Source organism: Epinephelus fuscoguttatus, linkage group LG16, assembly GCF_011397635.1.
Source record: "Epinephelus fuscoguttatus linkage group LG16, E.fuscoguttatus.final_Chr_v1".
Lineage (NCBI taxonomy): Eukaryota > Metazoa > Chordata > Actinopteri > Perciformes > Serranidae > Epinephelus > Epinephelus fuscoguttatus.
In genome coordinates, this window is record NC_064767.1 from 1381820 (window position 1) to 1502500 (window position 120681).

The window sequence follows — 120681 nt, forward strand, 5'->3', positions numbered from 1 at the left end:
TTTTCCTTTCCTGGCGTGAGCACTGTGGATCTCCAGAAAAGAAACAGAAACTCAAGTCAAACCGTGACTTCACACAAACTAAGCGGCCGAGGAACTGAATGATGATGAAATGAATGATGAAATCTACCACAGCGCCTTCACATTCTTCAGAGAAATGAGCACATCTCAAAAAGTAAATAACAAACATGGTTCGAATCACTTTGAGAGTCTAAAGAAGTATTTTGTGTTTTTTCTTTACATAAAAAAATCGCTTGGATCTTTTGTGTTTTTATTGTGTCTTTTATCAACTATTATGACTTACTGACTTCCATAACTTTTTAGCTCAGATTTTTTTTTAGGGATAGGAAGCATTTGAAAATGACATCACAATAAGCAAAAATATTATGGGTGGGAAAAAATGGATACAGCATAGTATGTGTGGCAATATCACATTGTCACACAGTGCCAAGTTTCAGTTTTTTTTATTATGAAATGATTAATACAAACACATTTAAAATGAAGTTTTGTGGTATTATCGTATCATGGAACCTCTGGTGATTCCCACCACCAAAAAATACAAATGCAGGCACTGAAGTATAGTTTCTATTGCAGAGTTCAAAGGGTTAAAACACTGTAAAGTAACCGCTATCAGCTCGTGTCAAACCTAAATGTTTCAGGTTTTTTGTGAACATAAACTGTTGACATGTACTCTTTTTCAGATGCTCACTCCTACGTTGTAGACGGACACACAAACACAATGGGACAACTTTTCTCTTCGCTCTTTCACCTGTTGATCTTCATATTTTCCTCTGATGCTACCATACCTCAGTACGGTCACATATTCTCCGCTGTCCTCCAGCGTCACATAAAGACACCACTGAGTCTCTCTGAGCACCAGGATTCCACCGGTCTCGTCACTCATTTCTCGGCCCGTCTTTGAGTCGTAACACGCGATGTTGTGAGGGACAGTTGTGAAGCTGAAGACATCTGAAGACACCAGGGTGCTCTGTGAGAAACCCCTCTCACACTGGAGTTGGTCCAGTTCTCTGCAATACACGGGTGGAGAATTGATGCATCATATATTCGGCCAGTCAGCGCTGATACAGCTCTGAGCAAAACTGTTGATGTCCAATTTGGGATGTTTCCAACAGAAATGTTTGGCAGGCGAAGCGGAGCAATTTAACTAATGTAGCACATTTCATTACCAGAAAGCTCTGTGTGCGTTACGTGACTTTAAAGTGACTTAGAAAAGAGGTTATGTTTGGGGTCTTTACTGGTGCCTACTGTTTATATTCACTCTCATGGGTGTATATGTTTACTGTCATGGATGAGGGGAAAAGTGATCAGTCATCAGAATACTGTAAATGTCAGACTGTAGCAAAACTCTTATATATCTTTATTTCTTTATGTTTTATGTGAAACATTTGTACTTTGTCTTCTTGTGGAGAGATGCTATACAAATAAATGTGCTCTTCCTTCATGTTTTCTTTTCCAGCATCGACCAGCAGCTCTGAGGACATCGTATCTGATGTCTGACTTCCAGTATTTTTCCATGCTGCTCTCCTGTATGTCACTGAGTTCAGGACAGACGGCGCTAATGCTGCTGAGCTGCCTGCTTCTGTAATTACTGTATTTCACCAACTAAATGCTGATACTCCTCTAATTCACAATAAAAAGCCTTGGGTTAACAAATGAAGGGATTCTGTCCACAGAAACGCTGTCAGAGGGCTTTTGTTTTGAAATGGAAACAGGAAGTGTTGTTGAAATATTCATGATCATTAGGCCATGCAAAAACTCCCACAAACACTAAGAACAGCAAAGATGCAAGTGACCTTAATGTTAAGGTGTTCTTTAACATTCCCTAATCTTAAATTTAAAAATGCACAAAATCCCCCTCAGACAGAAAATCCAAAGACAAAGAAGTCTCTCAAAAGAGCCTAAACACCAAGGTTTCTGACTGACAGTGTCCGCTAACATGAGGTGTGCACCACACTGAGGAAGGATCAGAGTGTTCAGTTCACCACCTCTCTTAAAACCTAAGAAAGGGCGTTGTCACACTCTGATTGGCCCTGGGGGAGAAGCCCACCAAGCTGCTCTCAATTTTCAATTAGGAGTCAGTCCCCACAGCTGCACAACAGGTGATCTGAATCACCCTCCAATCAACTCAGGGCAACTGTGACATTCAGCTAAAATCAACTGGGGAAAAGGATTTTATTTATTTAGTCTTTATTTGACCAGATTTGTCCCGTTGAGGTCAAAGATCGATCTTATCAGGGAGCCCAGGACAAGAACAGCAGCAGAGTTTCAACAACAAATAAAATTCACATAAATCTGATTCAAATAAATTTCTGAGATGAAGCAGCTGCACACAAACAGCCTGGACTCAGGAGACTTCTCCATAAATTCAAACTCAACCGAGGTCACTGTGTGTTGAAGCTTAAATCACTGCAGATTGTTCCACGCTGAAGGTGCAGAGAACCTGAAAGACTTCATCCCCAGTTCAGTTCTGACTTCGGGCGCAACAAGACGCAAAAAGTCCTGCGAACACAGATTGTAATTTCCATATTTCATATTTGAAAGAGAAGATAAGTAGGAAGGAATTTTACCAGCAGTGGCTTTGTAAATAAAAACACACTGAGGCAGCATGAACACAAAACACAACGGTGAGTAGGAGATCCTCAGTTTGTCATGAATCACAGAGCCTCATGACACACACTATCCAGCATGTGAAGACAGCAAGCAGGAGGATTCATCTACTTTTATTTTAATGTATTTACTTATTTACCTATTTAAGAAATTGGACACTGTGCAACATTTGAACAAATGTAAATGCACCTGCATTAGCTGAAAGGCTAGTTTTCATCAGCAGTCCCTTCGCCAGCTGTAAAAAGGCATCCAAGAAAGATTAAAAACAAAAATAACAATCAGGTCAGAACATATTAAAACACATCACATGTAACAAGGTTACAGACAAAATCATCTCTCACATGTTACAGTTAAACATGAGGTGTATCTGTGTTCACATCTTTGGGTGTCAACAAGCTAATTCTTGGCCTTAAACTTAAATGAGTGACATGATGGAGACTCTCTGAGTGTGTGTGGCACTGATGTGTTGCCCCAGTCTTTAGACCAACCTGTCAGGCAGTATGTGATGTGGGAGACGACCACAGAGAAGAACTTATATCTTGAAGGCTTCAGTTGAAAGGAAGTCCCAGAAAAACCTGAAGTTTGATAAACTAAACTTTATGACTTACTTTTTTAATACAACACATCATGATAATCAAAACGTCTGCAGTCACTGGTTCTTCTTCTGTTATTTATTACTACTGGAAATCTGGGCGGAAACTGTGGAGCATGCTCAGAGCGCCTCGGCCTGTTTGGGTCTGGTTGACTGTATACATGCAGGAGTCAGAGTGTGTGTGAGTGTGTGTGTGTGTGTGTGTGTATGTATGTGTTATGCTGCGTTCGTTTTGTACTCAGAGGTTGGAAGTCGGAAGTGGGGATGATGTCACCTCCGAGTTGACAACAGTTTTTGCATTCTAGTTGACAACAGTGGACAAGTCGGAAAAAAACATGGACGCCTGCAAGAAATCCTTTGTTGCCGTCACACTCTGGGAGTATAGACAGCTTCAGACAGCTGATGTGAAACAAATAAGATGTAATTGCTATAAACAGTGCTTTAGCAGAGTGTTTACTCACTATGTATGTGACCAGCAGCCATCTTGAATTCGTCGGGGTTAATGCGGTTGCTCCAAGTTTCTGAGTTGGAAATCTGATCTCAGGGTGCGTTTGAGTTTAAACTTCTAACCGGGAACTGGGAATTTCCAACCTCCGAGTACAAAATGAACGCACCATGTGTCCCACTGTGACAAATTCATTTTAGGACCATTTCAGCGGCACTAACATGTTGCACTGACTGCAACATGACGTTGTATTTTCTTTCAATTCTCAATCAAAAAAACAAAACTTCTGAATGTGTAACATAGTTATCGATAGTTAGTCCTGTCAAAATGCTCCTTGAATCATTCCACCACATCATGATAGAGATATGCAGAAGTGCCGGCTGTAGAGAGATCGAAAATACATTTTATTATTGCAGTCTATCAGGCTGTGCAGTGGAACAGGCTAAAATTGGCCTAAAAATAGCAAAAGAAGGTCCTCTGATGTTTGTTTATTAGTCATAGTCGTTATTTACAGATATTTCTGGAGCCTTCATGTCATACAGAGATGTATGAATACCACTTTGTTCAGTCAGAAAAAAGCCTGTGCATGGGATTTATATCTGCAGGGACAAATGAGCAGACAGAATATGATGGCAGCGAGCGATCACCGTGCACACAACTGGATTTGCTGCTTGAACATTTCCACAGCCGCGAGTGAAACAGACTGAAGGCCTCTCTATCAGCTGCTTGCAGTCTCTGCCCTCGCAGACTGCACAGGATGACAGTGAACACATCACGTTACGGACAGCCGAGGTCTGCGAGGGCTCAGTCTGCAGGTCCAGAGGGTTTTATCCATATCCTTGTGGGGCAAATGAAAGTAAACTTTTTGATCTCTCTCAACCTTGAAATCAGAAGCCGAGTAAAACAATACAAAATAAAAGCACTTAGACACAGAAAACAAACAAAGACAAACTCACGTAAAGTGGCAACAAGAAGTAAAAAGCAATAAAACCACAATTAAAAATGTAAAACTAGATAAATAAATAAAAGCATCAATGGTGAATAAAAACTGTTCGTACGTAGAACACACTAATCAGGTAAAACAGGAACACCTAGAGGTAAAATATGATGCAGTCATTGTGATTTGAATTGCCCTGTGGATGTTTTCCTTCTCTTAGCGCTCAGAGGGAACTCATTCAGCGGCTCCTCTGGCAGCAGCACAGCGTCTCTCCCTCTCCTCTCTGATTCTGTCACAAACCTTTGCTGATGGAAACCTACGTGAGTAAACTCCATATATGTGACTGTCTCATAACAGCCTGTCACAGGTTACAGCCTGATGGTTAGAGGGGATTTATATATATAGATCCCAGGGGACATTTGTTTGAATGTGTAATTAGTGGTAGATTTGATTTAGCTGAACTGTTAATATTGTGACAGGATCTGACTCTGAGTTACTGTTGTTTTTCACAGACTAAAGACATGAAACATCATTTTAGTTTTCACTGAAGATTTGAAGCAAACTGAAACTACATCACTGGTTTTGTCACAATTCTATGTCCTTAAATTAGAATAAAAAAATAAATCTCTCTAATTTGTCATATCGTCAAGAATATGGTTATCTCAAAAATACCCAGGAATATCCTGATATTATTTTAGGGCCATACCGCCGACCCATAATGTTGTTGCAATGCTCACCTTGTGGGGCAAGTGAAAGTAAACTTTGAACAAAAAACCAGGGCGTCCTGAACAGAGCAAATCTCATAAAGTGCCACATGTGCTGTGGGATAGACAGCGCAACAGCACCACCTAGTGACATAAACAGGGAGCTGCCTCACATTTACATGCAAACCCCGGGTCTGCCTGAAGCACTGGCTTACCAACACCAACTTATGCCTGTGGATATTCTCATTTATCCAGGTCATAGTTATCTCAAGGCAATTGAATCGAACGCAGCTGGACTTAGTTTTGTCTTAGAAGACGTTTCACCTCTTATCCAAGAGGCTTCATCAGTTCATGCTCGTCTGACTAGGCTGGAACTAGTCTGACTAGTTCAGAGTGGAGCTGCAGTGAACACAACAGGAGCTGGGCTTTTGCACTCATGGAATAACAGAGGATTGTGGGAAGCTGAGTTGTCAGGAAGGTTTCCATACAGTAAAGATCCATTCTGTTATACACAAGTGAACAAATCCCCAGCGGAGTCCACTGACCCCAAAAACTGTTAGAACCTCGAGTCAGAACAGTGTGAAGCTGCTTTTAATATGTTGCGCACAGAAGCAACTTCACATCCGCTTTAACATCTAACATGTAAAAACTCTGCTGTTCACCCGTGCCTTTGATTGATCTCATGCTCTTCATAGTCTTGGTGAAAAACGTTGAGTTACAAATAAAGCTGCCAAGCCTTGATGCTGTGAGTACACCAAGTACACCGAAGGCAGACATTTCCAGTTTTTTCATATAACATTACAAATACTGTGACATCAGACTTTTTCCATATTGCCAATCACTCATCAGCTGTTGCAAAATAGCTGCTCTGAATCATGTCCTAAAAATAAGTGCACCTCCCACTATATAAGATAAGATTAACAAATGGTATGTAGCTTAGTTTATTAACTGTACAAAAAAATTACAACAGGAAAGTCAACAACATACAACCTCACTAACATGAATATGAGACACAAAAACAATAGAAAGTCCTGCAGACTTGTTAAGATGCTCTCTCTGTGTAAAACATATAAAAACAGTCTAAATAAAGGTTTAGTTTAAGACAGTGTGGCAGCTTTAATGAGCTCAGTGAATCAAAAATAATCTGTTTTGTTTCTGTGATTAAAGCATAATAATGAAAGACATCAACGTACAGATAATAAATTAATAAAAGCATTTTAATAACATTTGTTGAAGCCATCACAAATTTCTCAACAAGCAGATCTCCCACAGCAGAGTCAGGACTCCCTGGTATCTACAGTTAGGTGCAGAGTCCTGCACCGGGTCTGGGACCCAGTGGGTAACCCGCAAAAAGCTGTGTAACAGGTAAAAATATGTATATATAAATAAATTCACAGGTAAAAATATGTATATATAAATAAATTCACAGGTAAAAAGGAACTCAACGCAGGCGGGCAGGGGGTGAGAACAAAAATCTATTTTTCATTTTTCAGAGTAAAACAAAGTAAAAAGCTGTGCAGTATATGTGTAATATTCTAACATTTAAATCACTATTATCAAGCTGCAGTTGCTTTTATTTTGAAAGTCAGTGAGACAAGTGTAACCTTTGACCCCGTGGTCACATTGGTCACCGACGTGGAGGACTCCAGCCATGAAACTTTGCAGCCCGAGGATGAGGTGGTTGCAGGTTTTCAAAAAAAGGATGCGTACAGGACTCTGGTTAGGTGTCTTATTGGAAATCATGTCAGACTGAATCTGAACCTGTCTCTATCCTTTCTGTCAGCCTACATGTCTTCTGTTTTCTCCTCTGTCTCCATCTCTGTGTCCCTCTGTGTCTGCCTACATGAAACTGACTGTAGACATGTTGTCATCATCGATACTGCTGGACTGCTGATTTCATTGCTGTCCATTCTGCAACAACACACAGCAGCCAAGAGCCTGTCTATGGCACCTTTCTTCATAAAAACATACAGAACTAAATCTGCAAGAGGACTCAACCTAAAAAACATAGGAAACAGGCTTCTGAGGGTGTCGTTATCTCTAGCTCCATATACGACTAACAAAATGAGCGTGGGCAGGAACAGTAGTGTGTAAATCAGCAGCACCAGGACCAACATTCCTACAACACGCCGTTTTTCATCAGATGGGACCGAGATGGAGGCAGACAGAGCTCTGAGGGTCCCACCCAGGAAGAATATGAGCAGTGGGAGGGGAAGGAGTAAAAAGACGGTGAAGATCTTCTCTTTAATCTTACAGTTTTTCCAGAAGAATAAAGGGAGGAGACCGACAACAGGAATGGCCCAGACCACGACACAGACCAGCACAGAGATCTTGATGGTTCGTCTGAAGCGGTACCACAGTGGGCAGGCGACGACCAAATACCTGAAATACAAGAGACACAGCTTCAGAATTCTGCAGTCCAACAAAGGTCAGACAGAAGGAGCTCTACACTTACTGGACAGACAGACAATTACCTTTCCAGGGCGACACACACCATGAAGCCAACACTGGCCCCCACACAAAAATAGTAAATCAGACAAAAGACAACGTGTGTCGTCCAGTCCTTCGGCTGTGTCGCCTCAACGATCAAGCAGCAGAGCTGAATGAGGTCAGAGACGAGAAGGTTGATGACGTAGATTGGAGTAACGTGGTCACTTCGCACCTGCAGGAAAACACAAGTAAACAAACAATTGTAAAAATGTTCCTTATTCGACTATGGATTAATCACCTGCAGGCCATCTGTATGGCGTCTAATCTCCAGAGACTTTCCATATTTTCATTCTTACATGCACATGTTAATAAATATTCGTTTTAGCATAAAAAAAATCAGTCTCTCCTGACTGAATTGTATTCAGAGCCATTGATACTTTTTTTTCAATCTTTTTGATAAATTTTGTGCCGATCACTGTAGTAACCAGACGAAGGGCCAGATGTTCTGCAGCTTTGCAGCTGTTTACCATATCTTCATACAGCAGTTCCTATGATGAGTGCCCTATAATCAGTGTTGGGCTCATTACACTGAAAATGTAATATATTACTTATGACTTGTTACTCTTTTCAAAAGTAAATCATATTACTGTACTTATCACTCCCTGCCAACAGCAACTCATTACACTACTCGTTATATTACTTTTCTGTTACACCTCATAAAACTGGTAATTCAGTATTGGAAAACTTCCACTAGTAGCCCAGGCTATTATTTACTTAAAGCCCCTACAAGGAACTTTCATTTTGAGTTGGTTTTGGCGACCCTGTGGACAAAAGCGGTAGTGTTTTGCCAGAATGAAGCCTACATTTCCCATGAGCTCTAGCGTGTATTGTCGTAAAGACGCTTACCTGGCTTGCGCATGTGTTTGTTTTGGGGATGAATGAAACAACAAGACGGGAAAACTTTGCCCCCGCTCCTATCGGGGATCCCAGCTCACCTCTGCCGCGCCCCAGCTCCACCTCTCCGGCGTAAGCACCACCACCGCCGCCGGGGTAAACGCAGCGGTCGGCTGGTAAGGCTGAAGGCCTGTTTGGCGAGCACTTCCACGGCTTCCTGGACTGAGTATGGAGCGGTGCCTCGCCTCTTTATATCTCAGCACTCGCTGGACCCTGTCGACGCCTGGCTGGTACCTGTCGTCGGCCCGGATGAGGTGTTCCAGCCCCTGGGCCTCTATGTGTGGCTCCCCGGACAGCTAACGCCGTCGACCCGCCGGCTCCTGCCAGGATTGGGCTGGTAAATGCTAGATCGCTAGCGAACAAAACGTTTATCCTGAAGGATTTCCTGACTTCCCGAGGATTGGATTTTCTCTGTGTGACTGAGACGTGGCTGACTGTTGGTGAGTCCAGTGCTTTCACAGAACTTTTACCCGATGATTGCTGCTATTTTAACTCCCCGCGGACGTCGGGTCGAGGAGGAGGAATAGCGACTATTTATAAGAGTCACTATAAATGTAAGCAGCTAGGTAAGATGACGTGTGCCGTCTGAGTGCCGTAAATCGTTTCGTCCTGGAAGCGACCTGGGGCGGACCCAGAGACAGTTTCCTAAAGGTGTGGATATACACTATATAGAAATAGCTTATCTTCACACCGATGGTCTCATTTGCTGTTGTAGGTCACGCACAGACATCAGCAGAAACCACAGACTTTTGCATATCCAGTTAAAAGTTCCTTGTAGCGGCTTTAAAGGAATTAAATCAACAGGCCTGTATTTGGGACTGGCCTTTAATTCCTTCCACACAAAACTGTCGCTCAGCAAAGGCGGGAAACAAATTGTTTCTTCAAACCAGTATGAATATTATGTTTTTAAAAATTAGGCTTCAGATAACAAATCAGTCTCACCACCAGACAATCAGAGATCTCCACCTTCTGATAGTCTGGGGACACTCCTTTCTTAAGTATGTTTAACACACCGTCTGCAAGGACACAAACACACAGAGAGCTTGAAAATGGATGCCGAGAGATTTAACTCCGTTTTACCAAACGTGTGCTCAGTCCACAAGATTGTGGAAATGAAGGACTTACAGCGACTTGAGCCATTTTGTACCGCTACACGTGTTTCTAGTGGGACTATGTTTATGAGCACAAGAGTTCAGCGAGCCACCGAAGGACCGCCCTGCAGATTTACTACTGGTTCTGCAACGTAGGGAGTTTTTTTAAACTCTGAAATTGTATCCGCCCATCTAAACACAAAATCAGGGAGAGAGTCATCAGTCTTTAGTTAAGCAAAGCGTCTAAAGACTGATTTGTGAGTCTAATAATGAATCAATTATGAATAGTTCATTTTATGTAACTACAAGACAGTGCATCAAAGAGAGTTACGGTACTCAAGGATTACGGCACTCAACATACCGACACAACATCACTTTATCCTGTTAAAACAATCAATTAATTGATCTGAGGACTCTTACAGACTGAAGGAATATGAATAACTTGCAGGGTAATCCAGGAATGGACACATAATTTGTGGCAGCCAACAACCCGCTTTTATACTTCAGAACTTCTATGAAAATGAACTGTTTGGCAACCAGACCGGGCCTCTACTTGAGACAGGCCTATATTTGTCAAAATGTGTCGCCACACTGGGCGAGTAAAAGGGACTGGGCCTTTAACTGCTTTACGGTATCTGTCCAAAATTCAAATGTGTAGCTAAGGCTAGATAGCTTGCAAATTTTATTTTATTTTTTTCTTTTTAGCTGGGGATCTTTAGTTACCAGTGACCCGTATTTTACTAAGGTTCTACCTGAAAGATGGAGAGCCATATGTGGAGCAACATTTCATCCACAAATATCCACCCTTCAGCTATCAAGCACCGCTTCTGTAGAACCATCTTCCTGTTTAGTCCCGGGAGGCAGACACCATCTCCATTGTTAAGACTAGACTCAAGACTTTCCTTTTTGATAAAGCATATAGTTAGGGCTGGCTCAGGTTTGTCTTGGACCAGCCCCTAGTTAGGCTGATGAAGACTGCCGGGGGACTTGCAATGATAAACTGAGCTCCAGTCTCCTTCTCTGCTCTCAATTTGCAAATGTTATTGTCCCATGAATGCATGTCACTAACTCAGCTTCTTTTCCAGAGCGTTTGTGCTTTTTTTTTGTCTCGCAGGTTTGCAATCCTTCACAGAAAGATGCATACAGGAAACACATGACACAAACAGGAAATAAAACTCAGTCTTTAAGTCCATACCTGAGAGTAGAGTGCATAGATGGCCATGAGGGTCAAAGGAAGGCCGATAAAAACGGTAATGCATGTCACCACTTTTATGATGGATCCAGCGTCTTCATTATAGAAGAAGGCACCGTAGGAGTCGTTGGTGCTGTAGGTGACGTAGGGGGCAAAGACAAAATAATAGTGCTTGTCGGAGAAGTGGATTGTGTTTTTGGAGGTATAACCAGTGATGTAGGTGTAATCACAGCTTTCGTCCTGTGAGGAGTGGGCCATGTGTAGATCTTCCATTTTTCAGAGTGAAACCTGTTGTTGAAGAGATGAGGTTATAGAAAGGCAGCATGTTGTTTAATCTCTACCTGACATCATTCAGTGACCTGCACATGATCTGCAAATAATGTTTAATAAATGATGCAGTTTTATGTAGTAGAACAAGTCCTGGTGACATACGTGCTGCTGTGAGGTCTTTACTGCAGCCACAGAACATCATCATGTTGTTTCAGTAATTCACTGTAATGTTTAATATTAATGTACGTTGGTTTAGGACGTGTTGTGTCTTCTGTACTTGATGCCTCACTACTTGCTGAATGAACCTCTACCCTCTGATTAAGGATGAGGAGGGTTACATGACAGATGAATTCACTTCGTCTTTTGTTTTCTGATTCATATTCTCATTTCACCAAACAGCATGAACTGAGTAATGAACTAACTGTAACCTGTCCTGGGTTACATAACATCAATCATCTGCAATAATCATATACAAAACAGAAAATGTAATAATAACAATAATAATAATAATAATAATAATAATAATAATAATAATAATGAGACGAATTTTTGAAAAGACCTTTGCAAGCATATTGTAGGCAGACCAGTGGTGTAAGGTAGATAAGACAGGCTCAAATGCACACTAGTTTCTAGTTATACGACACACACACACACACACACACACACACACACACACACACACACACACACACACACACACACACACACGTGCGCGCGCGTTTTCCTTCTGTTCATTGACTGATCACTGGACCTGCAGATGTGCTCAGCTTGTCAGTCTTGACAGTTTTTGTGCCTAAACTAGCGCCTGTATCAGATCGTCTGGTCACATGATCAAATAGAGACTTGACATTAGACAACATTGACACACGTGTTACCCAACAATGTTCATTGCATACCTCTGTATGACAAACATACCAAATAGCATAAGATATTTAGTTTATTCAGAGTTTTTATAGTTTTGTAAGATAAGCATTTCATTGTGTTAGATTGAGTAAAATAGTCAGTAGCAAAGAAGAAAAGAAAAGTAAATTCTGACAGATGGGTTTGCATCGCAAATAGCACCTTTTTATTTATTTAATGTGAGTTTTTTAATAAACACAGGTGTAGCTGAGTCATTCACAGGCCCCCTCACTCTGCCTTAGGGGCCCCAGAGGAACAACACTGCCTGCACAGTCTATATTCGTGCCCCTGAGGTAGACTCTGTACCTGACATGTCTAAACAGTAGTAACACTTTTGTTTTTACTGTCTGCACCCAGTTTTAATTAATCGAAAATACCCTCTTTTTTTAAAAAATGTTTTTACCTCTTTAGCTTTTCCTCAAACTGCATTTTTGTCTTTGTTACACAGTCACACTTAAATTTCTCACATTTTAAAGTAAAAGAGTGAAAAAAACCCCCATAATTGTTTTAAACAGTTTTCTGCCCAAAGCTGTCCACGTGTTACAGTTATTTCATTTTCACGACCGTTTGCAGTTCTTTTGTCTTTTTGTTGTTACTAATCTGTTCATATTAAAAAAAGTAATGTCACGAATTTACCTTTGAAAGCTGCAACGCCCGACCTGAATGAGTTTCCCACACCAGCATGTGAAGTTTTGTCCTGTGCATACAAACAGTTTACAGTAAATGTGGTGGTGACATCATGCAGTTGGTTCATAGTAACTCACACCTCCTCTTCTCAGGAAGAAGCAGAAAAGGGCCAAGAATAAATACGTATGACGCCCTATTACACAGTGTGATTGTTACCAGGGCTGCAATTTCTTACTCACTGTTCATTACACAATTTCCACTTTGCTTACATGTACGTGCCTATTTATGTTTAGAACTGCAGTCATGTGCACCCTGCCAAGAGCGTCAGGAGTGCCCCTAACAGATTTTTGGTAATTTGGTGGCCAGGCTGCTACAGGGTGAAATGGGACAGGATGCATTATTGTAGGTGTGTGCATTGAAAGATGTGGTAGTCCTAGCAAATGACGTTGACTGCTTTCACAAGTCCTCAGTTCCTCTTTTGAGTAATTGTTAATGTAGAAATCTTCCTTTTCTCAGAATGAAGCCTGATGTTAAAGAGAACAGGTTTTATAGAGGGAACATGTTATATGTGATATTTGCCTTTTTGATTTTGGATGAGGAGGTTTACATGACTGACGAACCATCCGTATTATCTACCAACATTTAATAGTGAAAACAATTGAGGGCCCTTTGTTGCATGTCACACTCACCTCTGTCCTTCCTCTTTACCCTCTCCTTACAAACAAAATCTAACAGCTTGAACAGAGTTACTATTTTTTAGATCTGACTGAGATACACTGATATATGTTCTTATTACACACTAAAACATCACTAACTGAATCATTAAGGTTACATAACTGTGTATAGGTTCAGAACAACACACATATTAATAATAACGATAATAATATTAATAACAACAACAATGGTAATAATACTGAGAAGATAAGTGTTTGTAAGCATTTTCCAGATATATAGACTGAAATTTCTGCACATTAACACCACCATCTTCTTTCTTACTTTACATCGTGTTCTTCATTCCACATATTATATCGTTTAAAATGTGTTTGTTATCAGCTATTTTCTCAAGTTTTATTTTCTGCTACATGCACAATATTGGATTTTTCCCTGATATGCTGATATCACAACTCATTTGGCCGATAAACGATAGATATACTTTCTTCCCTGAATTTTCTGACTGAATATACCCCTTTATCTGTGTGCCTGTACCCTGATTTCTTTATTTTTATATGTACTTTTAGTTATTTACTTATGTAATACCCTGGTGTCAGACCATGTTTGCATTGTGTAGTAATATTATTTCATTATCTGATTTATCTGCATTCATAAAGAACCTCTCCTTTAAGATTTGAGAAGCCCTGAGGAAAATAACAATTTGCAGCCTTTTGTTTTCTCATGGTGTTGTGTTACTTTGTGGTGGATTGAGAAATTTATAAAACAGAATTTACTTTGTAGAGTTCAAGTCAAATGGGTTGTTTCTTTAGAAAGAGAAGGAGGAGAATACTGGCAAATAATAAAGGGCCTGTTGGCAGAGCCGGACCCTAAAAAAGAGTATAATTACATATAACTATGAAAAGGAAGAGAAAAAAAACATTTAAAACAAAACACTGCAAATTTACATATATATAAGATAAAGGAATACCGAACCCACAAGATGATTATTTGTACATGAATTACTCATCATCTGCTCACCCTGAAGGCATATGAGAAAAACAGAGAACAAACTACATCAAAACATCCCAAAAAAAAAAACTCTCAAACAACTCATGTAGAACAATCCAAGTCCAATATATCCAGTGGGACGCTCAGTACTTTACAAACACATGACTTTTCAATAAAACCTTACCATGTAAAACATTTCTGCAGGGCAAGCAACTGCGGGGTGAGTAATTATTAGACAAATGGTCATTTTGTGGTGAAAGTGATTATTTAAAGAAAGAGAGGAAGAGAAAAAAACAAGCAAATGAAGTAACAGCAGTAAACTGTCAAATAAATTATGTCAGAAAATGTACCTTTGACAGCTCCGAGACCACAGTGACCTGGATCACCCTGCTCCAAGTTGGGGTCCAAACAGTCTACAGCAAATATAGTGGTAGTTTCCTGATCATTTACTGTACACGTTCTTCTAAAGAAAAAGGTGGACAGGAAAGAACAGAGTTTACGGAAAGTTTGTCAGAGGGGCGGATTTCATCAACAGGAAAGACACATATGTACTCCTTTGATTAACATCTGCCTGTTCATATTCTCTGTGTGCAGCAGTGACAGTTTATTCCATCTGCTCATCACTTCTGTTTTTATTTATGATGGTCATCCTACATGAGTCCAGTTTGAGTCATCCCTGCTTGCCATCAGAGCTCAACGGTCATCTGCAATTGTCCCTAATTCTAATCTGGACGTGACCCAATCCTTTGATTTAAGACAGGTGACTCCATTCTAGGGCCCCTTGTTTTTACCAACACACACAACCTTGTCACATAAGGACGTTTGGTCATTGACTTTCTACATCAAGATATGACGTGCAAGGTCCTCTGGATGTGTTGGTCACAGGAAATGTACAGTTTGCATACAGTCTCTTTCAAAATAAACATACTACGTTGGTACAACACAGTTAACTGATGTTTTTTTCCTTCAACAACACACACATGTGGTGGGTTCAGGAAAAAAGAACATGGTTTACAATCATACAGGAAGTGAACACCGGCATCCTAATTGAAGGTCAGTGGTTGATGGATCCATCCACCACCCCTCCTGGCCATCTCACTTGGACCTCCGCTGCCTTAACTTATGTTGTTGTCCCGCTGCATTTCCTCCTGATGCTGCCAGTCGCAGTTAAATAGTAACCAATAAAACACCAAAACAATAAAAAAAAAAACAAAAAAAACAAATAGTATGCAATTTAGTTTATTACCTGCTGAAAATAGTTACAACAGAGAAGAGTAAACAACCTCATTAAAAATGAATATGAGAGACTAAAGCAGTAAAAGGTCCTGCAGACTTGTTAAGATGCTCTTTCTGTGTTAAAGTCTAAATAAAGGTTTAGTTTAAGACAGTGTGGCAGCTTTAATGAGCTCAGTGAATCAAAGATAATATCTGGTTTGTTTCTGTGATTAATGATAATGATAGACATCAGCTTACAGCTAAACTTATGGAAAACATATTTGATTAACGTTTTTGAAGCCATCACAAATTTCCCAGTGAGCAGAACTCCCACAGCAGAGTCAGGACAAGACTTCCTGCTATCTACAGTTAGGTGTCTTACTGGAAATCATATCAGTAGAGGACAGAATCTGTTGTGTCTCTGTCCTTCCTGTCAGCCTACATGTCTTCTGTTCCCTCCTCTATCTCTGTCTCTGTGTCCCTCTGTCTCTGCCTACTTGAAGCTGACTGTGGATGTGTTGTCACCACTGATACTGCCGTACTGCTGGTTTCATTGCTGTCCATTCTGCAACAACACACAGCGGCCAAGAGCCTGTCTATGGCACCTTTCCTCATGAAAACATACAGAACTAAGTCTGCAAGAGGACTCAACTTAATTAAAGTGAAAGACATTTCAGTGAGGAAGGTGTTCATTTTATCTCCCTTTGTCAGTAACCAAATGATGAGGGAAAGAAACAGCAGCGTGTAAATCAGCAGCACCAGGACCAACATTCCTACAACACGTCGTTTTTCGTCAGATGGGACCGAGATGCAGGCAGACAGAGCTCTGAGGGTCCCACCCAGGAAGAATATGAGCAGTGGGAGGGGAAGGAGTAAAAAGACGGTGAAGATGATGTCTTTAATACGATAATTAGAGCAAAAAGAGACACTGAGGAGACAGAGAGCAGGAAGGACCCAGACCACGACACAGACCAGCACAGAGATCTTGATGGTTCGTCTGAAGCGGTACCACAGTGGGCAGGCGATGACCAAATACCTGAAATACAAGAGACATAGCTTCAGAATTCTGCAGTCCAACAAAGGTCAGACAGAAGGAGCTCCACACATACTGGACAGACAGACAGTTACCTTTCCAGGGCGACACACACCATGAAGCCAACACTGGCCCCCAGACTATAGATGTAAATTAGAGTGAAGATAGTGTCTGTTGTTGAATCCTCAGGTTGCACCACCTCAACGATCATGCAGCAGAACTGAATAAGGTCCGAAATTAGAAGGTTGATGATGTAGATCGGAGCAACATGATCATTTCTCACCTGCAGGAGAAAGGAAAGTAAACAAGCAGCTGTAAACATGTTCTGAACTCCACCTCCTCTAAAATCTCTCTTTTGTGCTGTCAGAAATATCACATACAAACTGACAAACTGGCCAGTCACAATAGTAACAAGACTTATGCCCTGTTCACACTATGAGCAACACAGCTGCAGTATGGCTAGCTGCATTGTCGCCAAGTCACAATTGAAGTGTTGATCAACACGCTGGTTAAAGTAGTTGATACAGCATGAGAGCTAATAATGAAATTTTGGCTCATGGCAAGGAAGATTTTCTTTCAGATAGAACAGAACAGAGTTACGGAAGAAAAAGAGGAACCCAAAATGATGAAACAAAAACATATGATCTGTTGATGCTTGACCATGGTATTAGAGTGCTGAAACAAATGAGGCCAGCTTGACTTTGATTTGTAGCGCATCATGCTGATCATTTGGTGACAAGTGTCTGGCATCAGTTTATAGTTTCATAATGCTTTGTCACTGTTAGTGTGAACACAACATAAGAACCAGATTTACTGCAGCTTTTTTTTCAGACGAAGACATGATGCATTCTGGACCAAACACATGCTGTATTTATCCAACAGATGCTCCAGACTGGAGTCACAGTTTGAGTGACATGGTTGTATTTGTAAGGTGAACCTCTCTCCTTATTACACAAAAATTTCAGGGAGGATCGCGCAGATACAGGAAGGAGACATGTTACCAGGGCAACCTGGTCTCACTCTGAAGCCACTGAATACCAATGTTTGGTCAGTGACCTCTGTTGTTGGAAACTGAAAAAAAAGATGTCCTTTCATGTTGGCATGATACCCGGCTGGACAATAACGGTGGCCGTCGGGATCGGAGGAAATGTGACGGGACAACAGCGCAAGTTAAGGGGTCAGAAGACCAATTAGGGTGTTCCCTTCCTGCAAGATAAAGCCAAACCCTTTTTTTTTCTAAACCCAGCCACATGTGTGTTGTTGAAGGATAAAAACCATCAGTTGGTGGTGTTGTACCGACGTGGTGCTTTTATTTTGAAAGAGACTGTATGCAAACTGTTCATTTCCTGTGAAAACAGAAGTGTATTTTGAAAACAGACAATGCATGTAACAGGCTGAAGTTGACACAGCATCCCAGAACGTCAACAACCAACACACCCAGGGTACCCTGGACGTCATATGTGGACGTGGAAAGTCCATGAGCAAACGTGGACCAACTCATCCTCACTGTGATGAGGTCACAGTGAGGATGAGTTGGTCAGAGATGAACAGGAAAGTGAGGAGTAATTAAGTGTAAAGTTGTGACATGAACCTCTACAGGTTAAGAAAAGGATGGGATGGAGTCATGAGTGAGCTGCATGTGTTTGGAGTCCAATCAGTTTCATGTACATTTAAGTCATGCAGTGAATTATTGCTGTAAAGTTATAACAAGATCGCAGCCCCCTGACACTTGGCCCCCAACACAGATCAAGGTCCTTTACAGCCCAGACACACCAAATAAACATCAAAGAAGTAGTGTAGACACATGCAGACCACTGTGTTGTTCACAGTGACTTTGTCTTGGCCAAAATGTTGCTCTTGAAGATACTGCGAAGACTACAGCCAATGGCCAACTAACACATATGTCCTGTGGTAGTCTGTATTCATCATTCAGAAAGGGAAACTGGAGACTGACAGGACAGATTCAAGACGCTACTTGGACAGTTACCACATTGACAACACAACCTGATTTTGAAAGAACAAAGGATTTTTACCATGTGCGAGTGAAAAGTAACAAAGTCCATTACAAACCATTCTGCTGATGGGCTTAATAGCAAAAAAAAAAAAAAAAAAAAAAAAAAATTTCTAATATGACAAGACTGTTGCCGTCTCACTCCCTCTTGACTTTAGCTGTTTGTTTACTTTCCTCACTTCTGCTTTTTTTTGTGTGCACCAATTAGAGTGATTTTGATTTTCAGATTTTCTCTGGTATCTCAGATGCTGATTCAACATGCCAAATTGGTTGAAAAACAGCCGTCAATAACCGACGAACACCAACAGTGTACACACCGCAAAAACTAGACCTACAGGCAGCCTACTACAGCCCTAACAGAGTGACACATGACACAAAGAGTAAATGGATAAGTCTCAGTTGTAATGTTCATACCTGCGAATAAAGAGCGTAGATGGCCATGAGCGTTAAAGGAAGGCCGATACTTATGAATATGCATGTAAAGACTTTAATAATGAATCCTGCTTCTACACGGTAATCATTGTAGCCAAAGATGATGTTGCTGTGGTAGTCGCTGTTGTCCTGTGAAGTGTTGTTAATGTGTAAATCTTCCATTCTTCAGAGTGAAACCTGTAGTTGAAGAGATCAGGTTATAGAAAGGCAGCATGTTGTTTAATCTCTACCTGACATCGTTCAGTGACACACACACACACACACACACACACACACACACACACACACACACACACACACACACACACACACACACACACACTATACCCACATTCAAATCAAATCAAATCAAATCATCTGCTGATGATGTTTGATCAAATTATACATTTTCAGATAATATAACAAGTCCTGGTGACGTACGTGCTGCTGTGAGGTCTTTACTGCAGCCACAGAACATCATGTTGTTTCAGTAATTCATTGTAATGTTTGATATTAATGTACGTTGGTTTAGGACGTGTTGTCTGTCTTCTGTACTTGATATGTCACTACTTGTTGAATGAACCTCTGCCCTCTGATTAAGGATGAGGAGGGTTACATGACAGATGAATTCACTTTGTGTTTTGTGTACTGATTCATATTCTTGCATTAACTTAATAATGACCTGACTGTAACAAGTCCTGGGTTACATGATATTAATCATCACTGTCTTTACCCAGTTTTACAACATTCAAAATACTGCATAGTCTTTTTCATGTTTTTGTCTCTTTATCTTTTTTCATACTGCTTTCTTGTTCTTGTTACACAATGACACTTAATATTCTCACATTTCAAGGAAAAAGAGAAAAAAAATCAAATCAAATAAAACATTAACGTTTTAGTCACAGTATTCTGTAGAGTTACGGTCCCAAACTGTACCTTTCTTACAGTTTATTCATTTTCATGACCGTTTGCAGTTCTTTTGTCCTTGTTACTAATCTATCTGTACAAGATAAAGTAACATCACAAACTTACCTTCGAAAGCTATAGCCCTACACCAGTGTCTGATAATTTGTTTTCTCTGTGAACACTTTACAGTAAATATGCGTGCAGTGGGTTGATAATAATCTTCACCTCCTCTTTTGAGGAAGAGAGAAAAGGTGCGACATAAATATGTATGACCATTAGACTCATGCAATTTCTATTTATAGATTATTTTTTCTCTGTGTGTGTGTGTGTGTGTGTGTGTGTGTGTGTGTGTGTGTGTGTGTGTGTGTGTGTGTGTGTGTGTGTGTGTGTGTGTGTGTGTCCTGCTACTTGTAGTCTCTGGCTCTGGTTAGCAGAAGGCTAAACTATTAAACATTTTCTCTCCATCTCTGAAAAGCTTTGCCATTACTGACACACATTTCCTTTTGTTTATTGTCAGACTGTCTTTTAGATGCTTTGTAACCCCCCCCCCCCCCCTTCCTTTTTTGGGTTGCTTTGCAGTGTAGGCAGTTCGATCAAGAGAGACTCATTCTGAGAAAAAAGAATATTTGTTTACACATAACTTTGAGAAACATAAAGTCTTTGGTGAGTAGACCCCAGTTTGATGTCATATATTCCAGGAGGAGGGTAAAGACGTAGTGGACAATGGGTGGTGTGTGCATGAGCACTGGTTATAGAAACATTGTGAAAGCCAGAAATATAACAAATATTGTGACTGGCTGGCACTCTGTCTCTCTTTGACTCCAGGTATTTGGTCATTGCCTGCTTGCCGTGGTACCGTTTCAAATGGAGCGTCAAGCTCTCTGTATTGGTCTCCATTATGGTCTGGGCCTTATCTTTAATCAATTCTCTTATTGCACTGCTAACATCTGACTTGCATCCACTCATTTTCTGCTCTGTCTTCCTCCTTATCCCATTTCCCTTATTCATCTTCCTCCAGGTATTATGATCATTTCCATACTTTGGTATGTGTTTCCAAATTTTGAACACTGTCAAAAAGTTTCATGAATCATCCCCGTACTGCTGACTGGCAGCAGAACAGCAGAAGTAAAAGCTGATTTATAGATGTGGTATAATGAGATGTGTTGGTGGGCTGGTGTCAACAAAGTTCTCAAGAAAAGCTAGTGACACTCAGAGAGGAAGGAAGCAGACAGTCATTGAAGTTATTATTTATAACTAGTGTCAACTTCTGTGACTGTGACAAGTACAACACGTGTGTATATAAGATCAAGAAGATATGATGCACAGACGTGTAAGTGTAAGACTCTACACATAAAATGTTTAGTTTGATGTTTTATCAATATGTAATGTTCTTTTAACTGGCCATATCAAGACACTTTTCTTTTTTAATATTTCTTTGATGCAAATATAACAGGCATGCACATTTTAACGAGCCTACTGTATGTTTCTCAGAGCTGATTTATAGACATGGTATAATGAGATGTGTTGGTGGACCAGTGTCGACAAAGTTCTCAAGACACCATTGGCACCCAGAGAGGAAGTGTCTGGTGTGAACTTCCTTTTGGTCACATTCACTCAGTTAGTTTGTGACAAGAATAACTTGTGTGTACAAGGGCAAGAAGATACATCGATGTGTAAGACACTAGTTAGAAATGAGTCTGATGCAAATGCAACTATGTTTCTAGCAGGTGCAGCATTTGTATTCAGACACTAGCTAATCTGAACACTATCACTGATATGCTGTTTGAACAATGGTTGGCAAGTAAAATAGACGTCTTTAAAACAAGTATTTAATCTATCCTGTGACACATCTGCATATCTTTTCATGTGCAAATCACCAAAACACCCAGCTTCATTTTCAATCCTGCTTTTTTTAAAATAAAACCTAATTGATTAAAGAAAACCTCGCTCAATGTTCCTGTTTTATAACCTCAATATCAAACTTAATCTTACACACCACTGTGTGAATAAAACACACAAACCATGTCCTCAAAGACATGCGAGATCTGATGTGTGCTGTGTAATGTAACACACATAAAAGTGATGCTTGGTGCTCACTGGATGTGATGAGAAAATGTATGGTTGATAAATACAGTGATTAACAGTCTTTATCTTTATGGACAGAGGAGAGCTGAAACAAGGGACACTGACAACAAGGTGCATTATTACTTTGACATGATGAACTATACTCCTCTTCAATATTGTGTACAATATTTTCTCAACATCATGTGAAATATTACTTTTCAGTGTCATAATCACTTGTCAATATCATGTTTTTTTTCCCCGTTAAAGGGTTTTTTGGGGAGTATTTCCTGATCAGCTGTGAGGGTCATAAGGACAGAGGGATGTCGTATGCTGTAAAGCCCTGTGAAGCAAATTGTGATTTGTGATATTGGGCTTTATTAATAAAACTGATTGATTGATGTGCAATTCTATTTCTCATTGTTATATACACAATATGACGTTGATCCCTCCATTTCAGTTCAGTTTTAGTTTATTCTTGTGCATAACTTAACTTTTGTTTCTCCTTTAACACTTAATATCTTATATATTTTGAATATTCATATTAAATACACTATTGTTTAAAAAACTAGGCCCAGAGTGTGACCCTGACCCACTGGTTGTTACTGGTTTGTGAATGTTAGTGTTGTTACTGTAATTTGTGTTACTGTAATCTGAAGCATTCTTTAGCACGAGAATTTCCTTTGGAGTAAATTAAGTTGTATTGAACTGAATTGGAAGTTTCAAGATATATTCATTGTGGTTGTTTTTCCCCTGTAATTGCACAGGACCAAACAATTTTCATTCACCTTTTTCTACTGGTAAATGTAACAGTTTTTATTTGCAACAGCTGAAGTTAGGACAGTTTCTATGTGAATAGTGTGTTTCAATGTGCTTTATGTTGCTATTACTTGAGACTAGTCGTAGAAGGGTGTCATTCATGCACAAGTTGAACTGCAGGCTCTCAGAGGTGCAGTCAGACGTGTCCATGAGACAGCAGCTGCAGTGGCAGCTCAGAGCCACAGGGCAGTTGACAGTCTGATCTGTAACCACCTGGTACAAAACTGGGATTCAGGGAAACACAAAACACCAAGAACAGTTTATCAAATCCAAATCTTTACTTAGGAGGTCAGGGGTCAAACACGTGAACGCAGTCAGCGAAGGCAGAAAAGTCCATTCACACAAACTAATCACACAAAAAGCAAAGTCCATAAGTCTGAGCAGAGTCAAAAACCAAGAACTCAAACAAGAGGAAAGGACTGGGAAGCATGAACACACCAGGGCGACAGTGACCAGCTGGCATCTGATTGGGGGAAACACTGGGCTTTAAATACACAAGGGCTGATCACCAACTACACACAGGTGAGTGGAACAAGACACAGGTGAAACACATGGGGTCATTAACAAAGGTGGGAAAACTCAGGAAGTAAAAGACACACTAAACACAATGAGAACACATTTCAAAATAAAACAGGAGGTGGACACAAACACATGAACATAAACTTGACAGAATATCACATGGTCCACAGTGGGAAGACAGTCAGGAAGTTCAGATGTCTTGTGGTATATGTCCCTGTATGTGTACACATGCTGGTACATTTTGCTGAAGGGTGTCTTGATGAGAGGGTTCTGGAGGGGAGCAAAAAGAACAAGGTGTGTTCATTTCTAGCACAGTATGTTGTTATTTAAATAACTTCACTGACTTTTGGTTTCACTCGGAAACAGTGTGTTCCTGGGTGAAAGTCTGAGAAGTTGTTTGACCCATCCATCACCCTCCCCTCCCACACTATATGGACTTTCACATTCTTTATATGACAGTAATTAACAGTAGTGTTACAAACTGCTGCTGGCTGGTGTGTTGCATACCGCTGGGAAGGGTGCCTCTGTGTGGCGGCGTCCACTTACAAAGTGGCAGTATTTGATGAGGTGGGTTGTTGCTCACTGTATCAACAACTGTCACCACCTGGTGCATATCATGTCAAGACACCTGATGACCAGTTTTACTCTTTCACTGTTTTGAGATTTTCCCACGACACTTTGGTGACCAACAGGTACCTGTCTCTGTGAGAACCTCAGAAATTAACCTTGATACTGGGCAACATTATAAAGGTTTCCCTTTAACTGTGTTGCTACCGTCTTATAAAATAGATATACAGACATGTCATGTGTAATTCATTTCAATAGATGAAAGTTAAATTTGACCCAGAACAACCTCAATATTCAAAAAACTGTCGCACCTGCACAAAAGTAAGTAAGTAAATAAGATTTTTAAATATTTTTATTTTGTACATTTTGGGTCACCTCAGGAAAAGTAATCAAATGTCAGGCTAAAAGAATGGCATTTAGGGTGTTTTTACTGCTGTCAAATGTCAAAACTGCTCAGATTTGACATGAACAGTATGAAAGGGTTAATATTCTGAAAAGGAACAAATCTTTGTCTGTATAATGGTACTCAAACTGGAGCATCTGACACCAGATAACTACCATCGTGGAGACAAAGTTAACTGGCATAAGAACAACTGAAAGCACAGGAGAACAAAGCTGACGGGACATTTGCAACATCAAAACACATGAATAATAGCTGCCACAAGATGTCAGCAGAGCTTCATGTTTCTTCACACTGACATCACACACGACGAGGGTTTCATCAACAAATGAGGACTTCTACTTCTTAATACTTGTTGAATGCCCCTCAGGACTTCTTGTGTTTAACACCAACAGTGTTGCTATGATCATATATGATCCTGAAGAGCCATAATACATGTGTACATGTTTCAGAGTGTGACAGTGTGGAGAAATGAAAGCAGCTCACACACCAGTGTCCATGTTGGGAAGTTTTCTCCCTCATTTACAAAATGTTACACAAACACAGGACTTTCACTCAGGAGACCACTGCTGGTGTCCTGTGTGAAACTAAAAGTTAAAAGTATTTCCATCCTTTTTGTGGAAGAATATAAACCCAGTGGAGCCCTTAGATCTTATCTTAAAGTACCTCAACTGTAACTACTTCAATAAATCCGTTCAGTTCAGTTCAGTTCAGTTCATAAACAATTGTGGCAGCAGCTCTTCTGTTTGTTCAAAATAGAAGAAAATAAACAAAACTCACAGTCAACTTCAATAAAATAAGAAACACTCTGAATTAACATCAAGTGAAGTGACGCAGTCTATATCTCAATGTACTCACTCCATTCTGTCTTTCTGCACTAACTCAGGTACACATGTGGTAATGGCAGTGGCAGCAGTCATCAACCTCATACAGCACTACATGATGAAAATAAACATCATTTTCGGGTACTGTACACACAATGAACATTCTCAAGCATGAACGATAAAATATATGTCTGTAAAATTAACTTTCAATACTCTGAGGAAGTAGGAACACTGCAGTCATCTCATGAATTACTCTGCTGCATATGGAAACAATCTGTAAACACTGGACGGCCTAAATCACCATCTGCAGCACAAAATACACTTGGTACTTCTGTTCAATCATATTGATGCACATCTTTTGATTGTTTTGCACAGAGATAACATTTCAAACATATTTACCTACTGGAGGAGGAGCAAAATGAGGGTGAGTCACGAGAAGGAAAGATCTTCACTTCCTGTTTTCCTCTTGCAGTATTTCCTCCAGATATTCTCTCATTTCAGGGACACCCAAAGGGACATTGTGTTTTCCACTGGGCTACATTCATAACCACTTTCACGTATGAAGTCTAAAAACTCAGCTGTTCTCCTGTGCCTTCAATTGATCTGTGTCTCTGCTGCACCTATATTTCCTTGGTTGAATTTTAAGGCAACTTATTACAGCACTGTAACTGTGTTTCTGGTAAATCCATCTAAATTGTAATTAATTTTGTCTAATTCAAATTGGATATTATCTCAAATGATTTTGTTCTCTTTCTTTATTACTTATTGTTTTATGTGTTATTCTGATGTTTTGTTGCCTTTTTAAAGGACTGTGATTTGCCTCCTTGTTTGGGATGTTCACGCTATTTAAATAAAGCTACCATGCCTTCATGCAGTGAGTTAGCCAAAGCAAGGCATTTACAGTACAGTTTTGCAAAACCATGATATAATATTTAATCCGTATTGCCAATCAGTCAACAGCTGGTGCCTAATAGCTGCTCTGAATCACACCCTAAAAACAAGCCCACCTTCCACTAAAACACAAAAATAAACCTAACATTAGATAAAGAAAAACATTATGTTGTTCAGTTTAGGATCAGTACCAAATCTAACAAAAAGCCAATTAAACACAGTTTTGGATAGATATACATGAGTTATAACTGGATAAAATAGATAAATAATATATAAACTAATTAAAATGTATGAGGGACCAAATAAAGAAACTTGTTAAGATGTTCTTTCTGTATGACATCTGGTTTGTTTCTATGATTAAAAGATAATAATGACAGACATCAGCTTACACCTAACCAATTAATAAAACATACGCTTGTTGAAGGCATCACAGTGAACCAGAGCAAGTTTACCAAAACATTTCCCATCAAACAGAACTCCCACAGCAGAGTCAAAGACAAAGCTTCCTTGTGTCTTTTGAAAACTTTCTTCACACATTCAAAGTAACACAGGATGAGTAATTCATAAAGAAATGGTGATTTTGTGGGTAAAGTAATCTTTTAGAGTAAGACATACAGACAAAAAAAGCAAATTAGTAAAATTTAACCATTGTAAACTGTACATATCTGGTTCAAGCTGCTGCACAATCTGCATGTTAATTACTCAATCATTTTTAAGACTGTTTGCAATGTGTTTTCCTTACACAAATCATTGCATTTTGCTTTATTTTATTTTATTGTTTTAGTGTTTTAAATTTTTTTTATATCTTACGTTTTTATGTTTATGTACAGCACTTTGTTTCGGCTGTTTTTGTTTTTAAAGTGCTCTATGAATAAAGTTGAGTTGAGTTGAGTTTAGTCTCTATATACAGACTCTACATTCAGTGAATGTAGAGTCTGTAGGCAAACCCCGGAGATATTGCCTCTGGAAGAAGAGCGGAAGAGCCCTGGTTTCCAGTTGTAGGTTGTTTGTAGTCCGCGTATTGACCAGTCACGTTTGAGCCGGCTGCAGTAGTTGCCAGGTTAAATGGTCCGTGCGGTGAACTAACGAGGCAGAACATAATTGGCGTCACTGCAAACTCTGAATCCATCGCAGTGGTTCAGCATATTTACTTAAATGAGCGGGGGGAGAAAACTGAAGTCGGAAACACAAATTCACCTCCTCCAAACCGGAATGCTAAAAAATCGGGGGTCTGCCCCCAGAGGCTGTATCGCCGTGTGCTGGAAGTCAGACGCCGAATACAGCCAATGGGTTCCGAGAATGAGTTGAGTTGAGTACACTCTTCATTACAGCTGCAATATATAAATGTGTGAGTGGATGCTGGCTTGGGAAAATTCAACCAAAAAACAGTGTTTCTTGTTTTACATGTTTTGGAATCATCTTTAGAATGTTGCTGCACAGATGTCACAATGTCCTTGAAAGACTCATGTCACATATTGATCTAGAAAATGAATGAGCTATTAACTTGTGCTTTTATCAATTTGTGGTGCATTCTCAATCCAAAACAAGTGTTGCACATAAGGTGAACCACACTGCTGAAATTCTACAAGATAAAAGTAGTCAAGTAATATTTTTCCTGTGATTGAGACATGAGTATTTCCATAAAAAACAATGTCATTTAAAATCAATCATCCTTGCCACAGTGACAGCAAAATGGCCCAACAGTTTATACCTCTCCTCCCATTCTAAATCTTCAGCTGTCTGTGTTCTACCTTCCTGCTTTAAAATGCTAAGGAGAAGACTTGTCCAACACAAAACTGCAGAAGAAAATGAACACAACCACGTAGTGACTCTAAGCTGACACAAGCTAAGAGGTCACACTGTGCTCCCTGCCAAAAAGCTTGGGTACCTCTAATACTCCTAAAAAAATGGAATCGATCATAAAACAAACCTTTTTTCAATAGATTTCTCATCTTTCAACAAATAAACTGTCGCAGGTCTGAAACCTGCTTGTCCTTTCCATGAGGCTATAAAAACATTGCAAACAACTTGTTGGACCTCCGATACTGTACTGAGCATTAAAGATGTATTCTACATTCTGTGCAAATCTAAAAGAGGTTTACATACCAGGATAATGTTAATCTCTGCTGCATATATTTGTGGTTGGTAGTATTTCCTTTTGGAAACAAAACAGAGAAGCATTTAGCTTTGTTGGAAGTTTCTGACAGCAGTTTCACAAGGCTTTTTCCCTCTGCTGGAGCCAGCTTGATTGTACTATCAAAACACTGATCTAACACTTCCTTACCAAGATCAACAGGCATCAGACAAGCCTTGAAACATGCAATGAGTAATGACACACAGAGGCCAGAACCTTGTCTATACTCTGTTTCCTCATGAAAACATGCGTCTTTCTGTAGTTTTGTGTCTTGATTGTATTGTGTCTCGCTGTGGCAATTCTGTCTTTTTGAGATAATTTGTTTCTCCTTGAAGTAATGTTTTGTCTTTTGTGGTTATTTTGTGTCACTTTGTGTCACTTTGTCTCCTTGCAGTTGTTCTGACCATTTAAGAATTTATGTTGTGTCTCTTTGCAGTTCAAGGAGAAGGTCAGGGGCCTCTTGAAACCTTGGGCCCCTGGGCCTGTGCCCAGTTGGCCCTTTCAGTAATCCATCAATGAGTACACAGTACAACCTCACAGAAACCACAAGATATATTAACTTATATATGGCTACATGAATAAATCGAAAACAGAGGGTGCTACAAGAATATGTATGAGATAGTAATTTAAGACAGAAGTACACAAAAAACTTTCAGCAACTCCAATCTTTGACTAAACCATATGAACAGATTCACATGAAAGGCTGAAAGAGACTAAAGCAGAGATTAGTTAAATTAGCCAACAACAATAAGATCCCTCACCTTCCATCTGTAAAGAGACTAAAGCTGTCAGATAAATGTAGTGCAGTAAAAGTACAACATGTACCTCTGAGATGTAGTGCAGTAAAAGTACATGTATCTCTGAGATGTAGTGCAGTAAAAGTACAACATGTACCTCTGAGATGTAGTGCAGTAAAAGTACATGTTCCTCTGAGATGTAGTGCAGTAAAAGTACATGTACCTCTGAGATGTAGTGTAGTAAAAGTATCAAGTAAATGACTCACTGGAACTCAGACAGGAAGTCGAACACTTTATTCTGAAAGGATTCACAGGAAATGCTAGTATGCAGTTGTGTGTGTGAATATGAACAGTGTTGTATGGAAAGAGCTGCAGTTACTCACTCTGACCACTGGAGGAAAACTTTGGAGGGAGAATGAAGAGAAATTAAAAGTTTACACAAAAATCATCAATAAAAACAGTCGAGCAGAAAACGAATCATCTGTGGAGTCCAGAGTGTTTTCTTTAGCGCCACCCTCAGGACAAACTCACATCCTACACACATTCTCTGAACTACCATCAGCTGTGTGTGATCCTGTACAGACTGAACTATCTGTTCAGCAGTGAGAAAGTTTCTCTAACAGGAGGAGACTCTCCCTCCTACAGAGAACACAGAGACACTGAGGAACCAGGTGACAGGAGCCTAAACCCAAACCCAGGATAAAGAGGTTCAGTGAATGTGGTGTTGAAGGTGTGGAGGTGGATCAGTGTGTCAGAGGAGACTCTGAAGAAGGACAGAGTGCCAGCAGGACAGTCCACATACACTGCTACTCTACCAGAGGAAGAGGAGGAGGAGGAGGAAGAGGAGGAGGAGGAGGAGATGATTGATGTTCCGCTCTTATTGTGCCACACAGTGTAACCACCATCAGAGCATTTCAGACTCCAGGACTGATCATTCCTTCCAAACCCACAGTCATCACTGTCTCCTCTCCTCCTGATTCCTCTGTAACTCACTGATATATAAACTCTTCCTCGCCACTCGACCTCCCAGTAACAGTGACCAGTCAGACCAGTTCTACACAGCAGCTGAGGCCAGTGGTCAAACCTGTGTGGATGATCAGGATATGACTGATCCTCCTCCACATGTGTCACCTTCCTGTTGTTGTCAGACAGTTTGAGGTGTCTGTTCACTGTGTTTGTGTCGATTGTGAGTTCACAGGAATCTGATGGAGAGAAGAAGACACAATACAGCTGCAGTTATTCATCTATCATCACTCTGATGATGACATCAGAGATTTGAATGAGTGATGTCACAGTTTGAAGATCAAATGAAAAACACACTTACACTTCCTCAGACCTGGTCTCAACCATCGGACTCCAGCAGGCTCCACCCTGAAAGGAGGAGGGGGGTCAGAGCAGCACTTCCTCTTTCACCATGGAAACATGGACATTACATCACTCTCATACACACAGCTTTGTTATTGTCTCCACATGGACTGACATGTTCATCACTTATTATTAATCAGCTGATATTGTTTTAGTTCAGTGTACCTGAGCAGGTGGTGTTTCAACAGTTTACTGTGGGTTCATCACCACCACACAACACTTGACCATTACAGTCAGCTGATCCATTGTCAATATACAAGTATTGATTATTGGAGCTTTGAAACCACCTGTTTTACTCCTGATGAGTGACCTCCTTTGTTTGTGTCATAATGACTGTTGTCTGTCACAAGTAAAGGAGACACAACCTCTGATGGAGGAGGTCGGGGTGGATGGTTGGATGGGTTAGGGTTGCTGTTCACATCCTGTCTCCTAGCAACAGTCAGCACCCCACATGTCTACATGTTCTCTGTGACTTTTCTGGTGTTCCCCTTTTTTTGCCCCTGTTTTTTTGTTTGACACATCTATATTGCCTACACCTTTCACACCCTCGGCTGTTTACATATTTGTGCCAAACAGAATGCCAATCTCACTTGTATATAATTGAGATTGATTAGTTGTTTGTCAGACCCTGAAGAAGACTTTGGTCTGTCTTGTTGCCTTTGCTCAAATAAAAGTTATTTTATATATTTTTACCTGAAGATGGAGTGCCTCAGCTTTTTTTCCTTGGTTGTCTGCATTTTTTACAAACAGTAAGACTTTCTTGGTTTTTTGTTCAATATCAATTCACCTACTTCACTGAAGAGCACCTGCCAAGTCAGAGCCTTGTTTATCCAAACAGCGCTTCCTTCCTTCTTTCTTTTTCAACGTGGGACACAAACAGTTTGATGAGTCAGTGTTTATCAGCTGTGGTTGTTTGAGGTCAGCTTGGTGTGTCAGGGTCATATGAGCCAGGCTGACAGTGTGACAGAGACAACGTTTCCAGCTCTACCTCCTCTATCAGACTGAGGGCCGAATTCACAAAGAATGAACTGCGGCTGCTGACAGCACCTTGAATTGCACTTCACTTGCACCTGCAGTTTGCCTTGTCTTAACGTCCTATTCACAAAGGATATTGTGCTAATGATACACCAGCGCAAACACGCCTACAAAGTTTGGCAGCTGAGTGCAGTTTGCCCCTGATTTGCCCCTGATTGCAATTAGCCACATGGCAAAGTATAAATACTGGCTTTGTGCCAAGAACACCGTGGCAGAACAATGGCAGCTAGGAAGAGAAAGATGAAATTTTCAGAACGCGAGCTTGAGGTCCTGACCGAGGAGGTGCGAACCCATTCCTCAAAACACCCTTAAATACCTTGTGTTAGCACCAGCTTTCTGAAGACGTTATCTTTTTCACTCAACTGTGTGTGGCTATTAGTGCTGGCATTAGTTAATCTACTTTGCACGGAGCATTGGAACAAAAACAATTTCCCCCCGGGGATTAATAAAGTATTCTGAATCTGAATCTGAATCTGAATCTAGACTTTGTTTGGCAAAGTACTGAATACTGTATACCCTCATGTAGTGATGTCTGCTGGTGAGTCAGTCTAACAGTGTCAGATGGGTTGAGGCTGTGGATTTGACCAAGTTTGACCACTTTATCACTATTCCCTCTCACTTGTAGCTGTTTTTTTGTTATCTTTTGAATTTAATATGAATTATGGAACCATTGTTCACGTTTGTTTCCCCCGTTTTGTAAAATAAATTATTGAATTGCGTGACAGAAGTATGTTTTGAGAACGACCGCAGACTGTCACCTGTTTAACGTATCAGTATCTTCGGACTGATTTAACAGACGATCGCTGCTGCTATGATCACTGGAAAATCTGGGTGAGAGGCTTCCACAGAGGAGTGCCCAGTTTGCACCAGCTTTCTAAAGACGTTATTTACTTCAGTCAAACTGCATGTGGCTATTAGTGCTGGTGTTAGTGAATTAGAAGTTGTTTATCAATGAGGCTCATTTGCATAGAAAGGGGCAATTTTTGCGCCAAATATATGCATATTACCTTATTTAAATACATGCAAATAACACTGGAGCACTGAGACGCAATCTGCTTGGCAGCGCAGTCAGTGGAGCATTTCACCCTCTGCGCATGCTTTGTGAATTAGACGGTATCTGTTTGCTCCATTTTTACCGGCTTAGCGGCCGCAAAAGCCATGCAATGCTTTTGTGAATTCGGGCTTGAGCGTCTGTGGCTGCAGCAGGCCTCTTCATACCTGAGAGTGTCCAGTCTCCAGTGTGGATCCTTCAGTCCAGCCGACAGCAGCTTCACCCCTGAGTCTCCTGGATGATTGTAGCTCAGGTCCAGCTCTCTCAGATGGGAGGGGTTGGAGCTCAGAGCTGAGGCCAGAGAAGCACAGCCTTTCTCTGTGATCAGACAGCCTGACACACTGCAAACACACAAAACAACACACATGTCACATAATGTGAGGGTGGGTACCACAGTACTGCCATACTGTCGCCTACTGTGGGGTTACATCAACATTATTACTGACTTTGTTCTAGTCCCAACCAAACACCCACTAATGTCCACCAACTATCTGACAACATTACTGATTCCTCTCTGATATTTCAAGTTCCAACAACAGAGAAAAAAAACAAGATAAAACATGTTGATGGAAAGAGACTGAAACACAAAACACAACTGGTTTGAAATCATATCAGCAGAGACAATCCTGTGATGGTTATGAGTTTATCAACTAATGTAAATCAGGATTTAAGTGGCCATCAGTTGAACATGTTGATGAATCCTGACCTGAGAGTTTCCAGTGTACAGTGTGAACTCTTCAGTCCATCAGACAGAAGCTTCACTCCTGAATCCTTCAGGTGGTTGTTACTCAGGTCCAGGTGTCTCAGACTGGAGGACTGGGAGCTGAGAACTGAGGACAGAGCTTCACAGCTTCTCTCTGAGAGGTCACAGTCACTCAGCCTGAAGAGACGATATAATAAAGGAATAAAAAGACAGTAAGTTTTAAAGACAACAGAGCATTTAAGTTATGATATATGAATCCAACTGTCTCTGTACTTACAGAGCTTTGTTGGAGGCTTTGACCACTGGCAGCAGCCTCAGAAGAGCCTCCTCTGAAGCAGAGTATTTCTTCAGGTCAAACACGTCCAGATCTTCTGATGACAGTAAGATGAAGACCAGAGCTGACCACTGAGCAGGAGACAGTTTATCTGTGGAGAGACGTCCTGAACTCAGGGACTGTTGGATCTCCTCCACTAGAGAACGATCATTCAGTTCATTCAGACAGTGGAACAGATTGATGCTTCTCTCTGCAGACAGATCCTGGTTGATCTTCTTCTTGATGTACTGGACTGTTTCCTGATTGGTCTGTGAGCTACTTCCTGTCTGTGTCAGCAGACCTTGAAGGTGTTTCTGATTGGTCTGCAGTGAGAGACCCAGGAGGAAGCGGAGGAACAAGTCCAGGTGTCCATTTGGACTCTGTAAGGCCTTGTCCACAGCACTCTGGTGGAGATACTTCAGATTCTGTTTGTTTCTGAGGACTTCAGACCTTTGGGATGTTGTTTGTTGTTCTTCCATCAGATTGACTCCAGAGATGATGAAGGTCAGATGGACATGAAGAGCAGCCAGAAACTCCTGAACACTCAGATGGACGAAGCAGAACACCTTGTCCTGGTACAGTCCTCTCTCCTCTTTAAAGATCTGTGTGAACACTCCTGAGTACACTGAGGCTGCTCTGATATCGATGCCACACTCTGTCAGGTCTGATTCATAGAAGATCAGGTTGCCTTTCTGCAGCTGATCAAAAGCCAGTTTTCCCAGAGACTCAATCATCTTCCTGCTCTCTGGACTCCAGTGATGATCTGTCTCAGCTCCTCCATCATACTTGATGTTCTTCACTTTGGTCTGAACCACCAGGAAGTGGATGTACAGATCAGTCAGGGTCTTGGGCAGCTCTCCTTCCTTTCTGGTCTTCATCACATCCTCCAGAACTGTAGCAGTGATCCAGCAGAAGACTGGGATGTGGCACATGATGTGGAGGCTTCGTGATGTCTTGATGTGGGAGATGATTCTGCTGGCCTGCTCCTCATCTCTGAATCTCTTCCTGAAGTACTCCTCCTTCTGTGGGTCAGTGAACCTCTGACCTCTGTCACCATGTCAACACAGTCAGGAGGGATCTGATTGGCTGCTGCAGGTCGTGTGGTTATCCAGAGAGGAAGCAGTTTCCTGATGAGGTTTGTCAGCAGCACATCCACTGAGGTGGACTCTGTAACATCAGTCAGGATCTCATTGTTGTGGAAGTCCAGAGGAAGTCGACACTCATCCAGACCGTCAAAGATGAACACAACCTGGAACTCTTCAAACCTGCAGATTCCTGCTTCTTTGGTTTCAGTAAAGAAGTGATGAACAAGTTCCACCAAGCTGTACTTTTTCTCTTTCAGCACATTCAGCTCTCTGAAAGTGAATGGAAATGTGAACAGTATGTCCTGGTTGGCTTTGTCTTCAGCCCAGTCCAGAGTGAACTTCTGTGTTAAGACTGTTTTCCCAATGCCAGCCACTCCCTTTGTCATCACTGTTCTGATTGGTTCATCTCTTCCAGGTGAGGCTTTAAAGATGTCTTCTTGTCTGATGGTTGTTTCTGGTCTGTCTGGTTTCCTGGATGCTGTTTCAATCTGTCTGACCTCATGTTCAACATTGACCTCTGCAGTCCCTCCCTCTGTGATGTAGAGCTCTGTGTAGATCTGATTCAGAAGGGTTGGGTTTCCTGCATTAGTGATCCCCTCAAACACACGCTGGAACTTCTTCTGCAGGTTAGATTTCAGTTTACGCTGACAGACTGCAGAACGACTTCCTGAATGAACACAACAAAGAAGATCAGTAAGACAAAGAAAATATTTCAACATGTCATTTCCTCAAAGAATGAGTATATGAATATATTTTGGTCTGTCTCTTGAGACATTAGTAAACGTCCCATTTATCCATCATGTTAAATCTTTATAGAAATCCTCTTACCGCTCTGCAGACAGTCAGCCAGCTCCTCCTGCTTCATTCTCCTCAGGAAGTTCAGTGTGATCTTCACAAATGCCTCTCTGCTGCTCCTCCTCTGCTCTTCATCCTCACCATCCAACACCTCCTCATCCTCCCTCTGACTCTCTAAGCATTCTGGGTAATCTGAACTCAGAACCTTCTGGATCTTCTTCAGCTCGTTCTTCACAAAAGTGAGGATGTTCTCCTCCAGCAGCTGGAACAGAATATTATATGAATGACACACTCAAACATCAGATCCATGTTGGACACACTGACAATCCACTGGTGTAAAAAGTGCAGCATGGAGATGATTGTGAACAGAATAGATGTCAAAGTAGTTGTTGTACATGTACAGACCATAAATATGGAGTCCAGGTGTGTTTGATGCTGCTGGGCAGACTGAGCACTGGGAACCTCTGAGCTCTCCTGGTCCACTCTGTGGAGGAATCATCAACAGTGAGCTCACATGATGTTTGCACCAGGAGACTGTAGAACTTATATCATTTACAAAAACACACACAGACCAGTTAGTTAAAGACGTGTTCTGTCATGATTGATCAGAATGAAAACCAGATGTAAACAACACTGTAAATGATGGACACCTGATTCTGTGTCTCATGACTGAGGATCACAACAGTTAGTTCATCTGTTTCAATCAACAGTTTCATTCACTTACAGTGGGTCAGAAGAAGGACGTCCATCTTTGAAGGTAATCAGACCACCCATAGACCGATCACTCTTCATGGACACACAGCTGGGTACAGGGGACTTTTCTCTCTGCTGCTGGAAACTGATAGAAACACTGACATTTACTGAACATACAAGATTCCTGCCTCAAAGGCTTTATTGGACAGTAAAATTCATTTTATTTGCCATTTAATCATGTCTTTGCGATAAGTCTTGTTTGTCATTGTCAAATGTCTATGAATCTGCCAATTATATTCTTGAATAACAGATTCACGTACAAATGTGCTAAGACTTAACACTGTTGACCTGCAACAGCACCTCAAACTAAGGTTTAGTTTGCGCTAAAAGAACATGTAAACATCAGAGAAGAGCATGGAGACCTTTGAAAACTTAACGTTATCTCTCACATGTTCAGTCTCTCTTTCAGACTCAGTGTAGATTAATTTGGATTGATGTTTGAGCACTGCTTGGGTGGAGACAGACAGTATTTCGTGATGGAAGTGAAGGGACCTGGTCCTTAATACTAAGAAGCCACAGTCAGACCCTACATTCCTCCTCTACCTCTGGACCTTTGTCCACCCTGTCCCTCAGAGGACCCTGTGGTCTCTCATTTCAGTCAAGACTCCTCTCTGTTCTGGTCCCACAGTGGTGGAATGAACTTCCTGCTGAAGTCAGGACAGCAGAGTCACTGAATATCTTCCACCTCAATCTGAAAACCATCTTTCACTCTACATCTTCACACACCTGACAAGTTCTTACAAACATCTCAATGCTGTTAAAATAAAAACCTTCATCACTTGAACTGTAGCTCTCTGACACATGTTCAGTTGTTTATTTTCTGATGACATCGACCTGATGCTGTTCAGTTTGATTGAACCTGTTGTCAGTCACTGTGGACTGTAATGTCCTCTGTTCCTCACTGATTGCCTGTATTCATACAGACTGTGATGACTGTAGTTTGGACACATATCAGATCATAGAATCTCTTCATGTTTTATCCAGGAAGTGACTGATGACCTGACATGTAGTTTTAGTTTGACTCTATGGTCCTTTTCACCCAACAGGACAAAATATCAGCAGCCTCCACTGCCCACTTTTCTTTATAGAGAACTTCAATATCAGCAGTAGGAGACCAGTTATACTGGGAAGCTGTCAGCTTCACTTGACATTTAATGTCAGCTTACTGTGCAGCAGAGAGTTTTTGTCTTTTAACATCGATGCCATGTTCATGTGACGGGTCAGACTTGGGGGACACACAGCTGGGGTCAGGGTCAGGTTCAGGTTCTGGTCCAGATGAGTCTGGTCTCTGATGGATCCTAGCACACAGAGAGGAAGACCAGCAGGGAGGGAAGATCAGTTTTTAGTCTTCAGCCTCAGCAGCTGCCGTAGAAACTATCAGCTATCAACAGGAAAAGGATCAACACAGCAACGTTTAACTAGAACTGAATTTACTTACAGTGGGTCAGAAGAAGGACGTCCATCTTTGAAGGTAATCAGACCACCCATAGACCGATCACTCTTCATGGACACACAGCTGGGTACAGGGGACTTTTCTCTCTGCTGCTGGAAACTGATAGAAACACTGACATTTAATAAACATACAGGATTTCTGTGGCTGATTTCAAAGGTTTAATTGGACAGTAAAATTTATTTTATTTGCCATTTAATCATGTCTTTGCAGTAAGTCTTGTTTGTCATTGTCAAATATCAAGTCTGCCAATTATATTCTTGAATAACAGATTCATGTACAAATGTGCAAATGTGCTAAGATGAATCACTGTTAACCTGCCACAGCACTTGACACCTAGGTTTGGTTTGGGCCACGGCACACCTGGGAGTAGGGTCAGTTTCTGTCAGTGATAAACCTTTGTCTTGGTCATTTGTTCGTGAGTCCTGCACTATTTTCCCTGACTGTGGTTGTGATCGGCAATCTGGGGCTTTGGCTTTAATCAGAGGGTGTTTCTGCAAAACCAAAGCCCAGTTACCACCAAAGGCTGAGAGGCTGATCACTCTTCATGGACACACAGCTGGGTACAGGGGACTTTTCTCTCTGCTGCTGGAAACTGATAGAAACACTGACATTTACTGAACATACAAGATTCCTGCCTCAAAGGCTTTATTGGACAGTAAAATTTATTTTATTTGCCATTTAATCATGTCTTTGCAGTAAGTCTTGTTTGTCATTGTCAAATGTCTATGAATCTGCCAATTATATTCTTGCGTAACAGATTCACGTACAAATGTGCTAAGACTTAACACTGTTGACCTGCCACAGCACTTCAAACTAAGGTTTAGTTTGCGCTAAAAGAACATGTAAACATCAGAGAGGAGCATGGAGACCTTTGAAAACTTAACGTTATCTCTCACACGTTCAGTCTCTCTTTCAAACTCAGTGTAGATTAATTTGGATTGATGTTTGAGCACTGCTTGGGTGGAGACAGACAGTATTTCGTGATGGAAGTGAAGGGACCTGGTCCTTAATACTAAGAAGCCACAGTCAGACCCTACATTCCTCCTCTACCTCTGGACCTTTGTCCACCCTGTCCCTCAGAGGACCCTGTGGTCTCTCATTTCAGTCAAGACTCCTCTCTGTTCTGGTCCCACAGTGGTGGAATGAACTTCCTGCTGAAGTCAGGACAGCAGAGTCACTGAACATCTTCCACCTCAATCTGAAAACCATCTTTCACTCTACATCTTCACACACCTGACAAGTTCTTACAAACATCTCAATGCTGTTAAAATAAAAACCTTCATCACTTGAACTGTAGCTCTCTGACACATGTTCAGTTGTTTATTTTCTGATGACATCGACCTGATGCTGTTCAGTTTGATTGAACCTGCTGTCAGTCACTGTGGACTGTAATGTCCTCTGTCCCTCACTGATTGCCTGTATTCATACAGACTGTGATGACTGTAGTTTGGACACATATCAGATCATAGAATCTCTTCATGTTTTATCCAGGAAGTGACTGATGACCTGACATGTAGTTTTAGTTTGACTCTATGGTCCTTTTCACCCAACAGGACAAAATATCAGCAGCCTCCACTGCCCACTTTTCTTTATAGAGAACTTAAATATCAGCAGTAGGAGACCAGTTATACTGGGAAGCTGTCAGCTTCATTTGACATTTAATGTCAGCTTACTGTGCAGCAGAGAGTTTTTGTCTTTTAACATCGATGCCATGTTCATGTGACGGGTCAGACTTGGGGGACACACAGCTGGGGTCAGGGTCAGGTCCAGGTTCTGGTCCAGGTGAGTCTGGTCTCTGATGGATCCTAGCACACAGAGAGGAAGACCAGCAGGGAGGGAAGATCAGTTTTTAGTCTTCAGCCTCAGCAGCTGCTGGAGAAACTATCAGCTATCAACAGGAAAAGGATCAACACAGCAACGTTTAACTAGAACTGAATTTACTTACAGTGGGTCAGAAGAAGGACGTCCATCTTTGAAGGTAATCAGACCACCCATAGACCGATCACTCCTCATGGACACACAGCTGGGTACAGGGGACTTTTCTCTCTGCTGCTGGAAACTGATAGAAACACTGACATTTACTGAACATACAAGATTCCTGCCTCAAAGGCTTTATTGGACAGTAAAATTCATTTTATTTGCCATTTAATCATGTCTTTGCGATAAGTCTTGTTTGTCATTGTCAAATGTCTATGAATCTGCCAATTATATTCTTGTGTAACAGATTCACGTACAAATGTGCTAAGACTTAACACTGTTGACCTGCCACAGCACTTCAAACTAAGGTTTAGTTTGCGCTAAAAGAACATGTAAACATCAGAGAGGAGCATGGAGACCTTTGAAAACTTAACGTTATCTCTCACACGTTCAGTCTCTCTTTCAAACTCAGTGTAGATTAATTTGGATTGATGTTTGAGCACTGCTTGGGTGGAGACAGACAGTATTTCGTGATGGAAGTGAAGGGACCTGGTCCTTAATACTAAGAGGCCACAGTGAGACCCTACATTCCTCCTCTACCTCTGGACCTTTGTCCACCCTGTCCCTCAGAGGACCCTGTGGTCTCTCATTTCAGTCAAGACTCCTCTCTGTTCTGGTCCCACAGTGGTGGAATGAACTTCCTGCTGAAGTCAGGACAGCAGAGTCACTGAATATCTTCCACCTCAATCTGAAAACCATCTTTCACTCTACATCTTCACACACCTGACAAGTTCTTACAAACATCTCAATGCTGTTAAAATAAAAACCTTCATCACTTGAACTGTAGCTCTCTGACACATGTTCAGTTGTTTATTTTCTGATGACATCGACCTGATGCTGTTCAGTTTGATTGAACCTGTTGTCAGTCACTGTGGACTGTAATGTCCTCTGTTCCTCACTGATTGCCTGTATTCATACAGACTGTGATGACTGTAGTTTGGACACATATCAGATCATAGAATCTCTTCATGTTTTATCCAGGAAGTGACTGATGACCTGACATGTAGTTTTAGTTTGACTCTATGGTCCTTTTCACCCAACAGGACAAAATATCAGCAGCCTCCACTGCCCACTTTTCTTTATGGAGAACTTCAATATCAGCAGTAGGAGACCAGTTATACTGGGAAGCTGTCAGCTTCATTTGACATTTAATGTCAGCTTACTGTGCAGCAGAGACTTTTTGTCCTTTAAGATCGATGCCATGTTCATGTGACGGGTCAGACTTGGGGGACACACAGCTGGGGTCAGGGTCAGGGTCAGGTTCAGGTTCAGGTCCAGGTGAGTCTGGTCTCTGATGGATCCTAGCACACAGAGAGGAAGAGCAGCAGGGAGGGAAATTCAGTTTTTAGTCTTCAGCCTCAGCAGCTGCTGGAGAAACTATCAGCTATCAACAGGAAAAGGATCAACACAGCAACGTTTAACTAGAACTGAATTTACTGAAGAAAATGTGTGTGAGTGCTGACAGCTGAAGATTATGGTTTAACAAGATGGAGTTATGTGTCACATAAGGGGAACTCAACACTATATTTTCTGTCACAGCTGGGATTTGAACTGATAATGTTTAATCAGTGAGGTGCACACTGCACCAAGGAAGCTAATGTCTGACACAGAGATACATGTATACTTGTCTTTATGCTGCAACAAATGATTAATTCATCGTCAGTGAATCTGCAGATGATATTCTCCAAAAACAGTTTGATGTACAAATGAAAAAAAAAGATATTCAGTTGATGAACATGTTGAAGGTGAAACAGGATCAAATGTGATGTCAAGTGTTGAGTGTGATACCTTTTCATGTTGGTGATAACCTGCAGCCTCCTGATGAAGACAGACAGACACACAGACAGACAGATTCATCATTAGACTTTAAAGTGTTTGTTGTCAGATAAACTTTGTGCTGTGGAGTCTGGATCAAAGACAGGAGGTGAACACATGAACCAACAGAGACACATTAGAGACTGGAATCAATCAAAGGTCCACTTACTCAGTTTCTTCTCATGGACTTCATCACTCTGCAGCTCTCTGCTGTCTGGACCAGGTCTGTGGACACAAAGAGTTTTCTGTTGATCTGAGTGGGACCATGTGCTCCATCAGGACTCAGACTGGAGGCAGACTGGCTCTTTTAAGCCCTCTTCACACAGGAAATATGTGACACTGCTGCCGTCATGGATTTGTTAAAGTGATATTTGCTCATTGAGACAGAGGAGACGTTTACGCTGATGTTTCTTACAGCTTCATTCACACATGGCAGCACATTTATGGACAGAGACTCCATGAGAGAGAGAACAGTGAGTGAAATGATGTGAAGGAAGAAGAAGGTTTTCTCAGCCTCTGTTAGAGTTCATAATGTGTCCTCTTCTACACCACAGGGACACACTTCATGTTGCTTTGTCTTTGTCTGTCTTTGGGGATGACCTCACTTTTCACTTGTGTTTGAGCGACTCTGAAAAGCTCTTCAACATTTCAAATGTTCCAATGTGCTCGTCACATCATTCACAATCAATCCCATCAGCTCCCAGAGACTTTCTACCTTCATCTGTAGAGGAAACACTGAGAGCATCAGTCCAATCATTGATCAGCACGTCATCACTCATTCATCCTTTACATCATTTCTCCTGGACTCAACCTCCTGATTATCACTGATGGACTCTGAGTCACGTGACGTCCACCACTAATGTCTCCTCTCAGTCAGGCTGTTGGTGGATCTGTGGCCCTCTGGTGGCACAAAGGGAAACTGCAGCATGTCACTTTGAGCTGACACACTCAGTTCACCCAAAATAATAACAGCCATCATTATTTCTGTGCTGATTGAATATGGCTGATGTGCTTTGAACACCTTCTTTATGCAGACGCTCACTTACAAACATAAAACCAGTTTCTCTCTAAATGTCATCGACCAGTAAAAACTTTCATGTCCTGATGGATCATTACCAGGATCACGTTTCTGTCTCAACATGAAGATTAAAGAGGGAAATTAATTCTTTTAACACTGAACTCAACTTTAAAATAAAGTCAGAAACACCAACATGATAAAAACTAGATCAAATATTAAACTCTACTGTGGGTGGATTCGTGGCTCAGATCACCTCAATACTTCATACAGTCATGTGACAGCGTCCATGGCAGAGTAGACATGTTGTTGCTCAGACTTAAGAACTATGTGACCTACTGAGGGCCTTTTCTCATTAGTTTATTACATTTTTATAAACCCAACACAGAAAACTGATCAGTACATGTATCAATAGTGATTTGTTATTGGACAGAGAAGATGCTGTTTGTTTTTATTGGTCAGTGGTGAGGACAAATCAGAGCAGAGGAAGCTGCCATCAGCCGCTCTACTTCTATTAGTCCACTGGATGGCCTCATGGAGCTGATGGGGAGGATTTTACTGTTTCATGGGAATCAAAACTAAATGTCACTTTGTGTGGCGGCCATCTTTGATCCTGATGTTTGAATAATTAATTTAATCCTTAACCATAACCCTCTTTTATTTAAAGAGATGGAAAAAAGTTAGTGAGAAACCAGATAACCTGCAGGTATCAGCTGGATGTGGTGTAGTTACTCACTGTGACCACTGGAGGTCATTACTTAAATATTCTACTCCTCTCTTCTCCCTCCCCCTCCTTTTCTCCTCCTCTCCTCAGACCTGAAAACTGGTTTTCCTTCATTCCACAGCTGACTGAAGAAAACAAACCTTTTGTTATACTAAACAGAGCAGCTTGGTTTGAGCTGTTTTAAGACTCAAAGCAGATGAAGATATTTTCAAAATGGCTTCTCTCCTGCTCAGCTCATCTTTTTTTAAATTTTTTTTTTATTCGTTTATTTTTTTTTATCAGGGACCATGTACAGAGAACATTGGACTCAACAGAGTAAAGATGCACTGCACCAGATTATAGCTTTTTAGCTAGTTTCCATCTGCAGTCCCTGAGGCAGGCAAAAGAAGAAATAACAAAAGAAAAATTAAAATATTATAAAGAGACATATATAAAGACAGACTGAAACAGTACAAGAAAATAGAGTGCATTGAAATCCATAGGACAACGCACACACAGCATCCAAAGTGCGAGTGCTCACAGTTCCAGAAAACAGTCATACAAGGTGCACATGCCCATACAGAGCGAACAGTGCAACACAAGCCCCTTTTACGCTGCCAGATTTTCCGCGAATGTTGGGCCATGTTGCCGGCAAGCTGCGAGCGTTTAGACACACAGAGCCGGATTGGAGAGTTGATCAGAGGTGCCCAATTTTTGGTTTAAAAAGACCGAGGCGGCCTTCTGCAATGGGAGGGGCTGGTGGTGACTTGTGGGAGGAGCTGTTGATGACACCGCACGTGTGACCCACTGGCGGTGGATAAACAGGAAACAGCTGATAGCAGGAATTAGCGAGCAGCTAGTAGCAAGAGGGAAACACAAATCTGACAGACACTGTAAAGATGAGCAACTGGGGAGACAAGGAATTGCGCATCCTCCTTGTCCTCGTAAACGAAGAGGCCATTAACCGTCAGATGACGGGGACGGTGAAGCATGGGCCAACTTGCGAGAGAATCTCCGAAGGACTGACCAGCCGCGGCTTCCCTCCCACATCACTGTTTACGTCACACGCTGAGCTACACATTTTGTTACTTGCTCACGCCCCCCATTGCCCCGAAAAAGGCACATTCTGTATAAACAAAAGTAGGTAGGCGGCATTTTGCTGCACTCCCCAATTTTGTTTTTATACTGCCAATGCTGAAAAAACACTGATTGGGCTTTCCTGCAGATTTGCACAATTCCTATCTACAAAGGGCTACAGAGAAGCCTGAAGAGAAAACTACAATATAAGAAGTAGCTCAGACAACTGAATTAAAGCATCTCTTACCTTTCTTGCATTTCACACTCACCTAAAAAAACTGAACATCCACAACTCCCGCCTCCCTCCAAAGTCCCATCCCCCTCCTCCTGCAACTCCACCTCCCTCCAAAGGCCTGCTCCCCCCTCCTTCATTACGTCCTCATTACGTCTATGATAGACATAGGCCTTTGCAAGGCAACGTTAGACACACGGAAGAGGAGAGAGAGTGTAACACGCCAAAAAAAGAGTAGAAGAGAAGAGGAGTAAAACACGCTGCTGACTGGCAACAAACAAGGAAGATAACACAGAAGCTCATGCTACGTTAGGCTACAGTAGGTTAAGTGTGAGCAACTGGATGCTGTGTTTTCATATATAACGTTATAGCCTATGTTACATTAGAGGCAAACTAAAAAGACCTGTCCAGCAGAAACTCTGCGACCATCTTGTCCCTTTTAGCTCAGGATGAAGCTGCATCAGTCTTCGACATTGCTCAAAAGCAGAGCTGATGTTGACCCGAGTTTTGGCTTTAGCTACGGCTAAAGAAGAGCTGCAAGCATCCATCTGATCTGTTGTACATGAATGCATCTGCACATTGTTTGCAGTGTTAGATACTGAATATTATAGTGCACTGAGATTTGTCACAAATTGTAGAGCACTCACTCATCACTGTACGCGTCCAAGGCTGGCTGGCCTTCTTTGACCTTTTGTTTGGTATTTGTTCATTTATAAAGCCATACTGGATAAACTCCCTTCATACAAATGTACTTTGATTGAGCAGAGATCTGACTACAGCTACAGTCTGAGATCTCAAGACTTGGTTGTGTTGTCTGTTCCTTGTGCTCTGACTGAGCTTGGAAAAAAGCTTTTAGGAGCTCTGCTCCTCTCACTTGGAATAGTCTTCAAAAAGAGTTGAAGCAACATCAACTGGTCTCTGCCTGTTTTTAAAGCTCTCATAAGTACAAGGATGAATGCGTCAGTTGGTTTTTGTCATTGTGCGAAGGTGTTGTAATATTTCTGCATATTACTGTATATCTTTTATGTTTTTTTATTGTGTTGTTGTTTGTCTGTAACTTTTTCTTACGCTGCTGTCTTGGCCAGGTCTTCCTTGAAAAACAGTAGCTACAGTCTGAGATCTTAAGACTGAGTTTTGTTGTCTGTTCCTGGTGCTCTGACTGAGCTGGGAAACAAAGTCTTGGCCAGGTCTTCCTTGAAAAAGAGATTGTTGATCTCAGCAGGATTTACCTGGTTAAATATGGGTTAAGCAAAAGTAAGCTCTGATCTATGTTCATATAGGTAACATTACTTAGAAAATGATGCAGCTGCCTAAATAAGCTTTGATTTATGGTTATACAGGTCACTTTACTTATCGCTTAGTATTTGATGCAATTATCTAAATGTGCCTCGATTTATGTTTTTACGGGTGACTTAACTTATTACTGAGTACTTGATACAATTAGCCAAATGAGCTTTGGTCGATGAAAGTGTCTTAGTAAGCTTTGATTCATGGTTATACAGATTACATTAATTATTACTCAGATTTTGACACAACTGATTAAGTGAACCCAGATGTATGTCAACATTACTTATTACACAATATTCACAACCCATTCCAAAGTCATAAAATACTGCTGCTTTGTAAGTGATTTGGGCATCAGCCACCTTTCAGGGCGGTATGATGCCAGGTCGTGTCAGTTTGTAAAGTGGTCCAGTGGAACCTGTGGTGGTGTTATGATACGCCACCAGTTGGCAGGATGGCACCTGTGGTGGTGGTATTATGATAAACTGAAGTAGCAAAAAATTCCTGATAGGCTGGGCTGGAGGTGTGGTGGATGGGTCCAACAAAACCAGGACTTTCACCCAGTAGGCTGGTGTTCTCTTCCCTTAGAGCCAAACCATGACTTTTTTTTTAAAAAACCTAACCAAGAAGTGCATATTTGATTAGACCCCCAAGTCTATGGCTATGATACAAAAGCAGCAACACACAAAATGTAATGAAATACAGATGATATTCTTCTGAACATGATGAAACTGCAAACTAATATATCAGCAATTTTGGAAAAAAAAAATTATCTGTTTCAGGATACAGTATTAACTGGAATAAAGGCGTATTGATGCTGGTCATTTTACCTCTCCTTTTGGAAAACTCTCCTCATCTCCCTAATCAGCACAATAAACTCCATTAAGATGATCATTTTACCTCAAATATTAAACCTAATTTAAAATTTCCTTTTTTTTTGACAAAGGCATTCTTTGAGAGATAACATTCCATAACAAATCTCCCTCTTGTGGAATTACAAAACCAATAGGATAAGTAGGAAACTTCTACACTAATACAATTCTAAAGGAGGACTAGCTCTTTCAAATTCCATGTTATACTATTGTACCTCTGTTATTAAGCCCTTTAAGGTTTTGCTAGATACATCAATCTCTCAGCCTAACTGGTTAAAAACAGAGCAAGAAGATTGTTTTCCCCGCTCCAATGGTGATATACTCCTCGCTCTCACTCCCATTGATCAATTAATCTTCAATTACAATCCTATCATACATAATTTAATACATATATGGAAGCAGATCAAATCCCACTTCAGTCTTAAGCCAATTTATCTCATTCTTCCCGTTGCAGAAAAACCCACTTTCATCCCATTCATTCTAGATAAAACCTTCTGGAGTGACTTAGGAATCCATAGTATCAAGGATCTATGTATAAATGGTACATTTGCCATCTTTGGACGAAAGAAATTCAATCTTCCAAACATCATATTTGCAGACATTTACAAATCAGAGGTTACGAAAACATTTAAAATGATTTGAAATTGAGAGGCAATCAACAATAGACAATTGTCCTAAAATGTCACCATATCAAGACCATTTCATCTCCTACCTATATGACACCCTGCTATCATCAGCATCTCCAACTTCTGAAAGATATAAAGCCAGTTGGATGAAACAAATATGTATTCAAATACCAGATGACATATGGGATGAAAGCCTTAGACACATACACAAATGTTCACTGTCTCCATAATCACCATTACTGGTAAATAAGGTGAAAATACACAACATATATCTAAACATGTCACCAACTTGTGACAAATGTCATTCCTCAGAGGCAACTCTTTCTCGTCGATTTGTTTTGTGGCCCAAGGTTGCATCTTTTTGTTCTGATGTCTTCAACAAAATCTCAGAAATTATTAATATTTCACCAGAATCACAGCCTATATTAATCATTTTGGGTGTATCTGAAGCATTAAGACAGCTCTCCACTGCACAACAAAAGTTCCTCTCTGACTGTATCATTACAGCAAAAAAAACCTACTACTCATATAATGGAAAGGAACAACAGTTCCTACCTACAATATGTGGCTAAATGATCTAACCAGCACACTACATTTAGAAAATCTAAGATACATCTTAAAAGGCAAACTCCAACAATATATCACAATCTGGAAACCTCTCATATTACCTCTTGCACAAAGTACAGTTCCTGAGTTGTAACACATCCTTTAACAGTTTCCCATTTTGAGTTAGAGTTAATGAATGACACAAGGAAAAGAGATAGGGGAACAGAAGAGGTTCAGTCCTGCACTTTGACTTTGGTCTATTTCATGTTTCCTCCCTTTATTTAGTTTATGCACATTTATTGTGTTTGGTTTTGTTTTGTTTTTACAACAATTTCCTACATCTGTAAACGCATTATTTGGGAGCTCTAGCAAGTAATTTGAAATGAGCACTGACATTACAATATGATATATGTAATTCCATCTTTGGCTCATTAAACACACTTGGAAAAAACTGATGAAGAAATGAGCATTAATGGACTGAGAGCAGACAGAGTTCATCCTCTGTTTCTCAGGTGTGTTTTACCAGGTGAGCGCTCTGATCCCTGCTGGGTCCTAGTGCTTGTCCACCTCCTACCTTCAGATCAGACTGAACTCATCCTCTCATTCAGAGCAACACTTCATCTGAACTTCAAACTTAACACAGTTTCTCTCTGCCCGCTCACACAGGCGGCCATCTTGTTTCACAGCTTTAAATAATCACAGGTTCACCATCAATTCAACTGTTTCTCTAACCACAACAATCAATGACATCATGAAAACCAATCATTCCTCCACTTACTGAACTTTCAGACATGAACTTCATCAGTGTTCAGCTCTCCTCTGTCCTCAGCAGGTCTGAGTGTCACTTCAACTTCAACTCCGATCAGTCCGTGTGAATCCTTCATCAGAGTGTGAGTTCTGACTTCACTGTGAAAGTATGCAGTCTAACCAGTTGGACTGAGTCTCAACGTGAGCTGCGTTCACAGGATTAAATGTTAGTGTGAATATAAACCTCCTCACAGCAACAACAAGAGTCTTTCAGGATCAAATTCAGTATCTGTGCAAAAGTCTTGATGACTTGTAAAGAGCTGCTTTGACAGCAGAGAGTTTAGAGGATCCATGCACAGCGCTCTTTGTCACTTTGTGCTCTTGTATATGTAGATGAATGGGGAACAGATGATGGTGCAGAAACCTTTGCAGACACTGTTGTGTAGAGTTTAGCTTGCTGAACACAACTTGAATAAAAACAGTAGGCTTGTTTGAGATGAATTGCGCCTCGCCTGGAAAGTGAACAAGATCAGGTGGCTGCAGCAAGAGGCGGTGACAAAAAGTTGCAATGAAGTCAAACAGTTTCCCTACAGTTTCCAGCCGTCTTCAGTCCGCACAGGAAGTCACAGAAACACAAATCCTGTCACCAACCTCAACCTTCATTTTACATGAATTCTCATATAAATCAGCACCATATCAGTTTGCTGCCGTATACATATCCACTGAGCAGACCTGTCCCCTCAACTACATAAGTAAATTAAAAACATCAGCCTAACATTCAAACACTGAGGAAAGAAATACAAGACAGATTCCTCACATCCCACTGACCACAAGTCTCTGTGATGCTAAATATGTCAATAATTAAAATAATCCAGCGTAAAAATACAACAGACTCTGTATAGTTTATGATGAATCTATTTTGTCTCTGACGACTAAACATCACCATCAGTCACATAACATGTTTTCTGTTCACAGATTAAATCTTCAAATCTGACAAATAACATCTGAAACTCTAAAATTCAGCAAAAAGGAAAAGTTTATATTAAACATCATCTTGTTGAGTCAACATCTAAACCAATCAGCCATTAGATCAGGTGAGAGCCAGGCATTTCCCATCATGCCCTGGTCTTGCAGTTAGTGGAGAGCAGCTGCAGTGTGTTGTTTCTTGATGTGTTGATGAAAATAAGTGACCACCTCTGACACATATTAAAAAATACTTTATTACAAAAAGAACAGTGTCAAAAACCCGCCGAATCGGAGAGTCTCTGGTGCCGAATGTGAGCTCTCTCTCTCTTTCGGCCCAAACTACTCTCCTTATATATGATTTCTTATCTCCTACTCCTAGACAGAGAGACATCCCTGTCCAGGTGGTCAGTCAGACATCACCCAAGGCTACATTAACCTTTTACCTAAGAAAAAACATATTCACATTCCACAGAACATCAGAACATCACATTCCACAAGCCAGGAGAGGACAAGATACTTCAAGTGCCTGGCTCTGAAAGCATGGCTGTCTTGATCTTGTGAGAATATCGTTGTCCACTTTTGCATGACATCAGAGCAAGTCGGGATGAAGTCGGACACAAATCTTACTGTCATGCATTGCACGGTAATCACCAGAGATTGAATCTGCGTAAGCCTGGCTCATCTCGAATGAGCCTCTTTATTCAGACAGCACAGACTGACCTGAGAGACCCAGTCATTTGTGCACACAAATTCCCAGTACAGCTGTGTGGCTGTGAAGAGACTTTACTCTGTAAAGTAACTGAAGCTGTCAGATAAATGTAGTGCAGTAAAAGTACAACATGTTCCTCTGAGATTTATTGTTCTTGGCCCCAAACAACTCAGAGACTCTTTATCTGATGACATAGTGTCTCTGGATGGCACTGCTCTGGCCTCGAGCACGACCGTAAGAAACCTCCGAGTAACATTTGACCAAGATTTGTCTTTTAATTCCAATTTAAAACAAACCTCACCAACTGTATTTTTTCATCTACGTAATATTGTGAAAATTAGGCCTATCCTGACCCGAAAAGACGCAGAAAGATTAGTCCACGCTTTTGTTACCTCAAGGCTGGATTACTGTAACTCTCTATCATCAGGTAGCTCTAATAAGTCTTTAAAAACTCTCCAGCTAATTCAGAATGCAGCAGCACGTGTACTAACAGGAACTAAGAGGCAAGAACACAATTCTCCTGTTTTAGCTTCTCTGCACTGGCTCCCTGTAGAATCCAGAATTTAAAATCCTACTCCTAACTTATAAAACTCTAAATGGTCAAGCTCCGTCATAACTTAGAGAGCTCATAGTGCCATATTATCCCACCAGAACACTGCACTCTGAGAATGCAGGGTTACTCGTGGTCCCTAAAGTCTCCAAAAGTAGATCAGGAGCCAGAGTCTTCAGCTATCAGGCTCCTCTCCTGTGGAATCATCTTCCTGTTACGGTCCGGGAGGCAGACACCGTCTCCACATTTAAGACTAGACTTAAGACTTTCCTCTTTGATGAAGCTTATAGTTAGGGCTGGCTCAGGCTTGCCCTATACCAGCCCCTAGTTAGGCTGACTTAGGCCTAGTCTGCTGGAGGACCCCCTATAATACACAGAGCACCTTCTCTCCTTCTCTCTCTCTCTCTCTCTCTCTCCTTTGCTAACACTCATGTCCTGTTACTGCATCCCGCTAACTTGGCTGTACTGCATGTCACTAACTCGGCCATATTGCATGTCACTAACTCGGCTTCTTCTCTGGAGCCTTTGTTTTCCACTATCTCACAGATTAACTTATATCGCAGCGATGCCTGGATCGTATGACGTCGTTGTGCTCCTGCCTGATGCCTCCTACTGTCACATATGTATATTATCATATATTAGTATATACTTTCAACATATTGTACCACAATAGCCGTAATTATGATTATAATATTATTACTTTCATTAATGTTGTTGTAAGCTACTGTCATTACCATCTGTCCTGCATCTCTCTTTCTGTCTTATTGTGTCATATGGATAACTGTTGATCTGTTCTGTACAACATCTATTGCACGTCTGTCTGTCCTGAAGAGGGATCCCTCCTCAGTTGCTCTTCCTGATGTTTCTACCATTTTTCCCCCCGTTAAAGGTTTTTCTTGGGGGGAGTTTTTCCTGATCAGCTGTGAGGGTCCAAAGGACAGAGGGATGTTGTAGGCTGTAAAGCCCTGTGAGGCAAACTGTGATTTGTGATATTGGGCTTGATAACTAAAATTGATTGATTGATTTCTGCTAATACATTTATATGCAGCCTCAAAGTAAGCTTGACCAATCCTTTAACTTGCAAACATTTGCTCCACACTACTCTAAGTAGTGTTCTCATTCAACAGAGCCAATTTAATGGCTTTCATAATCTTTACTGCTGTCTCACCTTGCATTTTGTCAGCTACACTCTGTCCTTCTTATCTAATTTCCTCTTCACTGCTGCAACATATAAATGTGTGAGTGGATGCCGGCCTGGGAAAACTGAACCAACAAAAAGTGTTTATTTTTTACATGTTTTGGAATGTCTTTTATAATGTTGTTGCACAGACGTCAAAATGTCCTTTAAAAGCTCATCTTGTGATGGTAATTCTCAAGTCATATATTAAATATGATCAATAAAACGAATAACCTCACCTGTGTATTTTTATCAATATGTGCTGCATTCTCAATTCAAAACAAGCAATGCACATAAGGTGAACCACATTGTTGAAATTCCACATCATAAAAGTAGATCAATATTTTGGAGACACGAGTACTTTCCTCAAAAAACAATGCCATCAAAAATTAAACATCCTTCCCTTTATAACGGGGTTATGGCACAACAGTTCACACCTGCCTGCCCATTCTAAATCAGTGGTCTGTATTCTACCTTCCTGTTTTGAAATACTAAGGAAATGTGTGTTGGGATCCAACACAAAACTGCAAAAGAATCTATGAAGAACACCAAGCTGGCAGACACAAGCTAAGAGGTCAAACTGTGCTCCCTGCCAAAAAGCTGGGGTACCTCTAATAGTTCTAAAAGACAGAACCCATCACCAGACTGAAACACTTATTTAAAAGATTCCTCATCTGTCAAAATCAGTTGTCACAGATCTGGAATCTGCATTTCCTTTCCATAATCTTATAGACACATTCAACACAACTTGTTGAACCTCTGATACTGTGCTGTGCATAAAGATGTATCCTACATTCTGCGCAAATCTACTTTATGCATGTTAAAATCTAAGGTTTGATAATGTTGATCTCTGCTGCCTATAATCAGGTATTATGTCCTTTTGGAAACAATGCAGGAAAGCATTTAGCTTTGTTGGAAATATCTGACAGCAGTTTCACAGTATGATTTCCCTCTGCTGGAGCCAGATTCATTGTACTATCAAAATACTGATCTAACACTCCCTTACCAAGATCATGAAAACATAGAACTAAGCCTGCACGATGACAAATCCTAAAAAATACAGACAGGTTGCTGAGGATTTTCTAGCTCCCTCTGTCAGGACCAAATGATGCTGGGCAGGAATAACAGTGTGTAAATAGCATCAATTCCCACAATTCATTGTTGTTGTTTTTTTGTCAGAGGGAACTGAGATGGATGCAGAAAGTGCTTTCAGGGTCCCACCCAGGAAGAATATGAGCAATGGAAGGTGTTCTGTCCTCTGTTTGAGTGCAATTTCTCCTGCTGCAGTTTGTCTTCAGCGTTGTTGCCTTGGACACTAATTGTCTGTGAGTATTTTGGTTTAACATTTTATAGATACATGGGTAATATGTTTTCTGTATGTTTGTTTTGCTGCAAATTCAGCTAAAGTGAGATAATTTATAGTTAGTATAGCTGTAACCTGTTAGCATACTTGCTTTGTATTGTCACTCGGTATGTTTTATTTCATATATAGTTGTGTCAGTGTGATAAGTATTATTCAGATTCTGATTTGTGTTTGCATTTTATATTTTTGTTGCAGTTTTACAGTTAACTGTGGCTCTCCATTAAATATTCAAGAAAGGTTACACCTTGTGTTTATTGGAGGACATGGAAGACTGTTCGTTAACTGTCTATCTTTGAATAAGGACATACTGTGAGCACAATATAGGAGGAGAAGGAGAAAAAAGATGGCAGAGATTTTTATTTTTCAAAAAGCATGCAGGCTAACTTCACTGCTTTTCCCTCTTTAACATGAGTTTTCAAGCGAGACAGAAAAATTTGGATTGAACAAATGTGCACATTAGAATTATAGTATGTTTGTAGCAGGCAGTACACACACAGGCTGATTATAAGACAATTGGCCCCTGGGCACAGCTTTGCAAAAGGCCCCATCACCTCTCCTACATAGAAGCAAGACAGACTTTGTGGTGGTTTTGCTTCTTTTTGTAGGCATTCAGGATCTTTTGGTTGATGGTTGATAAATACAGTGATTAACAGTCTTTATCTTTATGGACAGAGGAGAGCTGAAACAAGGGACACTGACAACAAGGTGCATTATTACTTTGACATGATGAACTCTTCAATATTGTGTGCAATATTTTCTCAACATCATGTGAAATATCAATTTTCAGTGTCATAATCACTTGTCAATATCATGTGCAATTCTATTTCTCATTGTTATATACAATATAACATTGATCCCTCCATTTCAGTTCAGTTTTAGTTTACTCTTGTACATAACTTTTGTTTCTCCTTAAACACTTAATATCTTGTATGTTTTGAATATTCATATTAAATATGCTGTTGTTTAAAAAACTAGGCCCAGAGTGTGACCCTGACCCACTGGTTGTTACTGGTTTGTGACTGTTAGTGTTGTTACTGTAATTTGTGTTACTGTAATCTGAAGCATTCTTTAGCACAAGAATTTCCTTTGGGGTAAATTAAGTTGTATTGAATTGAATTGGAAGTTTCAAGATATATTCATTGTGGTTGTTTTCCCCCTGTTATTACACAGGACAAAACAATTTCCTGCAGTGGCAGCTCAGAGCCACAGGGCAGTTGACAGTCTGATCTGTAACCAACTGGTACAAAACTGGGATTCAGGGAAACACAAAACACCAAGAACAGTTTATCAAATCCAAATCTTTAATTGGAGGTCAGGGGTCAAACACATGAACGCAGTCAGTGAAGGCAGAAAAGTCCATTCACACAAACTAATCACACAAAAAGCAAAGTCTAAAAATCTGAGCAGAATCAAAAACCAAGAACTCAAACAAGAGGAAAGGTCTGGGAAGCATGAGCACACCAGGGCAACAGCGACCAGCTGGCATCTGATTGGGGGAAACACTGGGCTTTAAATACACAAGGGCTGATCAAAGAGCATGGATAGTAAGAGGCGAAGCTCCGTTGAATTTTTGCCAACAGCCACTAGGGGCGCTGACGCCATTTTGGACTGTTGAGCTTGGACTGTTGCGCCCAGACAACATGCAAGATGTCAAGGAGAAAGGAGAAATTATATATATGTATATATATATATATATATATATACACACACACATGTGTGTGTGTGTGTAGCTATATGGCCTCTTGGACCATTTATATCAGAACTGATTACTGCTTTAGCATTAAAATATATCATATTAAAATAGCCTATATATTATTATTATTATTATTATTATTACTGTCCCCTCACTGTACAAACTGTAAATAAATCTTTATTCCTGACTATGTGATTTAATGTGTTTCTAGTTAAATTTTTTTTCAATTTTTTGGTAGATATGGCTTATGGGGTGATTTTGAAGGAGTAATTAAGTTAATCTTCTCATAAGTGGATGTAATATGTAGAGATGCCATCTAGGCCATTTTTCTTCGTTTTGTTTTTTTTAAAGTCTATATTTTGCTTTACAAAAACGTGAAAAAGCAGCTGTGACCAAGCTATCACGAGGTGAGTAGCATTGTAAGCATAATTAATAGCGATAAACCTCAGTTTGTCTGTGTGTTTTTGTATGCAAGCGGGTCTGCTGCGGTCTGCTGACAGTCCAAAATGGCGGCGGTAGGACGAAACCATGGGCGAGTCTGTTGCTATGGGGCGTTCTGTTGAGCTTGGCCTCTTGGTATCCATGCTCTTTGGGCTGATCACTAACTACACACAGGTGAGTGGAATAAGACACAGGTGAAATGCATGGGGTCATTAACAAAGGTGGGAAAACTCAGGAAGTAAAAGACACACTAAACACAATGAGAACACATTTCAAAATAAAACAGGAAGTGGACACAAACACATGAACATAAACTTGACAGAATATCACATGGTCCACAGTGGGAAGACAGTCAGGAAAGTCAGATGCCTTGTGGTATATGTCCCTGTATGTGTACACATGCTGGTACATTTTGCTGAAGGGTGTCTTGATGAGAGGGTTCTGGAGGGGAGCAAAAAGAACAAGGTGTGTTCATTTCTAGCACAGTATGTTGTTATTTAAATAACTTCACTGACTTTTGGTTTCACATGGAAACAGTGTGTTCCCGGGTGAAAGTCTGGAGGTTGTTTAACCCATCCATCACCCTCCCCTCCCATTCTTTATATGACAGTAATTAAAGTAGTAATTAAAAGTAGTGGTGTTACAAATGGCTGCTGGCTGGTGTGTTTCATACCGCTGCTAAGGGTGCCTCTGTGAGGCGGCGTCCACTTACAAAGTGGCGGTATTTGATGAGGTGGGTTGTTGCTCACTGTATCAATGACTGTCGCCACCTGGTGCGTATCATGTCAAGACACCTGATGACCAGTTTTACTCTTTCACTGTTTTGAGATCTTCCCACGACACTTTGGTGACCAACAGGTACCTGTCTCTGTGAGAACCTCGGAAATTAACCTTGATACTGGGCAACATTATAAAGGTTCCCCTTGAACTCTGTTGCTACCGTCTTATAAAATATATACACAGACATGTCATGTGTAATTCATTTCAATAGATGAAAGTTAAATTTGACCCAGAACAACCTCAATATACAAAAAACTGTAGCACCTGCACAAAAGTAAGTAAGTAAATAAGATTTTAAAATATTTTTATTTTGTACATTTTGGGTCACCTTAGGAAAAGTAATCAAATGTCAGGCTAAAAGAATGGCATTTAGGGTGTTTTTACTGCTGTCAAATGTCAAAACTGCTCAGATTTGATATGAACAGTATGTAAGGGTTAATACTCTGGAAAGGAATAAAGTTTGTCTGTATAATCGTACTCAAACTGGAGCATCTGACACCAGATAACTACCATAGTGGAGACAAAGTTAACTGGCATAAGAACAACTGAAAGCACAGGAGAACAAAGCTAACGGGACATTCGCAACATCAAAACACATGAATAATAGCTGTCACAAGATGTCAGCAGAGCTTCATGTTTCTTCACACTGACATCACACATGACGAGGGTTTCATCAGCAAATGAGGACTTCTACTTCTTAATACTTGTTGAATGCCCCTCAGGACTTCTTGTGTTTGACACCAACAGTGTCAGTATGATCATATATGATCCTGAAGAGCCATAATACATGTGTACATGTTTCAGAGTGTGACAGTGTGGAGAAATGAAAGCAGCTCACACACCAGTGTCCATGTTGGGAAGTTTTCTCCCTCATTTACAAAATGTTACACAAACACAGGACTTTCACTCAGGAGACCACTGCTGGTGTCCTGTGTGAAACTAAAAGTTAAAAGTATTTCCATCCTTCTTGTGGAAGAATATAAACCCAGTAGAACCCTTAGATCTTATCTTAAAGTACCTCAACTGTAACTACTTCAATAAATCTATCCAGTTCAGTTCAGTTCAGTTCAGTTCATAAACAATTGTGTCAGCAGCTCTTCTGTTTATTCAAAATAGAAGAAAATAAATAAAAACACACAGTGAACTTCAATAAAATAAGAAACACTCTGAATTAACATCAAGTGAAGTGATGCAGTATATCTCAGTATACTCACTCCATTCTGTCTTTCTGCACTAACTCAGGTACACATGTGGTAATGGCAGTGGCAGCAGTCATCAACCTCATACAGAAAAGGAAAAACAGGAAAGTTCTTCACTTCCTGTTTTCCTCTTGCAGTATTTCCTCCAGATCTTTAGGGACACCCAAAGGGACATTGTATTTTCCACTGGGCTACATTCATAACCACTTTCACATCTGAAGTCTAAAAACCCAGCTGTTGTCCTGTGCCTTCATTTGATCTGTGTCTCTACTGCACCTATATTTCCTTTGTTGAATTTGAGGCAACTTATTACAGCACTGTAACTGTGTTTCTGGTAAATCCATCTATATTGTAATTAATTTCATCTAATTCAAATTGGATATTATCTCAAATGATTTTGTTCTGTTTCTTTATTACTCATTGTTTTATGTGTTATTCTGATGTTTTGTTGCCATTTTAAAGCACTGTGATTTGCCTCCTTGTTTGGGACGTGCACGCTATTTAAATAAAGCTACCATGCCTTCATGCAGTGAGTTAGCCAAAGCAAGGCATTTACAGTACAGTTTTGCAGAACTGTGATATAATATTTAATCCATATTGCCAATCAGTCAACAGCTGGTGCCTAATAGCTGCTCTGAATCACACCCTAAAAACAAGCCCACCTTCCACTAAATCACAAAAATAAACCTAACATTATATACAGAAAACAAACATTATGTTGTTCAGTTTAGGATCAGTACCAAATCTAACAAAAAGCCAATTAAACACAGTTTTGGATTGATATACATGAGTTATAACTGGATAAAATAGATAAATAATATATAAACTAATTAAAATGTGTATGAGGGACCAAATAAAGAAACTTCTTAAGATACTCTTTCTGTATGACATCTGGTTTGTTTCTATGATTAAAAGATAATAATGACAGACATCAACTTACAACTAACCAATTAATAAAATATTTGCTTGTTGAAGGCATCACAGTGAACCAGAGCAAGTTTACCAAAACATTTCCCATCAAACAGAACTCCCACAGCAGAGTCAAAGACAAAGCTTCCTTGTGTCTTTTGAAAACTTTCTTCACACATTCAAGGTCACACAGGATGAGTAATTCATAAACAAATGGTCATTTTGTGGGTAAAGTAATTTTTTAGAGTAAGACATACAGACAAAAAAAAGTTAATTAGTAAAATTTAACCAGTGTAAACTGTACACACCTGGTTCAAGCTGCTGCACAATCTTCACATTAATTCACTCAATCATTTTTAAGTCTGTTTGAAATCTGTTTTCCTTACACAAATTATTGCATTTTGTTTTATTTTATTTTATTTTATTGTTTTTAATTTTTTTTATGACTTACGTTTTTATGTTTATGTACAGCACTTTGTTTCAGCTGTTGTTGTTTTTGAAGTGCTCTATGAATAACATATCAAGATGGCACCCCCAGTGCGGACGCCTGTTATAGCAGCTCCTGCTCACCACTGAGCTTTTTTGTCAATTTCTTTCATTGAACTTTCTTTTTGAGTTTTCTTTCAGTTAGCTAACTGGCACTTATGTTCTGTTTTGTTATGGAAACGAAGACTGCTCTTTTGATAGTGGTCTTTCTCCCATTTTGCTATGAATATGATCGTGTGCGGCGTGCCGGCGCCCAGCGGTGCCTCCATTGTTTACACCCGGGACCAGCTGTTAGTGCAGAGTCACACCGCGGTGCGGCCCAAGGACAGGCACGACATTCCCGGTGAGCTGCAGAGAAGGAATCGGGGATGTTGCGCCAGATTGCAGCGCCGACAACGGAGGAGACAGTACAAACCCGTCCTCCCGTCCGTTGTCATGGAGAACGTAAGATCGCTCCCCAACAAGATGGACGAGCTGTCGGCGCTGACTCACCATCAGACGGAGTACCGGCAGAGCAGCGTGCTGGTGTTTACAGAGACATGGCTGAACACGGAAGTACCGGACACGATCGCCACGCTGGACGGATTCCAGCTGATCAGATACGACAGGACAGCGGACAGCGGTAAGAGGAAAGGAGGAAGCTGTGTTTGTGAATGATAGATGGTGTAACTCTGGGCACATCACTAACAAGGAACAGCATTGCTGCAGGAACATTGAGCTGCTGGCTGTTGGCATGAGACCATATTATCTACCCAGGGAGTTTTCTCATGTCATTATGGTAGCAGTGTATGTCCCCCCGTCTGCAAAGGCTGAGTCTGCTTGTGACATTCTCCACTCTGTTACAAGTAGGCTGCAAACACAGCACCCTCAGGCCCTCCTTCTGATCTCTGGGGACTTCAACCACGCCTGTCCATCCACCATCCTGGCCACCTTCACCCAGTATGTTTCCTGCCACACCAGAGACAATAAAACACTGGATTTATTTTATGCCAACACCAAGGAGGCATATCACTCATCCCCCTGCCCCCCCTGGGAAAAGCTGATCACAACCTGGTTCATCTTCTGCCTGTCTACAGACCTCTGGTGCAGATAGAACCAGCAAACACCCGCACTGTGAAAAGATGGTCTGAGGAGGCCCTGAAAGACTGCTTCGAGACCACTGTGTGGGAGGTACTCATTGATTCCCATGGAGAGGACATTGACAGTATGACATCATGCATTACGGACTACATAAACTTCTGTGTGGAAAACACTGTACCCACCAGGACTGTACGCTGCTTCTCCAACACCAAACCCTGGATTACTCCAGAGTTAAAAGCTCTCCTGAAGGAGAAGCAGAGAGCTTTTAACTCTGGAAACAAGGAGGAGCTGAAGACCGTGCAGAAGGAGCTACGGAGAAACATCAGGCGGGGAAAGGAAGGATATAAAAAGAAGATGGAGGAACAGCTACAGCAGAGCGATGTCAGCGGAGTCTAGAGAGGTCTGAAAACCATCTCAGGACACAAACAGCCAGACTCCCAGGCCAGAGGCGACCAGCAGTGGGTGAATGATCTGAATCTGTTCTTCAATAGATTTGATCAGTCTGCCCCTCCCCTGGCCCAGACATCACGGCTGCAACCCCCCTCATCCTCACCTTCACCTTCCCCCCACCTACACTCCTGGCACACTGCTTCGACACCCCCCCCACCCCTGCTCCCCCGGACATCTCACCAGCCCCCACTCCTCCCTCCACCTCATCACCCCCACCCCCCAGCACACAGCCCCCCTGCTCCAGCTTGTCCTTCACTACCTGTCAGGTGAGAGATCAGCTGAGGAGGATAAAGACAAGGAAGGCTGCGGGTCCACACTGCATCAGCTCCAGGCTCCTGAAGTCCTGTGCAGACCAACTGTGCAGGATAGTTGAAACCATCTTCAACCTGAGCCTGAGGCTGGGAAGAGTACCACAGCTGTGGAAGACATCCTGCATGGTACCTGTGCCCAAGACTCCACACCCCAAGGACTTCAGCAGCTTCAGACCGGTGGCATTAACATCACGCCGCATGAAGACTCTGGAGCGCCTGGTCCTGTCTCGTCTCCGCCCCACAGTAGGCCCTTCGATGGACCCGCTGCAGTTTGCCTACCAGCCTGGCATTGGGGTGGACAACGCCGTCATCTTCCTCCTGCATAGAGCTCTTTCTCACCTGGAGAAGCCTGGAAGCTCTGTGAGAATCATGCTGGATCATCCTGGATCCTGGACTACCTCGCGGACCGGCCGCAGTATGTCAGGACTCAGGATTGTGTATTGGACTTGGTTGTCTGCAGTACGGGAGCCCCGCAGGGGACGGTGCTGGCACCGTTCCTCTTCACCCTCTACACTGCAGACTTTTCATACCACACCCCCACCTGTCATCTGCAGAAGTTCTCTGACGACTCTGCCATAGTCGGCCTCATCACAGATGGGAACGACAGGGAGTACAGAGAACTGAACCAGGACTTTGTGGACTGGTGCCTGAGGAACCACCTTCAGATCAACGTGGGGAAAACCAAAGAGCTGATGGTGGACTTCCGCAGGCGCAGACTCCTCCCCTCAACACCGGTGAACACCCAGGGAAAGGACATTGAGATGGTGACATCTTATAAGTACCTGGGTGTTCATCTTAATAAACTGGACTGGACTAATCACATAACAGCACTGTACAGGAAAGGCCAAAGCAGACTCTACCTGCTGAGGCGGCTCAGGTCTTTTGGAGTGCAGGGGGCGCTCCTGAAGACCTTCTTTGACACTGTGGTGGCATCAGCCATCTTTTACGGAGTGGTCTGCTGGGGCAGCAGTGTCTCGGCTGCAGATAGGAAGAGACTGGACAAGCTGATCAAGAAGGCCAGCTCTGTCCTGGGATGCTCTCTGGACTCTGTGCAGGTGGAGGGAGAAAGGAGGATGACAGCCAAGCTGTCATCTCTGAGGACTAATGACTCCCATCCTCTGCAGGAGGAGATAAAAGCTCTGGAGAGCTCCTTCAGCGATAGACTGATTCACCCAAAGTGTGTGAAGGAACGCTATCGCAGGTCCTTCCCACCTGTCAGGCTACATAACCAGCACTGCTCACAGTAGACTGCACCATGGACACTTTATGGACACCACAGCAGTCTGCTGTTTTTGCACATACAATCACTTGCACCTTATCCACTGGTCTTTTTCATTCACTGCTGCTCATTATTATCCACTTCCTATTATTATTATTATTATTATTATTATTTATCGCTGTCTCTTGTATTTTTTGTACTTATTTGCATGCCTAGTTATTTAAGTTTTTTAAGTTTAAATTTGAAATCTTTAATCTGACTTTCTCCTTGACTGCTGTAACACTGGAATTTCTCAATTATGGGATCAATAAAGATGTATCTTATCTTATCTTATCTTAAAGTTGAGTTGAGTTGAGTACAATCTTCATACTGTACATACATACAGCTGCGACATAAATGTGTAGAGTTTTACATGTTTTGGAATCATCTTTAGAATGTTGCTGTACAGATGTCACAATGTCCTTGAAAGACTCATGTCACATATTGATCTAGAAAATGAATGAGCTATTAACTTGTGCTTTTATCAATTTGTGGTGCATTCTCAATCCAAAACAAGTGTTGCACATAAGGTGAACCACACTGCTGAAATTCCACAAGATAAAAGTAGTCCAGTAATATTTTTCCTGTGATTGAGACATGAGTATTTCCATAAAAAACAATGTAATTTAAAATCAATCATCCTTGCCACAGTGACAGCAAAATGGTCCAACAGTTCAAACCTCTCCTCCCATTCTAAATCTTCAGCTGTCTGTGTTCTACCTTCCTGCTTTAAAATGCTAAGGAGAAGACTTGTCCAACACAAAACTGCAGAAGAAAATGAACACAACCACGTAGTGACTCTAAGCTGACACAAGCTAATAGGTCACGCTGTGCTTCCTGACAAAAAGCTTGGGTACCTCTAATACACCTAAAAAAATGGAATCGATCATAGAACAAACCTTTTTTCAATAGATTTCTCATCTTTCAACAAATCAACTGTCGCAGGTCTGAAACCTGCTTGTCCTTTCCATGAGGCTATAAAAACACTGAAAACAACTTGTTGGACCTCCGATACTGTACTGAGCATTAAAGATGTATTCTACATTCTGTGCACATCTAAAAGAGATTTACATACCAGGATAATGTTAATCTCTGCTGCATATATTTGTGGTTGGTAGTATTTCCTTTTGGAAACAATACAGGAAAGCATTTAGCTTTGTTGGAAGTTTCTGGCAGCAGTTTCACAGGGCTTTTCCCCTCTGCTGGAGCCAGATTCATTGTCCTATCAAAAAATACTGATCTTACACTTCCTTACCAAGATCAACAGGCATCAAATATGCCTTGAAACATGCAATGAGTAATGACACACAGAGGCCAGAACCTTGTCTATACTCCGTTTCCTCATGAAAACATGTGTCTTTCTGTAGTTTTGTGTCTTGATTGTATTGTGTCTCGCTGTGGCAATTCTGTCTTTTTGAGATAATTTGTTTCTCCTTGAAGTAATGTTTTGTCTTTTGTGGTTATTTTGTGTTACTTTGTGTCTCTTTGCAGTTCAAGGAGAAGGTCAGGGAGCCTCTTGAAACCTTGGGCCCCTGGGTGTGTGCCCAGTTGGGCCTTTCAGTAATCCATCAATGAGTACACAGTACAACCTCACAGAGACCACTAGATATATTAACTTATATATGGCTACATGAATAAACCGAAAACAGAGGGTGCTACAAGAATATGTATTAGATAGTAATTTAAGATAGTAGTACACAAGAAACTTTCAGCAACTCCAATCTTGGACTAAAACATATGAACAGATTCACATGAAAGGCTGAAAGAGACTAAAGCAGAGGTTAGTTAAATTAGCCAACAACAATAAGATCCCTCACCTTCCATCTGTAAAGAGACTAAAGCTGTCAGATAAATGTAGTACAGTAAAAGTACAACATGTTCCTCTGAGATGTAGTGCAGTAAAAGTATCAAGTAAATGACTCACTGGAACACAGACAGGAAGTGCAACACTTTATTCTGAAAGGATTCACAGGAAAGGCTAGTATGCAGTTGTGTGTATGAATATGAACAGTGTTTTATGGAGAGAGCTGCAGTTACTCACTCTGACCACTGGAGGAAAACTTTGGAGGGAGAATGAAGAGAAATTAAAAGTTTACACAAAAGTCATCAATAAAAACAGTCGAGCAGAAAACGAATCATCTGTGGAGTCCAGAGTGTTTTCTTTAGCGCCACCCTCAGGACAAACTCACATCCTACACACATTCTGTACATGATAAAGTTTCTCAAACAGGAGGAGACTCTCCCTCCTACAGAGAACACAGAGACACTGAGGAACCAGGTGACAGGAGCCCAAACCCAGGATAAAGAGGTTCAGTGAATGTGGTGTTGAAGGTGTGGAGGTGGATCAGTGTGTCAGAGGAGACTCTGAAGAAGGACAGAGTGCCAGCAGGACAGTCCACATACACTGCTACTCTACCAGAGGAGGAGGAGGAGGAGGAGGAAGATGTTACTGTATTATTGTACCAGACAAAGTAACCACCATCAAAGCGGTTTAGACACCAGGACTGATCATTCCTTCCAAACCCACAGTCATCACTCTCTCCTCTCCTCCTGATTCCTCTGTAACTCACTGATACATAAACATCTCCTCTCCACTCGACCTCCCAGTAACAGCGACCAGTCAGACCAGTTCTACACAGCAGCTGAGGCCAGTGGTCAAATCTGTCTGGATGATCAGGATATGACTGATCCTCCTCCACACGTGTCACCTTCCTGTTGTTGTCAGACAGTTTGAGGTGTCTGTTCACTGTGTTTGTGTCGATTGTGAGTTCACAGGAATCTGATGGAGAGAAGAAGACACAATACAGCTGCAGTTATTCATCTATCATCACTCTGATGATGACATCAGAGATTTGAATGAGTGATGTCACAGTTTGAAGATCAAATGAAAAACACTTACACTTCCTCAGACCTGGTCTCAACCATCGGACTCCAGCAGGCTCCACCCTGAAAGGAGGAGGGGGGTCAGAGCAGCACTTCCTCTTTCACCATGGAAACATGGACATTACATCACTCATACACACAGCTTTGTTATTGTCTCCACATGGACTGACATGTTCATCACTTATTATTAATCAGCTGATATTGTTTTAGTTCAGTGTACCTGAGCAGGTGGTGTTTCAACAGTTTACTGTGGGTTCATCACCACCACACAACACTTGACCATTACAGTCAGCTGATCCATTGTCAATATACAAGTATTGATTATTGGAGCTTTGAAACCACCTGTTTTACTCCTGATGAGTGACCTCCTTTGTTTTTGTCACAATGACATGTCTACATGTTCTCTGTGACTTTTCTGGTGTTCCCCTTTTTTCCCTGTTTTTTTGTTTGACACATCTATATTGCCTACACCTTTCACACCCTCTGCTGTTTACATATTTGTGTCAAACAGAATGCCAATCTCACTTGTATATAATTGAGATTGATTAGTTGTTTGTCAGACCCTGAAGAAGACTTTGGTCGATACGTGTAGGTCTGTCTTGTTACCTTTGCTCAAATAAAAGTTACTTTATATATTTTTACCTGAAGACGGAGTGCCTCAGCTTTTTTATTTGGTTCTTTGCATTTTTTACAAACAGCAAGACTTCCTTGGTTTTTTGTTCAGTATCAATTCACCTACTTCACTGAAGAGCACCTGCAGAGTCAGAACCTTGTTTATCCAAGCAGCGCTTCCTTCTTTCTTTCTTTTTCAATGTGGGACACAAACAGTTTGATGAGTCAGTGTTTATCAGCTGTGGTTGTTTGAGGTCAGCTTGGTGTGTCAGGGTCATATGAGCCAGGCTGACAGTGTGACAGAGACAAAGTTTCCAGCTCTACCTCCTCTATCAGACTGAGTGTGTGTGGCTGCAGCAGGCCTCTTCATACCTGAGAGTGTCCAGTCTCCAGTGTGGATCCTTCAGTCCAGCCGACAGCAGCTTCACCCCTGAGTCTCCTGGATGATTGTAGCTCAGGTCCAGCTCTCTCAGATGGGAGGGGTTGGAGCTCAGAGCTGAGGCCAGAGAAGCACAGCCTTCCTCTGTGATCAGACAGCCTGACAGACTGCAAACACACAAAACAACACACATGTCACATAATGTGAGGGTGGGTACCACAGTCCTGCCATATTGTCGCCTACTGTGGGGTTACATCAACATTATTACTGACTTTGTTCTAGTCCCAACCAAACACCCACTAATGTCCACCAACTATCTGACAACATTACTGATTCCTCTCTGATATTTCAAGTTCCAACAACAGAGAAAAAAACAAGATAAAACATGTTGATGGAAAGAGACTGAAACACAAAACACAACTGGTTTGAAATCATATCAGCAGAGACAATCCTGTGATGGTTATGAGTTTATCAACTAATGTAAATCAGGATTTAAGTGGCCATCAGTTGAACATGTTGATGAATCCTGACCTGAGAGTTTCCAGTGTACAGTGTGAACTCTTCAGTCCATCAGACAGAAGCTTCACTCCTGAATCCTTCAGGTGGTTGTTACTCAGGTCCAGGTGTCTCAGACTGGAAGACTGGGAGCTGAGAACTGAGGACAGAGCTTCACAGCTTCTCTCTGAGAGGTTACAACCACTCAGCCTATCAACAATAGAGAAAAAAAAGCAATAAATTGAAAAGACAACAGAGTATTTAAGTTATGATATATGAATCCAACTGTCTCTGTACTTACAGAGCTTTGTTGGAGGCTTTGACCACTGGCAGCAGCCTCAGAAGAGCCTCCTCTGAAGCAGAGTATTTCTTCAGGTCAAACACGTCCAGATCTTCTTCTGATGACAGTAAGATGAAGACCAGAGCTGACCACTGAGCAGGAGACAGTTTATATGTGGAGAGACTTTCTGAACTCAGGGACTGTTGGATCTCCTTCACTAGAGAACGATCATTCAGTTCATTCAGACAGTGGAACAGATTGATGCTTCTCTCTGCAGACAGATCCTCGTTGATCTTCTTCTTGATGCACTGGACTGTTTCCTGATTGGTCTGTGAGCTACTTTCTGTCTGTCTCAGCAGACCTTGAAGGTGTCTCTGATTGGTCTGCAGTGAGAGACCCAGGAGGAAGCGGAGGAACAAGTCCAGGTGTCCATTTGGACTCTGTAAGGCCTTGTCCACAGCACTCTGGTGGAGATACTTCAGATTCTGTTTGTCTCTGAAGACTTTAGACCTTTGGGATGTTGTTTGTTGTTCTTCCATCAGATTGACTCCAGAGTTGATGAAGGTCAGATGGACATGAAGAGCAGCCAGAAACTCCTGAACACTCAGATGGACGAAGCAGAACACCTTGTCCTGGTACAGTCCTCTCTCCTCTTTAAAGATCTGTGTGAACACTCCTGAGTACACTGATGCTGCTCCGATATCGATGCCACACTCTGTCAGGTCTGATTCATAGAAGATCAGGTTGCCTTTCTGCAGCTGATCAAAAGCCAGTTTTCCCAGAGACTCAATCATCTTCCTGCTCTCTGGACTCCAGTGATGATCTGTCTCAGCTCTTCCATCATACTTGATGTTCTTCACTTTGGTCTGAACCACCAGGAAGTGGATGTACATCTCAGTCAGGGTCTTGGGCAGCTCTCCTTCCTCTCTGGTCTTCATCACATCCTCCAGAACTGTAGCAGTGATCCAGCAGAAGACTGGGATGTGGCACATGATGTGGAGGCTTCGTGATGTCTTGATGTGGGAGATGATTCTGCTGGCCTGCTCCTCATCTCTGAATCTCTTCCTGAAGTACTCCTCCTTCTGTGGGTCAGTGAACCCTCTGACCTCTGTCACCATGTCAACACAGTCAGGAGGGATCTGATTGGCTGCTGCAGGTCGTGGTTATCCAGAGGCGAGCAGAGGGAAGCAGTTTCCCCCTGATGAGGTTTGTCAGCAGCACATCCACTGAGGTGGACTCTGTAACATCAGTCAGGATCTCATTGTTGTGGAAGTCCAGAGGAAGTCGACACTCATCCAGACCGTCAAAGATGAACACAACCTGGAACTCTTCAAACCTGCAGATTCCTGCTTCTTTGGTTTCAGTAAAGAAGTGATGAACAAGTTCCACCAAGCTGTACTTTTTCTCTTTCAGCACATTCAGCTCTCTGAAAGTGAATGGAAATGTGAACAGTATGTCCTGGTTGGCTTTGTCTTCAGCCCAGTCCAGAGTGAACTTCTGTGTTAAGACTGTTTTCCCAATGCCAGCCACTCCCTTTGTCATCACTGTTCTGATTGGTTCATCTCTTCCAGGTGAGGCTTTAAAGATGTCTTCTTGTCTGATGGTTGTTTCTGGTCTGTGTGGTTTCCTGGATGCTGTTTCAATCTGTCTGACCTCATGTTCATCATTGACCTCTGCAGTCCCTCCCTCTGTGATGTAGAGCTCTGTGTAGATCTGATTCAGAAGGGTTGGGTTTCCTGCTTTAGTGATCCCCTCAAACACACACTGGAACTTCTTCTGCAGGTTAGATTTCAGTTTACGCTGACAGACTGCAGCACGACTTCCTGAATGAACACAACAAAGAAGATCAGTAAGACAAAGAAAATATTTCAACATGTCATTTCCTCAAAGAATGAGTATATGAATATATTTTGGTCCGTCTCTTGAGACATTAGTAAACCCCATTTATCCATCATGTTAAATCTTTATAGAAATCCTCTTACTGCTCTGCAGACAGTCAGCCAGCTCCTCCTGCTTCATTCTCCTCAGGAAGTTCAGTGTGATCTTCAGAAATGCCTCTCTGCTGCTCCTCCTCTGCTCTTCATCCTCACCATCCAACCCCTCCCCATCCTCCCTCTGACTCTCTAAGCATTCTGGGTAATCTGAACTCAGAACCTTCTGGATCTTCTTCAGCTCGTTCTTCACAAAAGTGAGGATGTTCTCCTCCAGCAGCTGGAACAGAATATTATATGAATGACACACTCAAACATCAGATCCATGTTGGACACACTGACAATCCACTGGTGTAAAAAGTGCAGCATGGAGATGATTGTGAACAGAATAGATGTCAAAGTAGTTGTTGTACATGTACAGACCATAAATATGGAGTCCAGGTGTGTTTGATGCTGCTGGGCAGACTGAGCACTGGGAACCTCTGAGCTCTCCTGGTCCACTCTGTGGAGGAATCATCAACAGTGAGCTCACATGATGTTTGCACCAGGAGACTGTAGAACTTATATCATTTACAAAAACACACACAGACCAGTTAGTTAAAGACGTGTTCTGTCATGATTGATCAGAATGAAAACCAGATGTAAACAACACTGTAAATGATGGACACCTGATTCTGTGTCTCATGACTGAGGATCACAACAGTTAGTTCATCTGTTTCAGTCAAAAGTTTTATTCACTTACAGTGGGTCAGAAGAAGGACGTCCATCTTTGAAGTCAATCAGACGACCCATAGACCGATCACTCTTCATGGACACACAGCTGGGTACAGGGGACTTTTCTCTCTGCTGCTGGAAACTGATAGAAACACTGACATTTACTGAACATACAAGATTTCTGTGTCTGATTTCAAAGGTTTTATTGGACAGTAAAAGTTATTTTATTTGCCATTCTATCATGTCTTTGAGACAAGTCTTGTTTGTCATTGTCAAATGTCAAGTCTGCCAATTATATTCTTGAATAACAGATTCATGTACAAATGTACAAATGTGCTAAGACGAATCACTGTTGACCTGCCACAGCACTTGACACCTAGGTTTGGTTTGGGCCACGGCACACCTGGGAGTAGGGTCAGTTTCTGTCAGTGATAAACCTTTGTCTTGGTCATTTGTGGGTGAGTCCTGCACTAATTTCCCTGACTGTGGTTGTGATCTGCAATCTGGGACTTTGGCTTTAATCAGAGGGTGTTTCTAAAAAACCAAAGCCCAGTTACCACCAAAGGCTGAGACACATATGGGTGACCCTCCAACAGCAAACTCTTAAAAGCCTCCAGACCTCTACAAGTGGTCCCCAAACTTCTGTAGTTAGTGCATAGACCTCTGTAGCTAGTTCCCAAGCACCTACTGCAAGTCTCCATAGCTTTACAATTTGTTAACAGAGCTCTGAAAGTAGTCCCAATGCTCTGTAGCATGTCCCTACACCTCTGCATCTAATTTTTAGTGTTCTGAAATTACTCCCCATACCACCACAGCTAGTCCCCAAGCCTCTGCACCTCTTCTCCTGTCCTTTGCAGCCAGTCCCCCGGACCATTACATTGGGTACATTGAGTCACTGACTGACGTGCTGACGTATTGCGGTAAGTGAGTTGTGTCATTTCAGGTGTTTCTGTGACAGCATCTCTGTACTGCTCCAGTGAATTATACTAGCCAGCTTTCTGCTTTCTCACTTCAGTTGCTTTAACATCTACTTCAAGTCTTAACCCACACTAGTTCTGTCTAAGCACTTATAGCGCTCCTCCTTTTTACGACTTCCCTGCTAATCTCTTAGCTGTTGTTTGCATGTTACTAGCCTTGGTAGCTACATTAACTTCACAGTTAGCGATGGCTTCTCCCTCTGCTCTTTCTTGCTTGGTGTGCCAAATGTTCAGTTATGCCTCTGCCTCCTTTAGCGACAGTGGTAATTGTAATAAGTGTAGCTTATTTGCTGCGTTGGAAGTGAGGCTCAGTAAATTAGAAGCGTGGCTCCGCACCATGGAAAACCATTCAGTAGCTGCCGTAGTTAGCCAGCCCCCCGTAGCCGGTGCAGAGCCACATAGCATAGCCTCTGCTAGCGGTCCTCCGGTAACACCCGTACAGCCGGGAGGTTGGGTAACCGTTCGCGTTCCCCACTCAGCGACACACCCACTGAGGATAAAACTCTGGTTATTGGCAGCTCTATTCTGAGGAACGTGACGTTAGCAACACCAGCGGCCATAGTCAAATGTATCCCTGGGGCCAGAGCGGGCGACACTGAGTCAAATTTAAAACTGCTGGCTAAAGCTAAACGTAGATTCAGTAAGATTGTTATTCACGTTGGTGGCAATGATACCCGGTTACACCAACCGGAGGTCACTAAAATTAATATTGCCTCGGTGTGTGAATATGCAAAAACAATGTCGGACTCCGTAGTTTTCTCTGGACCCCTCCCAAATCTGACCACTGATGACATGTTTAGCCGCATGCCATCGTTTAATCGCTGGCTATCCAGGTGGTGTCCAGCAAACAATGTGGGTTTTGTTAATAACTGGCAAACTTTCTGGGGAAAACCTGGTCTTATAAGGAGAAACGGAATTCATCCCACTTTGGATGGAGCTGCTCTCATTTCTAGGAACCTGGCAAATTTTATTAGTAATTTAAATTCCTGACAACCCAGAGTTGAGACCAGGACTCAAAGTCGCAGTCCTAAACGCCTCTCTGAGCTTCTAGTTCAGTTACCCAGCCATAGTTTTCATAGTTTTATGCAAACGGTGTCTGTCCCCCGACCACCTAAATTATCTAAATCTAAAATTAAACAAAGAGGAGTTGTGCATAACAACCTCATAAAAATTAAAACCTCTTCTGTGACAGAAAGACAAAACAGGAGAATTAAATGCGGACTGTTAAATATCAGGTCTCTATCGTCTAAAGCAGTGTTAGTAAACGAATTAATATCAGATAATCATATTGATTTACTCAGTCTCACTGAAACCTGGCTGTGTCCAGATGAATATGTCAGTCTAAATGAGTCCACTCCTCCCAGTCATAATAATGCCCACATTCCTCGAGGCAGCGGCCGAGGAGGGGGAGTTGCAGCCATTTTTAACTCTAGCCTGTTAATCAGCCCTAAACCTAAACTAGATTATAATTCATTTGAAAGCCTCGTTCTTAGTCTTTTACATCCGACCTGGAAAACCTCGCAGCCACTTTTATTTGTTATAGTGTACCGTGCTCCTGGCCCGTATTCTGAATTTGTATCTGAATTCTCAGAGTTTTTATCCAGTTTAGTTCTTAAATCAGATAAAGTTATTATTGTAGGCGATTTTAACATTCATGTTGACGTTGATAATGACTCCCTGGCTACCGCGTTTATCTCATTATTAGACTCCATTGGCTTCAGTCAGGGTGTACATGAACCCACTCACTGTTTTAACCATACCCTTGATCTAGTTCTGACGTATGGAATTGAAATTGATAACCTCAAAGTCTTTCCACAGAATCCCTCGCTATCGGATCATTATTTGATTACTTTTGATTTCTTTTTACTCGATTACACGCCACTCAGCAACAGTTACTATACTAGATGTTTATCAGATAGTGCTGTCGCAAAATTTAAGGAAAAGATTACTCCGTTGTTAAATTCAATACCAAGTCCTTCAGTAACAGAGGTCTCCTGTACTGACTTTGATCATTTTGTCAATAGCGCCGTAGATTCGCTGCGTACAACACTCGACTCTGTAGCTGCTCTTTAAAAGAAGTCAACAAAGCAAAGAAAGTTCGCTCCTTGGTATAACTCTCAAACCTGTAAGTTAAAACAAATATCGCAAAAATTTGAAAGGAATTGGCGATTAACCGAACTGGAAGAATCTCGTTTAATCTGGACAAACAGTCTCAAAATTTATAAGAGGGGCCTCCGCAATGCCAGAGCAAACTATTACTCAGCATTAATAGAAGACAATAAGAACAACCCCAGGTTTCTTTTCAGCACTGTAGCCAGGCTGACTGAGAGTCAAAGCTCTATTGAGCCTTGTATTCCCTTAGCCCTTAGCAGTAATGATTTTATGAGCTTTTTTAATGACAAAATTCTAACTATTAGAGGCAAAATTCATGACCTCCTGTCCTCAGATAGTACCTATCTAACCTCAAACACAGCTGTAAGACCTAATATATATTTAGATTGCTTCTCCCGATTTCTCTTCAAGAACTGACCACAGTGATTTCTTCATCTAAATCATCAACGTGTCTCTTAGACCCCATCCCAACTAGGCTACTTAAGGAGGTCTTTCCTTTAGTTAACACTCATATATTAGATATGATCAATATATCCTTATTAACAGGCTATGTACCACAGTCTTTTAAGGTAGCTGTAATTAAACCTCTACTAAAAAAGCCCACCCTGGATCCAGAGGTGTTAGCTAACTATAGACCAATATCTAATCTTCCCTTTATGTCAAAGATCCTTGAGAAAGTAGTCACAGACCAGCTGTGTGATTTTCTCCAGGATAATAATTTATTTGAGGAATTTCAGTCAGGATTTAGAGTGCATCATAGCACTGAGACAGCACTAGTTAAAATTACAAATGATCTTCTGATTGCTTCAGACAAAGGACTTGTCTCTGTACTGGTTTTATTAGATCTTAGTGCGGCATTTGACACTATTGACCATCAAATTCTGCGACAGAGACTGGATCACTTAATTGGCCTAAAAGGTTCTGCACTGAGCTGGTTTAAATCTTATTTATCTGATCGTTTTCAGTTTGTTCACGTTCATAATGAATCGTCCTTACGTACTAAAGTTTGTTTTGGAGTTCCGCAAGGTTCTGTGCTCGGACCAATCCTATGTACTCTAGCATAGTGCGCATGCGCCACGGTGTATGCAGCCTGTTCCAGCCGCTCCTGCTTACTTTAACTTTGTTTTTCTACTTTTTCCTCTCTTCTTTATCTTACTTGTTCTGTTTTTACTTTAGTTATTTATTAAGCTACGTCCTCTCTAATCATGCTTGTGTGGAGAGTTTTTGTTGCTTTGCTTGTGGTGGAATCGCTCCTTTTACTCTGCCACTCGACCGTCGCTCAGCAACACTGCATTGTTTACTCCAGGGATCAGCTGATGGAGCTGAAGCCGGCCGGCTTGGCTACGGTGAGGGAGGATATCCCTGCTGAACTTTGGAGGAAAACACACCGGGGTTGCAGAGGGAAAAGATTGCTACGGCGGCGGAAAGGAGCGAAACACCGGAGACTTATGGAGAGGAAGACATTCAAGCCGTGTCTCCCATCTATCATCATGGGCAACGTGAGATCACTGGGGAATAAGATGGACGAGCTTACAGCACTAACCCGGAGTCATCAGGAATACCGGGAGTGTAGCCTGATGATTTTCTCGGAGTCATGGCTACACACGGATGTTCCTGACCACAATGTTTCCACCGTGGGTTTCCACACTGTCCGGGCTGACAGGGACTGCACTAAGAGCGGTAAGCGTAAAGGAGGTGGGCTTGCTGTTTACGTGAACAACAGGTGGTGCAATCCTGGTCACATCACAGTCAAAGACCGCATCTGCAGCCCGGATATTGAACTGTTAGCTGTGGGCCTCCGTCCTTACTATTTACCCGTGAATTCTCACATGCTATTGTAGTGGCTGCTTATATCCCCGTCCGCTAACCCGACGCCGGCATGTGACGTCATCCACTCTACAATAGCCGGACTACAGACTGCCCACCCGAGTGCTCATTATAATCTCGGTGACTTCAACCATGTCTCGATTAAAAGACACTCCGAAATTCACCCAGTATGTGACCTGTAAAACCAGAGAGGAGAAGAGCCTGGACCTGCTGTATGCTAATGTAAAGGACGCATACACCTCCACGTCCCTTCCCCCGCTGGGTAGATCAGATCATAACTTGGTGCTTCTCACCCCCTGCTATGTGCCTCTAGTGAAGAGGCTGCCTGTGACCACAAAGACAGTGAGGACATGGTCAGAGGACTGCTATGAGACACTGCAGGGCTGTTTTGAGGTGACTGACTGGAATGTACTCTGTGAGCCACATGGAGAGGACATTGATGGGCTTACTGAGTGCATTACAGACTACATTAATTTCTGTGTGGACGGCATTGTCCCAGCAAGGACTGTGCGGTGTTACCCAAATAACAAGCCTTGGGTAACAAAGGACATCAAAGCCATACTCAACCTGAAGAAAAGGGCTTTCAGAGGTGGCAACAGGGAGGAGCTGAGGACATTCAGAGGAGCTGAGTGCAAAGATCAATGAGGCTAAGGACGGCTACAGGAGGAAGCTGGAGAGGAAACTCCAGCAGAATAACATGAGCGAGGTCTGGAGTGGTTTGAGGACCATCACCGGTTACAGACCAACTAGCAGTGGAGCTGATGGTAGTGTGGCTAGGGCCAATGAGTTAAATCTGTTCTTCAATAGGTTTGACACTGCAGCCCCGGCCCCTGTTGGCTCTCCTGCTGACTGTCTCCAGCCACCACCACTCCTGACCCCCCCTCCTCCTCCTCCTGATAGCACCTCATCCAACTTGGTGAGCCCCTCACACCCATCCCCCACTCCTCACACCTCCTCTGGTTCCCATGCTACCTGCCCTCCTCTCACTTTGGACTTCAACTCTTCCCCTCCTCAACCTGCACTCTTTACACCTCTACATGTTAGGAGACAGCTGAGCAAACTCCCCGCTGGTAAGGCTGCAGGCCCTGATGGTGTCAGCCCACGGGTTCTCAGAGCCTGCGCCAAACAACTCTGTGGAGTGCTTCATCGTGTCTTCAAAATGAGCCTGAGCCTCCAGAGGGTCCCTGTGATATGGAAGACGCCCTGCCTGCTCCAGTGCCAAAGACGCCGCAGCCCAGCGGTCTCTCGGACTACCGACCGTGGCACTGACGTCCACATATCATGAAGACCCTGGAGAGACTCGCCCTGAGCAGCTCAGGCCTATGGTCAGGCCGCAGCGGGATCCCCTCCAGTTCGCCTACCAGCCCCGGATTGGAGTTGAGGATGCCCTCATTTACCTGCTGAACCGCATCTACGCCCACCTGGACAAGCCAGGGAGCACTGTCAGGGTCACGTTCTTTGACTTCTCCAGTGCTTTCAATACCATCAGGCCTGCTCTACTGGGTGACAAGCTGATGGCGATGCTGGTTAATCCTCCCCTTGTGTCCTGGATTGTGGATTACCTCACTGGCCGACCACAGTACGTGCGCTTACGGCACTGTGTGTCAGACACAGTGGTCAGCAATACCGGGGCTCCACAAGGTACTGTCCTCTCTCCTTTCCTCTTCACCCTTTACACCACGGACTTCAGCTACCAGACAGAGTCTTGTCATCTTCAGAAGTTTTCTGATGACTCTGCTATAGTTGGATGTATCAGCAAGGGTGAGGAGGCTGAATACAGGGCTGTGGTGAATAACTTTGTCTCATGGTGTGAGCTGAACCACCTGCAGCTCAACACAACAAAGACAAAAGAGCTGGTGGTGGATCTGAGGAGAACGAGACACCAGTGACCCCAGTTTCCATCCTGGGGCATAACGTGGACATTGTAGAACACTACAAGTACCTGGGTGTGTTCATAGACAATAATCTGGACTGGACTAAGAACACTGAAGTCCTTTACAAGAAGGGACAGAGCCGCCTCTATTTTCTGAGGAGGCTCCGCTCCTTTAACATCTGCCGGACTATGCTGAGGATGTTTTATGAGTCTGTGGTGGCCAGTGCTATTCTGTTTGCTGTGGTGTGCTGGGGCAGCAGACTGAGAGTAGCCGATGCCAACAGACTCAACAAGCTGATCAGAAAGGCCAGTGACGTTGTGGGGTGGAGCTGGACCCTTTGACAGCAGTGTCAGACAGGAGGATGCTGTCAAAGGTGCGGGCGATACTTCAGCATGGCTCTCACCCTCTCAACAACGCTCTGGTCGAAGTGAGGAGCACCTTCAGCCAGAGACTGATTGCTCCTAAATGCACCACTGAGCGCCACAGGAAGTCATTCTTACCTGTGGCCATTAAACTATACAACTCCTCCCTTTGATTATCGGACTCATTTGGCTATTTATAAAACAAAACACACAATATAATTACTCATTCTTATTTCATTTATAACGCTACAACCTTTTCATTGAATATTGTATATATTTCAGATTGTCTACTTTACTATTTTTATTATTTATTTCACTTTATTGTCTACTTTAATATTTTATTTTATGTTAATGTCTACTTTAATATTTTATCTTATTCTATTTTATTCTAATGTCTACTTTAATATTTTATTTTATGTTAATGTCTACTTTAATATTTTATTTTATTTTATTTTAATGTCTACTTTAATATTTATCTTATTTATTTCATTGGCTATTTTAGTATCTTATTTATATCTTCATCTTTATCTCTTGTTTCCTTTCATGCTGTATTTCTATCTCTACTTTGCACGGAGCATTGGAACAAAAACAATTTCCCCCCGGGGATTAATAAAGTATTCTGAATCTGAATCTGAATCTGAATATGCTTCCTTTAGGTAACATCATTAGAAATCACTCTATAAATTTCCATTGTTATGCGGATGATACACAGTTGTATTTATCAATGAAGCCAGAAGAAGTAATCAATTAACTAAACTTCATAACTGCCTTAAAGACATAAAAACCTGGATGAGCACCAATTTCCTGATGTTACATTCAGACAAAACTGAAGTTATTGTTCTTGGCCCCAAACAACTCAGAGACTCTTTATCTGATGACATAGTTTCTCTAGATGGCATTGCTCTGGCCTCTAGCACTACCGTAAGAAGCCTCAGAGTAACATTTGATCAAGATTTGTCTTTTAATTCTCATTTAAAACAAACGTCACAGACTGCATTTTTTCATCTGCGTAATATTGCGAAAATTAGGCCTATCCTGACTCGAAAAGATGCAGAAAAATTGGTCCATGATTTTGTTACCTCAAGGCTGGATTACTGTAACTCTCTATCATCAGGTAGCTCTAGTAAGTCCTTAAAAACTCTCCAGCTAATTCAGAATGCAGCAGCACGTGTGCTAACAGGAACTAAGAAACAAGATCATATTTCTCCTGTTTTAGCTTCTCTGCACTGGCTCCCTGTAAAATCCAGAATTGAATTTAAAATCCTACTGTTAACTTATAAAGCTCTAAATGGTCAAGCTCCGTCATATCTTAGAGAGCTCATAGTGCCATATTATCCCACCAGAACACTGCGCTCTGAGAACGCAGGGTTACTCGTGGTCCCTAAAGTCTCCAAAGTAGATCAGGAGCCAGAGCCTTCAGCTATCAGGCTCCTCTCCTGTGGAATCATCTTCCTGTTACGGTCCGGGAGGCAGACACCGTCTCCACATTTAAGACTAGACTTAAGACTTTCCTCTTTGATAAAGCTTATAGTTAGGGCTGGCTCAGGCTTGCCCTGTACCAGCCCCTAGTTAGGCTGACTTAGGCCTAGTCTGCCGGAGGACCCCCCATAATACACCGGGCACCTTCTCTCTCTCTCTCTCTCTCTCTCATATTCTATTACTGCATCTTGCTTACTGTTAATTTGTCATGCTGATCTGTTCTGTACGACATCTATTGCACGTCTGTCCGTCCTGGAAGAGGGATCCCTCCTCAGTTGCTCTTCCTGAGGTTTCTACTGTTTCTTCCCCCGTTAAAGGGTTTTTTTGGGGGGGTTTTCCTGATCAGCTGTGAGGGTCATAAGGACAGAGGGATGTCGTATGCTGTAAAAACCTGTGAGGCAAATTGTGATTTGTGATATTGGGCTTTATAAATAAAATTGATTGATTGATTGATTGATTGATACAGTTTTCTCAAACTACTTGCCATACTGCTGCCATTAATCCCCAAAATTCTGGAACTAGTCCCCAGACCACTTCAGCTAGTCCCCAAGCCTCGACAAAAATCTGCAGAGGATCAGAGCAGTTAGTTTCTGTTTCAATCAACAGTTTTATTTACTTACAGCAGGTCAGAAGAAGGACGTCCATCTTTGAAGTCAATCAGACGACCCATAGACCAATCACTGTTCATGGACACACAGCTGGGTACAGGGGACTTTTCTCTCTGCTGCTGGAAACTGATAGAAACACTGACATTTACTGAACATACAGGATTTCTGTGGCTGATTTCAAAGGTTTTATTGGACAGTAAAAGTTATTTTATTTGCCATTTTATCATGTCTTTGCGACAAGTCTTGTTTGTCAATGTCAAATGTCAAGTCTGCCAATTATATTCTTGAATAACAGATTCATGTACAAATGTACAAATGTGCTAAGATGAATCACTGTTGACCTGCCACAGCTCTTGACACCTAGGTTTGGTTTGGGCCACGGCACACCTGGGAGTAGGGTCAGTTTCTGTCAGTGATAAACCTTTGTCTTGGTCATTTGTGGGTGAGTCCTGCACTAATTTCGCTGACTGTGGTTGTGATCTGCAATCTGGGACTTTGGCTTTAATCAGAGGGTGTTTCTAAAAAAACCAAAGCCTAGTTACCACCAAAGGCTGAGACACATATGGGTGACCCTCCAACAGGAAACTCTTAAAAGCCTCCAGACCTCTACAAGTGGTCCCCAAACTTCTGTAGTTAGTGTATAGACCTCTGTAGCTAGTTCCCAAGCACCTACTGCAAGTCTCCATAGCTTTACAATTTGTTAACAGAGCCCTGAAAGTAGTCCCAATGCCCCATAGCACGTCCCTACACCTCTGCATCTAATTTTTAGTGTTCTGAAATTACTCCCCATACCACCACAGCTAGTCCCCAAGCCTCTGCACCTCTTCTGCTGTCCTTTGCAGCCAGTCCCCGGACCACTACATTGGATACATACAGTTTTCTCAAAGTACTTGCCATATTGCTGCAGTTAATCCCCAAAATTCTGGAACTAGTACCCAGACCACTTCAGCTAGTCCCCAAGCCTCGACAAAAATCTGCAGAGGATCAGAGCAGTTAGTTTATCTGTTTCAATCAACAGTTTTATTTACTTACAGCAGGTCAGAAGAAGGACGTCCATCTTTGATGTCAATCAGACGACCCATAGACCAATCACTCTTCATGGACACACAGCTGAGTACAGGGGACTTTTCTCTCTCCTGCTGGAAACTGATAGAAACACTGACATTTACTGAACATTTAATGAACCTTTCTGCCTCAAAGGCTTTATTGGACAGTAAAAGTTATTTTATTTGCCATTTAATCACGTCTTTGCGATAAGTCTTATTTGTCATTGTCAAATGTCTATGAATCTGCCAATTATATTCTTGAATAACAGATTCATGTACAAATTTGCTAAGACTGAACACTGTTGACCTGCCACAGCACCTCAAACTAAGGTTTCGGCCCAATTCCAATCCGGCCCCGAAAGACTCAAGCCCTGAACCCTCACTGACTTAACTGACGTCAGCTGTAAGTGATTGAGTGTGAGAGTCTGAAAGGGCTCCGGATGCTATGAATAGGAATGGGACAGCACTTATCCCCCTCTTTACAAAATGTTGTTGACACTGGCAGCTCTGGGCGTGATCATTTATCGGTTGTTGTCAGCACGCACAAGGTGTGTGAGGGACAGACTCCCTGATCAGTCAATTCTTATCCAAGCACTTGCGTTGCAAAATGGGCAAGAGGTAAGTATGAAATAATGAATTTACTGTGTTTTTACCATATGAATGTTTTTTTAAACCAGCATCAAAAGTGTTGTGATTTAGTGATATCTATCTTATATTTATATGTATATAGTTACCGTTTGCATATCTGCTGACTGTGTTACTTCCGGTGTTCCGAGAGCAACCCCTGTATTTGACGTCACAACGCTATGAACTGTAGGTAATTTCCTTACTGTAAGCCTGCATTGATGCTGACCTACGGTAAGGGGGCATAAAGGGCTCACTTACTGACTCGCTGACTTGACGATCTGACAATGGGACAGCCCTCACACACTCATGCACTTAACATGAACGCACCTCTAAGTCAGTGAGTTGTTAGTGGAACTGCTATGCTGACGTATTGCGGAAAGCGAGTTGTGTCATTTCCGGTGTTTCTGTGACAGCGTCTCTGTACTGCTCTGGTGAATTCCACTTGCCTGCTTTCTCACCTCAGTTGCTTTAACATCTACTTCAAGTCTTAACCCACACTGGTTCTGTTTAAGCACTTATAGCTCTCCTCCCTTCTACGACTTTCTCGCGAATCTCTTAGCTGTTGTTTGCACGTTACTAGCCTTGGTAGCTACATTAGCTTTACTTCTCCCTCTGCTCTTTCTTGCTTGGTGTGCCAAATGTTCAGTTATGCCTCTGCCTCCTTTAGCGAGAGTGGTAATTGTAACAAGTGTAGCTTATTTGCTGTGTTGGAACCAAGGCTTAGTGAATTAGAAGCGCGGCTCCGCACCATGGAAAACCATTCAGCGGCTGCGGTAGTTAGCCAGCCCCCTGTAGCCGGTGCGGAGCCACATAGCATAGCCTTAGCCTCTGCTAACTGTCCTCCGGTAACTCCCGTTCAGCTGGGAGGTTGGGTTACGGTTCGCCAGAAGTACAGCTCCAAGCCGAAGCCCACGGCTCACCACCAGCCTGTTCACTTTTCCAACCGCTTTTCCCCACTCAGCAACACCCGCTGAGGATAAAACTCTGGTTACTGGCAGCTCTATTCTGAGAAACGTGAAGTTAGCAACACCAGCGGCCATAGTCAAATGTATCCCTGGGGCCAGAGCGGGCGACATTGAATCAAATTTAAAACTGCTGGCTAAAGCTAAACGTAGATTCAGTAAGATTGTTATTCACGTCGGCGGCAATGACACCCGGTTACGCCAACCGGAGGTCACTAAAATTAATATTGCCTCGGTGTGTGAATATGCAAAAACAATGTCGGACTCTGTAGTTTTCTCTGGACCCCTCCCAAATCTGACCACTGATGACATGTTTAGCCGCATGTCATCGTTTAATCGCTGGCTGTCCATGTGGTGTCCAGCAAATGATGTGGGTTTCGTTAATAATTGGCAAACTTTCTGGGGAAAACCTGGTCTTATTAGGAGAGACGGCATTCATCCCACTTTGGATGGAGCTGCTCTCATTTCTAGGAACCTGGCAAACTTTATTAAATTTAAATCCCTGACAACCCAGAGTTGAGATCAGGACTTAGAGTCGCAGTCCTAAACGCCTCTCAGAGCTTCTAGTTCAGTTACCCAGCCGTAGTTTTCATAGTTTTATGCAAACGGTGTCTGTCCCCCAACCACCTAAATTATTTACATCTAAAATTAAACAAAGAAGAGTTGTGCATAACAACCTCATAAAAACTAAAACCTCTTCTGTGACAGAAAGACAAAACAGGAGAATTAAATGTGGACTGTTAAATATCAGGTCTCTATCGTCTAAAGCAGTGTTAGTAAACGAATTAATATCAGATAATCATATTGATTTACTCAGTCTCACTGAAACCTGGCTGTGTCAAGATGAACATGTTAGTCTAATTGAATCCACTCCTCCCAGTCATAATAATACCCACATTCCTCGAGGCAGCGGCCGAGGAGGGGGAGTTGCAGCCATTTTTAACTCTAGCCTGTTAATCAGCCCTAAACCTAAACTAGATTTTAATTCATTTGAAAGCCTCGTTCTTAGTCTTTTACATCCGACCTGGAAAACCTCGCAGCCACTTTTATTTGTTATAGTGTACCGTGCTCCTGGCCCGTATTCTGAATTTGTATCTGAATTCTCAGAGTTTTTATCCAGTTTAGTTCTTAAATCAGATAAAGTTATTATTGTAGGCGATTTTAACATTCATGTCGACGTTGATAATGACTCCCTGGCTACCGCGTTTATCTCATTATTAGACTCCATTGGCTTCAGTCAGGGTGTACATGAACCCACTCACTGTTTTAACCATACCCTCGATCTAGTTCTGACGTATGGAATTGAAATTGATAACCTCAAAGTCTTTTCATAGAATCCCTCGCTATCGGATCATTATCTGATTACTTTTGATTTTTTTTTACTCGATCACACGCCACTCAGCAACAGTTACTATACTAGATGTTTATCAGATAGTGCCGTCGCAAAATTTAAGGAAAAGATTACTTCGTCGTTAAATTCAATACCAAGTCCTTCAGTAACAGAGGTCTCCTGTACCGACTTTGATCATTTTGTCGATAGCGCCGTAGGCTCGCTGCGAACAACACTTGACTCTGTAGTTCCTCTTAAAAAGAAGTTAAAAAAGCAAAGAAAGTTCGCTCCTTGGTATAACTCTCAAACCCGTAAGTTAAAACAAATATCTCGAAAATTTTAAAGGAATTGGCGATTAACCGAACTGGAAGAATCTTGTTTAATCTGGACAGACAGTCTCAAAATTTATAAGAGGGGCCTCCGCAATGCCAGAGCAAACTATTACTCAGCTCTAATAGAAGACAATAAGAACAACCCCAGGTTTCTTTTCAGCACTGTAGCCAGGCTGACTGAGAGTCAGAGCTCTATTGAGCCTTGTATTCCCTTAGCCCTTAGTAGTAATGATTTTATGAGCTTTTTTAATGACAAAATTCTAACTATTAGAATTTTAGGCAAAATTCATGACCTCCTGCCCTCAGATAGTACCTATCTAACCTCAAACACAGCTGTAAGACCTAATATATATTTAGATTGCTTCTCCCGATTTCTCTTCAAGAATTGACTGTAGTGATTTCTTCATCTAAATCATCAACGTGTCTCTTAGACCCCATCCCAACTAGGCTACTTAAGGAGGTCTTTCCTTTAGTTAACACTCATATATTAGATATGATCAATATATCCTTATTAACAGGCTATGTACCACAGTCTTTTAAGGTAGCTGTAATTAAACCTCTACTAAAAAAGCCCACCCTGGATCCAGAGGTGTTAGCCAACTATAGATCAATATCTAATCTTCCCTTTATGTCAAAGATCCTTGAGAAAGTAGTCGCAGACCAGCTGTGTGATTTTCTCCATGATAATAATTTATTTGAGGAATTTCAGTCAGGATTTAGAGTGCATCATAGCACTGAGACAGCACTAGTTAAAATTACAAATGATCTTCTGATTGCTTCAGACAAAGGACTTGTCTCTGTACTTGTTTTATTAGATCTTAGTGCGGCGTTTGACACAATTGACCATCAAATTCTACTGCAGAGACTGGATCACTTAATTGGCCTAAAAGGTTCTGCACTAAGCTGGTTTAAATCTTATTTATCTGATCGTTTTCAGTTTGTTCACGTTCATAATGAATCGTCCTTACGTACTAAAGTTTGTTTTGGAGTTCCGCAAGGTTCTGTGCTTGGACCAATCCTATTTACTCCATATATGCTTCCTTTAGGTAACATCATTAGAAATCACTATAAATTTCCATTGTTATGTGGATGATACTCAGTTGGATTTATCGATGAAGCCAGAAGAAAGTAATCAATTAACTAAACTCCATAACTGCCTTAAAGACATAAAAACCTGGATGAGCACCAATTTCCTGATGTTAAATTCAGACAAAACTGAAGTTATTGTTCTTGGCCCCAAACAACTCAGAGACTCTTTATCTGATGACATAGTTTCTCTAGATGGCATTGCTCTGGCCTCTAGCACTACCGTAAGAAGCCTCAGAGTAACATTTGATCAAGATTTGTCTTTTAATTCTCATTTAAAACAAACGTCACAGACTGCATTTTTTCATCTGCGTAATATTGCGAAAATTAGGCCTATCCTGACTCGAAAAGATGCAGAAAAATTGGTCCATGATTTTGTTACCTCAAGGCTGGATTACTGTAACTCTCTATCATCAGGTAGCTCTAGTAAGTCCTTAAAAACTCTCCAGCTAATTCAGAATGCAGCAGCACGTGTACTAACAGGAACTAAGAAACAAGATCATATTTCTCCTGTTTTAGCTTCTCTGCACTGGCTCCCTGTAAAATCCAGAACTGAATTTAAAATCCTACTGTTAACTTATAAAGCTCTAAATGGTCAAGCTCCGTCATATCTTAGAGAGCTCATAGTGCCATATTATCCCACCAGAACACTGCGCTCTGAGAACGCAGGGTTACTCGTGGTCCCTAAAGTCTCCCAAAGTAGATCAGGAGCCAGAGCCTTCAGCTATCAGGCTCCTCTCCTGTGGAATCATCTTCCTGTTACGGTCCGGGAGGCAGACACCGTCTCCACATTTAAGACTAGACTTAAGACTTTCCTCTTTGATAAAGCTTATAGTTAGGGCTGGCTCAGGCTTGCCCTGTACCAGCCCCTAGTTAGGCTGACTTAGGCCTAGTCTGCCGGAGGACCCCCCTATAATACACCGGGCACCTTCTCTCCTTCCCTCCCTCTCTCTCCCTCCCTCTCTCCCTCTCTCTCTCTCATATTCTATTACTGCATCTTGCTTACTGTTAATTTATCATGCTGATCTGTTCTGTACGACATCTATTGCACGTCTGTCCGTCCTGGAAGAGGGATCCCTCCTCAGTTGCTCTTCCTGAGGTTTCTACCGTTTTTTTCCCCGTTAAAGGGTTTTTTTTGGGGAGTTTTTCCTGATCAGCTGTGAGGGTCCTAAGGACAGAGGGATGTCGTATGCTGTAAAGCCCTGTGAGGCAAATGGTGATTTGTGATATTGGGCTTTATAAATAAAATTGATTGATTGATTGATTGACTGATTGATTGATTGATTGAGTGAGTGAGTCTGTAAGGGATCGGATTGGAATTGGGCCTTAGTGTGCACTAAAAGAACATGTAAACATCAGAGAGGAGCACTTAAGGAGCAAACTTAGTTATCTCTCACACATTCAGTCTCTTTCAAACTCAATGTAGATGAATTTGGATTGATGTTTGAGCACTGCTTGGGTGGAGACAGACAGTATTTCGTGATGGAAGTGAAGGGACCTGGTCCTTAATACTAAGAAACCACGGTCAGACCCTACATTCCTCCTCTACCTCTGGACGTTTGTCCACCCTGTCCCTCAGAGGACCCTGTGGTCTCTCATTTCAGTCAAGACTCCTCTCTGTTCTGGTCCCACAGTGGTGGAATGAACTTCCTGCTGAAGTCAGGACAGCAGAGTCACTGAATATCTTCCACCTCAATCTGAAAACCATCTTTCACTCTACATCTTCACACACCTGACAAGTTCTTACAAACATCTCAATGCTGTTAAAATAAAAACCTTCATCACTTGAACTGTAGCTCTCTGACACATGTTCAGTTGTTTATTTGAGAGGGATGCACTTTTATTTTCTGATGACATCGACCTGATGCTGATCAGTTTGATTGAACCTGTTGTCAGTCACTGTGGACTGTAATGTCCTCTGTTCCTCACTGATTGCCTGTATTCATACAGACTGTGATGACTGTAGTTTGGACACATATCAGATCATAGAATCTCTTCATGTTTTATCCAGGAAGTGACTGATGACCTGACATGTAGTTTTAGTTTGACTCTATGGTCCTTTTCACCCAACAGGACAAAATATCAGCAGCCTCCACTGCCCACTTTTCTTTATAGAGAACTTAAATATCAGCAGCAGGAGACCAGTTAAACTGGGAAGCTGTCAGCTTCATTTGACATTTAATGTCAGCTTACTGTGCAGCAGAGAGTTTTTGTCCTTTAAGATCGATGCCATGTTCATGTGACGGGTCAGACTTGGGGGACACACAGCTGGGGTCAGGGTCAGGGTCAGGTTCAGGTTCAGGTCCAGGTGAGTCTGGTCTCTGATGGATCCTAGCACACAGAGAGGAAGACCAGCAGGGAGGGAAATTCAGTTTTTAGTCTTCAGCCTCAGCAGCTGCTGGAGAAACTATCAGATATCAACAGGAAAAGGATCAACACAGCAATGTTTAACTAGAACTGAATTTACTGAAGAAAATGTGTGTGAGTGCTGACAGCTGAAGATTATGGTTTAACAAGGTGGAGTTATGTGTCACATAAGGGGAACTCAACACTATATTTTCTGTCACAGCTGGGATTTGAACTGATAATGTTTCATCAGTGAGGTGCACACTGCACCAAGGAAGCTAATGTCTGACACAGAGATACATGTATACTTGTCTTTATGCTGCAACAAATGATTAATTCACTGTCAATGAATCTGCAGATGATATTCTCCAAAAACAGTTTGATGTACAAATGAAAAAAAAAGATATTCAGTTTAAAGAGTTGATGAACATGTTGAAGGTGAAACAGGATCAAATGTGATGTCAAGTGTTGAGTGTGATACCTTTTCATGTTGGTGATAACCTGCAGCCTCCTGATGAAGACAGACAGACAGACAGACAGACAGGTTCATCATTAGACTTTAAAGTGTTTGTTGTCAGATAAACTTTGTGCTGTGGAGTCTGGATCAAAGACAGGAGGTGAACACATGAACCAACAGAGACACATTAGAGACTGGAATCAATCAAAGGTCCACTTACTCAGTTTCTTCTCATGGACTTCATCACTCTGCAGCTCTCTGCTGTCTGGACCAGGTCTGTGGACACAAAGAGTTTTCTGTTGATCTGAGTGGGACCATGTGCTCCATCAGGACTCAGACTGGAGGCAGACTGGCTCTTTTAAGCCCTCTTCACACAGGAAATATGTGACACTGCTGCCGTCATGGATTTGTTATTTGCTCAGTGAGACAGAGGAGACGTTTACGCTGATGTTTCTTACAGCTTCATTCACACATGGCAGCACATTTATGGACAGAGACTCCATGAGAGAGAGAACAACAGTGAGTGAAATGATGTGAAGGAAGAAGAAGGTTTTCTCAGCCTCTGTTAGAGTTCATAATGTGTCCTCTTCTACACCACAGGGACACACTTCATGTTGCTTTGTCTTTGTCTGTCTTTGGGAATGACCTCACTTTTCACTTGTGTTTGAGCGACTCTGAAAAGCTCTTCAACATTTCAAATGTTCCAATGTGCTCGTCACATCATCCACAATCAATCCCATCAGCTCCCAGAGACTTTCTACCTTCATCTGTAGAGGAAACACTGAGAGCATCAGTCCAATCATTGATCAGCACGTCATCACTCATTCATCCTTTACATCATTTCTCCTGGACTCAACCTCCTGATTATCACTGATGGACTCTGAGTCACGTGACGTCCACCACTAATGTCTCTTCTCAGTCAGGCTGTTGGTGGATCTGTGGCCCTCTGGTGGCACAAAGGGAAACTGCAGCATGTCACTTTGAGCTGACACACTCAGTTCACCCAAAATAATAACAGCCATCATTATTTCTGTGCTGATTGAATATGGCTGATGTGCTTTGAACACCTTCTTTATGCAGACGCTCACTTACAAACATAAAACCAGTTTCTCTCTAAATGTCATCGACCAGTAAAAACTTTCATGTCCTGATGGATCATCACCAGGATCACGTTTCTGTCTCAACATGAAGATTAAAGAGGGAAATTAATTCTTTTAAAACTGAACTCAACTTTAAAATAAAGTCAGAAACACCAACATGACAAAAACTAGATCACATATTAAATTCTACTGGAACTGTGCGTTCCAACTGTGCAGTATGCCAAAAATACCAGAATGTTCTACTCCATCCTGTCGTGTTTTACAGTTTACAATCCAGCACGCTTTTCTGTTTATTCTGACCCACAATCCTCTGCACAGCGGACGATACGTCACATCGACTGAGCTGCAGACACATGACAGCTTTACATCTGTAAGGGAAGTGTCCTTTAAAATGACACACAGATATTACCCAGCTGATCATTATCTTGTCAAGTTGAAAGGCAGTCCAAAGATGCATCCCAGGCTCTCTGACTGGAGTTAAAAATCATAGAAAGAAAGTGCAAATGAAAATGAAGTAAATGTAGTGTTTACTATGAGTACTTTACATATCTAGTAACAAGACAACAGGTTCAATGCCAAATAAAAAGAAACAACAGTGAGATGAAGTAAGAATTGTTCTATATTGTGACAAACCTGCACATTAAGTGACAGGAAATGAAAAATATGCATTTTTGGACTGCCTGCCTGTACCATGGACTTTTACACTGAGTGAGCTGGACAGTCCTTGTTTTTTATCTGTATGTGACTATTTGCCCCGTCCTCCAAGAGCACCTGATGTTTTACAGCTAACTACATAGAGCCTTAACCCAGTGCAGCACTCCCTGTTTGTTTCCTCATTATCATATCTACAAATCTAAGTACAACAACTGGAGACGCTCATTTGGTAGATTTGAAAATGAAACCAAACAACACATCAAAAACATCTTCTCCTCAGAAAATGAGAAGGCTATTCACACCATGAATTTGTGTCTTCTGGCTCTGTAGCTGTGGATGAAAGAGGCGTTAGCTTTGTCTCCATGGTAACGAGTAAAGCAGCAGGAGGGTCAAAGTTCAGGTTGTCCTGTTATGAGACAGTAGTCTGTCCTGATTGTGTGCAGACTGCATGGAACAGGAGGTACTTTTTAAGGGCAGCTGCAGGACCTACTAAACGTAAAAAGGATGTGATTCGGAGCGCACCCAAAGTTTCCTCTGAACAAAAAGGATCCAAAGTGTCCGTGCGTCATGACGCGGAGAGCTCTGATCCCAGCATGCGCTCAAGTGCGCCACAGGTGCGTAACAGAGCAAATGAACCCAAAGTGCGTTTTGCGCGCTCTCGACCCCGACGCACTGAACCGAAAGTAACTGACTGAGACTTGCGCGCACCCTTATCTGTTTATTCAAACACTGACACGCGCGTGCAAATAACTAAGGAGCCTCTCTCTACTAAAAAAAACATGTTACTGTGCGCTTGCGTGGACCTTTAACTTTTCTTTTATAGTCTAAATAGTTGGTGACAAACTGTGAGAGTAAGAAGTGAAGAGTGTTAAAGTCCGGACTGAAGAGTTTGTGTTCTTCTTCAGAGGGTTTGGAGGGACGTGTCTGTCCGGTCCTCACTGATCCTCCTCTCATGGTGGAAACTGAACTCCACTTTAACAAGTTTCTACAGGAAGTGAACTAACAAAGAGTCATTCAAGAGTCACACAGTGAAAAGTGTCAAAGCTTACAAACCTTTAGATGGAGACAAGAAGCTGCGACACGACGACGAGCACACGAAGTGAAACTAAAGTGCCAACAGGAAGGAAGGGGCGGTGACAAACAGCTGCTCTCACATCAGTCTCATTCTTCACATCCACCCAGTGCCGCCTCCACACTGCAGGTGGCGCCCTCGGCCCAAATATACAGCAGCTCCAATATGAATGGACAGCAGCAGAATCTTCATATAGTCAGTGAGACATATTAATACACAGCTGCCCAAATGTCTCTTACAGTCCATCTGTCAGTGAGTTCAGACAGATTAAAGCCAGATGTTAGGTGTTAGTATTCTGACTGAGAGGCAAGCTGAGGATTGTTTTATTTATTTTGAGGCTGATGTTGGCCAAAAGTTCATCTGCTCACTGCAAGATATGATCTCCTACACACAAGACATTATCCTGACTGAGGACATATTATCTTCTACATACCAGATCATGTCTCCTAACATGTGTTCACTATCTCCTAACCTTGTGCACGAACAGTGTGAAAAGGAAGTGCACAAAATTGTGTTAGAAAACATTAGCTGTTGAAATGTTTGAACAGTATGTAAGGGTTAATACTCTGAAAAGGGACAAACCTTTGTCTGTATAATGGTACTCAAAGTGGAACATCTGATACCAGATAACTACCATCATGGAGACAAAGTTAACTGGCATAAGAACAACTGAAAGCACAGGAGAACAAAGCTGCGGGACATTCGCAACATCAAAACACATGAATAATAGCTGCCACAAGATGTCAGCAGAGCTTCATGTTTCTTCACACTGACATCACACACGACGAGGGTTTCATCAACAAATGAGGACTTCTACTTCTTAATACTTGTTGAATGCCCCTCAGGACTTCTTGTGTTTAACACCAACAGTGTTGCTATGATCATATATGATCCTGAAGAGCCATAATACATGTGTACATGTTTCAGAGTGTGACAGTGTGGAGAAATGAAAGCAGCTCACACACCAGTGTCCATGTTGGGAAGTTTTCTCCCTCATTTACAAAATGTTACACAAACACAGGACTTTCACTCAGGAGACCACTGCTGGTGTCCTGTGTGACACTAAAAGTTAAAAGTATTTCCATCCTTTTTGTGGAAGAATATAAACCCAGTGGAGCCCTTAGATCTTATCTTAAAGTACCTCAACTGTAACTACTTCAATAAATCTGTCCAGTTCAGTTCAGTTCAGTTCAGTTCAGTTCATAAACAATTGTGGCAGCAGCTCTTCTGTTTGTTCAAAATAGAAGAAAATAAATAAAAACACACACAGTCAACTTCAATAAAATAAGAAACACTCTGAATTAACATTAAGTGAAGTGACGCAGTATATCTCAATATACTCACTCCATTCTGTCTTTCTGCACTAACTCAGGTACACATGTGGTAATGGCAGTGGCAGCAGTCATCAACCTCATACAGCACTACATGATGAAAATAAACATCATTTTCGGGCACTGTACACACAATGAACATTCTCAAGCATGAATGATAACAAAATATATGTCTGTAAAATGAACTTTCAATACTCTGAGGAAGTAGGAACACTGCAGTCCTCTCATGAATTACTCTGCTGCATATGGAAACAATCTGTAAACATTGGACGGCCTAAATCACCATCTGCAGCACATAATACACTTGGTACTTCTGTTCAATCATATTGATGCACATCTTTCAATTGTTTTGTACAGAGATAACATTTCAAAACATACTTACCTCCTGGAGGAATAGCAAAATGCCCCAGAGGACAACAGGTGAGTCACGAGAAGGAAAGTTCTTCACTTCCTGTTTTCCTCTTGCAGTATTTCCTCCAGATCTTCTCTCATTTTAGGGACACCCAAAGGGACATTGTGTTTTCCACTGGGCTACATTCATAACCACTTTCACATCTGAAGTCTGAAAACTCAGCTGTTCTCCTGTGCCTTCAATTGATCTGTGTCTCTGCTGCACCTATATTTCCTTTGTTGAATTTGAGGCAACTTTTACAGCACTGTAACTGTGTTTCTGGTAAATCCATTCAAATTGTAATTAACTTCATCTAATTTAAATTGGATATTATCTCAAATGATTTTATTCTCTTTTTTATTACTTATTGTGTTATGTGTTATTCTCATGTTTTGTTGCCTTTGTAAAGCACTGTGATTTGCCTCCTTGTTTGGGATGTGCACGCTATTCAAATAAAGCTACCATGCCTTCATGCAGTGAGTTAGCCAAAGCAAGGCATTTACAGTAAATGTAGCAGAGTAAATGTTTGACTCATTGGAACACAGACAGGAAGTGCAACACTTTATTCTGAAAGGATTCACAGGAAATGCTAGTATGCAGTTGTGTGTATGAATATGAACAGTGTTGTATGGAGAGAGCTGCAGTTACTCACTCTGACCACTGGAGGAAAACTTTGGAGGGAGAATGAAGAGAAATTAAAAGTTTACACAAAAATCATCAATAAAAACAGTCGAGCAGAAAACGAATCATCTGTGGAGTCCAGAGTGTTTTCTTTAGCGCCACCCTCAGGACAAACTCACATCCTACACACATTCTCTGAACTACCATCAGCTGTGTGTGATCCTGTACAGACTGAACTATCTGTTCAGCAGTGAGAAAGTTTCTCTAACAGGAGGAGACTCTCCCTCCTACAGAGAACACAGAGACACTGAGGAACCAGGTGACCAGAGCCCAAACCCAGGATAAAGAGGTTCAGTGAATGTGGTGTTGAAGGTGTGGAGGTGGATCAGTGTGTCAGAGGAGACTCTGAAGAAGGACAGAGTGCCAGCAGGACAGTCCACATACACTGCTACTCTACCAGAGGAGGAGGAGGAGGAGGAGGAGGAGGAGGAGGAGGAGGAGGATGTTCCTCTCTTATTGTGCCAGACAGAATAACCACCATCAGAGCAGTTCAGACTCCAGGACTGATCATTCCTTCCAAACACACAGTCCTCTCTGTCTCCTCTCCTCCTGATTCCTCTGTAACTCACTGATATATAAACTCTTCCTCTCCACTCGACCTCCCAGTAACAGCGACCAGTCAGACCAGTTCTACACAGCAGCTGAGCCCAGTGGTCAAACCTGTCTGGATGATCAGGATATGACTGATCCTCCTCCACACGTGTCACCGTCCTGCTGTTGTCAGACAGTTTGAGGTGTCTGTTCACTGTGTTTGTGTCGATTGTGAGTTCACAGGAATCTGATGGAGAGAAGAAGACACAATACAGCTGCAGTTATTCATCTATCATCACTCTGATGATGACATCAGAGATTTGAATGAGTGATGTCACAGTTTGAAGATCAAATGAAAAACACACTTACACTTCCTCAGACCTGGTCTCAACCATCGGACTCCAGCAGGCTCCACCCTGAAAGGAGGAGGGGGGTCAGAGCAGCACTTCCTCTTTCACCATGGAAACATGGACATTACATCACTCTCATACACACAGCTTTGTTATTGTCTCCACATGGACTGACATGTTCATCACTTATTATTAATCAGCTGATATTGTTTTAGTTCAGTGTACCTGAGCAGGTGGTGTTTCAACACTTTACTGTGGGTTCATCACCACCACACAACACTTGACCATTACAGTCAGCTGATCCATTGTCAATATACAAGTATTGGAGCTTTGAAACCACCTGTTTTACTCCTGATGAGTGACCTCCTTTGTTTGTGTCATAATGACTGTTGTCTGTCACAAGTAAAGGAGACACAACCTCTGATGGAGGAGGTCGGGGTGGATGGATGGATGGGTTAGGGTTGCTGTTCACATCCTGTCTCCTAGCAACAGTCAGCACTGGTTTTTATCATCTGTAATCTGGAGCTGAAAATATGACAGTAGTAGTAGTACAGTAGTTTCTGTGATGAGTCCCACAACCAGTCGACTCTTATCAGCCAGGGAACTCTCTGTCATTATTTGATATGAGCCCACGAACCAGAGGGCTGCACCATGAAGCCAGTTCAACAGAACCAGTCTCTCTTTGTCTGAGCTGACTCAACAAACCCTAAAGTCTCAGCCAGAGATAACAGACACCATGAAGGTGGTTGTCAACTGTCTGTTAACTCAGGCTTTCTTCTTCAGGCTCTGCACATTCACATAAAACAAGTCAAATGATGCGTTCAGCGCATCAACTGACTCTTAAAACTGATCCATCACGTGCCGCCTACTTCCACCTTTGAAGAATCTTGAAAAGTAAAACAGTAAAAAGCAACACTGTGGCTTCAGTTACAGCCAGAGAGGAGTGTTTGCATTAATGACTAACTGTGTGAACTCATATGTGAATATATTTATGTGACCTCTCTGTTTATTTCTAACGTGACAGCTGCTCTTTCTACAGCTCTGAAACTTTAAACTTGATGCAGCAGATTTAAAGCTTTTACTCAAGAACTGCATTTACTGTCCCTTAATGAAGGAGACACGGACATCACTAAAGTTTGGGGGCAAATTAAAATGAAATGAATTTGACTGATTGAATATTATCTGTGATAAATACCAAGGGACTAATTAATGTTCTAATCAGTGTTCTATCAGCTGTAATATACCAGCAGTGTAAAACAGACTTGAGCCAATCAGGAGCAAACATAAAACCTAATCCACAATGGTAACGTTATGATGGTTTGAAGGAATTATATCACATGTCATATGACAGTAAACATCATCCTCATTAATAATATAGTCACCTGTTTGCTACCTGTGATTTTAAAGAAGCTTTTCTTAGAGCCAGCGTGGACAGATGGACCAGAGGACACAAATATATTCAGTAGTTCAGTGAGAGCAACAACAACAACCTTACAGATAAAATAAAACAATGCTCCTCAGATTTTCAGCATCACTGATGGACTCTAGGTTCCTGTGTTAAAATGAAAAAAGTGACCTGATAGAGACAGTAAACACTACTGTAATCACACAGCTTCGTGCGGGGACATGTCTGTAACGTTACGGCTCAACAAGTTGGATAAAGTGCATTTATAACGTTTTCCCTCAGCTGACAATCTGCATCGCTCATATATTCACAGTGATTATAGAGTGACGCTACTCAAAGGAGCAGTGAAAGGTGCTTTTTAGATGATTTTAAGCTGAAACTCGGAGCATAAACTCGTCCCAACCAGGTTAGGTTTGCAGCATAAGTTACCATGGTGATCTAGCCAGGTTGAAAGAGCCACCTTCGTAGTACAGAAAACCCTGGCTTTAGACTCAACTCAACATATCTGGCTAAGCCACTGATCTTGCTTCGTGGTACAGCCCTCTGCAGCGTGATGATGTTGATGAATGCCAACCCACCATGAACCTCCAACGTGTCAGGATACACCACTGTCCTATTATCCAATGTTGAAACAAGACAAGGCTCCAGAAACATTTCATCACCTTCCCTCCCTGTTTTGGCCCATCCTGGCTACTGTCCCCTGACTACTTGTGTCTGTATTGATGGTCTGATGTGGGACACAAACAGTTTGATGAGTCAGTGTTTATCAGCTGTGGTTGTTTGAGGTCAGCTTGGTGTGTCAGGGTCATATGAGCCAGGCTGACAGTGTGACAGAGACAAAGTTTCCAGCTCTACCTCCTCTATCAGACTGAGTGTGTGTGGCTGCAGCAGGCCTCTTCATACCTGAGAGTGTCCAGTCTCCAGTGTGGATCCTTCAGTCCAGCCGACAGCAGCTTCACCCCTGAGTCTCCTGGATGATTGTAGCTCAGGTCCAGCTCTCTCAGATGGGAGGGGTTGGAGCTCAGAGCTGAGGCCAGAGAAGCACAGCCTTCCTCTGTGATCAGACAGCCTGACACACTGCAAACACACAAAACAACACACATGTCACATAATGTGAGGGTGGGTACCACAGTACTGCCATACTGTCGCCTACTGTGGGGTTACATCAACATTATTACTGACTTTGTTCTAGTCCCAACCAAACACCCACTAATGTCCACCAACTATCTGACAACATTACTGATTCCTCTCTGATATTTCAAGTTCCAACAACAGAGAAAAAAAACAAGATAAAACATGTTGATGGAAAGAGACTGAAACACAAAACACAACTGGTTTGAAATCATATCAGCAGAGACAATCCTGTGATGGTTATGAGTTTATCAACTAATGTAAATCAGGATTTAAGTGGCCATCAGTTGAACATGTTGATGAATCCTGACCTGAGAGTTTCCAGTGTACAGTGTGAACTCTTCAGTCCATCAGACAGAAGCTTCACTCCTGAATCCTTCAGGTGGTTGTTACTCAGGTCCAGGTGTCTCAGACTGGAGGACTGGGAGCTGAGAACTGAGGACAGAGCTTCACAGCTTCTCTCTGAGAGGTTAAAACCACTCAGCCTGAAGAGATGATATCATAAAGAAATAAAAAGACAGTAAGTTTTAAAGACAGCAGAGCATTTAAATTATGATATATGAATCCAACTGTCTCTGTACTTACAGAGCTTTGTTGGAGGCTTTGACCACTGGCAGCAGCCTCAGAAGAGCCTCCTCTGAAGCAGAGTATTTCTTCAGGTCAAACACGTCCAGATCTTCTTCTGATGACAGTAAGATGAAGACCAGAGCTGACCACTGAGCAGGAGACAGTTTATCTGTGGAGAGACGTCCTGAACTCAGGGACTGTTGGATCTCCTCCACTAGAGAACGATCATTCAGTTCATTCAGACAGTGGAACAGATTGATGCTTCTCTCTGCAGACAGATCCTGGTTGATCTTCTTCTTGATGTACTGGACTGTTTCCAGATTGGTCTACGTGTGCTTTGGCTCACTGCTGCGAGCTATCCGGTCCCTGTATGACCAAAGTGAGAGCTGTGTCCGCATACTTAGTATAAAGTCAGAATCAGAATCAGAATCAAATTTGTGACCTTCATGGACAGGATCTTGAGGTGCAGCCAGGGGGAGGAAGGGGTCCGGTTTGGGGACCTCAGAATTGCATCTCTGCTTTTTGCAGATAATGTGGTTCTGTTGGCTCCACCAACAACCTTCTGACCTCCAGCATGACCTGGGGCATTTTGCAGCCGAGTGTGAAGCAGTTGGGATGAGAGTCAGCACCTCCAAGTCTGATGGATTGCCCTCTCCGGGTTGGGGGAGAGTTACTGCCTCAAGTGAGGGAGTTCAAGTATCGTGGGGTCTTGTTCATGAGTGAGGGTAGAATGGAGCGTGAGATGGATCGGCGGGTCAGTCTGGCTTCTTCAGTAATGCGGGCGCTGCGCTGGTCTGTCGTGGTGAAGAGGGAGCTGAGCCGCAATGCGAAGCTTTCGATTTACTGGTCCATCTACGTCCCAGCCCTCACCTATGGTCATGAGCTCTGGGTAGTGACTAACAGAATGAGATCGCGGATACAAGCGGCGGAAATGAGTTTCCTCCATGAGGTAGCTGGGCTCAGCCTTAGAGATAGGGGGAGGAGCTTGGACATCCAGAGGGAGCTCGGAGTAGAGCTGCTGCTCCTTGACGTTGAAAGGGATCAGTTAAGGTGGTTTGGGCATCTGACTAGGATGCCTCCTGGGCGCCTCCCGCTGGAGGTGTCCCCGGCATGTCCCACTGGTAGGAGGCCCCGGGCTAGACCCAGAACACACTGGAGGGATTACATATCTCGTCTGGCCTGGGAACGCCTTGGGGTCCCCCAGGAGGCGCTGGAAAGTGTTGCCGGTGAGAGGGATGTCTGGGGTGCTTTGCTCGGCCTGCTGCCCCCGTGACCCGGCCCCGGATAAGTGGATGAAAATGGATGGATGGATGGATGGATGGATGGATGGATGGATGGATGGATGGACTACTAAACATTTCCATCTGTCACACAACATGTATTCAAAATCAAATATTTCCATCAATCAACACAACTTGTGGTCAAACTAATACATCCTTTCAATGAATCTTTACACAATGGACAACACAATATAAAAAACAGCTATCAATATGAACTCGTTCAGCCTTAACCCTATGGGCTCTAGGCCTTTTGGGGTATTTTTACTGCCTTTACTTTTAAGGTATATCACAGTCATTATAAAGGCTACATACACATGTTATATCTTGTTTTTTTCAGGTCAATCTGAGCTAACCAGATTTGCCATCATTCCATGTCCTTCTATGTGCCTGTATTTTATATTAATTTTTATATCAGTGAAAAAAAGAAATCTGTGTGCCTAAATTCTTACATTTTTACATGTATCTCACCATAGCAAGTTGGAAGTTGACATATTCTGCCATATGTGAAGAGGGGAGACTCTCTGGAATCTGGCAATATAAGAACCATGATGCTGGGACATTCTGTCACTTCACAGCTCTCCAAAACATGTGGTTTGTGCCAGGCGGACATGATTGCCAGTATTTTTTCATTATTGCAAGAAATTCCATTGACTCATTCACAAGTCAAAAATGTGTTTTATCTGAAGGAAACATGCAATATTTACGTCTAAGATCATAGAAAAATAGTCAACCAAGTGCAATGATGTCCTTCAAGATAATATTTGCCACTTTGTTTGCAGTAAACAAAGTTTGTTGTTGTTTTTCAGTTTCAGTTATATATTGGGGGGCATTTTGGGCATTGGTGGGGGGGCACGTGTCCCCCTCAATGTATATGGTGACTACGGCCCTGTCAGCATGCATAATTAGGCCGCAGCTGTCTGGGTTAACAAAAGGTGAAGTGGCTGGTCTTGCCATACAAAGTTTGATGGAGTGTCAACTGGACAATATGGAGATATTTGCATCTTGAAAGCCGGACTACAAATGTGGATAGACAGGGAGAAACACACGCAAGCCTAAGACGTGGTAAGATACGATATTCCTCACTATATGAAGTGACTGATAACAAGATCTGTATAATGGATTTTGAAGAAATTCATCAGGTTTTTATTTTGTAGACAATTGATCTGTATTTATAGCGCAATGATGTGTGTGGCATAACTGGAAAGCTCTGCTTCTGCGCTTTCATGTGATATGCGTGGCATGTCTGTGCAAGCCTGCATTCGCGAGTAATCCATCCAACAGTAATGTGTGTGCAGAGCTGTATGAAAGCTCTGTTATTCATCATTTTAGTGTAACTTTATCTTTTTTTTCGCTATGAAAACATTGGACTACCCACAAGTGCTTGGTCTTGCCAGAAAGCTACAATTTCGCTGTTTGGCTTTTCGCTATGACGCATGGTCGCGGAGAAAATCAATAGAGAAGAACAGGTGTGAATTTGGATGCACAATGCGTCGTTCGGGCCCATAGGGTTAATTTGTGCTTTATGCCTGTGCCATTTGTTGATACCTTATTATGTGTCCAAAAAAGGCGACTATGCAAGTCACAGCATGAGATGTATTCTTTTCTCTGATTTTACTAGAGAAAACAAACCCTGCTGCAGTCTGCATCTGCACTTTCTCCACTTTTTCAGATGCCCTGTTAAAATACTGCCATTATTTTATTCTTGTGTGCAGGTCTTTCCCTGCATCAATTGTCGTTGACATGTAAGACCCACAGTAAGCATCTGGACGAGACAAATGCAGAAATTCATCATGGCACAGCTTTTGCGCTGCCTTCTTATTTCAAAAAAACAATAATGTGCAAATGCTAGAAATACTTAGAAACACATTTTTTTTTAATTGTAGCAGATCAAATTTTACCATGTCATTCTTTAATGCTGGACTACAGCAACCATCAGTCTTGATTCCAGTACTTTTCGAAATGCCGAATACTCAGACCCCTGTGCTATGGCCTCTTCCTCCACTTTTCAATCAGTCAGTTTTATTTATAAAGCCCAACATCACAAATCACAATTTGCCTCACAGGGCTTTACAGCATACGACATCCCTCTGTCCTTATGACCCTCACAGCTGATCAGGAAAAACTCCCCAAAAAACCCTTTAACGTGGAAAAAAAAACGGTAGAAACCTCAGGAAGAGCAACTGAGGAGGGATCCCTCTTCCAGGACGGACAGACGTGCAATAGATGTCGTACAGAACAGCTTTTTGGCCACTTTGATCCATGTTTGCAAATAGCAGCACAGAGGTGGCATTTTTTATAGGTGGATAAGGACTGATTGCTTATTGAGGAGCTTACTTACTTTACTTTTGTTAATCCAAAAATGCTTTGGGTCTTTCTATGAGATCTGTATTAACTGTGTTGAAAAGTGGTGTGACCTCAGCTGTGCTAAGAAGGTGATGATGAAGTATCTGTCTCAAAACATCCATTTACAAACTCTCACACAACTCCTGTAGTATAATACAAGTCTCATTTATCTGGCCATATGCTCAGTATTTCCCAAACACATATATTTTCACCAAAACATTACTGAATAAACATTGGAGGCAAGCAAGGAATAAAATGTCTTCACAAACTCAAGGTCACGTGGGATGTGTAATTAATAAACAAATGGTCATTTTGTTTTTCAGTAATGCTGAAAAGCAATAGCTTGAGACAACAGCAAATTAGTATTATTTAACAGCAGTAAGCTGTACGCACTCAGTTCAAGTTGCTGCATAATCTTAAGTAATGCTGACGGACACGACGGACAAGCCGTTCTGACATTTTTGAAATGCATTAGAGTTTTATTACATTTTCAAAATGTGGGTTCCGTGCACTTCAAGTCTACTGTAGCTGTTAATCCAGCTAGCTGTTATCCTCCGATACCCCAAACGAGTTTTGTGGATGAAAAAACTACACTGGACTTTTTGTCGGCATGAGGGTCAGTAAGTACTGTCTGTATTCTAAAGTGGCCATTTCCTTTAACTGTAAAACTCTCTTTGAATAATTTTTTTGTTATTGAGGTAATTTTGAGTCTCCTTGTGCTGGTTTGCATCTGAGATGAAAGAATAATAATGATAGACATCAACTTACAGCCAAATTTATAAAAGAAAAAAAAATCCACACATTTGATTTACATTTGTTGAAGTCACAGTGAACAAGAGCATGTTTAAACATTTCCCAGTAAGCAGAACTCAGACAAGACAAGGCTTCCTTGTATCTATAGTAAGGTGTCTTATTGGAAATCATATCAATAGATGACAGAATCTGTCTTGACTCTTTCCTGTTGTTGTCATCATTCATAATGCTGCCGTTTTCTCCTCTGTCTCCATCTCTGTGTCCCTCTGTGTCTGCCTACATGAAACTGACTGTAGACATGTTGTCATCATCGATACTGCTGGACTGCTGATATCATCGCTGTCCATTCTACAACAACACACAGAGGCCAAAAGTTTATCTATAGCCCCTTTTTTCATGAAAACATACAGAACTAAGTCTGCAAGAGGACTCAACTTGACAAACGTAAACGACATTTTGGTGAGGAAGTTGTTCATTCTTGCTCCCTTTGTCACAAGCCAAATGATCATGGGCAGGAACAGCAGCGTGTAAATCAGCAGCACCAGGACCAACATTCCTACAATGCGTCGTTTTTCATCAGACTGGACCGAGATGGAGGCAGACAGAGCTCTGAGGGTCCCACACAGGAAGAATATGAACAGTGGGAAAGGAAGAAGGCAAAATATGGCAAAGGTGATGTCTTTGATACGATGATATGAGCAAAAATAGACAGTGAGGAAACAAAGAGCAGGAAGGACCCAGACCACGACACAGACCAGCACAGAGATCTTGATGGTTCGTCTGAAGCGGTACCACAGTGGGCAGGCGATGACCAAATACCTGAAATACAAAACAGACACAGCTTCAGAATTCTGCAGTCCAACAAAGGTCAGACAGAAGGAGCTCCACACATACTGGACAGACAGACAGTTACCTTTCCAGGGCGACACACACCATGAAGCCAACACTGGCCCCCAGACTATAGATGTAAATTTGAAAGACGATATTAATCTTCTTGTCCTCAGGCTTTGCCACCTCAACAATCATGCAGCAGAACTGAATGAGGTCCAAAATGAGAAGGTTAATGATGTAGATCGGAGCAACATGATCATTTCTCACCTGCAGAAAAAAAGAAAAGTAAACAAGCAGCTGTAAACATGTTCTAAACTCCACCTCTCCTTTGTGCTGTCAGAAATATCAGATATGACAAACTGGGGGGTCACAGTAGTAACAAGACTTATGCCCTGTTCACACTATGAACAACACAGCTGCAGTATGGCTAGCTGCATTGTCACCAAGTAGCAGTTGAGGTGTTGAGAAAGTGCTGGTTGGTGTAGTTAAGTGAATGTAGCATTAGAGCTAATTAGTGATTTTCTTTCATTTTTCAGATGTCATAGTCAGGAAACTTTATTTATCCTGCAGTGGGGGAATTCTGTTTATAGTTAACAACAACATGTAGCACAACAAACACACATAACACATTCCCAGCAACAAGATTACAATAAAAGACAATTACATTCAGACAACAATCAGGCTGTCAGTGACACTGGCTCTACATTCATAGTTGTTTGCTGTTTGGCAATGTAAAAGCTGAAAGAAGGAGTTTGAGTATCTGTTTTCCTCAGAGGGGCATAATCGCACCGCCCTGAGGGCATTAACACAAAATTCTGAGAAAGGATGTGGTCAGGATGTCCAATAATGCTTTTTGCTTTCCTTACCACCTGCTTTTTCCAGAACGAGGCCAAGTCAATCAACTGGACTCTCATAATCTTGAAGCAGATCTTCATGATTCTGTGCAAACTATTTTTATCTCTCAGAGGCAGCCCATTAAACCAACATATAAAAAGAGAAAGTTAGGACTTTCAATAAAAGAATCATAAAAGACTCACAAAATATTCCGAGAAACCTTAAAAGAGTTCAACCTCTGCAATAAGTGGATCCTCTGCTGCCCCCTCTTGACAAGAGACTCAGTGTTACAGGAGATAGAGTTGGGAGTCCAAGACTGCACCTAAATACTTGTATGACGCCACTATCTGGACTTCCTGGCTCTGTATAGTACTTCCCCTTGGTTCCGGCCTGTTCCTCCTGAAGTCAGTGATCAATTCTTTAGTCTTTGAGGCATTCAGGTCGAGATAGTTGTCCTCACACCACTGTATAAAGGTAGGTAAGGCACAGCCATGATCTGACTGTGAACCATGCAAATAGTGCTGTATCATCCGAGAATTTGACAAGGAAACTGTCTGACTGGGATGACCTGCAGCTATCAGTATACATGATAAAAAGTAGCGGGGACAAAACACAGCCCTGTTGGTAACAATGGTGTGGCATGTTTGCTCATTTACAGACACCCACTGAGCCCTGTCGGTTAAAAAGTTTAAAATCAGGAGTAAGATCTGATCTGGTAAATTACGGAGAGAAGCCAGTCTGTCAATTAAGATATGAGGCTGCATCTTATTAAAAGCAGAGGAAAATTGGCATACAACTCTTATGTGGCTGTTTGGATTTTCAAGGTGCTTGTACACTTTATCTAAAATAAAAAGCTTTGTGTGATCCTCACCTTTGCCAGTTTGATATGCAAACTGTAGTGGATCAAGTTTGCCATGAATTAAGGAGACCACCTCATCTCTCAAGATCTTTTCCAAGTTTTTCATCACAAGGTATGTAAGTGCTACAGGTCTAAAATCTTTCAGATCACTTGGGTTTTTATTTTTAGGAGCAGGTATTATTGCTGATAATTTCCATAATCTGGGTAGTTGACAAGTTTCAACACAGATCTGAAAAAGTGATGAAAAAACTCCACTAAGCTGGTCAGCACAGTGTCGTAGTGTGCTTCCACAGATTCTGTCAGGTCCAGCAGCCTTCCTAATATTCACCCTCTTGAATAGCTTAGTCACCTGTTCCTGGGATATTGTGATGTCACTCTGAAGGACAAGAGACTTCTTCAAGGAGTAAATATTACCCAAGAAGTTTGACTTTTCAAAATGTGAAAAAAAAGAGGAATTAAAAGCATTTGGCAGATCATTATCATCCACTCCTTTTACAGTTATATGTTGCCTACTGGTGCTCGGTGTCTGATTTAATGATGCCATTAGCTTTATACCCTGCCAGGCTGTTCTAAGGTTACTGCTAGTATAGTGCTCCTCAATCTTGTTCTTATTCTACTTTCGCCTTCCTTAGCTCTCTGAAGGCCTGTTTATTTATCAGACAATCACCAGTGTAAAATGCCCTTTTCTTATCATTTATGGCGGCTCTGAGTTCTTTAGTTTAGTTTGTTATTTGGGTATGACAACTGTTTTTGATGGGATGACTGAATGTTCACAGAAAGTTATATATGATGAGACTGTATCAGTTAGACTGTCTGTCACCACAAGCCTCGTAGAACTGCTGCCAATCATTGCACTCCAAGCATGCCTGAAGTGAAGAGATGCTGTCCTCTGTCCATAACTTAGTTCTCTCTTTATGCTCCTCGCTTCTGAGTACAGATTTGTACAGTGGCATGACGAAGACACTATAGTGGAAAGAATCCCCAAACGCGGGTATAGGGAAGGATTTATATGCTCCGCCTGCTGAACCATAGCAGAGGTCAATAGTCGTTGCACAAGTCACGTACTGTTCGTATGATCTCAGTGTTTTCCTCAGATCACACCTTTTGAAATCCCCAAGAATAAATTTCGGTGCATCCAGGCATGTAGAATCTAATCTGCATATGACGTCATCAATCAACTAAGTAGCAGCCGACACATTGGCATGTGGGTGTATGTAAACTACTGTGAAGAACAGCTGTTGAAATTCACATGGCAGATAGAATGGACGGAGTGAGACTGTCAACAGCTCCAAGTCAGCAGTGTATATCTTCTCTCTCATTACTAGTCTTGCAATAATTTTCGTTGACATAAAAACACACTCCGCCACTTTGACTCTTCTCGGTGATCTCCTGTGATCTGTCCAGGCGTATAGGGATTCCAAAGCCGCTCAGCTCCATTTCCTCGTCCAGGTCTCGATCCTCACTGAGCCAGGTCTCAGTGAAAGCGAGAAGACAAGTTTGCTGGAGTTTGCATTTAAGTTTTCCAGCCAGAGGGTTTTAATCCTGTGGCAAAGGCCGCCTCTCCTCCCTGTTTTCTGAGTCTTCCTAATGGGCATACATAGCTCCTTTGGGATACTGTGCAGTACCACACTGGCAGTTGAAGTTCACAAGGAAAGAATAAACTCTCGACTGTGGATGGCCCTTTCACCCTCCATTAGAAGGCTGGAGGAGAAGGCCATCAGCAGCATTGCCACATAAGAGTAAAAAAAGCTGAGCAAACATCCCAATAAGAAGCATCACTACAATCCTCTGACAGTCCTGTTTCACACTTGCACACAGAGCTCAAAAGGAGGTTGATCAACCACCTAAAAACATTCAAAAAAACATTAAAACTTTGCAAACAAACGCTAAGTGAACTGACCGGTCACACCCGCGAGCGCCCCCAGTGGCCAATGGAGCAGAACATGAGTTATAGAAGAGAGAAAGGGACCCAAAATGATGAAACAAAAACATATGATTTGTTGATGCTTTACTGCGTAATTAGAGTGCTGAAAAAGTTAAGGGCAGCTCAACTTTGATTTGTAATGCATGATGCCCAACACGGAGATAAATCTCAAGCGCTAGTTTGTAGCTTCATGTCACCATCTTTCATTGAAAATTACATGTCTCCAGTTGCTTTGTCACCATTAGTGTGAACGCAGCATAAGAACCAGATTAACTGCAGCTCTTTTTTAAACACAGATAAGATGAATTCTGGAACAAACATGTGCTGTATTTATCGAACAGATGGAGTCACATTTTGAGTGACATGGGGCTCCTTAATGCATGTGCAATTCAGGGACGATTGCGCATAAGAGAAGGAGACATGTTAGATTATGTATTCCACTGATATATGATGGAAATCTCATTAGTTTTGCAGGTATTTAGTCATGAACCAAGGCAAACGAAAAGTTAGGGGATGAACAAGGTCAGTAAGCTTCATCCTCTGGGGACCATGAAAAGATATACAATTTCACACGTTATTTGACTGATCTTAACTAAATGGTGGCAGTAACCTCTACAGTTTAAAAGAAAGATGGGAAAGAGTCACACATGTGAACTGCATGTGTTTAGAGCCCAATCAGCTTATTGTAGCTTTTAGTTATGGAGTGCATTATTGCTGTAAGGTTATAACACTTCTTCCCAGCCCCTGACACTGGCCCCCAACCTAGATCAAGATCCTTTAAGGCAGACACACCAGGACAGACGCAAGATGCTAGTTAACCAGTTAGCACATTAGCAACATGACCTGACGTTGAAAGAACAAATGTTACCATGCACCAGTGAACATTAAAAATAATTATGAATTGTTTCTGCTAACAAACCAAATGGCTAAATTAAATAATCTTACTTTAATCTTACAAGTAATCTTACAAGTTTGTTCTGATCTCACCCCCTTTTGACTTGAGCTATTGTTTTTTTTACTGTCCTCACTTCTGTTTCTTATTCTGCACTGAGCTGAACTCTCAAAGTGATTTCTTTCACCGACAGGCTCCACTGACACACAGGCCAATTCAACATGCTGAATCCACCGACAGTCAACAAGGGCTGACTAGTGCAGAACACACCACCACAAAAACTATTGTTGCCCTGGTGCATTAGGGCCTTAACAGAAGGACACGTAACACCACATCCATCCATCCATTTTCTAACCACTTATCCTCTCGAGGGTCACGGGGGGTGGAGCCTATCCCAGCTGACACTGGATGAGAGGCAGGGTTCACCCTGGACAGGTCACCAGACTATCACAGGGCTGACACATAGAGACAGACAACCATTCACACTCACATTCACACCTATGGACAATTTAGAGTCACCAATTAACCTGCATGTCTTTGGACTGTGGGAGGAAGCTGGAGCACCTGGAGGAAACCCACGCTGACACAGGGAGAACATGCAAACTCCACACAGAAGGGCTCCCACACCCGGGATCGAACCGGCAACCCTCTTGCTGTGAGGTAACAGTGCTAACCACCTCATGAATTAATCACAGTCATTATGTTCATACCAGAGAAAAAAGAGCATAGATGGCAGTGAGAGTCAAAGGAAGGCCGATACAAATGATGATGCATGTCACCACTTTGAAGATGAATCCAGCTTCTCCACTGTAAACACTGTCATTGAATTTGAGGATGCTGTGATCGCAGCTGTTGGCCTGTGAAGTGCAGTTAATGTCGAAATCTTCCATTCTTCAGAGTGAAACCTGCAATTTAAAAGATCATGTGGTTACACTGTAACCTATTCTGCGAGTGAAAATACTATCCCCCCCATTCAGTCACATATTCCATTATGTATGGTGGAATGATCCCCAGCAGTCAGTACATGGACACACTGGCTTACCTGGCCACGACATATGGTTCTATAAAGCAGCAGTGCTGGCGTTAAATCACTGATAGTTTAATTGGAACCGTCTCTAAGCTGCCTAAAAGCTGGAAAGATGGTTTCCTAACTCAGAGAACCAGGGTTACAATGTAACCACAAGTTCTATCATATTGAGACTGTCTCGCCACACTGTTACATATTTCATGTGTGATGGGCAACTTTAAGACACCCAGTGAGGAGACTAGGCTGCGCACAGTACAGTCTGTGCACACTATTGATACACTAGCTAGGACAAGGCCTCCAAGATGCAGGGCCAAGAATGAAGGGCAGAGGGGCTGCTAAGGTCAATCTGTAAATCGTAAGACTGACCCACGAAACTCAGAGCGTATTGCTGTTCAAAGGCCTAATCTATGAATGGAGTGGCCACTCATTTTAGCCTGTAGGTAGCTATTCTGACCATGGGAGACAACAACCCAGTGGAAAATAATATGTAGCCAACAAGGTTTTTTGATGAATCACACCCAGCTTATGCTCGCAAATGATGGACTGGCTGACACATACAGTAGAACCTTGAAAATGTGGCCTGAAAGGACCACCTGGTTACCGCACATAAGTAGCGAGGAAGGTTCCCTCTCCCAAGGCCCACAAGGTACTGTGCCTGAACCCCAGGTGGGGCAGGCACACCCAAACATGTATGCCCACTGAGTAGTGTCAACAACCCAGTAGGGGCAGCCTGGACTTGGCAGGGGCCTGCCCAGATGACTGGATTTGAAGCAGACAAATACCTGATTAGTCTTGCTGAGATTCTGTGTGTGCCCAATGCATATTGCCATGGCCTCGAGAAGTCATAGCATAAACTGGAGCTACTTGACCTTCTGTCCTCCTGTGAAGAGTGACCACAGCTTACTGACTAGGTTGGTGGGGCCTGGATGAAGCCATAGGCAGGAATGCTGCGCTGGGGCGGAGGATTAGACCCAAACGAGTCTGAAAAGAACCTGCAGCACTCACTGTGAACCACCAGTGTTTGGAGCTCATTTTAAGATAGAGTAATTTCAAAGAAGCAGCCCAAAGGGGGTCAAAGCGGAATGCTGGAGTACACCAAGGACCATGTCCAAGTCCCAAAGAGAGACTGAAGGTCCGGACCTGCAGGCTCTCAGCCTCAGAACACCTGTGCAACCAGGAAATTAAGGATCATTCTCATTTAGTGTGTATCTAGCCACATTAATAGCCTTGACTGCTGCCATGATCCTTTGTAGGGTTAGAGCAGACACCAGCCTCACCCCTGTACACCTGAACCCTTTGGAGAAGGCAATTTATTAATGATATGCTGACTCTCTGGAAGTGAGCAAATCAACTGCCCTGCCAAAGCAACACCAGACCTCTTCTACCACCTGGAGACGGAGTCTCCGCTCCCCTGGGCTCAGACCCCCCTGCCATCATATTCAATGGCCCTGGCACATGCAAAGCCCTAAGTGAGCCCTAAGTCTGCATAGGGTGGGAAGCCTAGGCCCTCCTGCCTGTAGATGTATGCTGGCACATATATTATACCCACAATCAATTCAATCAAATTATCTGCTGATAATGTTTAATTAAGTAATACATTTTCAGATAATATAACAAGTCCTGGTGACGTACGTGCTGCTGTGAGGTCTTTACTGCAGTCACAGAACATCATCATGTTGTTTCAGTAATTCATTGTAATGTTTAATATTAATGTATGTTGGTTTAGGACATGTTGTCTGTCTTCTGTACTCGATGCGACACTACTTGTTGAATGAACCTCTGCCCTCTGATTTTTAGGAGATTTACATGACCAATTCACTTTGTTTTTGTTTATAGATTCATATTCTCATTTATCGAACAGTGTTAACTTAACAATGACCTGACTGTAACCTGTCCTTACATGATATTAATCAATCATCAGTAATCATATTGGTCCTAAGTATCATCATCAATAAGAATGACAAGAATTTGTAAGAAGGTCTGCATGTTGTCGTCAGACTGCACTCCTGAAGTATCTACACAGTAGTAAGACTGTTTTACTGCCATTCAAAATACTGCATAGTCTTTTTCATGTTTTTGTCTCTTTATCTTTTTTCATATTGCTTTTTTGTTCTTGTTACACAATGACACTTAATATTCTCACATTTCAAGGAAAAAGAGAAAAAAAATCAAATCAAATAAAACATTAATGTTTTAGTCACAGTATTCTGTAGAGTTACGGTCCCAAACTGTACCTTTCTTACAGTTTATTCATTTTCATGACCGTTTGCAGTTCTTTTGTCCTTGTTACTAATCTATCTGTACAAGATAAAGTAACATCAAATTTACCTTCGAAAGCTGCAAGACCCAACCTGATTGATTCCCCTACACCAGTGTCTGATGATTTGTCCTCTGTGAACCAACAGTCTACGGTAAATAAAATGTTTGCATGCAGTATGTTGATAATAATCTGCACCTCCTCTTCTGAGGAAGAGAGGAAAAAAAACAGTCAGGCGTGAATATGCATGGGCACCTAATTGCACAATGTGTTTGTTACCAGGGCTGCAAATTCTCACTCACTGACCATCAGACTCACACAGTGCCCACTTTTTAGAATGGATATGTACATGCACACAACAGCTAACATGCACATGCCTTTTAATGTTAAGAATCACAGTTGGGTGCACCCTGCTGAGTATGTTGGGAGCCTGTCAAATGCACTTTTGGTCATTTGGTGGCCAGGCTCCCTTGGTGCACCTGTGGGACACTGGGCTTCAGGCTGGAATCAAAGAGAGGGTTATAGGTCGTGCATTAAAGGCTGTGACAATCCAACCCATTTTCATTCCAAAGTTGTCACATATCACCGCTTTGTCAGTCACCTTTCCCGTCTATATATTACAAACTAGGTGTCCTTCTGCCTCTGCTGTTTATATTATGGGAATCTGCAACCAACGCTGCGATGTCAACAAAAGCGCATGGTTAGGTTTTGGAGAAACATCCCGGTGTGGCTCTACATTCATACAGGAAACAAATCATGGCTTCCCATGTGAAAATCTCAGGTTTGTTGGACCTATCCACCATTCATCCCACTTACCCTATAAGGCCTTTTCAACCCCTTATATTGTGTTGTTACTTGCAGCATTTCTGCTGTTCACTAGGGTATCATACTGCCTTGATAGGTGCGGTCCAGCCAACTGGTGGCATATCATACCACTGCAAATGGTAGCTTTTGGCGTTGGTGTCTGACACTGAAATCACTAATAAAGTGGTTGTATTTGATGACTACAGAATGATAATGGGCTGGACAAATATGGCTTATCACATTCACAGCAGTTGGCCACTGAGCTCTCCCCGTTATGACACACTGTCAGTTTAGGAATCCTGTCGAGAGGTTTCCTCAGAGGAAACTTGTTGTCTGGGACTTGGGATGAAGACTTTTTTTAAGTTTTGCTGTGAACCTGAACAATCTGTCTGATGTCACACATCTACCTGTGCTAAGATTAAAAATATGCAGCAGTGGATCTGCTGTGTGTAATTGTGGCTTGACAGTGCACATCACTCCAGTGAGGGACTGCAGATGAAAAAGATGGCTGTAAAGGCAGTCACCAGTGTAAAGGAAAGGTCTTTAGTATAGTACAGACAGAGCTTTATTCTGCTTGGCTGACATTAATCCCATCACTGCTGGTTGGAAATTAGTATTATGTTGAGTAAATACTAGTGTAAAAATGGAGGGCACCAACCACTTCACTAGACAGGTTACATACCAGGAACACTACAGTACTCCCTCCTGCTACTTGCAGCCTGTGGCTCAGGTTAGCAGAAGGCTAAAGTATTAGCAGCATTTTCTCTAAAGCTCTGAAACGTCCTCCTCCTTATCATATTTCCTCTGTTCTTTCACATACTTTCTAATCTAATCTAAATTTTGTACACAAGTTTTAGGAATCATCTCTTTACTTCTGGCTGACAGCAGAAATAGGATCTGATTTACTGACATGGTTTAATGAGGTGTTGGTAGGTTGGTGTTGACAAATTTCTTCAGAAAAGCTAGTGACACCCAGAGAGGAAGGGCATCGTCATCAATGTTATTTATATCTGGTGTGAACTTTCTTTGGCACATTTAGTCAGTTTGTGACAAATATATTTTGTGTATATGAGGTCACAAAGGTAAGATGCATAGATGTGTAAGACTCTACACATAATGTTTAGTTTGATGTTTTTCTTAATGCTTAATATTATTTTAATTGGCCATAACTAACTCTAACTTTCTTGATGCAAATGTGACAGGCACACACAACTATGTTTCTAGCAGGTGCAGCATTTGTATTCAGACAGTAACTAATCTGAACAACACCACTGATCACACTTCTGAAATAATGGTCATGTAAAATAAATAGATGTCCTTATTTAATCTATCATTTGAGACATCTACACATCTTTTCATGTGCAAATCACCAAAGCACCCATCTTAATTTTCAATCCTGCTTTTTGAAATAAAAACTAATGTCTGTCAGTGTTCCTGTTTTATAACCATAATAACCACATTAATCTTACACACCACTGTCTAAATAAAATATACAAACCATGTCCTCAAAGACAGGTCACATCTGACATGTATTGCACAATGTAACACACAAGAGTGACACTTGGTGCTTGCTGGATGTGGCAGGAAATGTGTTGCTGATAACCTCGGTGATTAACAGTCTTTATCTTTATGGAAGTTTCATAAATGTTCAGTGTGGTTATTTATCTTGTGTAATTGCACAGGCGATAGAAACATAATATTTATTGATCTTTTGCGCTGGTAAATACAGTTAATGCTACAGTTTCTATATGTATAATGTGTTTAAATGGTCATTGAGATGCCATTACTTAATTACAGAGGTATTTATTCATGCAGAAGTCGGGCTGCAGACTCTGAGGTGCAGTCATGCGTCTCCATGAGACAGTAGCTGCAGTAGAAGCTCAAAGCCACAGGGTAGTTGACAGGAGGGTCCACACCAGGAGGACAGTCAGACACATGTTGCTGAAAGGTGTCTTGATGAGAGGATCCTGCAGGGGAGCAAAAAACACAAGGTGTGTTCATTTCTACAGGGCACAAGTCAGAGGTTGCACAGCTGATGGACACAATCACAGAATCAACTGAACCCACTTAATCTAATCTAGCCCTCACTTAAATAACTTCTGTCAGTGTAAATGTATGAATGACTTGATGTTGTTGAATGTGTTTATTATTGTGATTTGGGGAAAAAAGTTCTAACTTCCTGTCAGTCTGTTTGCTCTCTCACTGTGTGTTTGGTTTTTGATAATTTTTCTGGATTTTCGACCACTGATTTCTGATCAAGGACATTGGACTGATCGCTGAGACCCTCGGAATGACCCCTGCCTGGTTTACGCATTTGATTGGGATTACGGACTGAAAACAAATGGTAGTTGCGAACTGTTGGCTCGTAAGCTCACTGCAAAGCTAAGTGACAGGCTGACAGTCAGTCAAAGTAACCAAGCTATGGGGCAGAGGAAGATCCTGGCGTCTGAGGAAGTCAAGGACATTAAAAAGACGCTCGATTTCGTGACGGAGGAAGTTTCTGCTGCGGCTGCAGAACACCAAGAAGGACAAGGGTCGTGGACCTGGAGCAGTACACCAGGATGAATGACGTGATCGTCACTGGGCTCCAGACAAAACCGTGGTCATACACACAGGCGGTGGTCACTGCCAACGGGGGAGAGCCTGATGAACAGGATACTAACTCCACGGAGCAACAAATGGCTGCTTTTCTACGGTCCAAAGGCATTAATCTGGACTGTAATGACATCGAGGCGTGCCACCCTCTGCCCAGGAGGAACGCCAGCGACAAACTGGCCATCATCATGAGGTTTGTCAATAGAAAACACAAGACTGCACTACTAAAACAAGGAAGAAACAGACAAAATGAAAATAGCCAAAGTCATACCTCTTTACAAAACTGGGAACAAACACAACTTCACGAACTACAGACCTGTCTCATTACAACCACAATTCTCCAAAATATTAGAAAAACTGTACAACAACAGATTGGACTCATTCATAGATAAACAAATTACTTACCGAAAGTCAGTATGGTTTCAGAACAAACAGATCAACAGCAATGGCAATTATGGAATCAATTGAGGGAATCATTAACACAATAGAACAGAAGAAACATGCACTTGGGATATTCATTGACCTCAAAAAAGCTTTTGACACAATAAATCATGACATATTAATCAATAAACTAGAACGGTATGACGGTATGGGATAAGGGGTATTGCACTGAGCTGGATTAAAAGCTACTTAAGAGAAAGACAGCAGTTCATGAGGTTGGGTTCTTTCAGTTCAATATGTTTGGACATGGCTTGTGGTGTCCCCCAGGGGTCAGTGTTGGGACCTAAACCATTTATCCTTTATATAAATGACATCTGTAAAGTATCCAAACTATTTAAGCTAGTGCTATTTACAGATGATACAAATATTTTCTGTTCTGGGGATAATTTAAAACTACTGGAGGATGTTACTAGAGAAATGAGCAAATTAAAAGTATGGTTTAACAGGAACAAGTTATCATTAAACTTAAACAAAACAAAACTAATGTTATTTGGTAAGTCTAGAATGAAAACACAAGTTCAGATACAGATAGATGGAGTCAAAATTGAACAAGTTCACGAAAAATAAATTTCTAGGGGTAACAACAGATGAAAAACTCAACTGGAAATCACATATTCAACATGTACACAATAAAATGTCAAGAAGTATCTCAGTATTATATAAAGCAAAGCAGGTTCTTAATCACAAGTCACTCCACATTCTATACTGTTCCCTCATCTTACCATATTTAACTTACTGTGCAGAGATCTGGGGCAATAACTACAAGAGTTCACAACACTCACTGTCTATTCTGCAAAAAAGAGTAATAAGAATCATTCACAATCCTGGATATCTGGAACACACCAACTCCTTATTCCTACAGTCCAAATTATTAAAATTCAAAGATCTGGTTGTTTATCAAACAGTACAAATAATGTTCAAGGCTAAAAAGAAAAAAAAAAAAAAAAAAAACTACCAGAAAACATCCAGACATTGTTCAGTGAAAGACAGGAGCGTTTTATACATAGAATGAAACAGTGCGTGTGTGTGTGACCCTTTCGTGTGTTTCCCACATTTGCATCCAGTTGTTTTTCCCCACTCCTTCAGTCACTGAAATGTCAGCTCAGGTACCTTTATCGTCTTATGACCCTCCAGCCTCTCTTATGATCTCTGATAGTTAGGGGGGATTTGGTTGGTTTTTATTTAATTATTTTGAGGTTACCTTGTTACATTGCAGGTGCAGATCTCGCCAGTGTCAGGGCAACCAATGACCTCTGTTCCTCATGTGCACCGTGATCAAGTGTATGTAGTTTCTCTTTCATTGTTTCCAGATTCTGCCATGATATTTGATGACCAACAGGTGCCTGATTGTGGGAACCTGGGTTAATGTGGTGAGAACGCAGACATCAAAGCTCCCCTTAAACTCTGACCACTGTCCTGTAAAAATGTACACAGACAGGTCGTACAGAGTTTCAAGATTCCTCAAAACCACTTTTTTTCATGATTGGACTGACACTGGTGGACCTAAAATCCATTTCAGTAGAATCGGGTCTAATATGACCTGAAGCAGAGTCATGTATAAAAATGTTACAGCACCTGAAGAAAAGTATAAGATTTTAAAATATCATTTTTGTACATTTTGGGTCACTTCAGGAGAAGTCATCAAATGTCAGGCTAAAAGAATGGCATTTAGGATGTTTTTACTGCTGTCAAATGTCAAAACTGCTCAGATTTGACATGAACAGTATGTAAGGGTTAATACTCTGAAAGGGAACAAAGCTTTGTCTGTATAATGGTACTCAAACTGGAGCATCTGATACCAGATAACTACCATCATGGAGACAAAGTTAACTGGCATAAGAACAACTGAAAGCACAGGAGAACAAAGCTAACGGGACATTTGCAACATCAAAACACATGAATAATAGCTGTCACAAGATGTCAGCAGAGCTTCATGTTTCTTCACACTGACATCACACACGACGAGGGTTTCATCAACAAATGAGGACTTCTACTTCTTAATACTTGTTGAATGCCCCTCAGGACTTCTTGTGTTTAACACCAACAGTGTCAGTATGATCATATATGATCCTGAAGAGCCATAATACATGTGTACATGTTTCAGAGTGTGACAGTGTGGAGAAATGAAAGCAGCTCACACACCAGTGTCCATGTTGGGAAGTTTTCTCCCTCATTTACAAAATGTTACACAAACACAGGACTTTCACTCAGGAGACCACTGCTGGTGTCCTGTGTGAAACTTAAAGTTACATATTTCAGTTCTTCACTTGGAAGAATACAAACCCAGTGGGGCCCTTAGATCTTCAGGAAGCAGTGAACTGGTAGAACCTCGAGTCAGAACCAAACAGGGTGAAGCTGCTGGAAGCAACTTCATAACCACTTTCACATCTGAAGTCTGAAAACTCAGCTGTTCTCCTGTGCCTTCAATTGATCTGTGTCTCTGCTGCACCTATATTTCCTTTGTTGAATTTGAGACAACTTATTACAGCACTGTAACTGTGTTTCTGGTAAATCCATCTATATTGTAATTAACTTCATCCAATTTAAACATTCAATGTATTTCGGGGCGTCGGTGGCTTAGTGGTAGAGCAGGCGCCCCATGTACAAGGCTCTCCCTCTCTCCCCCTTTCACACTTCACTATCCTATCAATTAAAGGCAAAAATGCCCATAAAAAAAAAAAAATCTTAAATTCATTGTATTTGAATTTGTTTTTCTGATTTTATTAAGTATTGCTGATGCTTTTCTGAATGAAACGGGTGTGGTATGGACCCAAATGCAGTACACAGGCGCTCAGGAACAGTTGGTAACGACCTTTATTCCCACCACAGCAAACAAGGTACGGTGCAGATTGAATAAACACAGAATAAAGTTCGTTCTTCGGGCTGAAAGCCCTCACACAGTCTCCGGGGCTCAGACGAGGGGAAGAGAAGTAGCTCACTTCAGCCGATGATGACGAGGAGGAAGCTCCGTGGTCCGAAGAGCCGGCTGCACGTGTGGAGGTGCCGATGGGGAGAGAGCAGAGGAGTGGTCGGAGGCAGGTGGGGGGGGGTCGTAGCCAGATGAGCAGTCCGAAGGCAGAGGCACCGAAGAGGAGCAGGCAGGAGGATAGACGAGGACAGGCGGAGAAATCGTTACCAGCCGAGCAGTCAGATACCAGAAACGCTGAGGCAGAGCACGAGGTCAGGGACAGAAGGCAGGTGGGTTTACCGGGAGGCAGACGAGGAGAGCAGGTCGGGAACAGGCAGAGTCGGCACCGGGAGATAAGACAGGAGATGAATGTTGGAAAGTCTCGCATGACGCTGAAGAACAAACTGGCAACGAGTGAGAGTGCTGGAGAGGCTTATATGCAGGGCTGATTATGATGAGCTGCAGCTGTGTAGGCAGGTGAGCAGAGTTGGGCTGATGAGGTGGGCGTGGCTGGCAGGTAGAGTGGAGCAGAGGGAGGGAGAGCGGAAAATCACTGCAGCAGAGTGACAGGAGGGGAATGAGAGACAGGGACTGTGACAGTGGCTACGGTTACATGATGGCTTCTCATTCGGAATGAAATAAATCTGAATGAAATCATCATGAATTAAAGTCTTTCCAGGTAGTTTACATGGGAAATATTCATTCTGAATGAGGGTTTACACAGAGATCCGTTCAATCGCCTTTATTCAGGTCTGCCCAAGGTTTGGGGCAGGGAAGGTTTCTGATTGGATAGGGGGCGGGGCGGATGTTACGTGTTTATGTTTACCGGAAGAAAACACTGTAGTCCTCGCTCCGGATAACAAGATGCTTGACGGCGCCGTTCTTAGTGCCTTTTTCGGGCTTGTTTTGCTTATATTCTTGAAGCAGCAGTACGACAACAAACTTGTTCTGCTAATGCTTCGTCTGTTGAGGAGGAGAAGGGAGGCAGAGGCTCAAAGAAGGGAGGTAGAAGACCGTGCTGTGGCGAATGGAAACTGGTGAGTGCAACGAGTCCGATTGCTCTATCTCAGCCCGTTGCTATGCACGCTATATACGTCATGGCACCAGAAAGGCAAGGAAACGAGCATGCGCAGAAAGACCGGAATGAACTCAAAGAGGAATGAGTGTATACATGCACACAAAACTCTTTCATTCGGAATGACAAACGGAATAAACCACCCCCTTTAATCGGATTTAATTTTCAATCGGAATGACCATTTTTCAATCGGAATGGCCGTTCATTCCGATTGAAAGTGGAATTAAACTGTCCATGTAAACGTACTGACTGAGTCTTTGTAAAGCACTGTGAGTTGCCTCTGTGATTAAGACGTGCTTTATAGATAAGTTGCAGTGTTTTAATGCAGTGAGTGAGCCAAATGCAAACATTCACAATTCTGTCAAGAACCAGACTCTTTTATTTGAATTTTCAGAAAATAAACTATTTTAAACAACATTAGATAAAATGTGATCAATCAGTCAACAGCTGCAAAATAAAACGCCCCCAAATAAAACTAAGATTAAATAAAGAAATAAACAGTATAGTTTGATCTCTACAAAATATAACAAAAAAGCAAATCAAACACAGTCTGGGATAAACATACATGAGTGACAACTGAAAATGTAGTGAACAACCTCATTAAAATGAATATGAGAGACTAAAGCAGTAAAAGGTCCTGCAGACTTGTTAAGATGCTCTTTCTGTGTTAAAGTCTAAATAAAGGTTTAGTTTAAGACAGTGTGGCAGCTTTAATGAGCTCACTGAATCAAAGATAATATCTGGTTTGTTTCTGTGATTAATGATAATGATAGACATCAGCTTACAGCTAAACTTATGGAAAACATATTTGATTAACATTTGTTGAAGCCATCACAAATTTCCCAGTGAGCAGAACTCCCACAGCAGAGTCAGGACAAGACTTCCTGCTATCTACAGTTAGGTGTCTTACTGGAAATCATATCAGTAGAGGACAGAATCTGTTGTGTCTCTGTCCTTCCTGTCAGCCTACATGTTTTCTGTTCCCTCCTCTATCTCTGTCACTGTCTCCCTCTGTCTCTGCCTACTTGAAGCTGACTGTGGATGTGTTGTCACCACTGATACTGCCGTACTCCTGTTTTCATTGCGGCTCATTCTGCAACAACACACAGCGGCCAAGAGCCTGTCTATGGCACCTTTCCTCATGAAAACATACAGAACTAAATCTGCAAGAGGACTCAACTTAAGAAACACAGGAAACGCAATGTGAAGAATGTAATTATTTCTGTTTGATGTTGCAATGAACCAAATGATGCTGGGCAGGAACAGTAGTGTGTAAATCAGCAGCACCAGGACCAACAGTCCTACAATTCGTCGTTTTTCGTCAGATGGGACCGAGATGGAGGCAGACAGAGCTCTGAGGGTCCCACCCAGGAAAAATATGAGCAGTGGGAGGGGAAGGAGTAAAAAGACGGCAACAATGATTTCGGCTGTTTCAGGGTCCGAGCAAAAAGAGACAATGTGACAAAGAGCAGGAAGGACCCAGACCACAACACAGACCAGCACAGAGATCTTGATGGTTCGTCTGAAGCGGTACCACAGTGGGCAGGCGATGACCAAATACCTGAAGTACAAGACAGACACAGCTTCAGAATTCTGCAGTCCAACAAAGGTCAGACAGAAGGAGCTCTACACATACTGGACAGACAGACAGTTACCTTTCCAGGGCGACACACACCATGAAGCCAACACTGGCCTGCAGACAATAGATGTATATGTTAAAGAAGATGACGTATATCATAAGGTTCTCGGCAAGCACCACCTCAATGATCATGTAGCAAAACTGAATGACGTCAGAGATGAGAAGGTTGATGATGTAGATCGGAGCAACATGATCATTTCTCACCTGCAGGAGAAAGAAAAGTAAACAAGCAGCTGTAAACATGTTCTGAACTCCACCTCCTCCAAAATATGTCATCGCCTCTGCCCAGCAGCTGCAGTCAGAGCCCTTTATAAATGTCAGTCTTGTTACTACAGTGTTTGCAAGGTAAATCTCCCTCCTCATTATATATGCATTTGATATAACTGTCTGAGGCCCGCAGTTGCAAAATTTAAAAAAAAAAAATCACTTTCAACTAAAAAGAAAAAACACACACAGAGTCAGTGGCTCCTACTGTTTATCCTTCCACTGCTATTGGACAGTAAATGTGATTATAGGTCCGGCCATCTGGTCATGAGCTCACACAACCTGCGGACTTTCAAGCTTCTTGTTTTATTAAAGCAGATTTGTCAAAATTCAAGTTAATAAAGTGCATTGAGCATTTTTGTGATTATTACATTTATTTATTTAATGTATATTTGTACAAGTATAGTACACATACATGCCACACACCACAGCATTTATAGCCTAAGCTAATTTGCACCGCCCTTCCCTAGCTGTGTCTGAAGATACAAAAGACTCAGTAACAAGAGCACAGCAGTGCAAAGTGTAAACATCAATAAAAATACAGACAGAACAATACCAGACACAAACTGCAAAAAATAACTAGCACCATAGAATAGAAAGCACCAAATTAGTCGTGACTGCATAAATGATTTATTTTCAAAAACTGTTTCAGTTTGAGTTTAAAGTCATCGGTATGAGGATCCAACTTGAGTTCTGTACGTAAATGTGGATTTATGGATGAGTTTGAAATTGGCAAAATTAATGAAATTATAAAAAAAAAATAGTATATTTAGTTTCTGAAGAACACAACAATGATGTGGTCTTATTGGTTTCCTGTCCAAAATGTGTATTGCTCGATTGTATATCATCATAAGAGGCTTAGTTTTTGTAGATGTTTCTTGTGACCAAGAGGTTACACAGTAACTTAATCATAGCATGCATGATACTGTTTGCAGCGTGAAATGGGGCAGTTTTTGATAAGTCTGAATGTATGTAAGTTTGCTTTTGCAACCCTGCTCACCATCTTAACATGCTTCTCGAATTTTAGCTGTGAATCTAATATGAAGCCGAGGTATCTTACCTCTGAGACCTGTTTGATATGTTGTCCATTTATTTTTAGATTTAAGACATTAGCTTCTGTTGATGAGTGAGCCCTGGCAAAAAAAAGAAAACTGACAACGTTTTGTTATTACGTGAGAGACGTGACTTTTCAAACCATGCTGCTATGGCCTGTAAGTGACATGACAGCTATTTGGGAGCTGCCAGAGTAGTTTTTATAGATACATGTACGATTGTATCATCTGCATACATCTAAAAAACCTGCTCCAACACATGATTGTGGTGAGTCATTAATGTATAAGCTAAATAGAGGCAGACCAAGAACAGAACCCAGAGATACTTCTGTTCTAGTCTGTAAAAAAGAAGATTTGTCATCATTAATATTAACACACTGTTCTCAGTCAGACAGATAAGATTGAAACCACTGTAACGTTTGGTTGAATGAGGAAATTATGATTTAAAGTAAAAACAGCTTTTTAAGGCCAGAAAGGGGATAGATAGATAATTGTTTATTTCTGGATTTATCAGATTTGATTTTCGGCTTGTTATGTCTTTGTTGCAGTTTTACAACACTGGGTCAGAGTGGTAGTCAATATAGTGTTTGCAACGTACACATTACATGTGGACACTGCACCCTTTACATGTTTACTTATAGAAAAAGCATCAGCTTCTGGCATCAGGCAGAAACAGGCTATGGGTGTTCTCAAATGTCTTGTGGGATGCTTGTTGCATTGTTCCATTCCACTGATACACAATGGGTCTGTCATTAGTTTAGCAGTTATTTAGTCATGAACCAAAACATTAATTCAATCAAATTTTTGACCTGATGATGGCGCAAAATGAAAAGTCAGATCACAAAAGCTGTGTTAGTTATTCAACCTAGTAAGTTATTGCTCTAGATTTCTAACGCTTCATCCCTCCCCCCTGACACCTGACCCCCAACCCAGATCAAGATCCTTTACAGAGACACATACAGGAAACACATGACACAAACAGGAAATAAAACTCAGTCTTTAAGTTCATACCTGAGAGTAGAGAGCATAGATGGCCATGAGGGTCAAAGGCAGGCCGATACTTAAGATTACGCATGTCACCACATTTATGATGAATTCAGCTTCAGCAGTATGACCAAAGGTGTCAAAGGAGGTAAAGACTGAAAAATAGGGGATGTTACTGTAATAGCCATAGAAGTCACTGTAATTAAAGTAGTCA

At 41.8% G+C, this 120681-nt stretch overlaps 4 protein-coding genes and 3 pseudogenes across 4 annotated transcripts in view; all 7 read right to left on the minus strand.

The window, feature by feature from the left end:
* Window positions 1–6502: 6502 nt before the first annotated feature.
* On the minus strand, window positions 6503–13011 carry LOC125903032 (ovarian cancer G-protein coupled receptor 1-like; annotated as a pseudogene).
* Window positions 13012–15661: 2650 nt separating this feature from the next.
* On the minus strand, window positions 15662–20182 carry LOC125903033 (G-protein coupled receptor 4-like). Its single transcript, XM_049599623.1, has 4 exons — window positions 20129–20182; window positions 19100–19294; window positions 16770–16957; window positions 15662–16677 (listed from the first exon to the last, which is right to left on the minus strand). Exons 2-4 carry the CDS (start codon window positions 19277–19279, stop codon window positions 16080–16082), a joined length of 966 nt encoding a protein of 321 aa, XP_049455580.1. The 5' UTR covers window positions 19280–19294; window positions 20129–20182; the 3' UTR covers window positions 15662–16079.
* Window positions 20183–29233: 9051 nt separating this feature from the next.
* Window positions 29234–48551, minus strand: LOC125903019 (NLR family CARD domain-containing protein 3-like; annotated as a pseudogene).
* A 15159-nt stretch (window positions 48552–63710) lies between these two features.
* Window positions 63711–89374, minus strand: LOC125903021 (NLR family CARD domain-containing protein 3-like; annotated as a pseudogene).
* A 2214-nt stretch (window positions 89375–91588) lies between these two features.
* Window positions 91589–96293, minus strand: LOC125903821 (NACHT, LRR and PYD domains-containing protein 14-like). Its single transcript, XM_049600975.1, has 6 exons — window positions 96273–96293; window positions 95724–96031; window positions 95450–95623; window positions 94911–95084; window positions 92622–92668; window positions 91589–92499 (listed from the first exon to the last, which is right to left on the minus strand). The coding sequence occupies exons 1-6, from the start codon at window positions 96291–96293 to the stop codon at window positions 91949–91951; spliced, it is 1275 nt and encodes a 424-aa protein (XP_049456932.1). The 3' UTR covers window positions 91589–91948.
* A 3996-nt stretch (window positions 96294–100289) lies between these two features.
* LOC125903034 (mas-related G-protein coupled receptor member A4-like) lies at window positions 100290–108838 on the minus strand. The gene is made up of 4 exons (XM_049599624.1): window positions 108777–108838; window positions 106132–106326; window positions 100995–101179; window positions 100290–100900 (listed from the first exon to the last, which is right to left on the minus strand). The coding sequence occupies exons 2-4, from the start codon at window positions 106309–106311 to the stop codon at window positions 100303–100305; spliced, it is 963 nt and encodes a 320-aa protein (XP_049455581.1). The 5' UTR covers window positions 106312–106326; window positions 108777–108838; the 3' UTR covers window positions 100290–100302.
* An 8155-nt stretch (window positions 108839–116993) lies between these two features.
* Window positions 116994–120681, minus strand: part of LOC125903046 (G-protein coupled receptor 4-like) — a 15289-nt gene continuing 11601 nt past the window's right edge. The window contains exons 3-5 of the mRNA XM_049599658.1: window positions 120495–120622; window positions 118184–118371; window positions 116994–118089 (exon numbers count right to left, since the gene is read on the minus strand). Coding sequence (XP_049455615.1) covers window positions 117495–118089; window positions 118184–118371; window positions 120495–120622 — 911 coding nt within the window. The 3' untranslated portion in view covers window positions 116994–117494. The remainder of the gene's footprint in view (window positions 118090–118183; window positions 118372–120494; window positions 120623–120681) is intronic.

What these genes read in the sequence shown, in the direction of transcription:
- LOC125903033 (XM_049599623.1), bottom strand. Translation starts at nt 19,279, where the DNA reads ATGGAAGATTTACACATTAACAACACTTCACAGGACAACAGCGACTAC. An exon ending in TCTACGCTCTTTATTCGCAG is followed by an intron (nt 16,958 to 19,099) that starts GTATGAACATTA and finishes TTTCTCCTGCAG; the next exon opens with GTGAGAAATGATCATGTTGC. An exon ending in GTGTGTGTCGCCCTGGAAAG is followed by an intron (nt 16,678 to 16,769) that starts GTAACTGTCTGT and finishes CTTGTATTTCAG; the next exon opens with GTATTTGGTCATCGCCTGCC.
- LOC125903821 (XM_049600975.1), bottom strand. Translation starts at nt 96,293, where the DNA reads ATGCCCCAGGTCATGCTGGAG. An exon ending in TGGAGACTGGACACTCTCAG is followed by an intron (nt 92,669 to 94,910) that starts GTATGAAGAGGC and finishes TCCTCCTTTCAG; the next exon opens with GGTGGAGCCTGCTGGAGTCC. An exon ending in GAGACCAGGTCTGAGGAAGT is followed by an intron (nt 92,500 to 92,621) that starts GTAAGTGTGTTT and finishes TCTCTCCATCAG; the next exon opens with ATTCCTGTGAACTCACAATC.
- LOC125903034 (XM_049599624.1), bottom strand. Translation starts at nt 106,311, where the DNA reads ATGGAAGATTTCGACATTAACTGCACTTCACAGGCCAACAGCTGCGAT. An exon ending in TCTATGCTCTTTTTTCTCTG is followed by an intron (nt 101,180 to 106,131) that starts GTATGAACATAA and finishes TTTTTTCTGCAG; the next exon opens with GTGAGAAATGATCATGTTGC. An exon ending in GTGTGTGTCGCCCTGGAAAG is followed by an intron (nt 100,901 to 100,994) that starts GTAACTGTCTGT and finishes TTTGTATTTCAG; the next exon opens with GTATTTGGTCATCGCCTGCC.